This window comes from Emydura macquarii, unplaced genomic scaffold (genome assembly GCF_026122565.2).
Source record: "Emydura macquarii macquarii isolate MOO-44397 ecotype Brisbane River unplaced genomic scaffold, CSIRO-AGI_Emac_v2 contig_2897, whole genome shotgun sequence".
Lineage (NCBI taxonomy): Eukaryota > Metazoa > Chordata > Testudines > Chelidae > Emydura > Emydura macquarii.
The window spans coordinates 21,625,712-21,731,381 of NW_027133034.1; the positions used below are offsets into that span (position 1 = coordinate 21,625,712).

Here is a 105,670-nt window from a genome sequence, read left to right on the forward strand (position 1 = left end):
GGATTTGTTTTTTAAATCACATATTGCTTTGTGTGAGGGCCTCTTTTCTTGGGTAAACAGTTTATGGCTGTCTTTGATACTTCAGCATCAGCAGTGCCTACTAGCCAAACAATGGGCACTTTCTAATGCACTGTGTTCAAGTCCCCAGTCAAGAAGGTACATGACAATGTTGTTTTAATATTTTAAAAGGGAATTAAACACCTTCAGTTTTATGGTTGTCACTGACCTTTTTCTCCACTGAAAAGTCCTGCATTTCATTGCATTTGAATGGCTGGTATAAGCTGGAGACAACTTGGATTTCTATACTCACAATTTTCATTAGGGAACCAAAGATACTGTTATCCAGTGGTATATTTTTCATGCCTTTATTTTGTTTTGTTTGGTTGGTTGGTTTGTTTGTTTTTAGTGTTTTTTGTTCATTTGATGTGTTCTCCAGTAAGGAAAAGCAGAGCGTGGTCCTAATTTGGCAGCTACCCAGGGCTATGCCCAGCTGCTAAATAGGCACTTTATTGGCATCAGGGTTACATATATTTTAAAAGTTTAATAGGATCCTGAAAAGGAATTGGGGCAAGAGTAGAAGGGAGGTGAGCTCAGTCCCAGGTTTCCCTTTACCAAACAGGTGGGTAAACCTTCTACAATTTTTAGAACAGCTCAACAGGGAGGGCCCAATTCTTCTTTTCCTGAAAAGGCCTTAAAGCAGACAGAAACAGCCTCTGGGGCACAGTTCCAGCACAAAGGATTTATGAGCAGTCTAAGAGTATAGAACAGGGCTGGTTAAACTTCTGACCCCCTCCAAGTTTCCCTCCCTGCTGGACAGAATCCTCTAGCCTTACCATCCTGCCATAGGGCAGAAGCTCTGAACTCCCCACCCTAGTCAGGTTGGTGGAGAAGGGGGAGGAGGCAAAGCGGTCTCCACAAGTAGCACTTTAACTGTAAAAGAGCTGCATGCGGCTCACGAGCCACAGTTTGGCCACCGCTGGTATATGACAAGTCCCCAGAATACTTTAATTTACAGAGTGGGGTGAACAGACCCCCTAGACAGGCTCAGAAAAAGGGAAGCACAAAGGCACCATTCTCGCACCCAATGCAGGAATAGAGTAAATAAGAATTGGGACCTGAATCACCAACAAGTTGCAATCATTTCTCATGTGTAGTTCTCCATTTTTTTTTCTCTCACCACTTTTTCTAACAGGTTCTTAAATTTCAAGGACATTTCAGTTCACCAATAAAACTACTGTAAATTAGAATCTCTATTTTAATACATAGTGTCCTAGCAAAAGAAGACATCTGCATACCATGCAGACAGATAGCTTTTCTCTCAGGCACAATCCTCACTAAATATAAGCAGGACCGTGAGAAAGGAATCTTATCCTTAGCTATTTTGAATTTATTCAAATACTATATTTATTCATATACAAATAACCAATTTTCCACTGCACCCCTAATCCCCCTCCATGCTGTGAAATTTGCCCTAACTGACCTGCAGTGTCTTAGTAAATGGATTGAATCCTATCTTATCCTATCACTATCTATTTTAGTAAACTTCCCTTTCTGTTGCATCCAATGTGCATAGCAGCTCCCTTAAGTATACACTTTTCAACAGGCCTACTGCTCAGTGCACCTAGTTTAGAGGCGGGAATAGCTGGATCAAATCCATTTGAAGGAGCATATCCTACAATTCAGTTCTCTTTCACAGGAAAATGTTCATGTCTCTGCTGCTCCAAACTGCAAAAAATACTCTCAACCTGTCTTTCTCCTATTTCAGTGTTTCCCCTTCCCAAAATGATCAGATTACTTTTCCTGATCATTAGCAGGTCATGCAGTCAGGACAGACCTATTTTAGTTCCTTGATCAAGCATAGTGTTTACACCCTATCACATACAAACTGTACATAAAGTACAATTTAATGTGTTGAAGTTCTCTATATATTATAAGGAAATAGAAAACATATGATTGTCCTATAACTGTAAACAACATGGCTGAGCTTTTTGCTAAAGTTGTTTTCCACTTTTTTTTTCTTCATCTGCAGTTCTATTTGTAAGCACCAGAGGACAAAGCAATTTACAACGTTCTGTGCAAGGCTATTTAAGTTTAGGACTGACCAATCTTCCTAGGCAAAGTGATCATAAAAGTTAAAGGGACCTAAGACAGGTTAAATAAGAGCTAAGCAGAAGATAATCAATTAATAGCTATACAGTGATGATTTACTAGTTCATTCTGAAATAAATATAGTCAGTCTTGGAGCTGAAAACAGTGGGGGACGATGTAAAATTAAAAGCATCAGCATTCAATGTGGGTTTCTAAATGCTTATATCTATGCCATTCATTCTGAATGAAACTGCATATGCTTTCAAAGCAGAAAGGGCTATAAGGCTAATTACAAAGAAAAGAGATCTGAGTGGAGACAGACTAATTCAGCCTGTTTAAATGTGTAAATTACCTATTATCAAGTAAAATCATGAAGATTATTATCTTCTGTCCTTTTAAACTCTAACTTTCTATTTCTAATTATAAGTTAAAGTTGCCAATAGGGTATCCATGTAGCTAATTCACCTTTCTTTGAGGCATTGGCCACTGCAGGGGCACAATACTGATGGATCAATAATCTTATCTACTATGGCAAAACCAATTTTCCTAATTTGTACAAACTAATAAAAAGCATGATCTGTAAGGAAAGGCTTAATTGCCTATAGAATTAAATAGCCTTAACAATTTTTTTGGGCCAAGTTAAGGTTGCTTGTGCCCTTCCAGAACATCAAGTTCAGCAAAACTCAAATATCTGAACAACAGAAAATACAGAGTTAAGGTAAAAGCCCACGTAATCTTAATTCTGCACATGCGCACAGACTTTTGGAGTTGGCAATAGCCACTGGGAATTATCTGCTTGCACTCCAGCTGCATTTGCTGTATTAGATGTAGCTGTGTTGAATGGCGGAGAAATGAGCTGGAGCAATTTGGAAAAGCTGTGATTGTGCTATGAGGAGATAGGGGTTTAAGTCACCCCTGGTGTGTGATCAAAGGAAAGAGGTTCATCAAAAGAAAGACGTGTTTTCAAAATAGAGGTTCCAGTCAGTCTACATCATTTCAAAATGGGATTGGGTAGGTTGTGTCAGTAGCAGGTACTTCTTACCATGGATGTTGTCTGCAGTGAGGTGGTCTGTGGAAAGGGTAGGTTGGGGAAAGCATGGGTTTTAAGTAGTATCCTGTGTGTCAGTGTGAAGGGTTATAAAAGGGTATGAAGCAGTTGTTAAATTTTATAAATGTGGTATGCGCTTGAAGGATTGTGCTCAGTGTTTAAGTGTGGGACAGGTGCAGGTAGCACCTATCCATTACAATGAAAAGGCAACAGCGGCAGCGATGGTGGAACATAGATGTTGTGGGGCCTCACTCAAAGAGAGCAGTTATGTGGGTGTTAAAGTTATATAGTTGTTTTACTTTCACTCTATTTCCTGGTTTGCAGAAGTTTGAGTTTTGCTGAACTTGATGTTCTGGAAGGGCACAAGCTATCACTGGGCAACCTTAACTCTGCATTATCAAAAGGTTTGTTTGGAGTTTTTTGCTGTGTGACTTCCTGGTTTTTTAAACAGAAAGAGAAATGTTTGTTGCTAGGAGTTAGTAGTAGTTTAGACAATTATAGTTCTCACCGAGGTTTGCAGCTGATATGCTACAGTGGCTAGGTAATAATGAAATGACTCAGCTTTTACATAGTGTTTTTTCATCAGTAGATCTCACAGAACTTTACATCATTATCCCCATTTTATATGTGGGAAATTGAGGCACAGAGTAGTGAAGTTACTTTCTCGAGGTCACCCAGCAGGCCAGCACAGAACTAGAAATAGTTCCAGTCCAATGGCCTTTTCAGTAGGCCACATGGTTTCTGTGTGGTTCCTGAGTGCTCCTCCCCTCTCTTGTACATTTTGTTATAGTGGAGTGGGGACAGTGGGCATGTTTTCAACTGCTTGCAATATGTAGCTGCTAACAGGGCTTGTGAGGGAAATCTCATCCATGCTCTAGGTCCCAAACCTTGACACTTTTATGCCATGCTGCTTATGTAAGACTGCTGCATGTCTTCTCCTCTACCCCTGCCCCACTATTCCCTGAAGTAGGCAGCTTCCCTCCCCTCCCCTCCCCTCCCCATCAAGCCATTAGTGGGCATGGTAGGAGCCATTAACAATTAAGAAGCAGCTCCTTGCTGCCTCTTGCCCTATGCTGCTGTGTACACATTCCACAGGCATCAGTTTACAGGAGGGCTGCGCGCTATCTTGGTTGCATAGTCTGAGCTGGTCCCCTCACTCCCACTGCCCACCCCCAGCTGGGACTCCCGCTCATGCTTCTGCCAGCTTTCCTAGCCATGCCCCAGGTCCACCTAGACTGCCGCTCCTCAAAACTGGGCTCTTTTCACACACACTCCAGTAGTTCACCCACCCACCCCACCCAGGGATGATGTGTATCTGAAATAGTCACTTTTTGGATTTCAAATATTAACATTTGTGTTACTTTCAATCCGCCCTCCTGACCCAAGATCACATAGCGGGACAGGGGTTTAGACACCCCAATAGGAGCGGGGATCCCTAGAACACATGGCAGGGAAAGGGGATCAGACCCCTGCAAAAAGTTAGGGCTCCCTCATATCCCAGAACACACCCTGAAGGGAAGAATTCAGCCCCCCCAACTTCCTCTGTTACACTTCACATTTTCCAATCCCTCCCACTCTTCATAATCCCTCTTCCTTACCTGAGTCTCCAACCCGTCTTCCGTTCCCTACCACCTATTCCTATTAATCCTCTTCCCCTAAAAACCTGCATCCCTTGCTGTAGACCCAAATCCCTCTCCCTATAATCCCACCTACTCTTGCACTTCCCCAGTCACACCCCCCCTTGCAGAAAGCATTTGTATATGTAATTTATTTTCTTCTCAAAAATGTTTGTGTCTTCTGACTATTCTGTTGTATGCTGATTACATTTCTCGCAAATAAATAAATACACCAATAAAAATAAAATCCACACTCACCACTCATAACAAGAAATCCTTCAGCGAGGTAGATTTTTCCCAGATGTTTCCATTTCCTTCTCAGATTTCTGCTCAGGGTTGGTTTCCAGCTTCAAAGAATGTGTAAACTTAATGACATGCAGTTTTTCTTCTGGGGGCTGTGGCTCAGGAGCCCCTTGCCCAAATCACCCCATGCTAGATTGCTAATCCTACTGTACACTCTCATGCAGCATGGAAAATTTCAAGGCACTCTGTGTCCACACCTGGATTTTAGAGCAGTTACGGAAGTCAACCTTTAAACTGGAAGGGCTTTCTCACTTTAGTTACACCAGAGGTCTGGCTCAGTTATAATATTGTGTGAAATTAGAGGGAGGGGAGGGCTGCTCTTTGCATCCATCAGTAGCATAGCAGACTCGAAGAGGTATAAGGTGATCCATTTATCTCAATGAGATGTTCTTGGAGGGTAAGAATACCCCATGGCAATGCATCTAGCCCACAACAACAGCTCTGAGATGTGATTGCTCCATTGATGTCAGTGGGTGTTTCCACCCTTACCTGTACTCAGCTCCTCACACCAGGGTCATTAGTGTGTTCTTGGTGCATGCTCTGAGCATCCCTGTCCTAAACTCCCTATCCAGCAGAGCAGGGCTTTCCCAGACCCTCTCTGCACCTCTTCTGCCCCAGGATATCAGACACCATTAGAAGAACATAGCACCCGAGATCTCAGTTCACATAGGGTACTTAGGAAGAGGGGCTCAGACACCCCTAGATAAGCAAGCCCTTTTAGAAACCGGCTCACACAAGTGGGCATGGATGGAATCAGACCAACCCAGATGGGCAGAGGTCCTCTAGGTCCTGGCACCCACACAAAGGTAGGGAGATGGGACGAGACCCCCTAGATTATGGCACGCTCACAGAAGGGGAGAATGTGGGGCTCACAGGCACCCCTGCCCCTATCCTCCCCCAGTCCCACTGCCACTCCTGCCCATGTCTCTTTTCCCAGTGTCACTCCTCCTCCCATTACATGACATCTCACCCATCCTTTTAGTCCCCTTCTCAATTATGGCCTCTGTCCTCCCTTTCCCCCATTCTCACCTACTCTTCCACCCCAGTCACACTCCCCTCCCAGCGAGCATTTGCAGGAGGTGTTTGTTTTCTTTCCAAAATTGTTTCAGCACTGTCTGAATGTTCTGCTGTACTTGGATTACGTTTCCTCAAAATAAAATCCACCTTTGACAGAGGCAGGCTGGGGCCATATGTCTGCTTTTTTTATTTCATATTTCTGTGCTGGGGTGGATTTGCACTCATGGTGCATGGTTTGGTGCTTGGATTTGATGACTGTAACATGCCCTTAGAACATGGTTCACAACCTTTTTGGCTCGAGGGCCATAGGTATCATTTTTACAACCCTGAAGGACCTCCATTCTCTGCCAACAGCCCTTCCCCCCGTCCTCCCACTGCAGCCAGATGGAAGTAGTTCAGCGAGGAGGCTGCTTCCCTCCTCGCTGATCTCCCCTCCCCTGGCTGCAGCAGGGAAAGTGCACACATCCTGTAGCCCCGGGCACTCGACCTGGGTCCCTAGGCAGTGGCTCACTTCTGCAGCCAGGGAGACAGAAGATCAGTGCTCCCCTCTGTCTGGCTCCAGCAGAGACTCCAGTGCCTAGGGACCCAGATGGAGTGCTGTGCCATGCTCCCTGTTACAGCCCGGGGGAAGGGAATGCTGATCTCCCATCCCCTTGGCTGTAGCAAGGAGCCTGCATCAGTCTTTTAGCGCCATGGCAATGCACTCTGCCTGGGTCCTTAGGCAGTGGCTCCCTTTTGCAGCCAGCAGGAGGGGAGCTGCAGCCACTTTGAAAGCCCCTGTGGGCCATTTTTCGTCCCAGAGCCACAGGTTCGGAACCACTGCCTTCGAGCCACCCAGGTCTTGTGATCTAGAGGTAGTTTTCCAAATAGTTAGCTTCTGTCTCTGCACGTGTGCAGTGTAATCCATCCGTCCATGCATGATTAGACATATGAGCCATAGGTCTTATCTACACTTACAGCACTGCAGCAGTGCAACAGCAGTAGCACTGAGTGAAGATGCTACCTACACCGACAGGAGAGCTGCTCCCATCGACCTGGCTGCTCCACCTCCCTGAGAGGTGGTAGCTATGGTACCTGAGAGTGGTAGCTATGTTGACAGGAGAAGTCTTCCTGTCAACATAGCGCTATCTACACTGGGAGTTAGGTTGGTTAATTGTATCACTTAGGGGTGTTGCTTTGCCACACCTCTGAGTGATATAGTTATACTGACGTGAGTTGGTAATGTAGACCAGGGCTCAGAATTGATTGGTGCACACCTAGCTGGAGAAGCAAACTCTTTTTCAAATAAATTTTAATTTGATTTCCCCCAACCCAAAGGGCTGGTGGATGCCACGCTCTCTCTTGGGGTAACCCTTGAGCATCTGATAAGCTAGTGTGATGATGTGACCCTTGGTTTGCTCTCTATTTGTGAGCAAAAAAAACCATTGTCAACTTTAAGAAAATCTGTGTTTTTAGGCAGCTGGATCTCTGGAACCCCTGGATCAAATGGCCCCAAATTTGGATCACCAACCATACTCCATGTCCAACTGAGGAGCACAGTTTCAAGACAATACAAGTAACCATGCAGATTTTAGCACGTAGAAGAGACAAGCTACAAACAGAAAGGGCTTCTCAACCTGAACTATAGCAATGCTGTATGAATTTGGGATGATACAAGCACCATCACATATATTATTACCAACAAAAAAAAAATCTTACTCCACTGAACACACTTCTTTCCCTGAGGAAAGAATGAGAGAACAAATATGTGACAGATGTTAGTCACATTGCTTAATGCACTAATGGAAGGTGCTTAGATACTACAGTGATAGTCATGGTACACGAACTAGATAGAAAAGAATAGAGGAATAGAATGAATAAAAATGTAATTATAGAAGGAACTGCAGTGTTCCTTTAGGGGCTGAGTTAGGTTACAGGAGTGCATAAGGTAAAAACATGCAACACCACTAATGGAGAAGCAATTGAAATTAAAGTGAATGAAGAAGAGATTATGGATTAAGTGATGAACTTTGTAAAATGAGGGATAAATTAGAGCGTAGGTGAAAAATTAGTATGTGAGATATCAGTGAGAATTGAAATGGGGGGAATGCTTTTAATATTTAGAGAGCTACTGTATCTGAAAAACTGGGATTGGAAGGAAAAAACTGAATTTGGACTATATAGTCTTTAACAATATGTCAGTCATAATTTACATATTTATGCCATAATTAATCTAGCAATAGAATGTATGAAGTACATCAAGTAGACAAACTTAAATAATACAATTAATGTTTACCCTTTATAATCCAACTGATAATTTGTAAATCTGAAATTTAAAGCATTTTTTCCCCTTAGACTCCTTGATGAGTTAAGGTAGAAATGAGACATGGGGTAGTGGATGGGCTATTTATTACATACAAATTTGATTATAGAATGATAGATGGATATTGAAATTCATGTAATACTAATCCCATTACTAAATGAGGGATTTTGTTTAATTTGTATAGCATGTGCATTAAAAAGAATTAAATCAATGAAGTGGAAAGATTTCAATGCCTATGTTATGTGTTGACTTCAATAGTCACAACATTGCTTGATACAGACCAGTGATTGTAATAGTGGCAGAGGTTGACTATTTAATGAAGAAAACACTTTGGTTGTTCTTAGTAATTGTAATGGCATATATTTGGTTCAGTTTGAACTATATCTCAGTTTATTTAGAATTTGAAGTTTTATATTCATTTTCAGACACCTTTATTTATTTCACTCAGTCAACTAAAACAAACATACTGCACTGAAACATTTAAAATATTACTCATACTGTCATTTGCTTTACATTGTGTTAATTTATGTCCCCTTCCAACTCCCATATTCCTGTGGAAGTCTTAAGGCCATTAGATTGTTTCCTCCTGGTAACCTTTCAGTCACAAAGATGAAAAATGTGCAGAAATTCAGCTATATGAGTTTTCATTCCAAGAGTAAATGATTTCCATTAACAAAACACTTGCATGGGGTGTGGAGGAGAAACTATTATAAAGATTGGAAAATCAGACCAGATCAACGTGGATGAAGGGAGGTGGGTGAATATTACAATTCTCAGGTCACTGAATGGCAACTCTTGCTGTCTGAACACTGCTAAACCCATAAGGGGATGCTCCAGTCTACACAACCAGGAGTCCCCTTAATACTAGATTAATCTAAACAATATGCCTGCTTTTAAAGGGTGAAGGAAGGGCCCTGGCTCCCACTCCCCAAGTCCTTCTTAGCATAGCCGCAGATTCACCACAGTGGGGCCAGCCAAGCCTATTCCACTGTCAGTATATCAGTAGACATGGGGAATTGGTAGTGACCTTTTGGAGGGCAGCTTCCCTGAAGCTCCCCAGGGGTTCCTCTGGGAGCTGAGGAAATGCAGTCTACTCACCCCATTAGAGCTGCCCAGCAAGCGTCTTTAATTTCCTGCTTTTAAGCCCTTATTCCATCCTTGATATGACTGACAGGGTGGAGTTGGGGGGTGGTGGGGGAATCAGCCTTGCCCACAGTAGCTCTTTAACCCCTTTGTCACCTGTGGGGGTTTATACATCCCGTCACAGTGGAAGAAAGTGAAAAGGGATCAGTGTAAGAATGAGGGAAAGAGAAAGGTAACAAAGTTGTGAATATTAGAGAGAGAGAAGATAATGGAAGAATATGAGTGGAGGGAACAAGGGTAGAATTGAGGGGGAAAAACATGATGCAGTACTGAAGCTGAACATTGTTGAGGAAGAGGGAAAGCCAAATGTGTGTGATGCTTCCCAGGGTTGTGAAGCACCTTGCTACCACCTGCCTTCTTTGTCTGCATGTGCCACGGATCAGCTCCCTAATTCCATCAGCCATGGACAACACAAGCATTCTTCTCTCCGTGTATGCAAGCTCCGCCACCTTTTTGGAGCTTAGTAATAAATACACTCCACCTCTGAGTGCTCCACGCATCCCCTTGGTGTGCCCAGCCCCTGATCCATTGAACACTCACAGAATTCCCTTATTCTTTGCTCCCAAAAGAGTAGTACACCTCAGTTTACTACTACACCATGGATCACTGCACTTAGATTTGTTTACAACAAAACCAGGAATACATTTATTGAACAAAGCTTAGACATTCCAGTGATAACAAGTAGAAATGTTGGAAACCAATAGAAATACTGGAAACCAAAATATAAATATTTGCTTAGCCAAAGTCTTTCTTACAGCATTTTTCCATCAAGATTGCTGAGATACTCCTGTCACGTACTCAAGCCCATTGGTCACTTTTCTCCTCAGATGAAAGATGCCAAAGTGTGTCTCTGCACCCCTTCATATATTAGACCAGTCCTTTGTTCTTCACTTGTAAACAAGGTTCTTCCCCCTCTGCTTTGTTGATCATCTTTTCCTGTTCATTTCTTCTCCTGAAGTTCCTGCAATCTCTTCATTAGCAGTTGACCCAGTATGCAGTTGACCCGTAAGATACACAGTGGCCAGCCAGGGCCTCCTGTCTGGTGGAACTGGTCTTAAGGTATGTCACCCCTGATTGACTTGCCTTTAACGTCAAGGCTTTAAGAACATAATTTTCAACATATATACATATCTCCTTACATACTATCTGCACATACATTTCACAAAGATTATGGTGACCAGTGTGACACAGGCTTTCAGTAGAATCCTTTCATATCACTTATTGATGAACTAGCATGAAAATACCAGATACAGGGGATCCCTGTGCCCTCTGCCGATTGACACTGTGTGGTCCTTAGGTCACAATGGGACTAAATCTAATAACATTTTTGGGCCAAGTAACCTACTCACTTTGATTTCTAGAATAAATGCTATTGCAATCCTTATTTTTGATTCTGTATAGCCTCTCAGATGACTGGACCCATCTGATTTGCGGTAACTGGCTTGGAAAGGGATTCTTCCCCAGCAATTGCTCCAAGGGAGATCAACTTTCAAGTATAGTTAGGATCCTGAGGAGGTTGCTGAAGAGATATGCTGAATAAGCACATCTCATAGGCACTGTGGCCATGTTTTCTCTGAAGCCAGCAATTTTTCAGTTGGCTGCCTCCAGGTTCTCTTGAAGACTGGGATAAAGCAAGTGCCCATAGCCTGGTTTCCAATGACAGAAAACGGAATGATTCAAGTGCTGGAAGTGAAGGTGACTTAGTGTGATGTGGAATGTGACTTATTCAGCCTGAAAAAGGCATAACAAGAAGCAATGGCTGGAAGATAAAGCCAGACACACTGAAATTAGAAATAAGACACAATTTTTAATAGTGAGGGTGATTAACCATTGGAAGCTACCAAGGGAAGTTGTGTGTTCTCCAGGTCTTGATTTCTGCAGATTAAGACTGGATGTTTTTCTGGAAGATATGCTTTAGTCAAATAGACATTATTAGGTTCAGTGCAGGGGTAATTACGTGTGTTATAATGGAGGTCAGACTAAATGATCTAAGGGGTCCCCTCTGGTCTTAAAATCTATTAATCTATACAACCTAGCATACTTTGGGGAGCTATAAAAATAATTAAAAATAATTATTCTTTAGGATTATCACTTATCTGTAGCTCTAGGTTATTTAATTTACATTGATGTTAGAGGTATATCACGCTTTTTTTTTTCTTATCAACCACAGCCATGATGCATGCATGATACAACTATATGATACAACTATATACGTATGCAGCATTTGTTGTTGCTGTGTTGGTCCCAGGATATTACAGAGACAAGGTGGGTGAGGTAATATCTTTTATTGGGCCAACTATATGTGGGCAGGTTGCTGCTACTCATTATCGTAATGAAAAAATTCACTGAACTCACAACAACTTTGTTTCAGCTCTGACTTCAGTGGGGCAATTCATGGGCATGGGAGTCGTTGACTGGGGCCATAATATAATACATAGTGCAGTTGCTTTTACGTAGTCAATGTTTGTCAGCTGTTATCACAGGTATCTTCTATTCTAAGTTTAAAGGGAGAACTGTTATATTTCAGCTACCACGGTGTGACGATTGTTGGCTGGATAACACTAATTTTTGTAATGGTGACCTGTCTATATGTACATTTTAAAAGAAGGCTTTTGGCTATTTTTTTCTTGACCTGATGTGTTCAAGTGGTATAGACTATATGTCAGAGATCTGCATGCACAACTATTTTGCAGTGAATTTTCATTTGTGAGATATTACTCTGCATTTTTATCCAACAATATAGTTACTTAAAATCAATGTTAAAAAAGAACAAATTAACAAAAATTTCAAGCACATAACTTGCAGCAAATTGAAAACTGGATTCATTTGCTATTTAAGTTGTTGGAAGAGCATTATCATGAAGGTCAATTATGACCTTAAAATCTATGAGTCTTTGGACTTATTTCTGCATTCCCAGAATACTGGTTGGGCCTCAGGAGTATCATCCATGCTATATGGAGCAAAAGGGTGAAGAATATTAAAAAATAGTAAACTGAGGGTATTTAATTGTGAGACTCAAGATATTTCAGTTTTGCTCCTGGCAAAAACAATTTTTACTCTATATTGTGGCTCACAGTTTGTATAGAACTAGCATTATTTGCATGTTTTTAAATAGTTTGTCATAGTTAATACTATGGAATAAGTTAATACTAGGAATAAGTTACTAGATAAATCAAATAAGTTGTTTCCCCCTCTTCTGTTTATATTTTGCATAATTATTACATCTATAATATTTTATTGACAAATATAAAAAAGAAAAGGATATACATGGAATTTTAAAAATATTAAAATTTAATTACTTTGAAATTTAAGAGACTTTCCTTAAAGAAGTCTTCAACATTCTGGAGCCTCTAAAGTCACCTAATTTGTGTAGTTTAATCAATTTAATTAAATATTTTAGCTGTCTTATTTTTTCACAGTAGGAGCTGGTCTACATGTGGAAATTTACCAACATAACTATACTGATATAACTGTACCACTATCATTATACTGGTATAGTACCCTGTGTGGACACTCAAAGGCCTTGTCTACACTAGAAAGTTTTGTCAACGCAGGTTAGAGTGATGATCAAAAAGCACTATAATTACAATACTTGTGTCTGTCCACACATCACTCGTTGCCAAAGCACGTCCACAGTTGATGCGCTAGCATTGACAGTGAGAGCAGTGCACTGTGGGCAGCTATCCCACTGTGCAACTCACCACCTTGTTCCGCTAGGAGTTGTGAGAAGGCGGAGAGGATTGCAGTGCATCATGGGTGCGGGCTCAACATCCCATGATGCAGTGATTTCCGTCCCATCATTCCTTGGGTTTCTGATTGAGTTTTACGGCATTTTTCAACAGCCTCAGTTTCCTGAGTGCCCGCCATTTCCATCTGAAGGGATGGATCCTGCACTGCTCTCCATTGTTGTTGTCGGTGTTCTGAATACTTGGTGTGGGGGGGGGGTCATGCAGTATATCACGAGCTCCCAATCAGAACTGGAATCTGAGGTATCTGACCTACTCTGTGCCATGCAAACGAACAAGGCTGGATTATTGTTTGCATTCACGGAGCATCTGCCCACAGTGTACTCCTGCTTTTGGGTGTGTGAAACAAGCACTAAGTGGTGGGATCACATTGTTATGCGGGTCTGGGATGACGAGTAGTTACAGAACTTTCGAATGCGCAAAGCCACCTTCATGGACGTCTATGCCCTGTCCTGCAGCACAAGGACACCAGAATGAGAGCTGCCCTCTCAGTACAGAAGCACGTGGCAATCGCTATGTGAAAGTTGGCAACTCCAGACTGCTATCAGTTGGTCACTAATCAGTTTGGAGTTGGGAAGTCCACTGTTGGAGCTATGTTATTGCAAGTGTGCAGGACCATTAATCACATCCTGCTATGAAGGACTGTGTATCTTGGAAATGGGTGTGAAATAGTGGATGGCTTTGCAGCGACAGGGATTCCTTAACTGTGGTGGGATGATAGATGACACATATATCTCAATTTTAGCGCCAGACCATCTTGCAACAGAGTACATCAATAGAAAGGGGTACTTCTTTAAGGTATTGAAGTTGCTGTGAATGCTGCTCTGTAGAGTGGCCGGGAGAGTGAACCCTGACCAGAAGGGGTCTCTCTCCTCCCACACCCTAATCTCTGTGTTTCTTTGTCCGTTGGGTTCCTGCTGCCCAGTGCCGCTTGGTGCAGTGTTTACACTACCACTGATTTGGTGCAAAAAGCTGATTTTGGTCAACAAAAGTCCCAAGTGTAGACCAGGCCTAAGGCTCTCTCTACATTATCAGGACTATACCAGCATATCTATGTTACTGTAACTACACCAGCATAACCCTGTACTGTAGAGGCAGCCTAAGGAGACAGAAGGGGTTTTTCCATTGCTGCAAGAACTCCCCCTCCCAGGCAGCAGTGGCTACATTGGTGGAAGCATTCTTCTGTTGACCTTGCTGCATCTACAATGGGGGTTAGGTCAATTTAGTTATGGCACTCAAGGATGTGAATTTTTCACACCCTGGACTGCTGTTAGAGATGCAAAGTGTGAAAAATCAGGACAGGACAGGACAGGAAAAAAGCCCCGGATATTGGGACTCCCTATAAAAGCAGGACATCTGGTCACCCTAAGTGCTGTAGTTATGTCAACTTTAATTGTAGTTGTAAATCAGTCCTTCTGGAGAAGCAGAGCCTTTTCTTGCTTTAGCTTACACCTCATTCAGTGCAACATAACAGTCCCAAGATTGGGTTAGGAGTTGTATGCAAATGAGGCTGCAGCTAACACGGCCTGCTGCAACTCACCTCTCTGGACATTTCACTCGCACCCCAGCCCTGCGGCACGGCTAGGAAGACTGATAAACATGATTGCACAATCCCTTATTTCTCTTGCTTTTGCTCGCCCCATTCCAGCGAGCGCGCGGCCTGTCGTTCTCCCTCCTCGGCCCCAGGTGTCGCTGCCACGCACCCCGCTTCTCCCCATCCCAACTCCGCTGTGAACGCTGCTCCGTAGAGTGGTCGGGAGAGGGAACCCTGACCGGAAGCGGCGCTCTCTCCTCCCACACCCTAGTCTCTGTGTTTCTTTGTCCGCCGGGCTCCTGCTGCCCGGTGCCGCCGGTTGCTAGGCGGAAGTGGAGCGGCGTGGGGAGGCTGCGGTTTGGTTTGAAGAGGAGCGTCCGAGGCGGCAAAGGGCTGCGGGTGGCGGCACCGCGAGCCGGGTTGGGCGCGGCTGATCCCGCTCCCCGGCGGCGGCTTCCTTAATCCTACTCTGTCCTCGCGGAGGCTGGGACGCTGCGGCTGGACACCTCCCGCCAAGGCCGCGACTCCCCCCTGCCGTAACCCCCGGGATCAGCGCGGACCAGAACCGCTCGCCCCTGCCTCCGACTCCCGCCCACTCCCCCAGTAGGAGGGACCCCCGCCCCCGGTTGTTAGCTTCAGCCCGGAGACTTCGCAGCCCCCGAAATCACATACAGCCCGAAGCAGAAATGGTCTCCAAATCCGACCAGCTTCTGATCGTTGTCTCCATCCTGGAAGGTAAAGTTCTGAGCCCGCAGTTCTCTCTCTGGACCCGGCCCGGGCACATTTGCCTCCTGGCATTGTCATTTCTGCACTTCTTCATTTCCCTTTTCTGTTTTTTGGACTGGTGTAAACGTTTGCTAAAATACCACGATGATGGGTTTAATAATCCTTTTTATAACATGCCAGAATGCGGGATTGAACACATTTATGGCAGCTAAGGAAAGCATGTGGGCTTGCTTTTCAACGGATGTATTTTTTGGTCTGATTTGCCTCTTTATTATAGTCAACAGCAGAATACAGCCTAAGGAATATACAAGAAGAGTTTGAGTACTGAAGTTATGTTACTCCATAAATTCAGAGTCTCCATTTTAATAAAATCAGAATAACTTAAAATCCAAATGAATGAACAAACATTCATTAGTTTTGTTGATAGCTCTGTGGACCAAATTCAGCTCTGATTGAAGTGGGCATGTTTCTCACTGCAACTAACTAACGTTAATGACAAGGTTGATGTAAGGCCTATATACCTTCTCACTGGGAAGATGAAGCAGGTGCTGGGGCAACAACTGTGCAGTCTTTGAGAACTTCCCCCTTTTCTTCTTCCTTGTCCTGTATGTTTTATTTAATTCAGGGTACATGCAAATAACAGGATACTCTGTTAGAAGTGTTAAACTTTTGCTTGTCTGATTTGTTTTGTGGTGGAGCTCTCTCTTCCTCCAATTTTAAATGGCAGCAAATATTGAAAGAAAACATTGATTCATGTGACACCATGAGATTAGACTGTGTAAAAATCATTCCAAGGTGTTAGATTAATCCCTGATTCTGGTTTACTGGAAGGAAAGTGGGTTTTTGGCTATGTATAAATTAGAATTGAAAAAGTAGTTAAAGGGAAATAACATTTTCAGTGTGGTAGCTACTGTTGTATGATTACTATAACTGAAAGAAAATGAGTGAAGAAAAGCTCATTTTTAATGTTAGAACATTGATAGCATTTTGTGTATAATCAGTTTAACAGTTATGTTTGCACAGTGCTTTCACATATAAATAAACAAGGAACAGAGAGGACTTTTTTTTTTCTTTTTTCTTTTTTTTTTTTTTAAAGGAAGGATTGGGAGGGAAGAGGAGAAAGAAACCCAAACAGGATGACTGCAAAGTTTTGTGTGTTTTACAGAGGTGAATCAAAGACAGGTGTAATTCCTGAAACTGTTGATGTACTCATGGCATTCAACTCTAGTCAGCTTTTATTAAAGTTTGTATGCCCCTTTATTTGCCATATCCTAATGATCTAGATGATAAAATCATAATCAAGTAGGGTTTGATGTCTGAACTGAACAAACATTTTAGAAACACAATTTCTAAAAAATATAAAGACAAAAGTGATCAGCAGTTATACCCCTCTTATTGTAATGGTTCTATTTTATCTTGCCTAAGTGTCAGTAGCAGCAAGGACTGGGTCTTATAATAAATTCTGTGCAGACCTTATTACAGGATTTGGAACCTAGTACACCACTTTGTTGCATTCATGTTGCTTACAGGTGGATCCACACCTCATTTATCTACACAAAATGTCTACTCTGGAGACCACTTTCTTCTGAAAATAGTTTCAATTTGGACATATACCTAGTAAATGTAATTTACAGCCTTCTGTTAACTTTCAGAAATCTTGGGTGGTGGGGAATGGGTGGTTAAATACATTTCTTGGATTTTTTCATATTTCAATTACAGATTGTCATAAATTAATGTTTGTGTGCTGTATCTGGAAATATCTTACTCTTTCTGTATTATCAGGCACTTCTATATGTCTTTCCATGATTTCAGTATTAGATTCTCAGTGAATGACTTCTGGAAAATCTTTTCCCAGAAATTGTTCTATATGTTATTTCTAGAGTGCCCAACACAGTGGTATCTAATCTGAAAGAACTTTTCCCATATTCTGATAACAAATTTTCCGGTACAGTAAATAACAAATTGTACAGTAAATACAAAAAGCATGAGTTATTTTACATTCACAGTCATAAGGAGAAAATGTCTTGTTTCTTTAAAATGTGAAACCCATTAGGCCAGAAGAGGGTGAATTCAGACTGCTTTCTTGTCTATGTTCCCTTGAGGACTAATTAAAGGAGGCAAATGAGCTATGCTGGTCTAAATTTTCAAAAGTGGGTAATGATTGTGTACCCAGTTTGACACTTTAAGGAAGCCTAGTTTTCATAAAGTATTGAGCACTCATCTCTTTTAAAAATCCCAAATAGTACTTACAAAATAACTTGTTACATTTGAAAATGTAGGTTACTTTCTATAAAGTGTTGAGAAGTTTAGAATGTTTGTATAAATACATGATGTCTCAATAAAGTTCCTTCTCTGAGTATATATTGAAATTTGGATTATGGCACTGTTAGTGCTTTAAGAGACCCCTGTATTTCATTTTAAGGTGTTAAAACCTGCTAGGACACTCACATTTAGACTTAATAATGTGGAATGGTTTTGTAAAAAGCAATTGTCTGCGTTAATTTAGCTATTGCAGGTATGTTCTAAAAAACTTGCCAAAATACCATATGATTTAGCCTTTTGGAGAAGTTAAATACATATTCAGGAACTGACTTTTGGTGACACTGATGGACTGATAGCTTTCAAAATTCAGCTTACACTTACTTTAGGTGGCCCTTCTACATTTTTTACATTCCAATAACAACTCAAAACATTTTAAAGAGATAATTCTCTTGGGCTGTAAATTTGTGTATCAAATTCATGTAGATGCTAGTCAAATCCATAAATGAAGTATTGTGAAAATTTGGGGGGTGGAGGGGAGGGGAGGGATTCACACAAAATGTATCTGGTTCTGAGTATTTTTAATACCCTACTGTTATGAGCATCAAAACCACAAAATTAACCAACTACCACAAGAGGTGTGACTCCATCTTCATTTCATTTCCTCTACCCCTGATTGTTTAAAAATAAAAATTAAAATTAAAAAAAAAAAAAAACACCCCACACACAAAAAAACCAACTCACATCAGATTACAAGCTTCCATTAAGCTTTTCACTAATGAACCACTTAAATAAATAAATTTAAATAAAAATCTGCACCTGCAATATTCCTAAAATGTATGTGACTGTATTATTGGTCCAACTTTGAATGCAGGCTCCTCATGGAAGGGAATGAATTATTCTCACTTACGACAGTACGATGACACGGCTGGTGTTCAACAAATAATGTAAAAATTCAGCCCTGGGTCTTGAGATAAAGTTAGAAAACATTGCATATTATACGCATTTAAACAACCCAATGAACTTCCAGAACTAAAGGAAAAAATTCAAAATATACTAACTGCCTGATCCTATACAGATGGGAGAGTAAAGTTACTCATGTGAGTAGTTCCATTATATTCAATAAAACTACTCACTAATCAAGTTACTGACATACATGTTTGCAAGACTGGGACCTAATGCATTAAAAACCAGTTTCTTAATAGAAAATTATTTATCATGTATATTAATCCAGGGTACATTCAGCTGTTGTGTTGAAGTCCACCCTCTACTTCTTTGGAATGGCAGAAAGGAAAGATATCTTTTTAAAGTTAAGATGTAGAGAGTATATTAAGACACTTTAAAACAACTTCAAGAAGAATGATACAGGAAACTTATTATAAGTTTTCGGAAAAAAACACAAGTTCTTCTGTGTTTTTAGTAGAAATGCCTGATAGTTGTGCCTTTGTATTTTTTCCAGGGCGCCATTTTCCCAGACGAGCAAAGCATATGCTTGTGGTAGAAGCAAAGTTTGATGGTGAACAACTAGCTACAGATCCTGTGGACCATACAGACCAGCCAGAGTTTGCCACTGAATTGGCTTGGGAGCTTGATAGGAAAGCACTTCACCAGCACAGGTTACATTATAAAATTGTCAATTTTGTCATCATTTTCATCTTTACAGCTAATGAAATCTGCGTGTTTGGCTTCTAAAATTTTTAGATGATAGTAGTGCAATCTGCTATGTGTAATTACAGAATATGCTTTCCACCATTGCTGCTACAGCACAAATGATAAATGGTAGAGCCAGTGATATGGAAAGAGTCTAAAGCTTGTGTGAGATTATGCGTATTGTGTGTATTATGCTATAAGATTTTTTTTTAAAAAGTATTGTGCTGCAATACATACAAGGGACTCAAGTTATCTTGTATACACTGGAATATACTACTAGAACACTTGACCCTAAATCGTATTAAATGCAAAAAGAAAAACCAAAAAAAAAATCCTATTACATACAATACTCTTTCATACTAAGACAGAAAAGTTTGGGAATTGAGTTGTGATTTCTGCAGCCACTGTCACTTTAGCTTATTTTGAGCATATGTAATATTGTATGTGGTGTCAACTTTATACCTTAATGTCAATGCTTAGTGTGACAGACTCACCACAGTGGTATACTTTGCAATTTCAGTAGTGGGCTACCACGATTGCCAGAGAAACTTTTTTCCAACTTGTCACTAACAAGGGCACACATGCCTGCCCAAATATATTGATTAATGCACAAACCATTAGGGTGCATCATCTGTGCAGCCAATATGGGGAAGAATAATTTCAAATGTTCTGAGGCCATTAAAAACAATGTGAGAACATACTTGAAAATAACAAGAAGACATAATCAAGTATTTAATAATCTGTTTTACGTATTTATACCTTTTTAACCTCTGAATTAACACTGAAGTGAAATTCCAATTTCAAATGAGTTGTGTTGTTCATTTTGTGTCAGTTTAATACTATATAGCCAACTGCTAGCATAAGATTTAAAAATACATGGTGATGCATGTTATATATCTGAGAGTAGAATCTGAACCTGCCTCTCTTTCTGGTGAGGAACAGGTTCATAAGATACTACTGTATCTTTTCCATGATTGCTTGGGCTTTGGGAGGGTCTAGTGAACTAATTTTTTAAATGGGTTAATCTCTCTCCTTATCATTTATAACAGTGTTCGGTAGTAGAAGTTTAAAACTAAATTCAGTTTGTACCGTAATTGAATCTAAACCAGTTAAAATATTACTATATTTTTATATTTATTTTATACTGTTGTCTTGCCATGCAATGACATTTTTCATCAGTTAAGTCTGATTACAGGGGTAATTTTCACATGTTGGATTTCCTTGTGGTGTTCTTCCAGGCTGCAGCGTACACCTATCAAACTGCAGTGTTTTGCTTTGGATCCTGTGTCTTCAATTAAGGAGAGTATTGGCTATATTGTACTAGATTTAAGAGCTGCCCAAGAAAAGAAACAGGTACGTTATGAAGCTTTGAAGAGATGTTAATAACTGACACTATTTATATTACATTTTCCATTTTTGTAGAGCTATTGAAGCAGTTCTTAAAAGGAACTTGCAGAACTCTCAAATCCTATTTGAAGGAATGTTGACTCTTACATTAGCGTGTATAGTTCAAAACCTTTTCAAAAGAGATTTTAATACCACATGTGAAGGACAAATACAAACGTTTTGTATACATGTCATTTTATTAAACCGATTAAATGTAAAATGCATCTGACTTATTTTTAAATTGGTCATTGGAGATTACTGTGATACAGCCAAGTTAAACATTTGAAGGTTCTTTTGACTTCCTGAAATTTTTAAAGATTTTGAGAATTGCAGTATTAATATTGATGCATTTGTATTTCATATTAAATAATTCTCTGTAAGCTGTCTTTAATAATCAGGCTAATACTGGATTTTTATTTGTGTCTGTAATTGAGTAGGTGATTCTTATTTGCTGAAACAACCAAATTTACATTCTTTAAAAAAAAAACAAAAAAAAAAAACCCCAGATTGTGACAATGAAATAATAATACAGGGAAAAGCACTCAAAGAATTATTAAAATGAATGGGAGACTTGAAGAGTTTAATCTGTTTAGTTTATCAAAAAGAAGATTGAGAGGTGACTTGATTATAATGTTTAAGTACCTTCATAAGGAGAAAATACTGGGTACTAAATGAGAAATGTGTAACAAGACCCAAAAGCTTGTAAGCTGAAGCTGGTAAATTTAAACAAGAAATAAGGTGGGTGTGGTAATATCTTTTGTTGGGCCAACATCTGTTGCTGAGAGAGACAGCTTCAGGGCTGTCTTGAATGAGAGCTCTATGTAAGCTCAAGAGCTTGTCTCTTTCATCAACAGAATTTGGTTCAACAAATGATATTACCTCACCCACCAGGTATCTCTAATATCTTGGGACCAACATGGCTACAATAACACTGTGTACAGAAATAAAGTATATATTTTAACAGTGTGGAATTGGAGCAAACTACCAAAGGAAGTAGCAGATTCTCCATCTCTTGTTATCGTCAAATCAGAACTGGGTGACTTTCTGGAAATTATGCTTTAGCAGAATGAAAGATACTGTGCTCAATACAGGGGTAACTCAGTGAAATGTTATGGCCTGTAATATACCAGGTGGTCAAGCTAGATGATTTAATGGTGCTTTCTGGCCTTTAACATTATGAATAAACTACATCATGATTGGTCATATAATAGCCTGGTTTACTTCTAGCCACAGATTCCCATTTTAGCAGGGTTGAGAAAGCCCATTCTTCTCAAGATAGCTGACTTGTATTCCATACAATTTTACTGTATGTGGGTCTATCAGATGAGACCTTAAAAACCAAGATTTTTCTCTTTAAAAATCGTATGGTAGTTTTTAGCCTGTTATCTTGTTGAGTATGCCCAGAGATTGGAAGGAATATGTGCAATTTTTCTTCTAGGATTCTAGCCTAAAATATGGCTAGGTAATGTCTTCAGACACATTAGCCTGTGTCTTGATGCTTGTTTTCAATTATGTTAAGCTAATTGGAATGAATAAACTTTTCTTTTTGCTCATCAAGACAGGGTTTGAGTCTCACAAAACGTGTGATTTAAGGTACAATCTATTATATAAATAGGTAAACTGAGATACAAAGAGGGGTAATGATTTGCACAAGGTTATGCAGGGAACTAGGGCAAACCTGGGCAAACTTGAGATATCTTGACTCCTGCTCCCCCTGCTGCACTCATTAAACCACAGTCACCTACCTCAAAGGAGAGAAAGAAGGACAGAGATAGAAAAATGTTAAAAAGGAAAAAAATAAAGCAACAGGCTGGTGTATGGCGATTTTTAGAGATCTGTTTTTATGTGGATGGCAGGCACTTTTGAGTAAATCTTGGACAGGGATGCCTAGGGTGGGGCATGCGCAAAAGGGGCGGTTTGCCCTAGGCTTCCTGTTTGAGAGGGCCTCAAACCTGTGGAATTTGAGAACACAGCATTGCTATCTGCGCACATGGTCATAGCACCACTTAGATTTGGCACGGCCGCATGGAAGGGTGGTTGGGGCAAATTTGAGTGAGCGGTGACCCCATGTGGCAGGTCACAACGCCTGGCGTGAACAGGGAACCATGCCCAGCCCTGTGGGACAGGAGGCACCTCTGCAGGGTGAGTGTAGGGCAGGTTTGCTCTCAGCCTCCCCTTCACCTTCCTGGTCCCCTCACCCGGTGTCAGGTTTGAGTGGGAGGGAGAGATTCAGTCTCAGATTTTTCCCTGGTTCCCCCAAAAACCTCTGTGATCTTGCTGTCATTTGTTTTTTTGCTTCATCTTAGCCTGTGGAAGTGCATGGGAGGCAGCCTGTCAAGGCATTATTTTTAGGCTTCTTGACTGTTAGGCAGAAAGGTATGGTCCACATCAATCTACCTAAAAAATTTGGTATAACAAAACCCAAGTTATTACAGTAGAATGTGACAGAGAATCAGTCTGATATTTTGAAAATAAACACTAAAGCACATCTAAAATTTCTTGGCAGTAAGGCTGCAGCAGAGTTATTTCATCCTGTAACCACATTATATTCCTTTGCCATTCTCTTCTTTGTTTCTTATTTTTGGAACATACTTTATCCATTTTTTTAACTCTGCAGGCACCAAAATGGTATCCTTTGCTCAGCAACAAATATACTAAATTTAAATCTGAGATACAGATAAGCATAGTATTGGAAACTGATACAAAAGCACCATTGGATGGGTTTAAAGCAAAAGAGGCACCTCCTAGAGAAGGGAAAGGTTAGTAGCATAATAAAAACTTGAGTAACATCTTACTCAGAAAAGTTGTGTTTCATGTACCTGAAGAATGTATAGTTTATTGCAAATGATAAATTAAGTTTTGGGGCATAAGTGCATTTTACTTTAATAGCATTTTTATACAGAATATTGACAACCTATTACAGTGTATACATTATATACAAATGCAAGTATTAAGTGTAAAATGCTATCTGTTGGTGGTTTACTTTGGGGATTGTGAGATCCTTAGTTGGGCCCGGAGTGCAAACCACTGAGGGTCTTAAAAACTGCAAGGGTTATTTTATAATGGCTCTCCAGTCATATCAGAATGCAATAAAGTGTGTTTGATTGTTTGCTTTTTGTTTCCTTATTTTAATAGGAAGGGTGTGAGGTTTCTGTTGTTAAGGAAATAAGCAGCGTTTTTTGTTGTTTTTGACAGAATGTAGTTTCGGTAGTTGGTATTTAAGATCATAAAATAAAGATATCGAGTAGCCCAGAAAAGAGGCAGTAGAAAACATGGGTCAGAGTTGATCAGGAGATGCAGGAAAATAAAATACAGACACAGGAATGGAAAGTGCAAACATATTAACATTTAATTTAAGGTGGGGTTGGAGCTAGTGATCTCCTGCTCCAAAACCAGTCTGACATGCAGACCCCTTGGCAAAGAGTCCCCTGTTCTTTGAAAATATCTGTTGCCCCTGTCCTGACAAACTCACTATACCAAAAAAGTCTTTTATGATATTTATCTGTAGAGAGTAACATGTAATGTATCTCCAAATGCTTGTAACTTGTCAAAATTACCCATACATATATCAGATTATTATTAATGTTTAAGGAAATAAAATACTGAAAGTATGCTTTATGGACTTGAGTAGAAATTTGTCTCAAGGAGATAATGAGTTGGTGATGGCCCATTTGGACAAGGAGAATTGTCACACTGCCTTGTTTGGCCAGTACTGCAATAGAAGGGCTCAGTTGTTTAACCCTGCAAAATACTAAGTCTTTGAATGGGAAACTAATAAAGACAACAAGAAACAATCAAAACCACTTAAAGGTAAAAAGAAACTTTACAGCTAGACGGGGGTTATATCTGTCTGTGAATAAAACCCAAAGGCTCTTTTCAGTGTAACAGTGTGGGGAAGGACTCTCTGCATCCATTCACTGAGGAAACCCCTCAAGGAATGGGTTGCTTTCATGAACGTTTGGATCCTGGTTCTGGAGAAACCAGTGAGCTCTGCAACAGACTGAACTCTGGGGGAAGGTGGGAAATCTACTTTCTTAGATAGGAAAGGTAACTATTGATAAGTATAGACCCAGGTTCATGCTTTGATTTTGTTTTTAATTGTAACCGTTTGTTTTCACCACTCTTCCTTATTTCTAGTTACATTTTAATTCTTTTTTAAACCTACTTTTGTTTTATTACAAGTGCTCACACATTCTGTACGATTTACAGGAGCAGTGATTTAATGAACAACTGGTAAACTGGGTACACTGCATCTTTGGGTGCAGAGGATCTGGGATTTCTGTGGGTAGCCAGGGATTGGATATCACAAGGAAACAATTCAAAGGGACTCGAGGATTGGGGTACACCTATTGTTAATCTGCAAGGCGAAACTAGGGCTGGCATAGTTTAGAGCAGAGTGCATGAGTGGCTGAAAGGATGGTGGTGTTAGAGAGCTGATACCGAGCTACCACAAGAAAGACTCCATCTCACTGGAGGCAGAGGTAACAAGGTGACTATCAGTCCTGGGAGCCTTGAGAACTGTCACAATGAGACAGTTCAGTGCAGTGTTAAATGGCCTATATTCAAGGTAGGCTCCCTTCAGCTTAACCATTACTCCTCTAAATTCTCTCGCCTTCCCTGGAAGGAGGAACGAGGGCATAGGTTACCAAAGCTTGTGAAGACTCAAGGTCATCCCTCTTTCTCTTTGCCTAATAGGCACCACCAGTTATCTCCTGAGTCGCTTATGCATGTTTGTCTCTGGGATACTGAGCTCTCACCTGTAAATTGGGATAAATTCTGGACTTCACTTAAGACGAAAACTTCATTTTTTAATTCCTCATTCCTTATTAACTTAAAATCAGGCCTTCATGATGATGTGAGAGGTGGAAAAATCACCAGATATCCTGCATTATTTCCCCAAGTGGAAAAGTCCTTCTTGACCCCAAAAACAGTGATCTGATCAGACTACAACTCTTGGAAACACCAGTCAGTCTGGAAGGGTGAGGCAGTAACCTCTGCAGAATGGCAGCTGCCTGACCTTGGGATCTTCAAATATAGCAGGGAGGTAGACACCTTCCCTCAAAGCCAGTTGGACAGCAGGGAGAGACAGAGAAATCCATTTTGTTCCTTTTCCCCCCACCTCTCCATCCAGGCATGACCTCCACTTATTCTGGGTGGAGCCATGGAGGAAGATTTTGTAGTAGAAGGGCTCTGCCCTTTTATCTCCTCTTTGCCTCTCAGCCCACTGGGGTCTTCAGCTCTAAAGAGGAGCTGTGATGCAGGAGGAGAACCTGGAGTGGCTGGGAAGGAGACTGGGCAACACTGAGATGGGAACTGGCTGTGGATGAAGATGGAGAATAGGGTGGGGGGGTAGGAGCAACTGGAGGCTTTGTATGTAGCGTGGGTGAGACTAGGACTTGCTGGGAAAAGAAGACTAGAGTTGGGATGAGAAACTTGCACTGGAGATGGACTAGCTAGGTGAGGAGAATGAGCCTGTTGGGAGAAGCCAGGAACAGGGAAGTGATGAGACTGAGACAAGGGCAGTTTGGAGGGGACAGGGCAGAAGGAGTCATACTTCTGTGGGGAATGGGCAGATTAATCTGCATCTGCTAGAGCACATTCCCCTCCAGAGCGTGGAATTCCCAAGTCATCTGAGTCTCTCAATTCCTCTGCTGTCAGCAAATATCTGTGAAATCCATTGGTAAAATGTATTGGTCCACATAGAGGATGCCAACCTGATACTGCTATTAGTTACTCCATTAGCTCAAGAAGTCAAGGTCTTTGTGATGGATCTAAAGGTTCCAACTCTGCTGGTGGCCCAGGTGGATAGCAGTCTGATGCTCCATGATGGAATTTCTGGTTTTTTTCCTGTTTATTTTTTAAGAACAGATGAAATACACAAATCTGGTGATCTAATAGAACATAACCAGATACATTCAATTCTTTTCTCTTAAAGTACCTGCTCTGCTTTCTGGGCTAGATCCTAAAAATATTGTAGCAGTGCTGAACGAGGAAGAGGGCTATCATCAGATTGGACCAGCAGAATATTGCAGAGAATACTTTATTTTGTCTGTGACTATAGCATTTGCCACACAGTTGGAACAGGTAATGATTATTTTTTACCTTTAAGACTATTATTCCAATAAAACTTTTATACTATGTGGGGAAAGTAATGGTTTGGCTATTGTTTTCCCATTTCCTGTATTGTTCTCAGTACAAGACATATCTTTTAAATTTTTATCTTTTTCTTTAATTATAAATAATCTTGGTCTGTATGTTCAAATTAATGAGACACACAAATACATTTGAACATAGCAATTTTTGTGTAGTTTAAATTTGAACTGATTGATGAAAGAATAGTATTTATTTTGGGCCAGATTTAAAGTTGTTGTGTTGTGAAAAATTATGCATTACTTTATAACTTGTAAGAATAATTTTATTATGTGGACAGTGTAAGATTTATGATGTCAAACCATTCATTTATTGTCTTTCAGTATTTGGGATTGTTAATGGTGAGATAGGTACATTAGAAATACTTTGTCATCACTCAGCAACCTTACCTGATTTCTAAAATAAAATAACACTGCCACCAGCAGTCGACAGGCAATATGCAAGCTATATAAAGTAGCTTGCGTATCTCCTGTCTCGACTTACTTATGTTGCCGAACTGCAGCGTCTTCACTGCGCTGCATCGGCTGGAGACACCCTCGGGTCAACGCAGCCTTACTCCTTTCAGGGAGGTGAATTAATCTTGTTGACCGGCAAGCACTTCTGGGATCAATTGAGCAGATCTCCATGACCTGCTCAGTTGATTCTGCTGCATCAATCCCCAAGTCACTGGCAGTGTAACATACCCTAAGATTCAACCAGCCCAGGAAGGACAACATGCTCTCTCTCACACAGTACTCAGTCCTTCTACAGGGAAATCAATGCCTAAAAACTCCCTTTATCAGTAGTGGGAGCACAGTTGGGCTCAAAACTGACCAAATGATTACTTTAATTAAATACAACCTATTTCTTCAAATGTAGCCATAGATCAGTTTAAAGAAATTTAACAGTATGAAAAACGTGGAGGGTTATTTACAAGCTGCTTTTTTAATTACAAAGACACAAATAATTGTTAAACATAAGTAACACTTTCAAGTCAGGGTAATCTGTAACTCAAGTTATTTAATTAATTTTCTTCAAACCTTTCAGAAATATTCTTCTTTTCCTTGACTAACTTTGGCAATTTTCCATGCCAAAATCATAGGGAAACAAAATTAGCTTTTTAATGGAAACTGGTTGCAACCATTCTGCTACTTTTACATTGCAAACCTTATTTGAAGATGGTATGTTCTGATCGTTGAGACACTGGAATGGGAATGGGTTTTATTTCTATCTCTACCATTGACTTATGTGACCTTGGACAAGTCATTACACATCTCTACGCCTCTGATCTCCCTTGTTTGTTTAGATTCTCAACACTTTGGAAACAGATTCTCTTACTACATGTTTGTACAGTTCCTACTGTGTTGAGGCCTTGATTTCAGTTGGGCTCTCCAGGCACTAATGTAATATAAATTACAACTATCCCTCAAGTAGTCCCGTTAAAGGCTTTAGGATTGCACCTGGAGTAAAGTACTGCTCAGCATAAGAGTGGCAGAATCTGGCTGTTAATATGGAAAGACTGTTGACCTCTCCCTGTTTACATATATTTTAAAACATTTTGGAAATCCAGGATTTAGGTCAGTCTGGTCTTCTGGAGTTCAAGATAGACAGCTTTAGCTATTTATAACTGCAAGCAGATGCTCAAAGGCAGCTGTAAGTATTTGTGTTTGTAAAACAAAATTATTTTTCTTCCCCACACATAGTTAATTCCTAGTACTATGAAACTTCCAGAACGACAGCCTGAATTTTTCTTTTACTATTCATTACTGGGAAATGATGTAACAAATGAATCCTTCACTGATTTAATCAATCCAAACTTTGAGCCAGAGAGAGCATCAGTTCGAATACGCAGTACCACCGAAGTTCTTCAAGTTTATTTTTCTGCACAGCCAAAAATACAGGTAAACCGTTTCTTCTCACCTGTGGTAACCTATATTAAGTACTATTCCATTCAGATCTAAACTTGCCAATCTAGAACTTAGAGGTAGACTCCCAACTTCAAAATCAATAATATTTTATAGATTGCTAATCTTTTGCCTTGTCTTTGAGTTTATTGGATAATATTTAAAAATCTCTTAGAGCTTGATTCTGCTCCCATTAAAGTCAATAGAAAAATTTCCAAGTGGGCGTAGGAGTGGGCCCTAAATGAGACAGTTGATGAGCAAGTCTTGTGGCAGATGTAGCACATTTCATCCTTTTTATTAATCTGTTCTTTAAATGTGAAGCATAGAGCTGATTCTATAGGTTTTTTCCTGTTGTACCTTTTCTCTACTGAACTATACAGTTTTGTTTTTAATTTTATATTTTAAACCATTTTAATTGTTTAAATACTATTACGACAGACCTAAAATAATTTTATTTTGGATTGTTGCATTTCACAGTTGAATAGCATTTGTTTACAGAGATTCTTTAAATTTATATTTCTGTAGGCAGGACTGTGCTGAGCTGGCATATTAGGATTATTTAACCCTGATGATGTCTTGTCTTGTTATAAAGTAACATTGTGTATTTTATATATCTGGCATGTTTTTCTTTTTCTTTATCATTTTAAAAGAGCTAGTACTTATTGCAACAAACTTAAAAATGAACATAGTGGGCTGGATCCCCATTTGGTGTAAATTGCTGTCACTCCATTGATATGAATGGAACTATCATCTGCTTAAAGTTAAACACATACTTAACTGCTTTTCTGGTTTGTCAGAGTGCTTTGTACCATTCAAGGTCTTCATCATTTGCTGCAAAGGCATGTTTATTGCTAAGAGGGATCAGATTTATTGATAGGCTTTAACAAAGACAAAACAGAATGGATGTTCTTTTCCCCAGAAAAACTTCGTATATACATTAAAAAGGAACTCATACTGAGAGAATAAATATACTTCTGTTTGCTCCTTTGGACCAAACTTTACTCAGGTGTACAAAGCAGCAACCTCTTTTTGAAATCAGCAAGAGTTGGGTTCACATATTCAAGGGCAGAATAATAACCCTAAACAAGGAATTAAAGAGCTCTAACCTTCACCTGGTCGTTCCTAAAATCTTTATTGGTAGGCTGAAACTTAAATATATAGATCCGTATGGATACAGTAACTTGCATTTTTCCCTTTGTGTATCTCATTGTGGTGTAGATAATTGTGTATCTTGGCTATCTACCACAGTTTCTAATCTGAGAGAATCCTTACGCCACTTCAGCCCCTTTACTGGCTGGATCTCAATCTTAATCTCTTTTTTCACTCCTTTTTAGAAGAGGTTCAATGGCAGATGTAAATACATACCTCATTTTTTAAAATAGATCCATCTTTGTTGTGGGGACCAGTCTCTTGGAAGCACTGAAATACCACTAACTGAATTGCTGAAAAAAGGAAATGTGGAGATTGATCAGCACCCTGTGGCAGTTGAAGGGGCATTCAACCTTGTCCCACCAAATAGAGCCAAACAAAAACTGCCACCATTGACCTTAGATATGGCTCCTACTGTTGGGGTATCAGTAACTCTACTAAAGGAAGGCGTAAATACCCAGGTACAATTCACTTATTTTGATTGTGGTTCAGATACTGTTCTAAAAGATAAAAAATGTTTTATTTTTGTTAAATCAGATTTGACACTTTAAATCATGAAAAGAAAGAACAAGCTACAGTATATTTGTTACTTTTTTTTAATAGCTCCATCTTCATTTATCCATGTCATGAAAGTAATCTCAAATTCTGTAAATGTAGTAAAGAGTTTTTCAGTGAAAACTATGATAGATAAGAAAATTGTTTTATTTTGTTCAGTCATTGATCCACTTAGAGCCTCAGTCTGAGCCAGAACACTTGCAGAAAAGAGTCTCTTCTCCTACACGGGATAAAACAAAGAGCCCAGAGCAAAGATCTCAGAGTGCCCCTTCTGCCCCACTTCAGAATGGCAATTCTCCTCCCACAAAAGATGAAGCAACAGAGAGTGAAGTAGAAAGTCTTCAGTATGACAAGGGCACAAAACTGAACAAAAAAGGTAGGTGGTTTATAAATATGAATATTGATAGCCATAAATCAACCATTCTTAAACATTTTCATAACACAAGACGACAGATTGCCTCCTGGACCACATCCTCTCTCATTTGTGATCATAACCTTGTGGCATATAAGAATTGTTTACATAGAAAAAATTAGAAGAGTAGTTAATGTATTCTAGCTGCCTTTTTTTAAACGTGTTAGCAGCTGAATATATATAAGCAGAAGAGCCAACCCCATGTAATCAGTCTGAAGAGCAATGCCACAAATATCTAAGACTTCATTCTCTGAATTTGGAAAGGAGGGGAGGGTTTAGAAGTTTTAGATAAAAATTTTAAAGATACTTTCATTAATTTGTTTGAAGAGTAGGTGAAAACATGTGATGTGAAAAAATATATTAAATGGTAAAGGAGAAAAGGAGTGTAGGATATTTTAACCCTGAAGTTAAACTTCTTTAAGGAACTTGAAAATGGATCCTCAGCAGTGGTCATGAGATGCTGTTTTTGTAAGAATAGCTGCCTATTCTAATGATTGTCATGCATCTACTGCATGAAACCTAGGAGTTATTTATTCTTAAGAGAAAAGGAAAACTCTTTACAGATAGTTTTGATATTAAATATTTAAATGTACAATAGAACTTCATTAATTTTCTGTTTGCTAATCTACAAATATTTCTCTGAACATCTATATCTCTCCTATTTCTCCTCAAAGATTTAATAGCAGAGGGATTAGATGTAATTAATTTTACTAAATATTGTGCATTATGGAAGCCCCAGTCTTGCTTCCTTACATAAGGTTGAATTAAGTTTCCAATTTTCTATTGTATGGAGGAGGGGGAAGAAGGAAAAAAAATCCCTGGTGCAAAATAATGAGACTTCATTGTAACAAAACAATATGAACAATTTTCTTTTATTTATATATATATATATATATATATATATATATATATATATTAAATCTGGTTGGAATTCTTTGAAATTTGAAACTTTGACAAAAATGGAAACAAAATGTTCATGACTTCTTTTTATCAGCTCAGTGAGGAGATACCCTGACACCAAGTGACCTACAATCAGGAGAGTATCTGTGATGATAAATAAACATTAATTTACCTGTAAATTACCTGGACAATACCAAGTACCACAAAGCATTTTTGATACTGCCCAAACACTCAGTGATGGAACAAAAACATAGACAAAGGAGCCCCATTAAAGCCCCAGCAATGTGTGTGTATGTTGAGGGTGGGTTTTTTGGCAGAGTAAACAAAAGGGGGATATTTCTGTTTAATACAATAACCAAAGAATAAGGCCCAGATGAGACAGTGAAGTTGTCTGCTGAACGTTATTCAAGACTTCTCAAAGAAACATATTGGTTAAGCAATATGATTGGCTAAACATCCCACGACAGTGGACTCAACAAGAACTCCATTTGTTTGTTAAATGGACTTATTACTCTGCTTCCTGAGAATGGGCCTATACCATACTAAGGGGGAAAGCTCAGGATCTTGATCCTGCTCCCTTTATTTAGGGAGCAGGATCATTAATAGGGTTTCTCTAAGAAAAGTCAGCAGGATTTTGTTCTTAAACTAAAACATAATAGGGAAAAAGTTCATGAACACAGGAGTCAATTTCCTACTTGTGAGGAAAACTACAGGGTTGTGTTTGTTGTTTTTCAAAACAGACATTTTTTCACAGATGAAAATAGTTATTCCTAAGCTATTTCACAGTTATTTTTCAGAGTTGCTGGTTGAATCTTGCAAAGAAGTTAACAAACAAGAGTCTGAAGTGCTAGCAGTTTTCAAATCACAAAGCAGAGGAAAGCCACCTTTACAGTCAGAGCTACAAAATTCATGTAATGCTCACTAATGTTCAGTCATAGAAAACTTTAATCAATGCAACTCTGTTTAAAACCAGAAAATAAGTATGTTACCATATATCCCTGAAAACTTGTCAACCTTCTGACTTAGGTTCATTTTTAAATTGTAAATGATATACAATTTTATAGTTGCTACAGATTTCTAATGCTTGTGATGACCTCTAATTCCCATCCAGTCATTTGCCTACATAATACAGTTTAATGAATCTTTTCAGTAAAGAGTAAAATACTAGATTTTTAACTGCCCTCAAAGTGTTCTCAGTAAATCCCTCTAAAATATTGAGTGACATACTTTGAAAGCCACCACGTTAAACTTTCTCCTGCACCTTTTATATTACTACCATTAATGCTACAAAACACCAGCTAGCAGAAAATGTATGAGTTTTTATGTATTTTACCTCTTTATTAGTATAAGACTTTATCTTCAAAAATGACAGAAAATTGTACCAGGTTTGAAAGATCAAAAGCAGAAGAACCCATGTTTAAGGATATGCTGTAATAAATTAAAATTAGTTTCAATTATAAAAGATAACCCTGTCCCTATCTTAGATCATAATAGGTTGAGGAATAAAGAAACATATTTTGAGATTTGAAGAAGCTACCCCTTGATAGCCTCATCCATCAAACCCACAACTTGACCTACTGTCAACTCCCTGAAGGAGCTTTTGGGAAGGTATGGTCTAGATGGTAGGGCACTGGAGTGAAACTCAGGAGGCCTGGCTGGCCAGTGGGATGATCTTGGGCAAGACACAATCTTTATCTCTTCAGTTTCTCCACCTTAAAATGGGGATAATACTTTCTTTTGAAGTGCTTTGAGATCTGAGGAAAAAAGTTCTATATGAGAAAGAGGTATTATTACTTAATCTAAACATTTTCATTCCATACCCAAGCAAAGAGTCTACCCTGACTATTGAATTGATACTTCATCCCTTCTAGCAAAAAATCTGCGTCCAACTAGTTTCCATGGTAACTTGCATGAGGCCAGTATGCTATTTTATTGCACATACCTACTGAATTCTTAATGGATGTTTTTACTAGTTTTGATTATCCCTAAAATCTCAGCATCAAGTTCTAAAATTAATGCTGAAAGGATTGCTGTTTACCTATTTTGTCAAATTGAATATACTTACGTAGCATTAGTAAGTAATGAGTGGCCATTTTAAAGTTGATGGTAAAGTAGCTTCCCCCTCCATATACCTTCTCATACACACTGTAAATGATTGTATGAGATTTTAACTTTCTAAATGGCTTCCTCTACTTAAAAAGTAGGTACTTAAAAATTAGAATGCTATTTTCTTATATATAATATTACTTGGATTGTAAAGTGCCCAGGGCAACAACTCTATTTAAAGTGTCAGGTATGTCATTATATCATATACAAATTAATATTACTTTGGAAAAAATGGAGGATAAAACTATGTGCAAAACACCCTGTATATATATTTTCAGCCTTGAATGCTCCAGCACCTGTTTCCCAGTCTCACCCTGTAGCTGCATCCAGTGCTTCTGAGTCTACTTCTGGGCAAAAAATTGCAGTTCCAGCAGCAGCACATCATTTTTGCTTTTCAATAGATTTACGGAGTATTCACAATCTGGAGGTTGGGATTCCAGTCAATTGCATTTTAAGGTATGATATATTTTGGTTGATGACCTTACCATAAGAAAGGGTATTGAGTTTTTTGTTTTTTTGTTTTCACCCCCATTTTAAAAGGGAAAGAAAAGAAACTACATTCAGCTTGGAGTATTAGTGGCACAGACAATCTGATGCCTTCTCAGATCGTTGCCTTTCAGGGGCAGGCAAAACTCTTCAAAATGTTAAGCTTGCTCATCACAAATGAAAGTTGAGAGAGTTCTAGTAGTGTATAAAACATAGTACTTATTTATACTGGATTTTTCTCTTGTGGCTGTCACTTGAAAATCTCAGACCAAGCGATACAAACAGTTGCTCAGGTCTAAGAAAAGAAAGGAAGATTGTTTCTTAGATACAAGGCACCCTGATGATGTTTAGACCTGAGTGGAATCTTCTAGATTATAAGGGAACACACTTTCTCACCTAATTTCCAAATGGAAGAACAAGTAGAGAAAATGCACTCTCATAGAACAGATCGCAGAGTCAAATTGTCATCATGCATCACATGTGAACATTTTGTTTTAGTAGTTAAGATAAAGACCATTTTTTACTATTTAGCATATTCCAAAATAATTGTGTTGATGCCAGAGATGATGATTTTTCTTCAAAGACCTGAAAAGAAAACAAATATTCTAACCTACAAGTTGATATGCATCTTCAGTTACGTTTTCAATGCGTGTTCTGGAAAGTTATTTCATTGATGGTCTAAATCAGTGGTTGTCAGTCCATGGGCTGCTTGCGGCCCAATCAGCACACAGCTGCAGCCTATATGACATCCTCAATACCATACAAGTCGTATACATTGAATGGATGTGGTCCACATAACAGAGAGAGCTGCATATGCAGCTCACAATGATCAATAAGTTGAAAACCACTGGTCTAAATTTAACTTTTTAAACAACAATATTTACATTGTAAAAGATCCCCTGTAGTGGGCGGCTCTGGTGGCTCTCCCTCATTGTCAATCTCCAAGGGAGGCCACACCTCTCGGCGCCTACACCCTTCAGGGAGTCCAAATTAAAGGGGCCACCTCCGGCCCTTAGTAGGGTGAGCCTTGGGTTTGAGTCATTCCTTAGGGTTAAGAGTCTTTAGCCCTTTAATAGGGTGAGCAAACAGTCATGGCCCAGACCTCAGTAGGACCAGGCCAGCAGCGGGGAACAGTCTCCAGCCCTTGGCAGGGCGAGTAAACAGTCTATGGCCTAGCCCTCCGGCAGGCAGACAATGGGGAGGGGAAGCAGTCTGTAGACCCCGAGGGGAGAGGGAATGGTCCAAAGCCTGGCCCTTAGGTAAGGCGGGGCAGTCAGAAGGGAAACAGTCTCTACCCCTCAGCAGGGCGAGTAGCTAGTCTAAACCGGGCCCTTCGACAGGGCATGGCAGGCAGCAGAGAACAGGCTCTGCCCCCCACAGGACAATTACCTCTAGGTCGGGGTAGGAGGGGGGATGGGGATGCAGGCCCACTCATCTCCACTGCGTCCCAGTTCAGGGCCCTGTCAGTGACGGGGTGTCCTGTCACTGGGTCAGTGGGGCTCCAGCCGAAACATGATGACTTGAAGGAAGCGCAAGCTCAGCCGGACTGTAGTCAACTCCCCTGGGCTACTTTCTCCCGCCCTCTCCCTAGAGTACTTGGTCTCCTGAGCTGTACCCCGGTTCCTCGTCACTTGATGGCAAGTCCGGGAACTTTCGGACTCTTCTGCAGAGGGCAGTTCCTCTATGTCCCAGGGTCCATGGATCCCCTCTGGCTCACCGGGGGTTGGCAGTTCGGGTAGCTCCTCCAGATCCTCGGGGCCCTAGGCAGCTCCAGCAGCCTTTCATCCGGGTCATAGGATCCCGGGGTCTCCTCCGTCTCAGGCAGCTCCTCCACATCCTCAGGGCCCCATGCTGTGGGTAGCTCCGGCAGCCTCTCTGTGTAGCAGTCGGGTGCAGCCCTAGGCTCAGGCACAAAGGGAGAGGCATCCTTCTCCCTCGGCTACTGGGGCCTGACTGAGCGGGCAGGCCTGGCTTTTATAGTCCTAGCCCCACCTACCTGCTTCCAGACAGATGGTGTCCTCCTGGGTTCCAACCCTCAGTGGGACTTTGGCTCTACCTCATTGTCAGTCTCCGAGGGAGGCCACACCTCCCAGCTACATACATACCCAACAGGAGAAGTTGGAGTTTTAGCAGAAGCAGGAACTTAAGCAGCTTTTTCAAATACAGATCTGAAACAGAGTAGAAATTTAATTTTCTCGTTGGTTTGTTTTTGTTCGTTTTGTTAAACCCTGAAAACAGCAAGCCTTTAAATGTACTTTAGTTTGTAGCTAACATCCAATTTAAATACTTGTTGATATCAGCAATGTGTCAGATTATAATATTTCTTTTCCCCACAACCCTTACAGAAACTAGATGTGTGCCATAGAAGGCTAAAATTTTAAATAAGCAAAATGTTAAATATAACTTTCATAGTCCTGAAGTTTAGCAATATCTATAAAAGGTATGTTTGTGTTCAAATAACAATGAACTTTGGCTCTGATCCTGCGCTAGTAAAGTAAATGGGAGCCGTTGAACATCAAGGGCCAAATTCTGATTTTGGATATGCTTGTACACCTGACATTGACTTTAACACAAGTTGCACATGCATATTCCAAAGGTAGAATTTGGTCCTAAGCTACTAGTGTGATCAGCTGATGGAGATTTTCCTTGACTTTCTTGCCTATAAGAATATTACTTTAGTTAAATTTGCATTTTCTTTTTTTTCTCATTAGGTACTCGTATCCATTTTTTGGTAGTGCAGCACCCATTATGACAAACCCTCCTGTAGAAGTGAGAAAAAACATGGAAGTTTTTCTACCCCAGTCCTATTGTGCATTTGATTTTGCCACTATGCCTCATCAGCTTCAGGACACCTTCTTCAGGTAGCACTTGTATTTCTATCTTATTGCATGAAACATTATTTAACTATTTTTAATACAGAAAATATTTGTAAATCCTAAACTTTTTAATTTAGTGTTTTAGACGAATGTAAGTTGTGTAAAAGAAATCCAGCAGTTAGTAACCAAGGATACTTAAGTTTGTTTTGTTTTGGTTTGGTTTTTTTTTGCCCTTGGAGGCTATATAGGAGGGTTGGTCAAACTGTGTCATGTGAGCAGCGTATGGCTCTTTTACAGTAAAAGTGTAGCTCACGGAGCCCCTTATGCTCCCTCCCCTCCCTCATTTTCAGCCTACCAGACTGTGGTGGGGAGCTCAGGACTTCTGTCCTGCGGCAGGGTGGTGGGGCTAGAGGATTCTGTCCAGCGGGAAGGGGAGTGTTGGGGGGTCAGTAAATTTGGCCACCCCTGCTATATAGTCTAGCATATAAAGGTCAGATTGTGCAAACATTACTTATATCTGTGAGCATGTACTTAAACAAGAAATGTGTTGATATCAATTGGAGCACCTGTTTGGGTAAATTCTTACCAAAGTAAGGGCTATCATTTTTACTTTCACAGAATCATAGTAAGTTTTCTAGGTGTGTAACCTAACTTGGCTGGACTTGGAGTCTGGCAGTGAAAACAGTCAAAACTTGTGAAACATAGTTGCTGTAAGAATTAGAAAAATGAAATGGGTTGTACCAGAGTGTGTCCCGGCAACATTCCTCCCTTTTGTAGGCTGGTGCATAGGATGGAGAATAACCTTCACACCTATTCCCACCACAAAGCCTAAAACAAAGTGGTATTTTGGAAAAAAAAAAAAAAAAAAGGTAGAGGAGAGAAGTTTTGTAGATGCAGTAAATAAATTGTAGATTGATATAGATCTTTTCCATTTCTGATAATAAGATCATCCAGTCCATCACCATGTCAGTGCACAGTTGTTCTCTGTATAGAAACTGAAAAAGGGGTAGTGATCTAGCCAAAGTAATTGACTGAAGGAGAAGATGCAGAGTTGTGAATTAGTCTTTTTCTTGTCAGAATGAGAGAGATCAAGGATATTTTTATGCTGTAGGTTAGAATGAGCTCGTACCGTTAGATTGGTATGGGAAGTTATTTCTGTAAAGAGGGGAGCTTGCCTCTCTATGTAGGTGAATGTGTCTTCTTTTGTCTGGCCTGCTGATACTAAAATACTCTTATGTATTTCAGATTACCACTGCTGGTTGAGTTGTGGCACAAAGATAAATTGACTAAAGACTTACTTCTGGGAGTTGCAAGGCTGCAGCTTTCAAATGTTTTGACCTTGGAAAAAACCCGATTCTTGGGTACTAATGGTGAACAATGTTGGCGTCAGACCTTCACTGAAACAACTGGTGTTATGGCGGCACAAGGGTAAAACCTTTTTTAAAAAAAATTGTTTGCATTATAGCACATCTTACCTTTTGATTTTATTTGTTTAATGTTCTCTTCTTCCCCCCCACTCCTCAAAAAAATCCTTTCCTCCCTTGTTTATCCTTTATCCTACTTTGAAAACCTTTTAGTTTTAACTATCATTTGAAGATCTAGATCAGATTCTTGAAAGGGATAGGTGCTTTTCATTCATAAAATATTATGAGTAGCTGTAATACATACTGTCGTGACATTCAGGGTTGGTTTTTCATGTTTTAACAACTTTATAGAACTTCTATATAGAGAAATCATGTGTACATAGTAAAATTTGATATTTATACTCAAAACACTGCAGAAACTTAAATTATTTCTGAAATTTCTTGTAAAATTTGAAAATAAATAAGAAACATTATTTGAATGTCCAAAGAAATATTCAGCTGAGCTGCTCTTTGAAGAGGTCAGATTTGGCCCCAAACTTATATTTTATAAAAGCAAGATTTTACAGGACATATTGGAAATCCAATCTAAATATTTCTTGTAATCTGTATACAAATAAACATTCCCCTTTGGTGCTGTACAAATGATAGTACTAGAGCATGAGAAACTGGAACTTAATTTGACTAACTTTAATTTTCCAAGTTAAGAAATGCAAAGGTAATCAGAATAAATAGTGGAAAGTAAATTTAGATTTTAAAAAATTCTGTTTTAATGATTGAGGTGATGTTAGTATCATTTAAGGATATTTTGTTTTTCAAAATATTTGTAATAAGACATCTGTAGACTTAATAAAATAGTAGGAATCCTGGACAACTTCTCAGTATTGCATTCAGTCAAATTTTTGTCTGGAAAGCAGGCAGTTGGACAGCAATAACTTCAGGGACCATTAAGAGTTTGACAGAGCTGAAAATTCCCACCAATTATTTGTTTGGACAAGTTATGATTAAAAACCATGTGGTTTCTACCTCTTTTAAATAATTTAGCCTAGCTGGATGTAGTTTTTAAGATCCAGCTATAAACACAACCCCACCCTATATCTCCTTGTATGCAAGTTGTTTGGTCTGTGTCTGTTCTTAGCTGACAAAACATAGGCTGCAGTTATAGTTGGCTTTTTCCCTCCTTCTTACCTACCTTTTTTGGTTTTGTTTTAGTTTTTTAAATTAGGATAAATACATCTTGGATTGCTCTTTTCATTTTGAAACATATAAATATTCTCTTAAAACTCCTCAATATGAGAATGCCCAAAATGTGTTCTCAGCATGAAACTTGAGAGTTAGTATTATAAAAGTTTACAAATCTTTTTATGTTCATAATCTTGGGTGACTTCAGAGAAGGGGTGATAAAGTAAAACCCATTCATTAGGGCCTTCATTCAGCAAAGCACTTAAGCTTGTGCTTAAATCCCATTGACTTCAATGGAAGTTAGCTATATGCTTGAGTGCTTTCCTAAATCAGAGTGCAAGAGATCTCATTTAGGTGTCCTGAATCAGTATTGTGCTCTATAAGAAACTGCGCAGCAACAGTTTTTTGTTGTGGACAGTGTCCTTCAGAGGCCTTTCTTATAATACAATAATTTGTTAATAGAAATTCTTGTAGATTTAAAGTCCTCAGCCTTTACACATTGAGTAGTCCCATTGATTTTAGTGGGATTACACTTGAAATTAAATCCTGCCCCATTGAAGTCAATGGGAAATTTTCCATTGATTTCAATAGGGCAAGGATTTCACCCCTAGTATGTAAATGTAGCCATATGTGTAGCTCTTTGCAGGATCAGGGTCTAAATTATGATTTCCTTTATAGAATCAAGTAGACCTTTTCCCCAAGAGTGAAAATCCCTGTTTAAAATGAAACACATGGCAGTATTGCACAAAATTTAATCACCAGTAGATGGCACTTTCAAAAATGAAATTATCTTTAGTGTTTTTACTGTGGCAGTGAATTTTAGTTTCATTCTTGTTTAACATACAAGTAAACGTATTAACTTAATCATGTTGAAAGAGACAATTTACCTTAACATCTCATGTTTTTATATAAACTATATTTAATGCAATGTAGCAAAATATAAAAATTTGGATTTTATTTTCAGTAAAGCAGTTTAGACAGTTCTGAGAAATTAATATAATATGCTTACATAGTCCACTCTCAAAGTTAGTTAACTTTTTCCCTTGGAAAATAGAATATAACATAGGCATAGTTTGACTTCTACATTTGGGGTAGGGGAGTGGGAGATCAGCTCCAATCAGGCCAATGGGATTGTACCTGAAGGTGCAAATTTCATGCCTGCCTGAAGCTTGCAGCTTGGGCTGCCCCACTCCCCAAACCATGCCCATGGAATAAAGCTGTTTACAACCTTTTAAAAATACTTCAGCATCTCTTTTAAAATGATGCTGAATAAAGAAGGACTTGGAGCAGAATCTTGGAACCATTTGTACATGGTGGAAGAACAGAGGGATTCTGTGAGGATGCAGGGGTCAGGAAAATTCTTCTAACCTTCTCTTGCCCGCTGCTACTCCCCTGACCACTACTACATGTTCAGGGCTTTCAGCAGACACTAACTGCAGTATTCAAATGGTATATCTGCGTTGTTGGCCACAAACATATTCTATATCAAACACTCCTTGATGTTATAGTGATTGTAGCCTTTATCTCCGTGATGTCTGTATGCATGCTCTTTTCATCTAAACATCTTCTCCCCATGCAGCAGAACCACACAGGTTCCATTGCCTTCCACACTCAGAAAGAGGATGGGGTAAAATTTTCCCTTGCCTAGTGAGATGTCATTTGATCTCCCTCTCTGTAGTCACAAATTGTAAAAGGTGTCTCTTTTTTATATCTAGAATAGTATATCTGTTATTGAAGGCACTTTGGTACTGTAGTGAAGCTGACATGCATTGTCATGAGGCTTCCTAGATAGGGTTTAGATTTTCTTTATAGGATGTGGAGAGAAAAAGTGAGCATTAGGAACCCATGAACTTCTCGCTTGTGGACACATTCTATATAAAATGTATTTGAGACTGGGCCTTTGGAAAAAACTGCTCTCACTGTCTCACGGGAGATAGCTGCTCTGTGATGAAATAAGAGAAGATTCAGTGAGAAAATGGTTAAGTTAAACAAATGTCAAGACTTTAAAGTGGAAAAGGTTAACAAAAATTCCATGGGCAGGTGTATTGATTAAAAGAATAATATTCAGACGTATTGCTAAGTATTACACCAGTTATGTTACTTTAAAAAGTTACATATAATAAGTGCTTTTTAAAAAGTAAAGCATACAATTGAACATAGGGTTCCTGGGGTAAATTCAGTTGCAGAATACTTTGATCAGGGATATTTTTCAGATTGGGGATTTAAAATTGTAGCCCCAACTGATGCATTAAGTCTTTTTGTAGTGTTGTGTAATGTATTATGTGATGTATAAAAGTAATTTATTAGTAAAATAGGGTCACAAATATGTAAGTTTTTCTTGATAATTTTTTTAAGGCGCAACAAACAAGTCTTAACTGTTCTTGAAATTGATAGATTGTGTACGTAATACTGTAGTTCTATAATTCAGTACTTAAATAAGAGAAGAGGACTTGTTTTAGCACTCTCACATGCAGCATGATATGCTTTAGAAGAGATTCTAACAGAATACACTGTAAGCTTGTTAAGCCTTTTGCCTTGCTGTTCTACACTACCTTGCTGTAAATGAACTATGGTAAGAAAGTAATGGCAACTTCCAACAAAAATAAAGAATCTTTTTGATGCAATTTATAGGGCAAACAATAAGATAGCAGAACTTTCTTATACTGTGACTCTGGAAGATTATGGGCTTGTGAAAATGCATGAAGTTCTGGTGTCAGATTCTTCTCAGGTAAATTATACATTAGCCTAATCCTTTTTCTTTAAAGTTTCAATTAAAGTTACTTTTTTTCATTAGAATTGCATTATTTTCTTGATCATCAGTGTTTAGGTGCTGGGCAGCAGCAGGTCCCTGCACCTCAGCCTCATTGTGTCCCAGAAGCCGAGCCAGAGCCGCGAGAAACTCTTGAATACAAAGCAGCACTTGAGTTAGAAATGTGGAAGGAAATGCAAGAGGACATCTTTGAGAACCAGGTTCCTTTACCTATATCTTCTAACAAAATTCAGACTGCATGTCTACTATAGCAATATTTAACAGAATGGGAAAAAATCATTAGCTGCATAAATGTTTTTATTTACCCATAGTTAAAAAAAACAATCCAGTTGACTGATACAGGATCATATGACTGTGCTTTTCTTACTGGTCAGTAGTAAATTACCTCTTCATCACCTAGCATTAGGCTGAAACAGGTTTATATGACCCTGTAAGATAAAACAGCATTTCACAAACTGTGGATCACGACCTTCTTCCGCCTGCCCCTCTCCTCCCCCCCCCACTCCCCAAATACTACGGGTTTGTGGGATTTTGGGGGAGGGGAGAGAAAAGAAAGGTATTGGGGCTGATTTATGTTTCCACCCTCCAATGTTGTCTTCCATTACAATAGCTCATGGAAGCGAGAGTGGGCCCTGATTATGTTTCCTCCTCCATGCACATGGGTGAGGGGAGTGGCTGTTGTGGGGCACAGGATTGGGCTGGTCGCTGGGGTCAGGTAGGAGACACCTAGCCCAGGGAAGGCATGACTTGGAGCACATGCCCCAGTCACCAGGGGGAGGGATGGGGAAGGACAGGTCACTGGCACCTGGGTAGGGGGCTCGGGTGCCAGCCACTGAGGAAGTAGGTGCACTGGGTGCCAGCTGCCGGCAGAGGGGGGGACTGGACATCCCTTCCCCCCACTGAGTCTCAGTAGCTTCCTTTGCTCCACCTCCTATCCCTTTGGTGGTCTAAACATGTTTTGTGTTTCTTATTTTTCAAAGTGACTAGTTCTTACATTCCTGGGGGCCATGATAATGGGGGTGATCCCAAAGGGGGCCGTGGGATGAAAAAGTATGGGAACCACTGAGCTAAAATATACCCCTCCGAATATTTTTAAAGGGTATAATACAATTTATAGATTGAGTTTATAAACTTAAAAAATACTGTTGAGTTGAAAAGGGGACCACTTTTAGGTATTATCTTCAAACTTTGTCCCTCTATTCAACCTGCATATTTTTTATTCTGTATCAAAATCTACTGCTTAGGATTTCTTGTCCATTGCTGTCCTTTAGTTCATGAAGTCATCTCTCTCACTCTCACACACGAGACAGAGGCATTGTTTCAGAAATGATGGTAATTATTCTTATAAATGATCCCATGCTGCTTTTAAAAGAATTTTAAAAAATAAAAAGTTAAGGGACCCTGGGTTGAGGTAGGAAATTTTTATCATAGAAAAGGTAAAAAAGATAATTTTGTTGCGTAATATAATACAGTGTGTATGTTGCACTGCTATTAAAGTAGAAAGGTGTTTCAATATCACTGTATGTGTTACACTATTAAATCAGATGCAGAATGGTTCAGTATATTAAATAGTTTTAACAAGTTCATGGCATCCTTCTACTAAAAGCCTTGTATGTTCAATATTCTGCTCTTTCTACAGATGCAGATCTCTGTAGGAGTTCTGCTTACGTAAAACCAGAATATTTGAACTAAAATCTGCTTATGTGGATCTGAGAACATAATTTCGCCTTTACCTTAGTGTATCTTACAGCACCCTTCAGGAAGACTCTACTAAATAATTACTTCACAGCTGGTTAGCTGTGCATATGCATTTTTTCTGTAGCCTTTATGTTGTTGACTTCCAAAAAAGTTTATTTTTTCTTTTGTTAGTTAAAAAAGAAGGAGCTGGCTCACATGCAGGCACTTGCAGAGGAGTGGAAAAAAAGGGACAAAGAAAGAGAAGCATTAGTAAAGAAAAAGGTAAGGAGAGACTGACCCATACAAATTCTTCTGAAGTATGATCATGACTTCAACAAAGAACTGAGCTGGGGATGTGGGACTGTTAGGGGGACCCAGACTTCCCATCACTAAAAGGATAGACAAAATCCTTTTTTCAAACTAAATCTAGAACATAGGCCACTATGTTACCAATCATGGTATGGAGGCAGTATATTAGAAAGAGAGAGAGAGGATCTCTACCATGCTGAGTAATTTCTATATTGTTTTACCTTAATGTTTGGAGATTTGACTTGCCTTTTGTAGAAGTTAATTTCTAATTTCTGATCCTAATTACATGCATGTTTTAAGTTTCATTACTATTTTGTGTATGTAAATATTGCAGTGTATATATCTGGAGCTCCTAGTTTATCTAAAATTGGAATTTGATTACAATGAAAAAATCAAGAAACTAGTGCTTATTTTTTAGGTTGCGGAATATACAAATTTGGAAGAACAACTTCAGAAAACCTTGACCGATTTAGAGAAGCGTGAACGACAGCTTGTCAATGCAGAATCAGAGGTAAAAAATACTTATCAATATGTCAAAGAGAATTTTCAAATAGTCCATGCATTTGTGTTTTCTTGAGCTTTTCTATGCAGGCCATTTTATTTCTGGTAGCTGTGTGGCAACACTCTACTGTCACTTAATTCACCTGTTCATTTACTGTAATGCAAAATCTGAATTCTGACCTCCTTACCAGTAGCATGAGTGGAGGGAAGATATCTGGGCCTGGTTAATAGATGACATGGGAAATGTTTTGGCGGAAAGTATGAGGTCCTAGATAATGTTTTGCATTACACTGCAAGTCAGATGAATTTGGTTAGTGTAATATGTACCTGTATCTGTAAGAAATGGATATAATTTTTCTGTGGTGGGCCACACTGTGTCATTGACAGTGTGTAATTTGATGCATGGGTGATAAGGTACAGGAAAATTTTCTCCATTAATTTGTAGTTTTCTTGCTTTTTAGGTTTGATGTGTTGGTGGGTAGTGCCCTGAATGAGCCTAAGCTGACTTTTAACAAAGACTTTGTTGAAGTTTCCTGGGTGACTTTTTTTTTTTTTTTATTTTAAAGTTGAGAAATAGGGTGTGTGTGAAATATGGAAGTGGAGTAGATATGATTGACGAGAGGCAGAAGTAGGCAAGTATTAAGTGCCTACTGTGCAGTGGCTGTAGTGGTGGTCTAAAGTGTGGAGGAGTTCTCCAAGACCTCACATCCACAAATAGCTCCCCTGGTCATCCTTTCCTTATAAGAACTGCATGTTGGTGCCCATCAGCATTGCGCAGTTGTGGCACCACCCCATCCTGGTACAAGTGGTTCTGAGTTGGGATGAAGGCATCAATCTGCCCTGAAGAGCATTCTGCCTTCCCCCAACTCTAATTCTTGCCTCTTTTACAGAGACTTCTGCTTCCTCCTCAGAGCTCCTTTCGTATTTCGCTCCTTTTCAGGTCACCAGATGTGTTTGCCTACTGGTTGCTGGGTGGAGAAGCTGCTTAGAGAGCAACCCCACTCCCCTATTGTAACAGCTTCAGAAAGAGACTCCCCCCTCCTTCTCCCTGTTTACATTCCAACATACAAGAGTACTAGGAAGGGGCTGAATGGGCTGTAATTGTCCATATTCTGGCAACCACATAAAATGTTTCTGCTGTATATCACCTAGCTTGACAGCCCCAGGAACAAGAGAGAAGGAGGGTCAACAGCCAGCATCTATCAGTGCTGCTGGGTCCCAGTGGATCTTCCGCATCAGGAGAGGAGGAGGCTAGTTGTGGATATGGGATGAGGAGGGTTTCCCTGTTACCCCTTTTTTGGACACACTCTCAGCAGTATGGGTGCATATGGGGATTTATATCACCCCCAACATGAATATCATTCCACTTCCTCAACTGAGGCTCATTGCATAAGCTTCTTTTGAAGTTTGTGGACAGATTTAAGAAAGCACCACGCATGAGTTTTCCTGGCTCTGCCCAAGTCCTGTCCTATATTGAGATTCCCTTCATACCCTCCTATGAGATGTAACTTGCTGTCATAGATCTGACAAATTTTCATCCGTTTTCATTCAAATACTCAGTGGCTAGAGTTTGGCCATATTCATTTGTCTTGAGGAAGGTATTTATAAATTATGAATTACAAATATCTTTCGCTCAAAACTTGCTTTGGATTTAATGAGACACTGACCTGAAGGTTTAGAGATGCTATGAAGCTGTTGTATTCAACAGTATCTATGTAACATGGTTAAAAAAACCAGTCTTTTGCATTTACATTATTTCAGAAAGAGGCTTTTTCAAAAAGAGGCTTTTTATTCAGCCTGTAGCAACCTATTGCGCTTTATATCTTTTTGGAAAATCAAAGCATCCAATAAAGATCATATTTCATGTTCAGTTCAGTTGGAAACTGTATAGATACACAGGATGTGAAGGTTGATACCTGTTGAACTGAACATCTTGATTCAACCTTAAATCTGATCTCACTATTATAAAGTTCCACTATAATAGGCTGGATAGGATAAACTCAGTTCTTTAGATAATGATGGATTGAGGGAGTGCATTATCTTGGAACCATACTTGGACAGTAAGATGTTGATATCTGTGGCCCATAAGAGGCAAGTGAATTAGAGGAGAGTTAGATCTGTGGCCAGTTTGTAGTAATGCAAAGGTCATTATTTTGAGTCTGGTAGGAATAGCGGAGGATTACAGTTCATATTGGAAATCAAGGAAGTGAAAGGAATACTTCATAGATATCAGCCATCAAGAGTGGATCCAAGCGTAACGAGAATTTGTTAAAACGAGTACTAAAGATTGTAATGAAGATTTTCAACTAAAAATTATATACCCGTCTATTACTGTGTTAAAAAATGCTTTAATTTTAAGCTCCAAAGAGTAAAGAGAGAGTTGCATGCACAGCATGAACGAAACTTTCAAGAACTGCAGGATTCTATGCGGCGAGTCAAAGACGAATGTACACATCAAGTTGAGTTGGAGAGGTCAAAGATCAAACAGCTGGAAGAGGACAAGGTCCGCCTGCAACAGCATGTAAGTAAATACATTTAATTACCTTCCTTCCTGCTGGGTTGGCTGGAAATAAATAATGTTAAAAAGCTGTATATTAGACACAAGCACGGTCTGGCAACTTGGAAATAAACATTTTGGTCCCAATCATTCAATGATCTTGATGCAAGCACAGGGATCCACATATATGAAGTTTATTGCAGGAGCAGGGCCTTTGTTTTACCATTTAGCTGTTATGGCATTATTTGCTTTTTGAGGCTGAAAATCAAATTGAAACTACAAAGGTATATTGTATTTAGGAGTGATGCTACTGAAGTGTAGTGTGTATTTCCAAAATTTTGTTGAATTAACTAGCAATTAAACTTTATTAATTAAATCTCTAACTATCCTGACTGTTTGTTTCATTTTAGAGCCCAAACATAAGGCAATGATATAATAGTTAAATATTTGAAAATGGAAAAACATGAGAAGACATTATTCTGTAGGCTGCTTTCATTTTTTTAGTCCTATTACAACTTTCACTGTAGTGGAAGACTTCAGATAATTGACTTTTTGCCTTTAAAAAAACTGTTTTTCACTCGGCATAATTATCTTTCTATCATGTGAATAGGATAGCAACCCTTTTTGTTGAATGTTACAGAGGATATCGGTAACAGAAAATAAAGCATTTTCCTTTTAATTTTAGTATTTATTCCTAACTGTTCATGTTTAGCCATTTTACAGCTGTTTCTCTTAATTGTGTCACTGGAAATACATTACAAAATATTGTTTAAATATTTTTAAGTGTGTTTAGCTCATTTGAGTGGTGTATTTTTTTTGTTTTTTTAGTGTTTTTCATTTCATAACATTAAAGTTTATGGATTGGTAATCCCACAGTAGCACAGATTAATGAAGAAATCCATCCATGTCTTGCTAGAGGAATCCTTTGTATTAGAAACAGCTGGATTTTTTCAGTTTGTCCTTTTCATTATATCTTTAATTTTCATTTAGCATTGTTTTGGTGTTAAGCTTTATCATGTGAAATTAATGTGAAAAGTAGTAATACAGTGTACCAAGGTTTAAAGTAAATTCTCCATTGTGGTGGTGAAGAAATGTTGACAGTCTAGAAATAGCCCAGCTGTTGAGTCAAATATCATTGACTTTTGATTACAAGCATGACATCTGTTGTATCCATATTGATCATTTAAAAATTGAGCTCACCTTCAAAACTCAGTCTGTTGCCTACAGCCAATATTTTAAATTGTGAATATATTACACATGCATGCATTTTAATTTTCACATGAATCATATTGTTAACTATCTTTATTTAGACCATTTAAAGAATTTTACAACATTCAATGATGAAATACTTTTGTACAGTGATGTGACTTGGTCATGCCACACCTCTGTTCATATTCTAAATTAATATATTAGTTCATCACCAAAGAGGCCAAATCGAATTATAGCTGGGGACATTGAGGGCCAGATTCACATGTGATATGAGCAGGTTCAACTCCATTTATATCACATCTGAATCTGGTCTTTAGTGTATAAAGCAAGCTATGATGATCATTAAATATACCCCTAAAATTCATTAATATTAGTAAATGTGATGAACCAGAAGACATAATAATTAGTAAAATATTAATTGCCACTCAGAGTGCACCTCAGTAGAGTAGCATAGTGCTGACCACTTGTCACTGACCTTATACCACATACATCATTCCTATCAGTCTCCTTGAAATTCATGGTGGACAAGCTTATTGCATTATGCTGGTGCTCACACAAGTTTACACCATCTGGATTCCTTTTCCACTCCATTTGCTGAGTCTTGGAAATTCTGGTTTTGTCACAGCAATGTGTCCCCAGATTTACCCAACCTTAAAGCATTGCTTTCAAATTGTGATGGTGTAAATCTGCTTGGATACGTTGATTGCTTGAAGATCAAGTGCCGTCTTGCCCCAATGACACTGTCAGTAGCCTAGTGTTGATATAAAGGAATAATTCATGCTACTCAGTTTCCTTCAGATAAGTATCAATAACTTCAATAATAAAGAATGACACCCTAGGAAATGCTTCACTGCATTCAGGGTAGACCTTCCATGCTTCCCAGATATTTTTATGTCTCTTCTCATAAATGCTAAGTTTATCACATTCTGCTAAAGCATGAAAAACTGAGAGCGCTTTTGTCTTTTCTTTGCCTAATGTTGCAGCGAATGGGGGATAAGAGGTCTGGTCCATAATATCTTTGTCTAGTTGTGGGAAGATATATGGTGCCAGCTAACTGAATCTGATCAGCTGCAACCCCATGCAGGATCGTCATATCCATTAGTGTGGGCTTCTTCATTTTTCTGACCTGTTGAAAGGCTTACCTTTGTATTTTCATACATTAGTCTGCTAGTCATGATTCAAATGCTTGAATTTCATGCTTGACAAATTCCATTTAAATGTCTGGAGTGTTTATGGTGGGTCTGCAGTGTGTATGGTGGGTGAAGGTGAGCCCAGTCATTTTCAGGGGTGGATATTTGGGTCGTCTCCTTTGAACTGTTCTGTTTGAGACCTACTGAATAAGGAAATCCTGTTTTGTTTTTGATAGCTAAGTCTATTGTTTTGTAACAGTCCCCAGTGGCAGTGTCTTTTTGACTGGTTGTCATTTATTGCGAGTTTGGTTACAAGAGATGTCCACAGTCCTACTTGAAGAGGTTCTCAGATCTTGATTGATTTTGAAGGGATAGACATTTGGTGCAGATGTTGCATTTCCTCACAACCAAGCCAGTTAGTTGCCTTGTTGGTCAACATAAATGTACTATATTTACAAAGGAATTAGTAGGAATAAAAAGAGAGATGGTATGTTATCTCTCTTACTTAGACAGTACTGTGCAAGTAGAATGAATTCTTATCAAATGGCATGAATGAGAATGACTGGAAGCTAAATATCTCCTCCTTGTAGTTTCTTATTGAAGCACAATTGTCTTCTGATAATATTTTGATACAAAATGATAGACACAGTTTTAAATGTGGATGCCAAAATATGTTGAGCAAGTGGGTCCAAATAAATAGATTAATACAACAGTTTCATGCTTTTAACTAAAATGAATAATTTCTGTAATATTTGGTCCTAAACTGCTAAGCTAAAAAGAGAACATATGGACAGAGTTATATTTACAATGTTAAAAGTTAATCAAAATCCAAAAAATAGAAATGCTTCATTTCCATTAATAAAGTGAACTAAATTTATCTAATTGAATAATTATCTAAATAAGATAAGAATATCAATTACTCCTATTCCCAGTAAGTAATCTAAACTGTGTTGCCAGGCATTTTCTATACTTTCCCAATCTGGTGTATTGAAAGTGCTAGTTCTTTTTCAAGTGCTTGCTCATGTCCATTCCAAGCAGATGTGTGCGCGCTGCATGCACAGTTTGCCGGAAAGTTTTCCTTCAGAAGTACCCATAGGGTTGGCTCTAGTGTCCCCTGGAGTCATGCCTCTGTGGTGCTCTATTTAGGGGCTTGCCGACCCTCCAGCCTCTCAGTTCCTTCTTACCGCTTGTGATGGTCACTGGAACTGTTGCCCTTGCCTAGCAAGTGCTTCCCTCATTTCGTTTTTCTTATCTAAGTATCTGTGAATAGTTTGTAGTTAGTTCAATTGACTTAATAGTTAGTACAGTTAGCTTATTGGGTCCTTACCCATCCCCGGAGAGAAGGGGAGGTTATGCTGGACTTTAAGTCCTGCAGCTCCTGTTTGAAAACTATACCAAAGGACGACCTGCACTCGGCCTGTCTCAAGTGGCTTGGGGAGTCCCATTTAAAGGATAAGTGTAAGATCTGCAAAGGTTTCAAGCCAGGGGCTCAGAAGGAGCACAGACAACACTTAAAGTTTTTACTCATGGAGGCCACTCTCCGACCTGCAGAACAGAAAGCACATTCATCGGTGTCAGTGCAGAGTGCTCCAGCCTCGACAAAGGCCATGGCACCGAGGAAGGAGTCAGCACCGAAGGAGCCCCGGCACCAACAAGCCTCCCCAATGCAAAAGGGGTCTCGATACCGGTCCCTGACATGGAGAGACTCGGCTCAGGTAAACAAGCAGCATCGCTCACATTTCCCAGCGCTGCAGAGAAAGGAGCAAGGGCAGAGGGTGCTCCGCGACGCCCAAGTCCAAGCCAGGGGAGGCGGCGAAGGTGCGTCCCGCAGCAGGACACTGGAGCCCACAGTCTTCGACCTCAGTGCAATTGATTCTGGGCCAGAGGAGGACCTCGTCGAGTCCAGCACCAGTGCTCTCCCTGCTAGGGATAGGGAGGAGGAGGATGACATTCAACTTCCCTCCACTTCAGAGACTTTTGAGGCAGCCAGAGACCTTATAGAAGAGACAGTTCTGCCACCCAAGCCACCTCCGCCTGCCCGCCCTTGGCAACATGATCTGGTATTGAGGAGACCCATGGTACTTTTCAGGGGCAAGCCAGCCATGATGTCGGGGTCAAGATCCCCACGGCACCGGTCACCCGTGGTCGCTGAGGAGCGAACAATTCTTGTCAGACTCCAAGGTGGAGTCCTGCACCTTGCGTAGAAGCTGGCACCACAGCAAGGAACTGCAGCACACTCTGGCACTGCAGGAAGCGCAACTGTTTGCAGTGACATGGGCTCCACAATGGCAGATCCCATCTCAGTGGCCGTTTTGGACACCTTGGGCATACCACCAGGCCCAAGGGTCCCCTTCCTCAAAGTCCCACTCACTAGCTTCGGCTACAAGGAGCAGACCTTCCCATTCAGTGGCAAGTGCATCACACAGTGCCATAGAGAGCTCAGACCCCAGCATCGGGGCTGACATCGCTCATGGTCCGGGCACCAAAGATGATGAGCCAGTGCAGGACCCATCAGATGGGCAGGACCCAGGGGTCAGAGCATCTTCATCCTCATCACCGGATGAGGCGGTCGCAGGGGCTCAGCCTGTATCAGTTCCAGATGACAGTAGGGTGCATTAAGAACTGCTCCACAGAGTCACTAGGAACATGGGCCTACAGGCTGAAGAGATCACTGAGGGATGGAACCCCATGGTGGACATCCTAGCACCAAAGGGGCCTTCCAGGGTGGCTCTCCCCCTCATAAAAACTATTAAGGACAACACGGTGGACATGTGGCAGACTCTGCCTTCTTGGCCCCAACGGCCAAACGAGTGGAGAGGAAATATTTCCTCCCCTCAAAGGGGTACGAGCATTTCTTTACCCATCCACCTCCTGGATCATTGGCAGCAAATGAAAGAGAATGTCAAGGGCAACAGGGACCCACCCCTAAAGTAAAAGAGGCCAAGAAGCTTGACCTCTTCACCAGGAAAGTTTATTCCACTGGAGGGCTTCAGTTTAGGATAGCAAACCAACAAGCTATCCTTAACAGATATGCTTTTAATTCTTGGCTCTCTATGGAGAAATTTGGGGATGCCCTACTTCCCGATTCCAAGACCAAGTTTGAGGGGCACATTAGAGAGGGAAAGTCTGTCTCAAAGACTTTGCTCCAGGCGGTGCTGAACAGTGCATACGCGGCTGCCAGGACTATGTCGTCTGGGGTAACGATGAAATAAAGCTCTGGCTCCAGGCTTCAGGGCTGCCTCAGGAGGTTCAAACTACCATCCAAGGCCTCTCATTCGAGGGCCCAGCCCTATTCTTCTCTTAGACGGACAACAAATTGCACAATCTGAAGGACTCGTAGGCCACCCTAAAGTCTTTGGGGGGGCACCTGCCAGCGCCACAGAGGAGACCCTTTTGGCCACAGCCCTTGCCTTGTTTTTATCAGGGCCATCCAGATGGGACACAAACTGCCTAGAGGGTAGAAATAACAGGCATAGGCCTCAAAATCCCTCCTCTGACAGGCATTCCAACCGCCCGAGGTAGTCGTTGGGAAGCAAACAGAACTTCTGAGGGCACTCCCGGGGACGGTGTAGCATCCACTTTCCTGGATCAATCCGTATTGTTTTCACATCATTTATCCCATTTTCAGAGTGCCTGGTCCCAAATCATCTCAGATCAGTGTGTCCTTCACACTGTGAAACTGGGATATTTTCTTCAATTTTCCTCTCACCCGCCCTTCCATCCCCTCTCCCCTTCCCTGTCCCTCTTCAGGGACCCCTCTCATGAGCAACTCCTGCAGAAGAAGGTGCAGGCGCTCCTGGATGTCAGAGCATGGAAGAGGTCCCTCGGGATCTCGGTGGGAAAGGGTTTTACTCCCGGTATTTCCTAATCCCGAAGACCAAGGGAGGACTCCACCCTATCCTCGACCTCCAGAACCTCAACAAGTACATGAAGTTGAGATTTCAAATGGTTACCCTTGCCTCGATTATCCCTTCTCTGGGTCTAGGTGATTGGTACACTACCCTCAACTTGTAGGACGCATACTTCCACGTGGCTATTTTTCCAGGCCACAGGAAATTCCTTCGGTTCATCATCAGTCAAGTGCACTACCAGTTCACCTTCCTCACCTTCAGCCTCTCAGTGGTTCCCTGCATCTTCACCAAATGCATGGCAGTTGTAGCAGCTTTTCCTCAACTTTCCCTAACTCAATGACTGGTTAATCAAGGGTTGAACCAGAGCCTAGGTAGAGGCGCACACAACTTTCATCAGGGACATGTTCGACAGGTTGAGACTTATTCTCAATGTCTCAAAATCGACACTAATCTCCACCAGACGAATAGAGTTTATTGGAGCAGTGCTGGATGCAGATCTAGCCAGAGCCTCCCTTCCAGAATCCTACTTTCATGTGCTGCGGGCCCTTTTAGAGGAGTTGAGATTGTATCCACATATGATGGCCCAGAACTGCCTGAAATTGTTAGGGCATGTGGCAGCATGCACATATGTTGTGCGGCATGCAAGATTGCGCCTCAGACCCCTGCAGAGCTGGTTGGCGACAGTGTACCAGCCATCTTATCACAATTTGGACAACATAGTTTCTCCCCCCCAGCAGTGTTGGAGTCTCTGACCTGGTGGTGCGACCCAAACATTTGTGTGTGGGTTCCCTTTTCGGCTTCTCAGCCATCAATGCACCTGGTGATGGACGCCTCAGCGATGGGTTGGAAAGCCCACTTGCGGCAGTTACGAACACAGGTTATTTGGTCCCAGTCAGAGCTCCTACTTCATATCAACATGAGAGAGTTGAGAGCTGTATGTCTCACATGTCAGGCCTTCCAAGAACACCTGGAAGGTAAGGTGATATCGGTCCTCACAGACAACACGACAGTGATGTTTTTTTTATCAACAGACAGGGTGGAGTTCGCTCCTTTCCCCTTTGTCGAGAGGCCCTCAAGCTTTGGGACTTCTGCATCACTTGATTGATACACCTAGAGGCTTCGTACCTGCCAGGGGCCCAGAATACGTTGCAGGCAAACTTAGCAGATCTTTTCTGACATATGAATGGTCCTGTCCAGTGTTGGCCACCATCTTCCAGAAGTGGGGAATTCCCCAGGTAGACCTGTTTGCTACGAGGTCCAACAGGAAATGCCTGCAGTTTTGCTCTTTTCAGAAACACAGCTCAGGGTCTATAGCAGATGCCTTCCTCATCCAGTGGGCTGGACAGTTATTCTACGCCTTTCTGCCAACTCCGCTTATTCTCAGGATCCTGCTGAAGATTAAATGGTGTCGGTGATCCTCATAGCCTCACCTCACCAACCCTGGTACACCTTGCTACTATCAGTAGAGAATCAGTGGAGAATCAAATCACCCTGCCGCTGCTCCCAGACCTCATCTCGGAGGATCACCAGGACTTTACTCCATCCCATCCTCAAATCCCTTCACCTCACGGCCTGGAAGCTCCATGGTTAAATCCCATGGAACTTTTATGCTCGGAACAGGAAAGGTAGGTGCTCCTGGATAGTAGAAAACCATCCACAAGGGCAACCTATCTATCCAAGTGGAAAAGGTTCTCTGTATGGGCTACCCAAAGGGGCATCCAGGCTCAGTGGGCCCCAATTCCCATTATCCTGGACTACTTATAGTATCTAAAGCAGTCTGGCCTTGCACATTCTTCAATTAAGGTTCACCTTGCAGCGATATCAGCCTTCCACCCAGGAGTGGATGGGTGCTCTGTTTTTGCTAATGGGATGGTTCAAGGTTCCTGAAAGGCCTGGATGGACTGTACCCTTCCTCTCACCAACTGGTCCCTCCATGGGATCTCATTCTCTTGAAGCTGACAGAACCCCCATTCAAGCCTCTTGCATCGTGTTCCCTATTATATTTGTCATAGAAGGTGGCGTTCCTTGTAGCTGTCACTTCGGCCAGGAGGGTCTCCGAACTCAGGCACTCACATCGGAGCCACAGTACACTTTTTTTTTTTTAAAGACAAGGTTCAGCTACATCCCCACACAGCATTCCTGCTGAAGTTGGTGTCCCATTTCCACGTAATTCAGGATATCTTCCTTCCGGTCTTCTATCCTAAACCGCATACCAATGACCATGAACGTAGACTCCACTTTCTGGACTTTAGGAGGGCATTGGCTTTCTATATAAAAAGAACCAAACCATTCAGGAAAACCACCCAGCTCTTCATGCTGCTGGTGGAAAGTATGAAAGGTCTTCCAGTTTCTTCCCAGAGAATTTCCTCATGGATTATGTCATGCATCAGAGCTTGTTATGAATTAGCGAAAGTGCCGGCCCCAAAGCTCATGGCCTATTCGACGAGAGCTCAAGCCTCAGCAGCAGCTTGTCTGGCTCAAGTTCTGATTTGGGACACCTGCAGAGCAGCTACGTGGTCCACTATCCATACTTGCACAGCTCATTATGCGATCACTCAGCAAGCCAGAGACGACATTGCATACGGTAGAGCAGTTCTCCAGTCCTCAGTTCTCTGAGTTCCGACCCCACCTCCTAAGTGTAGCTAGGGAATCACCTGCTTGGAATGGACATGAGCAAGCACTTGAAGAAGAAAAGATGGTTACTTACCTGTAACTGGTGTTTTTTGAGATGCGTCGCTCATGTCCATTCCAAGACCCAGCAGCCTATCCCTCTGTCGGAGCCATCCAGCAAGAAGGAACTGAGGGGCCGGAGATTCGGCAAGCCTCTAAATAGAGCGCCATAGAGGCACGACTCCAGGAGGCACTAGAGCCTACCTTACAGGTACTTCTGAGGGAAAACTTTCCAGCGAACTGTGCATGCGGCACGCACACACCTGCTTGGAATGTACATCAGCAACACACCTCAAAGAACACCAGTTACAGATAAGTAACCATCTTTTACTTAAAGATATGACTTGCATAGTTCTTATGATGGAGTAATGTGGACATATGTTGGTTAAGATAGCATCTTTTGAAATTATCCATTTTTATTTAGAAAGCAAAAACATTCCTTTTATTTTATCTTCCTGCAACTCTACAAGTATACTGTGAGGGCAAAGGTGCATAACATTTAAGTCATTAGTCACTGAAGTCTTCCTGCTTCAGCCTTGTAAATCATTATTTGACTGCACTAAGTATTATTTATTTCCTCTTCCAGGCATTTCTGGACAAGCTATACTGGTGAAGTTGAGTCAAAAAACTTCATATAGTGGATACTAATATAGTTGGCTTTAAAAAACAAAAACAAAACAGCTGTGTGTACAAACTTGATAACACAGTGTTGTTGGTTGCAATTCTATAGAATTACAAAGTCTCACTTGAGAAATTTTGTGAATAGCTATATTTATACATTTTAGTCTTAATGTTGGAAGAAAATAGGACTTTCCTGTGTAACCAAAACCCTACTTAAAAATTCTTTGTTACTCTCTCTGTATTTCATATCATCAAGAAATCATTACTTATGAATGTGAAGCTTTCAGTGTCTGTTTTATATCACTTAGTCGACTGAAGTAAAGTGTTACGTCCAGAGCCTAATTTAAGTTCTGACACACATTCCTTCCCCTGTGTATGTGTGTTGTTGTTAAATTACTGTATTCTAATGGATTTCATATTTGAATGTTTTTAATGTAGTTTTATGAAGCAGAAAACAAGTACAAGATTTTGGAAAAGGAGTTCCAGCAGTACAAGGAACAGCAATGCAACAAACCAGAAATCCGGTTGCAGTCAGAAATAAATCTTCTCACTTTAGAAAAGGTATCTTTGGACTTCACTAATCTTCCATAATGGTGTACTTGTTGGTAATGAAGATGGAAGAAAAATCTATTTCCAAGATGAAGTGGGTTAATTCCTCCATTTTTGTCTTATTTTTCCAACAATTTCTTCAGCCACTAAATATTTAGAACCTATTTGTAGGTGTAACTGATCTTGTGGAATACAATCTTATACAACCTTTTTGACAGTTGTTGACAATTAAAAGTCAACATTTGCCAACAATTACCACATTTACATCCATTTCTAAGTATAGGGGAAACTGTAGAAATGTAAGCATTTTTCCAAAGTGGTATATATGTTTTATTGGCTACTACAGTAGTTAGAATTGGGGGCTCTGAAGAACAAAATCTGTGTAGAAAAAGAATTAAGGATTTTGAGTTTGAATTTCTTAGTTGAAGATGGACATTCCATTATTACTTTTTAAAGAGCGCTCCTGACAGAAGTCCCTTGTTTGTTAACAGAACAGAAACCATATTCACATTAGCAATGAAACACTACCCCATTCAACTCCTTCATTGAGTTTCAACCTTAGGCAGAATGGAACCACCACTACAAGTGAGAGGGTAGTTTAGTCTCTGTTCACTTGGTTCTTTGCATGCCTTCTTGTTTGCCAGTGAGAATGTGAGTTTCCCATCTGGACACTTGTTTACAGAGATTTTAACTGAAACCATCAACTTATTTTAAGTAAGTCACTGAACAACCATCATGTAGTGACTACTTTATTTTACTACTGACTTGAGCTGGATTCTTAAAAGGCAGTGACCATATCATTCCTAATCCACTGAACCATCCCACCCCAGATATTCTGTTATCAACTGAAGCCATTGATCCCTATTTTTCCTGCCATGGTGGTGAGAGTTGGATCAAACAATGAATTTTTTGGGGGGTTCACTTTTTAAAAAGCAAGACCAGAAGTTTATGCATAAAATGAATGTGCAATTATATGCCCATGGTTGCATATGCAGTTGCCCAGCTTGCAATAATTGTGCTTTTTATGGTTTTTTTTCCTTCAGACCATAAGCCCCCTCTTAAAAATTTTTGGCCTTAAATGTTTACATTTGTTTTTAGTACCCTGTTTCCTTTGAGAACTCCACAGACTGAATGGTAATTAGTTTTGTGTTATTAAAAACCATAAATGTCAAATTATGTTTAATGTTTAGGATTACTTGGTTGAAATACTTACCATTTTCCAGAGTACAGTGTAACAAGCATTCAAAATTAACAGGCATCAAATTAAGACCCATAAAAGATCCTTTTTTAATACATCATACAGTTAACCTATGAAACTCACTGCTGAAAGGTTTTGGAATAAATAGCTTAGTAAACTTGAAAAGAATTAGATCACCATATAAGAACAAGGATGCACAGTAACTAGAATTAAAAATAAGAGCTACCACTGACTGAAGTCACAAAGAATTTCATTGAATAATGGCAACACATTTAAGTGTGTTATGGAAGAGATTTACAACATCTTCTGAAGTATCTGATGGTATATCTACACTGCTGGAGCTGCAGGGATTGATGCAGCAGGATTGATTGAGCGGGATCCTGGAAGTGCTCTCCAGTCGATGCTATTAATTCACCCCCCTGAAAAGAGTAAGGCTGTATTGAACGGAGGGCGTCTCCCATTGATGCAACGCATTGGAGACACCGTGGTACAGCAACGTAAGTAAGTCGACAGGAGATACACAGGCTACATTATGTAGTTTGTGTATGTTCCGTCGACCACTGACAGCAGTGTAGACCAGGCCTAAGAGAGACAAGGAGGGTGAGGTAGTATCTTTTATTGCTCTGACTTTTGTTGCTGGAAGACACAAGCTTTTGAACTTCACAGAGCTATTCTTCAAGTCTGAAAAAGGTAACCAAAGTGTCACAGTTAACTACAAGGTGGGACGGATTAATATTAAGGATTTAACATGTGGTAAGAAACCACTTGAAATGAAGTGGATAATTAACACCTCTGCAGTCATAGGACAAAAGAGGGTTAGCAACTTACAAATTATTGTAGTGAGCCATAAAAACAGTGTCTTTTGAGACCATGGTTTTTATTTTCTAACAGGGTTATGAATTTAAATTACCAAGTTACGCCATGTCTGCACTACCACTTATGACGTCAAAACTTATGCCTCAGGGGAATGAAAAAACCAGACCCCTGAGCGATATAAGTTTTACCGGCATAAGTGCTCATGTTCACCTCACTGAGGTGGTTTTATTATGTCAGCGGGAGAGCTCTCTCATCGGCATAGTACAGCTACACGAGCAATCTTACAGCAGCATAGCTGTATTGGCACAGCTGCGCCACTGTAAGTTCATTAGTGTGGTGTGACATGGCCTTAGTCTTTTGAAGGTGTTGTGCAGGTTTTCCTTTGAGAACAAGCTGAGGCATCTGGTAGAGCTCCAGGAAGAGCAGCAGCAGGACAGACTCCCTCTGCAGCCCCTCCAAAACACTGTGCCGCCTACCCCCACCCCTAAGCGGTCTAGGAGGAGACTGAGCAGGGTGCAGTATGTGCTGCAGTCCACACTGGTGGAGGTGAGCAGAAGGCTGCGATGGCCCCTTTAAGAACTGCACGCAACCTAAGTCGCTTGCACAGTGACACTTTTCAATGTTAACTTATTCTCCTTTCTTCCCGTGAAAACGGATCATAAATAAAACTTTGTAGCATTAAAAAACATTAGTCTTTATTCATTCATTGCTTAGGTGGGGAGAGAAGAGGAGGGGGCTGCTGGAGTGAGGGTAGGGGACGGAAAATAAAGGCACAGCACAGACATATGTTACTGCCGTTAATTGCAAAACCAGTTTTTCAATGCTTCCCCAAGCAGAAGCGCTCCCCGGTTGGCTCTGAGCATAGCGCTGGAATCTGGCTGCTTAAAATTTGCAGCCAGCCTATCATCCTCCACAGCTCAACCCTTGGGGAATATTTCCCCCTTTGTTTCACACAAATTATGGAGCACACAGCATGCAGGTATAACTGATGGTATGTTTTTTTCGCTGATGTCAAACGTAGTAAGCAGACATCTCCATCTCGCTTTTAAACAGCCAAATGCACATTCCACCATCATTCTGCACTTGCTGAGCCTGTTATTGAAACACTCCTTCTCACTGTCCAGGTGTCCATGTAGGGCTTCATTAGCCAAGGGAGCTAGGGGTAGGCAGGATCACTACTGGCATTTTTACATCCCCAATGTTTATTTTTTGATCAAGGAAGAAAGTGCCCACCTGCATCTTATTGAACAGACCTGAGTTCCTAAAGATGCATGTGTCATGCACTTTTCCAGACCACCCCACATTGATGTCGGTGATACATCCCCTGTGATCCACAAGGGCCTGCAACACCATTGAGAAGTATCCATTCCCATTTATGTACTCTGTGGCAAGGTGGTCAGGTGCTAGGATGGGATATGCGTGCTATCTATTTCCTCCCCCTGCCTCCGCCAGTTTGGAGACCCCATTGTGGCAAACCCGTCCATTATGTCTTGCACGTTTTCCAAAGTCACTACCCTTCCTAGCAGAAGCCTGGCCCTCCACACTTGTATCACAGCAGCTCCAGCGGTGGATTTACTGACTCCGCATTGATTCCCAACTGACCGGTAGCAGTCTGGGGTTGCCAGCTTCCACAGAGTGATGGCCATTTGCTTCTCCGCTATCAGAGCTGGTCTCAAGTGAATATTCACATGCTTCAGGGCTTGGGACAGCTCTGCACAAAATTCAAAGAAAGTGGTCTTTCACATACGAAAGTTCTGCAGCCCCTGCTCATCATCCCACACCTTTATAACAATGCGATCCCACCAGTCTGTGCTTGTTTCCCGGGACAGAACCAGCGCTCCATGGACTGAAGATGATGCGTGACAGCCTGTAGCAACCAGAAATTAGTCTGCTTTATGACTTGTAGTAGGGTGGTCTCAGTAACATCACTGTTTTCCGTGATGCGGCTCCTCTCTCACCTTTGAAAATACTGCAGGATAAGCCGTGAGGTATTTGTGATGCTCACAATGATAGTGCAGATCTGAGTGGGCTGCATGTTTCTCCGGCAATGCTGTGCATGCAGCATAGAAAAATAGTGTGAAAAAGCATTTGCAGTTCATTTGGGACAAGAAAGGGAGCGGGGGAGCATGTTGCATCACAGGAAGATGACAAGCTTCCCAAAAGCCTCTGCAGCTAGTTGCACTGTGGGATAGCTACCCACAGTGCACTGCTTTGAATGTTGACCCAAGTATGGCAAGTGGGGATGGAAGGGCCCGGTGCAAGGAGCGTGGTGTGATCACGCTCCTGCGACTTCTAAAATTCGGCGGGTGAAAGTCGATTTAAAGTAAACCAACTTCAGTCTGCAGTGTAGACAGACCCTTAGAAATTATTTGCCTATAATTATTACCTCTTATGTTTTATCCTTATAATGAAGTCTTCAAATATTTTAGTCAGTTTTATATCTTTCTCAATGGTAATTTAAGCAACAAAACATTTTGCAAAGTTCTAAAGTAAAAGCTACGTGAAACTTAGGCCAGTGTTCCTGATTTCCCCTCATCCCCCCTCCATCAGAGGTCCAAATTTTGCCCTCAGAGACGTATATTTCTTCTACTGACTTTAGTAAGAGCTGCCTACACCTCTAAGGGCAAGACTTGGCCCTAAGAGTTTAGAGTGCCTGTTAAACTGGAATGTTAACAATTAGACCTTATTATAGAAAAATGAATGTTTTTCACTGCTTTGAGGCTCTTTAACAAAAAGTTTACATTAGCTGTCTTGGGGGCAAAGACTAATCTAGTTCCTTTCTGTATAGACTGCTAGACAATAAAAATAAGGCTATATTTTAAACAAGAAAATGTTCATGTGCCATAATATTTACATTAAATTACATAACAGCTTAAGATGATGTTGTACGTTACACTGCATAAATACTTTTCTTAAACGGACTCTTTGTATATATAATCTTTCAATGGTTGTTACCACTGGTATAGTGTTTCAGCTGATACAATTTTAATCGCCATTAGGTTGAACTTGAAAGAAAGTTGGAATCATCTACCAAGTCAAAGCTGCACTACAAGCAACAGTGGGCAAGGGCTTTGAAAGAACTTGCAAGACTAAAGCAGGTATGTAAATATGTATATGCACAATAAGAATGTAGTCTTGTTTTTCTTTGTGGTCTTATGCTAGAGACAATTTATTGATATTATGTTCTGGTCATGCCAGCTATTGTTGCAAATTAATTTCCATTATAACCGAAGTGTCCATTAAAATGGTCAAAACTTTCCTAAACAGTCTGTTTTGGGCTGAAATCTTTCATAACGGGGCTTTGCCTGACTCTGACTTTTGGCAAAATCACTTCATCTATTTTTGAGTTTTGGGAAAGTGGAAAAATATATATTTCCCAATGTTTTTAAAAAAAAATTCTGACTACGCTTATTTTTAAAATAACAAGAATACAGAACAATTGGTTAACACTTAAAACTTAAACTTGGTGAGGACATAATTCTCATCGTAGACAAGAGTCTTTGCTTGGCTTGGAACTGGGGTGATTTAAAGAAATTTTTTTAATAAACAATTGAAAATCATTTTTGGGTATGCTCCATAAGCATCTGCTTGGAAAAAGTCAAAAAATAAAAAGTTACAATGGTTTATCTTGGCCATGGTCCACATCTTGTTGTTTTATAGTTTTATATTTTATGCCAGAACTGTAATATTTAACATTTAATGATATTCAACACTGTACCAGAAAAACAAGCACAAAAAATGCTAAGTATGAACAATGCAGGTGAGTTAATGTTGCTGTTAGAACCTTAACTGGCATTTCTTGGCTTTTTTACACCCTAACTTTAATTGTGCAACCTTAATGTTGCATTCAGGACTCCTTCAAGAAAATCTAGAATGTCTCATGCAAAGTCATGCAATAGTAGAGAGAAACAGAGCATTCATTCTGAACCCCCGCCATCACCACTAGCTGCAAAATCAAAAGAATTACTCAGAAAACTTCTCTTCTGTCGAATCTCATATGGAATTTGCCCCAAATTCTTTTACAATGTCAGATGGAAGGCTGGAGGTATAGATGATGTGTGCCGAAGTAGTGTGTAGTTGTGAAGTGTACTGTGTAATAGTGGATGGAGATTTCCTGCTAAACAGGAAGTGGCTACTTACAACGTGTCTTAGCTAGAGTTGTGTTATAGTTAAATATCTTATTTTCCAAGTGTCTCAGGTTATGATTGTAGAGCACTGTCAGTTTAAAAAAAAAAAAAAAGTTTGTACAGCATATCCTGTAGTACTGGAATATGAGCAATAAACATACTTGCATTGAATCTGTTCCTGGTGGGGTTGAGGCCCCATGTGGCTGAGGATCCACTATAGATTCATGCTTGACAGCATTAACTGAATTAGACCATGTTGCATTAGTCTCTGGTCTTTGTATTTTAATTTTCTTTGTTTTCCAAGAGAAAAGTGACTGAGGGTTAAAATTACCTGTGTATTAAATAATTTAAAAAACAAACAAACTTTAAAGCTTACGTCTATATCCTAACTATGGTGTACTGAGTGAAGGGTAGGGCTAAGTGCCCATCTTTGCTGCCGCTGTTGGTTAGGAGACAAGTTTTGTTTTGTTTTTTGCAAAATTGACTTAACCGGCATCAGTACATCAGTTTACACTGTGATAGCTATATGGCCATAAAAATACACTTAGGCCCAGAATTTTAAAGTATCTAGAAGCCCAAATTTCCTTTTCAGAAGGGATTTAGGCATTTAGGAGCCAAAAATCCCACTGTCAACAGGATTTTGACTCCTAAATGCCTAAATTCCTTTTGAAAATGAAATTTAGGTTCCTAAATCAGTTAGGCATCCAGCGTGGAGTACCACAACACCTGCATACCTTTTAAAAATCTGGACCTTAGCTTTTTATAAAAAGATAGAATTTGTAGAATATTAAAGAATTCAGCAAATTTACAGAGATCCTGAAATCACGTTACACAATTTTTTTCCTATCATTAGGGACACTCTTCACAGGATAAATGGGCACCTCAGCTCCCTGATTCCAGGACTCAATAACTCTTTTTGAATTATGTTCCCCTGCTTTTCCATTTGAAGGTTTTGAAGTGTATACTCCAGGTTGCAGCATGAAAACTGCCTTCCCTGTATTTCCTTAAGATTTGCAGTGGAATGAAAGGAGCTCAAATCTCTCAGGAACGTAGACACATCCAGTTATGAGGAAATGTAAGAAGGGAGAGCTATTATTTTCCTCTTTCCTGCAAGGCAGAGATCTTTGTAGTGCATTCTACTTTAAAAATGGTAGCTTAGCAGGAGCTAATGGAGACATTACTGAAGAATAGGCTGTTCAATTGCTCTTAGAAAATTACATTTTTGGATTGGAAAGGAAAGGCTACTGAATTGGGAGGGAGGAGGAATGGGCTATCTGGATGTGTGCTCAAAAGGAGACCCCCTTTCTGGATACTGGAAGGAATAAGCAGGATGCTGTTCCTTCTCTACTTCTCCCTTCCCTTCCCTTTCCTTTCCTCCCCCTACTCCCCCCAAGAGAAAACACAATCTAATGAATAGTTGAAATTTGAGGAAGGTTCTTCAGGGAGAGTTGTGTGGTCTGTTGGGGAGAAGTTTGTGTGCTAATCATGGAGGGATATAGAGCCTAGGGCAGGGTCATTATTGAAATATTTGCATACACCAATGAATTTGAGTTCCCAAACCTGAACTCAGTTCTCTTTATTTGTAATTTACAGATAAATCAAATAAATTAGCCTGATGTATATTTGATAATAGCTAGAAAATCAAAGATTCAATCTTACATGCAGTCCTCAGATTGTTCCTTTTTGTCTGGTAGTTGTCAGAGATTGGCCCATCATATTTCTGAAATACATATGCACAACAGGGTAATAATTTGCCCCTCTAATCTTTTCACACCAGAAGCTGGATTTTCCCAAAGAAAGCTACAAAATATTCTGCCCATTTTTTCTCCTTAATGGCTTTTCAGATTCCTATTAGATGCATTTCACCTTTAGTTCATTGGTTCAAGTCATGCCAGATCAGTAGTGATAAAAACTTTCTCTAGCTGATGAGTTTGGTAACTTTAAACTAATGGTTCCAATCCAGGACCAGGTGTAACCCTTGTTAGATATCTGAACCATTAAATGAATTGGCATCAAGACCAAATTATACTCCCCTAAAACTTTATCCCTGAAAGTAGTCCATTTGAAACTAGATGGAGGCTTTTTGTGGGAAATAGTATGGTAATGCTTATGCTACCATTGTTAATGCTGTACCTATTGATTGCTGTACCTATTGATAAATAAGATTTAGTCAATCTGGTACTTTACATTCAGTTAAAAATTAAAAAAGCAAAGCTGATCAGGAACCATCTACTGTGTTTGACTACAATTTGGGAATTTAGTTGCCTTCAGGAATTCCAGATCTGCTTTAGTTCAGATGATTTGTGCAATCGCACATAGTTCATCCAATTTCTTGTTTAAATTGGATTAGTACCATGTTAATTTTGCATTGCTTTGGGTGAATAGCCACAGGGTTGTAATCTGTGCCAGTAATTTGTCACACCAAAGCCCTCTAGAGGACTATACAAAACATTTGTGTAGTGAGGATTAGACGTTGAAAGCCATATCTTAGATTGTTAATAAATGTTAATGACAAAACCCAGCTGGTAAGTCTTGGAAATGAGATCTAATGCTTTGTGCCCATTGCCAAATAAATGTTTAAACAGAAATTTCCATTACTCAAAGGTGACTTCGTACAGTCAATTTATGAAATAAAGAAGCATAATCTACAGGCTAAGTATTTAGCAAAATGCTCTTTTCTTCTGATTTGCAACTTTAAAAGTCAATGTTTTCTTAATTATAGCATTTCCTTTTTCTTTGGGAACTTGTCATGTTAGAATACATCTAATTTTATATTCTGCAGAAAATGAAGTGTGCATCATAACTGAAAATAAATTGTGTTACATTAAAAGGAAGAAACTCGTAATTCATCTCTCTCTGGAATTTTTGGATACTAAAACACAATACTAGTTATAACTAGAGAAAGGCCTGAAGCACACCCTGATGTATGAATTTTTCTCAGTTTTCTGAGTATGAAAACTACAAAATTATACATGTAATGTATTTGATCATGGTGTGTAAAGTTTATAAAATATTCTGAAAATCCACAGGCTCTGTCACAAGGCCACACAGATCTCTTCATCCCTCAGCCTATCCCTTTTTTTCCTTAAAGGTATTTACTGTAACTTTGTATTTGTGCTGTTTAACAAAATGTTTTACTCAAAAATGAGACCAAAAATTTAAAAATATGCACATTTGGTGCATGTACATGCTCCTGCATGTTTTGTTTTGTTTTTGTTTTTTTAAACTCAAGGTTTTAAAATCTTGGCTTTAAAATTTACCAACTAAGACCAGATCTTGCCAAGATTTAGGCATACATGTAATTTTACTCATGGCAATAAAGTGACTGAGGTGAGTGGAACTACTCATGTGCAGAGTGGCACACATGCTTAAGACTTTGCAGGCTCGAGATGTAAAATTTAACAAATGTTTGAGTGATGCAAGAAATCATTTTTAAAAATAATAATGCAACATACTACCATTGCAACTGTAACTAGCAAGACTGTTATGTCTGTTTTGAAGACTGATCATCTCCCTTTTCTGATCTGAAAATTAACAAAAACAATATTTATGCTTAAATTAGAATTATGTATATTTTGGGATAAGAGGTTTTACTGTAGGATTTAAGTCTCTAACCATATTTGTACTCTATGGATTTGTTCAAAGCAGAACTGATGGATTTGTTTAAAACAACACAGACCTTATTGGCTGACATCTGCTCTATCTTGTCCAGCCTCCTGCTTATCCACTCAAAGTAATTAATTTGATTAATTTATAAACAATTTAGCCAAGGATGGGATGTAAATCTTTGTTTAAAAAAAAAAACAGTTGGAGGTCCAAGTCTTGGTTAAAAACTGTGTCTTGAAACCATCCAGGCCCTCCTACTGACTTGTCAGCTCTGGGTTATTTTCAGAAAACTTTACTTGAGTTCCTTAGCTTCAATCATAAGGTTTCTTTTTTCCCCCACAGACTTGCATGGTATGTGTGAGTGGGAGAGTGAATAGTGGCTGCTATTTAACCATTGTTTAGTCTAATGTATGTATGTTTACATCTCCCCTTTGGATTTATAGGCAGCTGTGGCAAAATAAAGATTGTACTCTCTTGACTGAAGAGCCTCTTAACTAGAGCACCTGGTGGCATGAAGAGATTCTTTTACAATCTGGTTATTTTTCCTTATTACTGATTTCTTTTTTATTCATTTAATGTTTATATTGCTGTAATACCCACAGGCCTCAATCAGGATTTAAAGCCCCATTGTGCAAGGTACTGTGCAAACATATAAGATGTCTTATATGTCAAAAATATCATTCCTGCCCCGAAGAGCTTGCAATCGGAAAATGCACAAATAAATGAAAGATGGGGGAGAAGAATATACCAGGAGCAAATGATCACAGATGATTGGCACACTTCTTGTTAGCTATACATGTTTGGGGGGCAGGATTTGTTTGGTCACTGGTGGGGTAAGGAGGAATAGTAAGTGTGTGGAGTTAATCTGAGGATTGGAACATGAAAAAGCAGTAAATGATCATTGAGGGAGAGGGAGAAAAGGTAAAGGGAAGGACAGAGAGCAGCATGGAAGGCAGAGAGAGTGAGACTGGCAATGTGAAGAGAGTGATAGAGTGGTGTTGGCCCAGATAACCAGTGAAAATAAAGAATATAATCTCTCAGCAAATATAAAATGTAGTTTGCTGACATCATGGGCATCTGGGTCTTTATCCTGCTGCTGCACTGGGGACTGTTGATATGTGTTGTCCTGGTATACCTGAGCAGGAGTTCAGTTCAGAAACATTATCAGCCTTCATATCCTACCACACTGCTGACCCTTTGGCTCTTCTGCAGCCCCTGCTCCAGTAGATATTCATCTGAGGAAATATATTCCAGGAGTATTTCATGTTTTTTCCAACCATTTAGTGAAACCAGGTAAATTGTTCCAGGCTCAATAAGAATCTTTAGATTTTAAACTTCAAAATTTGATTATGTAATATAAAAATTTGCCATCCAGGCAAAGCATCTTGTCATGTGAGGAGAGCAGCAGCTCAATAAGCAATGAGTGCGGTTTCAGACCTGAAAATACTCTTCTCTTCCTCCTCAGGTTAGGAGTTTTACAAATGGAATGCTCAGAAGATCAAATACATTTTAAAAATATATTAACCATGCTTTGTTGTTTAAGAGAAATTGGTAGAGAATATTTAATATATGGATTAATCTTTGCATTTGTGTTTTACCTCTAAATATCAGTGGCACTAAATTTTTGCAGTCCAATTATTATGATTTCAGCAATGTAAAATTAAAACCTTTTTTTCCTATTTCATATTAATATGTAAATGAAGGTGAGAATACTTTTTCATTTAAACATCTTTTTCTGGTTTCAGAAGATGTTTCTCACTCATTTGCATTAAAGTTGAAGTAGTCCTACACAATAGAGATCCCTTTCAGCACCAATGAATAGGAACTTGTTGCATAATGCAGTGTTGAAAAGGGGGGGCGGGAGGAGTGGTTTTGGTATCTGAAAGAGCCTTTCATAAAGGGCAGCAAATTTCATTACCAAATATGGATAAGGAATCCTTCCTTCACCCTCCCTTCCCAAAATTTGAGTTTTACAAAGGATCCATTCTTTTTATGGCCTCTAATCTGATCTAATACTAAATCTTAGCTTTGAATTGCATCATACACAGCATACTGTATGTGAAAATCATACTAAATCTCCCATCCATATCAAACAATGTACATTCTTTGACCTTTTTCCTTTATTGAGGATTATATGGGGAGCTAGTTTCTGTTTGTTCAGAATATTACATAAATCACGTGTTTATATATGAATGTTCAGCATACAGATTGACAGTCTGCAAAGAATAAAAATAGCTGTGTTGGGTAAGTAGTATTATGTAATTTAGAATGCAGGTTTGCATTTTAAACTATATATTTGTATTATGCACCATAAATTGTTGTTGTAGTCTTTGGGATCATTTCCCATATGCTTTCATGGATTTTTCAGAAAAAGGTTGGGCATAGATATTTGTGATACAGTAGTATTGAAAAAGAAGAAGAAATGGACAATACTAAAAATATGTCTATTTCCCAGTGACATATCTAGTCAGGTAATTCACATCATGTTTTTTGTTTGACCCTCTTAAGTTATAAAATGCTATAGAATGTTTTATTTTTTATTGTTCTTACGCTAAGTATCTAATATAAACCTATGACAATAATGAAATACAGTATGACTTTGCAGTAAATATGCCAGGCTTGGTTTTCTACTATGTATAAGGCTTGTATTGAAATCAGGTTAGTTGAGATTTACTTATCTGCTTAGGTCAGAAATGTGTTACACAGATATCATCATACTGTACCCAGTCTACTAATCCTGACACTGTTGGGAAGTGCTGTCCACAATCTTCATTGGATAAAAGATTCTTGAAGACCAGTTCCTGGTTTGTATGGGCAGGAAGCACTTCAGCACACTCAAACTAAACTATCTCCAGAACCACACCTCAGCAGCTCAGTGTCTCAGTTCTCTTCCCAATCAGAGAAAATTGCTTTGTACAATCCATTTTCTCACCACATGTTGTGTACCAGCTCTGCTTCCACTTCCAGTAAAGCTGTACTTCAGCCCACTTGCAAAAACAAACCCAGCCTGCCAGGATGAAATGACCAATGCAGGACAAACTTAGTGTTATGTAGGCCTTGTTTCTCCCACAAGGTCATCCTCCCATTGGCTTCCACAGACCCCCTTTGTGACTTTTCTTCTCCTTGTCCCTTGTTTGTGGCCCTCCTAAGATTCCTGCAATGATTTTCTGTATCAAGAAACTCCTGAACACAGGAAACATGTTAGCTGTTAGCCCATTCCAGCATAAAAGAGGACTTCCAGACTTTCTTTTGACTAAGAAAGAATCTAGCCTGTCCCTAATTTGTCTCCATCCAGCCAAGAATGACTTTGTTTCATCAACCTCAAAAATGTGTACTTTCACTTTCTGTCTCGCTTAAGTTTTCTTGTTTGCTGTCAAAATGACACTGTCAACAGGTTGCCCTGCCTTTTGTCCTGTCTTTGTCCCCAAGACGCTGAAACACCTGGTCATTGTAATTGCCAGTCTTAAATGATAAGGTATCAGTGTATTCCATTACTTAGATAACCTTGTGTCATGTTTCTTCTTTCCAGGGTGCTTCCTAGGGCCCCAACATGGTTCTCTCAGTTCTCCAAAACCATAGCTTTATTCTGAACCTCAGCAAGAGCTCGGGCTTGACTTTTAAGGAGCCTGCGCCACCTAGGTGCCAGATCTTGTTCTCACCTCAACCAGGTTATTCTCCTGGGTGACACATTCCACAGACTGAGGGACACAATTAGAATACTTCTGTTCAGTCCATTCACAGCCATCTGACTCTTTCTTCACCTTCCATGCTTCATGATATTCTGTGGTAATACAAATAATATTATGCAGAGACAGGCTTCCTTCCTAGCCTCTCCAGACTTTTTGTTTTTATAAGGGAACTACCAAGAAGAGAACTTACAACTATCTACCATCTTTTCAGCTTGTTTGTTTACTGAGATGGTAGATTTCTCCCAGTAATCTATTCACGTGAAGTTTCCCCCAGAATCATGCACAATAGGGATCTTGGTAGAAACAAGTTTGAGGAGATGGGGTACCCATCTGAACTCCTTTTGCATGACAGGAGTACCAGTAGAAAAGGTTAGTTGAAGCATCAGATAGCTGGACCCGAGGACGATTGGATATTTCTTATAGAAATTCACTCCTTCCCCAGAATCCATAACAGTCCTTCGGAGTGTGACAACTGGGCAGCTTGTATAGTCAAACACGTTGAAAGAGAAGAAAGCACTTAGAGCTCTTCTCTTCTTTCAAAGATGACAGAATTCTGATCTGGGTTGAAACAAAGAATATCATAATGTCATCATCCTTCAACATCTGAGCTAGTTATCAAGCCAAAGGAGTAAAGTTTAAACCAACAGGTTCTCTCCAGGATCTTGGCCTTCTAGGGAACCCCACAGGTAGACATAGCTGTACCCCACAATCACATAAATGGTCCTGTTGTTCCTAGACACTGTGTAAAGATGGCTTAGCAGGTGGAATCGTCTCCCTGCTGTGGTCAAGTGAGGTTTTCCTGTGCCTCTTTTATCATTATTAACTAGTGTCAACAGGAAAATCAGGTGGGTCTAGATCAAATAATAGTGGTGGTTGGGCATTCCACCTTTTGGTGGTGGCTGTTTCAAGAAGTTGTCTATCAAACCTCTTCAGACTACCTGTTGTTGAGGCTCTTCTGACAGACTACCTGGTCAGCTATTTGAAAGCAACTTCCTAGACTCTTTCGATCTAGATACTGATAGGCTGAAACGTCTGGATTTATTCTATTTAGATAGTGGATAATCTCCTGAAATCCAATCAAAACTGTACAACCAAAGTTTAACACTCTCTGTATGCAGCCTGATTTGCTCTTTTGAGTATTAATCTTAACACTGATTTAATTGGAGACTGATTTTATTTTCTTTTTAATCTCATCTTTTCACTAAGGCTAAACTGCTTGCAGGTTCAAGTGGGAGCACCAGGAGCTTTGAGAATCTGTGGAGAAATACTGGATCCTCCTTTTCATATTTCTAAATTTCTATGCAGTCGAGATGATCAGGCTGGCCTTTTGCCATTTCTTAATAGCTGTACATTTAATCTGGTCTTGCAGGCTTTGTACCAGTCTTCATCTGAGCCCATGGTAAGTTCAGTGTTTGTTCTTACCATGAAAGTACTTTTTTTCTTAGGCATTTACCTCTTCCTGCAGATTAAATGAGTTTGGAGCTTTAACCATTTAGGAGAACCTTTCTTACAGTAGTTCTGGAGAAAAGTAAGATTGTGAACAATTCTGGAAGTTTTATCCCAAGTGAACTGAGCCTTTCATATCAATTAGGATATTACTCTTTCTCCTTTTTGCCTATTCTGCCGTACTGAAATTTGACCTTATTATACAGATGCCAAGGCCTATAAGTATTGTACATTTCTACAGATCATGTGCCTTGTTTCGTATTGTGATATTAAAAAAAGGGATAGGTCTAGGAGCCTAAGATATCTTGGCCCCATTGAATTTAATAGCAAATGCCCCATTGACTTCAGTAGGGACAGGAATTTTCACAATAGACTTACTGTCCTTTGCTCGAGTCTGCAAATGAGTAGGAAAACTACTTCTGCTTTAGTTAATGGACGTTCATCTAGCCTGTAGCTTAGTGGCTGGTTCATGGGAACAGAGACATAGCTGTTTCATGAGAAAATGTGCAGGCCTTCAACCTGGTAGTTGCTTCATTCATTTACTAATCATTACAAAATCTGTTTTCTTCTTGTTGGACACTCTCTTCAGTTGCTGGCTCCTACAAGTTGCTGTCCTTTCCCAATTCTTCTCTTCCTTTCTAGTTGCTAAATCCCATTGGTGCCAGGACTGATGAATTAAGTATAGTGTGAAAATAAAATTTATTATTAAAGTCAGAAAATGGAGAGTAAAATGCATACGAAAAACTGTTAAAATAATGTTAAAGTTGCAAAGTCAAGCAAGCACAAGCTAAGATATGCCAGAATTAAAGCGGCCTATGCAGTATGAAGTAGTATTCAATACCATGATCACATCCTATTTTTTTCCCCACAGAACCCCTGCTTCTTTCAGTACACAGGATGGACGGTGTGCAGATAGATAATGAAGCAGGGTTGTATAGAGCATTAGTCAGAATATGTCAGGAAAAGAAAGGATAGTCCTTGTGGTTAAGGCAATTGAATATCACCAGGATGAACTAGGTTTTGTCCCTGGTTCTGCTATAAAATGTAATCTTTGATGCTGGGCAAACCACTATGTTTTAGATTAAGGGACTTTGAAAAATCAAGTTAGGAATTGAACCAAGTTCTTTAAAAAATGTGTATGGAGTTAATTTTTGTTCTGTTTTTTCCCTCTGGGCTTTTTTTCAGAGTTTGAAAATTGAATGAATATAAGAAGAAATCTAAATCTGTTTTTAGATTTTCAAGCCTGATTTTCTAAGAGCTTGTCTACATGAACGTTTAGTTTGCAGCAATCTAACGTGTGACTCTACCCACAGTAGCCACCAGCACCTTAACTGACCAGTTCATTAGTGTGGTTTGATCTACCGCACTTTGAAACAGGAATGGATTAAAGCATGCTATCTGCTAGTGCACATTAGCAGGATCTGCACTGACTGACAGTGCATGGCAGGTTATTGTGTGGGATTCACATCGCAGCTTGCCACGAACTAAACGTTCATGTAGGCATGCCCTAAGACTGGACATCAGTTTAGAAAGTAGTTCTTTTCACAATGTATTACCTTTGCCAAAAAAAATCTGTGGTGCTGTGCACTGAAAGGCCAGTAGGGAGAGAGTATCACATACAACTACATACAGGTTTTCAAATTTTACTTCTCACTGTATTGAATTTTACTGATTATAATTAAAGCTAAGATTTAGTCATGGGTATTTTTAGTAAAAGTCATGGACAGGTCGCGGACAACAAACAAAAATTCACAGAAGTCCATGACCTATCCCTTATTTTACTAAAAATAACTAAGAATCCATGACAAAATGGGTCGCCCTACTGCAGGAGAGGATTAAAGCTGGGTGGGGTGCAGCTCTCCTTCCATGGGAGCTATTCCATGGGCCGCTCGGAACTGGGGCGGGAGGAAGGGAAGTACCACCTGGGGCTACTCGGAAATGGGGGAAGAGGGTGCTACTCGGGGCTGCGTGGCTTGGAGCTTTGGTCCCTGCTGCTCACACAAGCTGACAGCTCCAAGGGCTGAAGGAGAAAATGTCATGGAGGGCTCTAGAAGTCATGGAATCTGTGACTTCCGCGACCTCCAGGACAAACTCATAGACTAACTTATAATAATCTGTCTAAGTATGGCCTCCCCTCACTGTAGTTACTTGAGCAGTATTCAAGAGTGTAGTCTGTTTCAGTTTAGGCAAGTGGTTTTTAAAAAAAAATAAATAAATAAAGGCACATGCACATCAGCTCTAAAATATACACCTTTGATAGTCTACTACTGGCAAAGCTATTACTTTTGTCCTCAGTTTTTGTTGCAGTCTGTTCTGGCCAAACGTTTAGTGTGATCTTGATTGAGGCAATCTTTTGCCTTAGTTTTATTTCATTTGTGATCAACATCATACAAAATAATTTAGAGTATTGACTCATTGTGCTACTTAGTTACTGTGTCTATAGTATTACTTGTGGGTTCTGAAACACTGCAAGCTTTGTTAAATTTAGCTCTTTTTATATGTAATATTCAATGTCAAATGATTTTCCCCCCTTAGCGTGAGCAAGAGAATGCTATGGCCCGCCTTAAAAAGCAGCAACAAGAGCTGGAGCACATGAGACTGCGCTATTTGGCAGCAGAGGAGAAAGAAGTGGGGAAAACAGAGCGAAAAGAGCTGGAAGATATCAGAAATGAACTGAACAGGTATTATAGCATTTGTAGGATTTTTCCCTCTGTCTCAAAACAGGGGAAGGTTCAGTTAAATCAGAAATTTTAATTGGCTATCAATCCAGTAAAAGAACACAGTTTAGTGTCCCTTAGGTAAAAATCGCTCATTTATAAAATGTAACAGTCTTGTATTATAGAAAATCTATGCCAAAGGCCACCATACCCAGTTTTTGTCATGATTATGCTTATTCTGCATTAAGCCTTTTTTATCCTCAACTCTAAGCAGAACTGCTTCATGAAAAGCAACACTAATAGTGATCCCTGGCCCACATGCTTATATTTTAATTATATGTAATGATGTCCTCCACCTATTATAGTTCTAGTAATTTTGAATCCTGAGATTGGTCAATTGTGTTGGTTTTTAAATTGTATTATCAATGTAGAAACCTTAATGAAATCATGGTAATATATATGCAAGTAATCTAATGCGTTCTTGGATTCAAAAGGCTTTACTATACAAGACTTCCTTTAAATTTAATCTAGCAAGGATTACTTTTTTTTTTTTTTTTTTTTTTTTTTGTCTTTGACTTTAACTACTTCAGTAAGTAATTTCAATAGAAATCCATCTGAAATATATTTAACAAGACAGAATTTCATGTTTTCTGTATCTGTATGGTGTACTACTTTTTATTGTCAGGTTAAAACAACAAGAAGACAAAAAACAATCACAGGATACCGGAGATATTTCAGTTGAGCGAATGGGTAGTGTTCATACTAGACAATTAAATGAAAGCTTGGATGATTATCTCACTCGCCTGATCGAAGAGAGAGATACCTTGCTGAGAACAGGTGTGTATAACCATGAAGACCATATAGTAAGTGAATTGGATCGCCAGATCAGAGAGGCGCTCGCAAAAAGAAGTAGTAGTAAATAGTATATTTGGAAAATGTTTTTTTAAATAGTCAGTTATCTTAGTTTTAGCATAATAGGATGATTAATTTTATAAACTAAAGCCTTGATCCTGAAGAGACTTAGGCACATGATATATTTTACACACTTCATAGTCCTTTTGAAGTCAATGTAAAAGTTCACAGCATATGAAGTTAAGCAAATGTGTAAGTTTAGGCAGGATCAGAGCATTAGTTGTTTTCTTGTTTATTAACAAGTGTTTATGTTAAATATATTTATACATGTAAATATACTTAAATATTATTTGTATTTTCTGGTTAAATGTTTTCTACCTCTTTCCATCACCCTGGTTGGATTTATTTATAATAGCGTTTGTAAAAATATCTATTCCAAGCTTCTTTTCAGTATTTTTCAAAACTTGTTTTATGGATTTCTTTCAAAATAAGTTTTTCAATAAAATTGTATTAGTAAAAAGTGACTGCAATAATTCCCAGAGATATGAGCTTTGTAAATTGAGCCAAAAAATGTTTCTACAAATGTCACTTCCTGTTACATTTGCAAATGTTTAGTTTATTTTAGTTTTTAAATTTTCTCTGACCACAGTTAAAAAACTGTAAATTCTGCAGCTGAGCATTCTTTTAACCTTGTAATAGTTGTAGATGACAAAGTTTTGAAGACAAAACCAGAGCTATAATTTACCAAACTGAAACTCCTCAAATTATCAGGTAACTCCAAGTCTGATCCTGCAACCATTCTTAGCATGGAAATCTCTTTGCTATCAATGGGAGTTTTGCATGCAGAGACTATTGGGATAAGTTGCTCATGAGGAGGTTAAAGCCATAATTCAGAAAAAACACTTAAGTGTATGCTTAAGCCCATCCTTATTCAGGAAAGCACTGGTTCAATGGAACATAAGCACGCTCTTAAATGTAAATATGTTCTTAATGCCAATACAATAATAATTAGTGCTTTTGCAAATAGAGAAGTTTTCCTGAATGAAGGTCTAAATGGCAAAAGTTACAAAGGTTTTTTTCAACCTTCTATGGTTCTCAGTTTTAAATTTTTTTGTGAAATTGAGATATGAAGAAGCTAAAAAAATGAAATGTTAAATTTGTAAATTGGCATAAGAAAAGAGCACAAAAGAATAGTGTTGTTTTTTTTATGACAACCACTGTTGAATAAGAGCCATTCTGCATTTCAGGGCCTTCATTGGCACATTTAAAATTTATAGTGTGGGCAGGGCTGAAAGCTTAGATTTTTTTTATCTCTTCTCCCATCAGTGAATACTAGGGTTTTCATATATCTCCTCACACAAATGTTAGTGACCGATGCAAATGTCATAGTGCTGAAAACAAACCTCAGCAGTTCAGTTTCACTTCAAACATGAATGAAGACAATTAAAGCAGAGAGCTTCATTTTTTTTTATTTTAAAATAATCATTGGACTTCTATGGTGTGACGGCCAAATAAGTGTCAAACTCTTCTTTTGGAGCTTCGCTTTCATGGAATATGGACTTTGTATTGGTTCTGGGTTTACTTCTGATATATTGTTGCTAAAGAGCACAGTATTTCCCTATTCTACCACAGGTCAATAATTTATTTAATGGGGGGTTTGTTTAGGTCATTTTTGGAAGAAAACCAACTTTTCTAACAACATACTTTGCAAAAAAAAAAGTGAATGCAAAATTTTTCTGAGGAATGGTCATTTATCAATAAATGTACAGATTTCGTAACAAAAAAAATTATAATACCTAGTAAGCTTGCCAGTTTTTTTAAAATGTTAATATTAATATAATATGTTAAAGGGTTTAAAGATACTAGTTTAAAACAAAAAGCAGGAAAAAATTACCTCCACTGTCAATAGGAACAATGAACGCTCAGATAACCATTATAAATCCATGGAGAATAATTGCTGATATTTAATTATGGCTACATATTGTGTATCACTGATGTATGATCATATGCAAATTTAATAAAATAAATGTTGGGTGTTCTATAACCTTGAATGGAAGACCTGTTTAAAAGTTCTAAAGGTCATCTTTCTCAAAAAGTTTGTTCATTTGTTGGGATTATAATTTTTTCCAACACCAGAGGGGGGCCTTAGACTAAAAAAAAGGCAACTATTGTAAAATGCTGAAGTGCTGTTTACTTTGGCTTAGGCGAATGTAAAGATCTTTAAACGGCATAATATTTTAAATTTTGTGATTTTCATGTTTTTGTTATTTAACAAATAAAATCTGAATTTTAAACAACTTCACATTTTACAGAGGGTTAAGTGTGGTTTTTATTTTCAAACCGTATATCTGAGGAAAATATTTTCCTTCAATTTGTTGTTACAAAAAAATCTATTCTTAGCATTTTAGGTGCTTGCATATATTTAATATATTCAATCCATGAAAATGTTGGCAAGTTCAGCTTCAAAACTCATTTGTTGCTAAGTAAGTTGCTACTTCTACATGTCTAATAACAAGAATAGTGGTGGTGGTGGGTTTTTTAAAGCACTCTTCACAATGAACAGTTTTCATTTTAATCAACTAAAATATTTTATTTTTTAAACCAGTTTTTAGGCATGCTATCTTAGATGTTTGGATCCATTTGCATTTAAAAATAGTATTCCAAGAATGGGAAACACATATTTTGTCACCCCTAGATAAAAGCTTTTCTGTATATTATTACTGGTACCTATTGACAAATGGTTACATCTATCTGTATTTTGACCAGGATTGAAAAGGATGTGGATGGAATTTTAGGCTCCTTAGTATATTCAGAGTAGGTTTAATTTTTTTTCAAACATACCTTGTTCAAAGGCTCTTCAATCTAAAAGAGCTGTTAGGAAAAATGTGTACGTACCAGATATAGTAGGTGTGTTATGTATTTGTGTGCATGTGTTGTGTTCCAGAGCTTTTTTTAAATGCCTCAGGAAGCCATTTATAGTATTGCATTAACTAAGTTCTGGTCTTGTTCCAGCACACTAGCAATTCAGTGACACCAAATCTCACTTTAATTTGGCCCTAAAATGTTTCATTGAGGCAGGAAAAAAGACACAAAAAAGATACACATAAACCCAAGATACTTGGGTTTATTTGAGTTTATCCAATAACTGAAACAGTCAAGTTCCTTGGGAATTAATATGCACCAGCTCTGGCAAACACTTATGCACATGGCTAAAATCCTGGCCCCATGGCAGTCAGTGGACAGGGAACTCCCCACACCCCCCCACCCCAAGACATCCACAACCTCCAAGTAGTCCTGTCCTCCCTCAAGGGAGAGGGGAGCCCCTTTGACATCACCTAGACATGAGAGCCGCTGCATCCATGACTGACCCCATCCAGGAGCCTCCTCCCTTGAGGGAGCTCCCACTAGTGTTTTCTAGCAAGCCTCAATCCAGCACCAAGAGAAGTGGGAGCATCAGCTGCCATGTTGTCATATTGCGGGCCAAGGTGCCACTCTGGCAGCGCTCCCAATGCTTGTGTGACCTGTATGCTGATTGCTGCGCGGCTCCTTGCATGAGTGCCAGTTTACAGTTGGTTGCAATGTACCACAGTTGGGTATCTTTTTTTCTCATTCAGCAAATGCTTTCTTGCATTTGTAATTTTTCCCCTCTTCTGGTTTTTAACCCCCTACGTACCCTTTCACAACTCCTCATCACCACCCCAGGGGGTCGTGACCCATAGTTGGGGAAAAAAGATGCAAAGAGTCATAGATGTCCGGTGGGCTGTTTGCTGTGTTCTTGTTTTTTAGTCTGTTGGAGATTAATTCAGTTTGCTTTAATCCACCAGCTAATGATGGCCGTGACCCTGCAATTGACTCTGCATGGGCAAACTCCTGCATGGAATCAATTGCAGGATCTGGGCCCATATTTGTCCAAATCTAGTTCTTTAACGAGATGGGTCAAACTTGAGGGCACTGCAAACTCATTACTTATATGTAGTAACCTTACCATGTTGATAGCGATTTTCTCATCCTTGTTAGGCACCTTAATTATTGAATATTTATCAGCAATGCTGACTTGCTTGGCACTACAAAACTAAACTACTAGAAGTGTTACCTGAAATAACTATTTAGTATTGTTTGGTAAAGACTGAAGGGTAGACATGCAATAACAATGTTAAAGGTTTTGAGACTTGTACAAACAAATTGAACTAATGTTTATTAATTATTAGATTGCTTATCTGAAAAATCTTGGCTTTAAAAAAGTTTATAACTGCAGAGCAATGGAATTCAGTAGATAAAGAAAACAGCCAGATGAATTATATAAAAGAAAGCAGCAATGTTGTGCTTTGAAACTAGATTTTTAAAATAGAATTGCATGGTTTATTTTCCTGTATGTCTATTTTTGTGTGGAATTACAGTGATTGTACTTCATTTCTATAATAGTTTTAGTTATTTGACAATTTGTAATCCATTTGCAAGAATTGCACCTTTTCTGCAATGGTAATATGTCTGGCACTGATGTTTCATGTGTTTCACCCCCCTCCCTTCTGCACTGAAATACAGATGCTTCTCCTTTCCATCCACTGAGACACCCAAAACCCATGACACAATGACGAAGGATGGAATTTCTCTATCACATCTGTTAAGTGCTACTGAATTATGTCTATACCAGTTAATACATATTTACTCAATTATTTATTTTGCTACTACTGTGTTTAAATGATCATGACCTGTGTCAAATCTTGGATAGGAAGCACCAGCTCTGCTATTGTTAAAGACAGAACTGCAGAAAGGCGGCTGTATACTTAGATCTCATTTCATTTGCTTCTCCAGGGGGTTGTATTAGTAGTGTTTTCATTAGAAATGTTTTTACAGATGTTGGCTCTCCAGATATGAAGTCTCTGTGGTAGAGAAGCAGTCAGGAGTTTGGCATCCAGGATAGAAAGAAAGAAAGAAAGAAAGAAAGAAAGAAAGAAAGAAGGGGCCGGGGGGAGAGAGTCAGCTCTGAAAGACTAATTTATAGAAAAATAATTTACTGACTTTCTGATGTATAAATGTACAGTAACCCCATTGAGGCTTTAAGATAGAGTAATTGAATTCTTGCAAGTACAGAAATTGTTTTCTATTCTTAATTTAAAATCCCACCACAAATCTGTCATTCCTCATCATAGCGGACTAAAATAGTGCCCATTAATAATGCTCTTGGAAAAGTTGCACCCACTAATTTGCAGATCTTTTTTATTTTCAAGTAAAATACTTGCAGTTTGACAGCATTTTGAAAAATGTGTGTGATATGGAGAAAAGTTTTGCCTCACAATTGTACACACAATTCACCAGTGTAATAGTACAGAGGTGTGCTGAATGTTTGATCAGATGGCTTCAGTGCATATGTGGGTGTATTGACCAAGGCACAGTTGCACTGACAAAATAATACATGATGAAAATTTAGAACATTTATGAATCCTATATGGTAGGTTCATGTTTTAGGCTTGCAGAAGAACAAGATCTGATAAGTCAAATGGTCACAGTGAGGTACTCATGCTGTTACTAACCAATATGGAGTTTGGTTTTACTGTAAGAGGAAACACTGTTAACATTATTTTCAGAGAAGTGTCATCACTCAAAGTCATAACAGTTTCTTAAGAATGTGTTTTGTTGTGTAAAATGCTAAATAAAGTAAATCAATTTATAATTACACTGCAGCTGAACAAAATATTTAGTTGGTAAATAGTTTAACATGGGTTCGTTATGGTGGAGGTATTATGTATTATGCATTTTGTATTTTATACCAAGCCGCTGATTTGATGCTAGGTGGTACAGATGGCTGATGCACTAGTCTTTTACTTCAGGAGATGATTCAAGTTCTACTGCTGGTCACCAATGGGTTTGTTGGTCTCACCTTAAATTCTAGTGGAAGTTTACTCAATTGCATTGGCTGCCTTTGTGAAAGAGAAGCCCAGGACTTGAATAGAGCAGGTATTACAGATCAGATCTGAGATGTATTGGCAGGGCTAACACTGGAATCAGGCATATTTATTTATATTACAGTGGTATCTAGAGGCCTGTATCAAGAAGCAGCATCCCATTGCACCAGGCATTGTATACACATAAGAAAACAGTCCCTACCCCAAAGAGCTTACAGTTTATTACCTTTGTTTTTATGTACAGTGGTTTAAATTAATGCTATTAATCCCATATTTTTATGAGCAGTCGCACACCAATGAGTGTAGAGAGTTGGGTTTGGGCTGCTTCTCTGAGAACCTTTTAAACTTTGTGTGGAGAAAAGAGTTTAAAAACTAAGTTCATGTTTATGCTCAAGGCATGTCATCAGGTTTGTATAACTTCTTTAATATATACATTTAGATAACAATTTTTTTCTTATTTATAGTTTTCCTAAGAGTGGCTGCTTATGACGTTGCTTGAAACATCTTTTATTTCATCTCTCTCTGGAGATATTTATGGTCTAACTGTAACCCAAACATTTCTGCTGAAGAAATGGTGAGTTAGTAACCCAGAATAACCTGAAGCAAATTCACAGGATGTCAGAGGAAAGAGCACAAAACTGCTTACCACACACATACCATAATTTGTGCCATGGCTGTGCCTCCCTACCAGGGAGGGGAAGCTACCACTTTGGAAAACTTGCATGTTTGTAACCCTATACATCTAGCCCTTAAAGGAGGGATTTTTTACCCACACTTCTTTCCTGAATGACTTTGCTCTCTGATTCCTACCAGTTCCACCACCAGTTTTCCATCTGCTTTCCACCCCACTTGTGGATTTAATTGTATCACCTTATCATGAACAGTTAACTTGCAGCATATGAGTCCTGAAACTATATCCAAATCTATATACTTGTCCTCCTAGAGGTTTCTTGCCGTTCTCTGTGAATGCCATTGAATAACATTGAGATTGTTAGGGGGAGAACACACGTGCATAGTCTCTTAAGGATTAGTGGATTTTTATGGCTCCAGGATTGTATCTTCCTACTGCACGCACAAGAAATCATTGGGCCCCCATCCTATATCTAACAAGGTATAAAACTAGTCACATTTGGAGTGTGTTTAGAGTCTTCTCCCATCCCCAATATTATGCCCACATTGTAGGGCTAAAATTGTGTGTATGTGCAAAGTAGAGTGGGTAAAAGTAGAAATCTGATTGGCTGACTAAAGTAGCAAACCATATGCTAGATATAGTCTTCCAATATTTGAACAGAGATGGGTAGGTTGGTACAGAAGGGGATGGAAGCTGCACATTTCTCTCCTTAGAAGCCTGCAGAAACATCTTTTCGGGTTTAAGGGGTAGGAGATGAGTGATTTGGACAGGGCTGGTGAGCAGCTTTTTTTTGTATTATGCTCCTTTCCATATCCAAAAGGTCACGGTGATGTTGATTTGGTCTCAGTCACAGCTTTTGTCCCCTTCAGAGAAGAGGTGATGTGCAGCCGGAGATAGAAGGTAATGTCAGAATAGCTCAGAAATGAAAGGATTCTTCTTACTCAGTGGACCAGAATTATACTTGTATTGAGAGTCACATCTGCTGATTTTAGCAAGGTGTAACTTGTTACATTTATTACAGCTTAGCTCTTCAGAACCCATGTAAGTAGTAAAGTGAGCTAGGTTATATTCTGGACCAGGCATTATCAATAAAAATAAGACTCTTAAGTGCAGGGCCAGCATTAGTTCTCATCTGAAGTCAATGAGGTTGCACATGAGTAATTGAGGGGAGAATTTGGAATGCAGAATCTTTTTTTTAATCCCTTTTGGTGATAAATGTCCCAGAATTAATACATCTTGATTTTCAGATGCCAAATTGAGGTTGCCTGGAATGGTAGCTTTAAAAACCACCCCTTTATTAGTTAACTGAGCAAATCTGCTCTGGAGTCATTGAGACTGTATGTATGGAACCCCACAATGCTATTTTTAGAGTCCCTTTTAGATTAGAATCAGCCTACAAATTATTGAATCAATGGTAAAATATTCCATTAGCAGTGGAGTCGCTGGTTTACCACTCCAGGGACTTAGTGAATCTAAAGAATTACATCTTCAACTGCTACCTCTACTGCCAAGGAGCTTTAGTGGTTGTTCATGCTGTCTGAAAGTCTAGTCAAGACAATGATTTCAGGCATGTGTAAACTTCAAGCTTCAGCGTCCAGTTCAGATATGGTTCTACACAAAGATAAAAGGGTTCTAAACCTTTAAAAAGAGTAAATATTTTTGTAAGATTGATTTTTATTTAATTTTCACAGGTCACCAGAGGTGGTGTTGAAGCATAATAGAGTACACACACATAGGATTAGCAGGAGAAACAATCACATGATGTGGAATGACCATTTTTAACTGCTTAAGTTAACAAAGCTGACCTCTCCTAATGTTACAGTAGTACATGAAAAGTGAGACAGTATATCCTAAGATTACTTACTAAGGGAACCTAGGACTGGATCTGGTAGGTGACCTTGAGCAAGTCATTTCACCGTCTTGTGCCTGAATTTCCTCATATATAAATGGAGTTAATGATACTGACCTCCTTTGTAAAGCACTTGGAGCTCTGTAGAGGAAAAGCAGCACATCAGTAAGGCTGGGTTTTATTATTCTCATTATTAATACACAAAAATAAATGAAGGAAGGAAGGGATTAGCCACCACTGGAACTCTCTCTCTCCAGCAAGTCAATAGAAGTTGCCTATGTTACATTTTCTTTTGATACAGCAAAATCTACCAACTATTACTTCCTAGCTTGGTTAGCAATTTAACAAAGCATAAAGAGCCTCTTAAAGAGAGGATTTTAATCCTTTCGCATACTTTTTTCGTCTTTAATTTCTGAAATTGAACTTGTGTTTTTTCCAGTCATGTAACTTCTCAGGAGAACCTTGGGCTCTTCTAGAGAAAAAGAACTGGAGGTGTAGCACAGTGCTCAGTGTGGTCTAGTGGGAAACAGGAGCATTCTGCGTTCTAGTTGTGGCTCTGACAACTGACTTACTGTGTGGACATTGGGCAGCTCCTCTCTGCCTCAGTTTCCCAATCTGTATAATGCAGATGATATGTCTCAACAGAAGTGTTGAGGATCAACTAGTTAATGTTTGTATGGCACTTTGAAAAAAATTAAGACAAAGTATTGCATATTATCATATCCTTTATATTGAGTGAATAAATAATTGAGAGGGTTTTAGTGAATTCTTTTATAGGAAAATCATTTCCTGACTTATTAGTATTGGAGTACTAATAGAAGTGAATCATTATTCTAACAAACATGATACATAATGTTCAAAGTGAAACTTAAAGGGACTGGAGGAAAGCATTAGTACAATAAACCTCAGCCTGTGTGAAGCCAAATGTCTCCTTCACAAAGACACATACCTCATCAGTGAATTTAATTCCAATGATAAGGCTGTAAATTCTCTAAACTGGCCTGGAGTTTAGCATAAACACTTTGAGGGGATACTGGATCACAAAGAGAGAGAGAGGCAGGCAGAGAAAGCAATTGTTTAGCTTTGGCTGCTTGTCTATTGCAGAGAATGCTCACTATCAGCTGCTGAATCACAAAACCTAAAAATCTCCCTATATATCAACTAGTTACTGGCATTCTTGTGATGGTGGAAAATATCTGATCTCTGAGGGGGAGCTAGCAGGGGGATGGAGGAAGAGACAGATGCACTTTGTTTAGGCCAGGCCTAACGGCTGCTGCAAAGTCCATTTAGCAGTCAGCTCTTTGTTTTCCCACTTACTCCCTGGCTAGTGCTGTAGAGCTTAGATTAGAGTGAAGAGTCTATCCATTCTAAACTGGTGATAAAAACCTGATAAATCGCGCTCCACAAGGGAACTTTTTTTTCCCCTTTTCTTTTTGGATTGTACATACTAGGAGAGAGGTGGGTTCCTCTTGCAACAGAAATTAATGTTAGTGAGATTGTTATTGATAAAAGTTGTGAATGAATACATGGCTGGTAAATGCGAAGAGAAGCAGCATGTTATTTCCTAAGTGCTTACATCAAAATTAGACTTGATCAGATTATCTGTTGCAAAAAATTTATCTGAATAATATCTTCCATAAAATATTCTTCTCGAGTGTGTTAATTTTTTAACCTGCACTTACAGATGCTCAAATAGTGTTTGGCAAATAATTTGACAGTCTTTCCCCCCCCAGCAGTTATCGAATAAATTATTCACAAACATTCTTTTTTACTGTCCTTCCAGTTCTAATGGAAATATCCTCATAAAAATGGAAATAATGTACCTTAGCCATAACAAACTCTTCTAGAATTAAAAAATAAATGGCTGTCCATATCTTCATTTTGCTGGCTCCTTACTTTAACACTCAAGTTTCAGATAAAAACACATTTCATGCTGTAAGGAATGCAATCTGTTACAGAGAATGAACAACATACTAACTTGCGTACCACAAAATAACAAGCTTATGTGAGTACAGGCAGGTCTGCTGTTTATACTGCTGGATTCAAACTTTTAGTTAGATAATTTTTGGCAGTGAAAGCACCAGACTATTACTTATATATTAGTTAACACTGATTTACTTTTTTTATTAAAAAGAAAACCTCCTCTATTAATAGTCCTTGAAGTCTTAGCTTAACTGATTTTTTTCTATTATAATAATATAATGTTTATTTTAGTCAGAGGTTTAGCTAGAGATTTGTTCCATTTTCCTTAGCAATAGAAGTGGCTGCAGCCCTTTGCAAATATCTGCTTTTGAGCAAAGAGGAACAAGATCCACTTATGAACAGATGGAAGTATGGAATAAGCATAGAACAACACTACACAAGATTCCTTTTTAAAATAAGCTGCTGAATAGTCGAACACAAAGTTGATAGGAATTATAGTTTAAACATCATCAAGAGGGAAAATATTGCTATTTTTTCTCCTTTCTATGGGATAGCATCACAGTGGTGGGGGCATCATCAAATATTGTAGTAATTTTCTTATAAAGAAATTGATATTACCTTTAATCCCCAACGAGTATATAATTGGGGAGTGGGTTAAGAGAAAACATCAAGAATGAGGCTTTCATGAGCTGCAATTCCTGGTTATCGCTAATACCAACTTTTGTTCTTGTTTCTTTCACCTTTTTTAACACAGGCTTTTGGAAGTTTCTTAATGGAAGATTTAAAATCCTACATTTATTCATCCTTATAGTACATGTTTTTAAAATACCACAATCTAAACTTCTTTTTCTAGTTTCTTTTTTGTTATCATAGTATCTGTTTTAATGGCTATTAAGCTACAACGTCCGTACCTTATCTTTGTCAGTTAATGTATCTAATTCCACCATTCCCAGAGGGAATAAACCTGAAACTAAAGCCTGCAATATATTAAAGAATCAAGAACGCTTATGCAGAACAAACAGAGGATTTAGCTTAGATAAACAGCAGAGAGCTCAGTGTCTTTTATGTCCAGAGCTCAGAACTGGAAGAAGAAAATGACTATAAATCATCCCTGTGAAACAACATAACATAAATGTTGTATGTTTATTTAAAACTTTATATAATCATTTATCTGGGCTGTAGCTCAGTTTCAAAAAGTGCTCTGCTATAATGAGGCACTGAGGCTAGCAGTGCACAAGAGTAAAAAGATATATGGTCTTCAACCAGAATTTGCTTATGGGAAAAATGAAAAGCACTTAAGCAGGCCCAAAGTATAGCTGCTAGATCAAGCAAGAGCATAGTGCAGTAATAACAAAAACTTGATAAATTTTTTCCTGTTTCTCTTCAAAATATCACAGTTCTTGTAATGGGACTTTGTTTTGAGAGCTAAGAGGCATCAAGTTATGCCTTAATTTTCACACATGAATAATGGCTGATTTGTTGTCATTGTCTGAAGTATGATGTTCCTACATAAAAATTATGTTAATGTGCATTCCAGGGGAGGAACTCTTTCAGATGTGCTGCTGTTTACTCCGCAGCAATGCTTACAAACCATAGAAATTATCATGAAAATGTCACCAGTAATTGTTAACTTTTAAAAATGTGTTATTCATGGGAGATTAGAAAGCCAGTAATTACGTATTGACACTTGAGGCTAAAAATCTGACCTACTACAATAAATGTAATGTAGCGTTTCTTGCTAACCAACCAGTGCAGCTTTCATCTGTTCACAGGGCCAGATTCTGTGACTGCTACTCCCACTGAGTAGCACTTTACTGCTTGGGTAGTCCCAAATAGAACTCAGTGAGCCTGCTTGAAGAATGAGGTACCCATTCAATAGGACATGGCAGAAACTGGTCCACAATGTTCCTGATCCCGCAAGTGGCTGAGAGCCCCTCACTCCGTCGTCGTCCAGGCAGAGTCCTCACTACATTGCAGCACTAGACCTTGGATCAGGTTTAGGAGCCTAGTGTTTGGGTGGTGGGGTAGTGATGGTGGTTTTTAAATAAGGACTGCAAAGTTGATTTGACTTTTTATTGATAATGTACTGGTTTCAAATGTTCAGTTCTACCCTGCCAGAGTAGTACAAGGGTTCTTTCTCCATGTGTGCCGGCGCACCCTCGCACGTAATACTTTCCCCCATTTTATTTTATCCTGGCAGCGAAGTGAAATGGATGGAAATGTAGGATATGCCCTTGAAATTGTGTTTGCCACTGGCAGTACCTGACGGTTCAAATGAACCCCATCTCACTGTTGCACCTAGCCCATTGTGCAATGCTGTATGTACGTGAACCTACAGAAGCCATGGCAAGTCTCCTAGTCTTTTCAGTGACAACTGGTTTTGGCCCTGTGGTAGGTCATTCTTTAATGACCCGCACAGCTGATCAACTGAAGACTTGAAAGCATTAGATACTTTATATGAGCAGAATCATCATTATTTGTGCTTGCAGAGGTGCAGATGTTATCAATGATCATAAAGTTAGCCAATTCTTTTAAAATCCAACCGCAGTATTTATCTCTTGATTTCAGTTTCACTTTACTGCCTGCAAACGGTGGAGTGAAAACAGGTGGGGCTAGGGGGAAAGTATTGTAAACCTGCATTCAAAAACACAATAGGTAAATCATTTTTTTTTCTGTATTACCATTTTGACACTGTACCTTTAAAACAGAAGTATTAGTGTTATAAACTACATTGATGCATAAATAGTTCTGTCTAGGCAACTACATATATTTTCAAGCAAATATATTTACTATGTCAATAATTAAAATATATATCCATTATTCAATATTTCATAATGGCTCCAGAACTGTTATGAGTAGCATATGAATGCATAATTACTTTAGATAACTTAAAATGTAGATTTCTTTAGCAGATTGAAATGACTTTCTAGCAACTGTTTGTTCATTTTAATTTTATTATTTACCCCCTGTAACACACACACACATTTTTTTTAAAAAAATCTATGCCTCGATCCACAGAACTCCCATATGAACGTAACATAATCTCTTACACAATAACATTTGTGGGTACAATTTTGAAAATGTTTATCCAAGCTGTTAAAACCAGGGCATACAGTAAACTAGATGATAGAACTCATTTTATTTTTGTAATTGAAACCACTCTGTTTATGTTGGTTTTTAGTTGTTGGCTTATTTGTTTGTATTCATATCTTTAAAATGGAGAAATACTCCCACATTGCTGGTATGGTATACATCTTGTTAGACTGTGGAATATAGTAATTGTAATGTACTGGGATATGATTTGATTTGTGGAAATACTAATATTGTTCCTTAACTAACACAGTAACAGTCATGTGACCAGCACTGCTGTAATCATTTCCCAGTAGAGACTAGAGGCAAGAACCACAATTAAAAATAGGAATGGGAAACATATAGATGTGCTGGTGGAGACAAGGTTAGTGTAGGCACATGGTTATTAGAGTACTAATGATAGTATCTGGGAGGCTTCAATGAATGCTAAAACATGGTCAATAACAAGAGGATTAAGGTGAACAGATGTCCCAATTTTATGGGGACAGTTCTGATATTTGGAACTTTTTCTTATATAGGCACCTATTATCCCCCATCCCCGTCCCAATTTTTCACATTTGCCATCTGGTCAATCTAAAGAGGATTCAAAGCTGTGAGATTTATTCCAGCCAATTTTGAATGGAAAAACATTGAAGGGCTTTTTATTATTATTATTATTTCCGTCTATATTATTAACTGAAGCAACTTTTTTTTTTATTTTTTGCATAAACTTATTTTTATTTTTGTTATATGGTGGACAATTTCTGTCTGTCGTCTGCCTTGAAGAGTCATAATATGAAACAGGAAAGAAATTCAGATTCTGTTCAGTGTCCTTGTTCAAAGTGGGCAAATTGTGGGCGAATTTTACTTTCTCATAGTAAAACTTCACAAATGCTGGGCCGGATACTGGAACAGGATCCATGTGGCTGGACTTTTGCTCTTCCAAGTTGCCACAATGACTGTGATACTGTCAGAATTTTTTGCCTGGGTAAAATTTCAAATTAAGGTTATTTTATCTTTTCTAAATAAATAAAACCCACTTCATTTTAGTAAGGTTTGCACCAAAGAATAACATCAGACATTTGTTCTTTGCATCCTTCTGTTTATACAGAACAAATTCTTTCCTCAGTGTCCCCGTACCATCATAACAAAACTACAGGGTTACAGTAATCTTTTCATGTCGATGCAAAATATACATAAAAATATGAAGTGTATATGATTTTTTAAAAAACACAATTAACTAGATTAATTTTAAATTTCACATGTGCAAAAAGAGAGCAAGAGCTGTCTTGTTGAAACCAGACTCCATGTAGACAAAAAGTGGTTCCACCTACTGGTGACTCGAGAGAAGTGCTCAATATGACTGAATGCAATGGGTCTTTGGTTGGCTGGCATGAAAAAGTAGATGGGACTCATTTAAAGGGACTCATACTGCATTTGGGGTGGTGGGGGGAGGGGATGGACTTGTCTGAGTGGAGTAAAGGAGGGGAACAGGAAGTAGCCAGATCAGATGGGGGCGCATTGATCCACCATGTGCACTGTGGGTGGGTTGGATAGGAGGAGAGGATAAGATATGTATACTCCTTGCACTACAGAAGGAGCTCTCGCTCTCTCTCATCAGCATATTTTGGGCTGATGTTAGGGAGGGAACCATAAAGTCTGTAGAGGAGACATCCAAGCTAATTGCTGATGTCTCCTTGTGGAGGTGTCCCATGCAGGTATTTGTTTATCAGGAAGCCTGTCACAGGAGTTGAAAGTGGATGTGGAGGAGGCACAGAGGCGTGTCCAGAAATTTAACTTTGTCCCCTTGGGAGGGGCATGTTCTGTGCCTCCCTCCCCTGCATCAGGAAGAGCTTGCTCTTCTCTCCCCCATCCCTCCAAGAGCTCACTTTTCCCTCCCTCCTACCCCAGCTACAGCAGGAGCTCGTTCCCTTGCCATTATGGCCCCTGAGGAATGGGAGCCATGCCCCAGCTTGCCCCCCCCCCCCTTGTGCACATCCCTGTGGAGACATCCTCGAAGGAAGCTGGGGAAAAAAGGTGTTGGGACTTCTAATATATGCTACAGCGAGGAGCCACCCCCCTTAACACTCATACAATACGGGGAGGATAGTGGGGTCCCAGCAACGGGCTGGCTTGGACCAGGTTGGGAAGGTGGAGGGTTGATGGCAGCTTTCCGAAATAGGTGGAAATGATTAAGGGGAGAATGATGACCTGCACTGTAACAATTCATCGCCAGGTATTCCTGGATATGTTAAGAGAATAAAGTTACAGCCCAATTAAACACATCCATTGCACCTTGTCTGGCTTCCTGTGTAGCCAGAGCAAAGGAACTGAAGTGACTGGGAGCGCTTCTCCCTTATATCTAAGAGTAAGATTACGTCGTGGAATCCGTGATTTCCTGCGATCTCTGTGACATTTTCTGCTTCAGCAGGGGAGGCAGGGCAAGAGCGGTCAGCCGGTGGCTCCCTGCCCCTGTGGGCAGGGGGAAATGGGGACCCAGAGTGCCGAGCCGCAGCCAACAGTGGGGCCTGCCACCGTGGGCAGGGAGAAGTGGGGACCCAGAGGGCCGAGCCACAGCCAGCAGCGGGGGAGCCTGAGTAGGGTGTCCTTAGAACTCCCTGCCACTCGGTGGGGGGAGGGGACCCGGAGCTCGCAGCCACTGTGGCCAGCCGAGGTTCCTAGTGGCCGCTGGCAGCCCCCAGCCACGTGGGTGGCAGGGGGCCCCTGGAGCGCCAATCCACTGTAGGCAGTGGGGAGCCCCGGGAGTTCAGAACCAGTACAGGCGGCCCTTTCAGCTCAGAGCCACCACAGGTGGCAGGGGACCCGGAGCTCCCAGCTGCCACTAGCGGCCCCTGCAACTCCCAGCTGCTGCGGGGAGCCCCTGGAGCTCTGAGCTGCGTGCGGCCCTTTCAGCTCAGGGCGGTGGGAGGTCCACAGACTCACAGCTCCCAGCAGGCAGTGGGGGGGGACCCTGCCCCACTGCTTTCATCCCACCCCCCTCACCCACAGTCAGCCCCATTTGGTCAGTTATTTTTAGTAAAAGTCAGGGAGAGGTCACAGCTTCTGGGAATTTTTGTTTGTTTATTGCCCATGACCTCTCCCAGACTTTTATTAAAAACAACCATGACAAAATCTTATCCTTGCGTATTTCACTTCAGTCACTGAACATGCAGCGCCACTAGGCGGTGTTGAGATGGCCTCCAATGGGCACCGCTTTGCTAGAAGGTTCTAGAACTCGGCCGTGGCAGGGCTCCTTTTCCCAGCAAGGTCAATACGCAGAGACAACATCCTTGAAGAGCAGCAGATAGTAATAACAGGTAACCTCTCTTTTTGTATTTGGATCTCAGCTTGAAGTTGCTGTGCTAAAAGGGATCCCCTGTACACATGTAATCAGCGCTGCCATATAATTACATAGTAGTGAGTTTTCCCACATTGTGCTCACTGCAGTACAAACGAAAAGCACATGCTAACTCATTTTTATCACTTCAGAAGTTACTTATGATATACAACTAAATGTTTAGTTGTGCAGAGGACAGCTTGTCACAGATAGCTTTGTTGCTAATGTATACAAATGTTGGCATGGCGCTGGTCTCCTCCCTCCCCACACACATACACATACACACACACACACACTGACCACAGCCTAAATAAGCTGATTTATTTGTTCCAGTTATTTGATAAGTGCATCATACCTCAAACCCTAAGAAACCACTTTAGGAGGATTATAAGTTTTATGATGTGAAAAGATTACTCTGAGTGCGCTGAGCAAAGTATATATCCAAGGATTCTGCAGGAGCGGAGTTATTTCCTAACGTTGTGGTACAGAGGATTTTCTTTTGCTGTTGGATTTTTAGGATTTTCATGAAGTGACTGGCCCCCTCCTTATTAAGCCTCCAAAATTACTTAAGAAGGGTAATTTTCTCTTTCACAGACGTGAATGTCAGGATTTGCCTCTTTTCTTTTATGAAAACCAATAAGTGCAGCAGCAAAATAGCTTAAGAAAAACAGCCATGGCTTTTGTGTGCCCTGCAAGAAATAATCTGTTCATATGTACAGTGTGGTGTGACAGGACAGGCTACGTACACGTGCTGTGGTGAGAGGGGTGTAACATGCAAACATGATGCAGGAGGGGATACGTATATGGTTTCGATATGTCTGGAGCATTGTGGGAGTCCAGCTTTTTGTCTGTTTTCAATATGTAGTGAATGTAGTTTCCCTTTAGAATGAAGGCTTGGTAACTTTGGACTGGCCATACAGTGGGCAGGAAATATGCATGCATCCTATGCATTTGTGCCAAAGCACCTCAAATCCTGCCCTAGGATTCATGAGCAAATATTGTCCGTGTTGCTGAATCAGGTGGTAGTTGTGTAAACATGCAGTGTCTAGCAAATGGGTGCCTCCATTTTTATGTGCCAAATTTTAGCTATTTTACAGAGGGCTAATTTCCAGAGTGGGGGTGGTTAGCGTTTCCTGAAAATCAGGGTCCTTTTATGTGTCTAAATTGAGACATCCATAATCACCAGATGCTTCTGTAAATTTAAGCCAAATTTGTACCCATTTTTTAGTAGTAGTGCAGCTGCACTGGTGTTATCACTAGTGCAAGTTCTAATGTAGACCAAACACAAGGATTTTTATCACAATGTCATCATCTAACTTTGCTCAAAAACATCTGTTCCAGGTCTATGCCAGCAGAAAACAGTAAAAAATTAGAACTTGAGATCTGATTTTCTGACTACCCAAATTTCACCAGTAGTTTAAAGTTCTTGTCCTAAACTATTGTGTATTGTTGCTGGGCGCTCCATTTGCCTCCTTTCACGCCAAAGGAGTGATATATTTCAGTGGTGGATTAAAAAAAAATCCATGAATTTTTCGTATTTTGGGATTTTACTTTTAAAGTGCTTTGTGATTGAAAGTATGATTGAAATGTAAGATTGTTTATTATGATTATTTTGGGTTTATTAAGAGGGGTAGAGGTATTTGTTGAATCAAAATCCCGCCTGTTTACATTTACCTCCCCAAATGGTGTGAAACAGAACTCTACTCCAGTGTACATTAAAAAACAAAAACAAAAACGTGAAAGGTCTAAAACAGCCAAGGCTACAGAAGTACAGCCAGGATAATGGCTTTATATTAATATAGCAATATGTGAATAATAAAAGATGACAAAAGAGAGATTCTTGTAGTATTCCATAGTCCTGTTCTGTAGCCCACTGAAGTCAATGGGAGTCTTTCCACTGACTGGAAGGGTTTTGGATCAGGTCCTAAGCTAGTGTTCAGACTGAGCACACAGATTTATTTTCCTCTGAAGTGCACCAGGGCCTGTCTGACTTCACCCCAACTGTAACAGCTGCACTTTTGGAAAGCTCACTGTGTTGAAGCCTAGTCCATTCCTCGACCTCCCCCAAGCCTCTCCCCCGCACTCAAACAAACACATACACATATACTTCGAACCTTGCTTAAGTCCATTAATGAATGCACTAATGTCTGGCTGTATGTACTCTGTAATATCACTGTTACTAGAATGGCATTTATATTATACTCTGTCTCCTGTATCTTTCATAAGGGAGTTTTTATGTGTCATGAGAAAATACTGGATAACACACTTTATTAGCCTCATGATACTATACCCATCAATACTTGTCTAGGCCTGATGAGGTCATGCTATGATTGTTAATCAGAATGAAAGAAGGGGGTGAGGGAGAGAGAAATACCTTTAGAAAAAAATCAATTAAAAACTGGTGATTGCAGGTAAACACACAAACTATTTTCTGTGTAAAGCAGAGGACAGCTGATTAGCCTGTTGGTTAAGGTCAAGCGTGGTATTAGTTTAATATCAGACATCCTTTGCCCAAGGAGGAAATAGATGCTGTACTTGCAGAATATAGTTGTGATATTCCAGTGGTGGGTTTTTTCACTTCTCACTGCCACAGTCCTCTTTAAGACCCCCTATTCAGGAAAGCAGTTATGTGCATACCTAGCTTTAAGCACATGTAGTGTTGGTGAGGAGGTTCCATTACTTTTTCAGCAGGTTAAAAGGTTTAGGCTTCAGTAGGTTTTCTGACACTGGGTGGTGGTTGTTATTCACTTGAAATTTTGCTCTGATCTTTCAGGATCCCTCTTTGACTAGAAACAGTTTGGCAAAAAAGAATACACTTTGTATATTCCTTTGAATAAAACTCACACATCTCAAAGCTAGAGAGAGAGAGAGAGAGAGAGAGAGAGATCACCCCATTTCTAGGTTCATGTATACTACTATACCAACAAGAAGGCCAGCGGTCTGCTTTAGCAGTACCAACATTTCCCAGGAGCGAGCACAATGATCACTGATATTCTAGGGCCATTTAACTTTACTAGTATGCTTAATTGTAGGTTTCTAGAATATGTTACTATTGCTTAGCACTATACTATTTTTCATCTTCATTATGTTTTCACCCCACAGTCCTGAAGTAGGTAAGTATTTTATTATGAAGAAACAGAGGTAAAAAAGCTAAATGACTTGTCCAAGGCTATAAAAGGAGTCAGTCAGAACTCATACTGGAACAATGGCACTATAGAATCATAAACAGTGAGAGCTGGAAGGGACTTTGAGAGGCCATCTAGTCCAGTCCCCTGTGCTGAGACAGGACCAAGCTCCCAGTCCTGACTCTGTCTCCTGCTAGGACTGGTAGAACATGCCTTCTATAGTATTTCAGAGAAGTGGTGAGAAGAGGTGAAAGATACTTTTTGTGAGCATGGGTGAACATGTACTTCCTCTTACTATACTCACCGTATTCTGAGGATTAACTGGGGACTTCAATTTTCAGTGCTGACCATCTGGCACCTTTCACCAGCACTCAATTCAATTTTTAAACAGGAAAAATTAGAAATCCTATCACTTTAGTTCTGCAAGGACCCCTGGTATTAATCCTGGCCCAAAATTGTTGCCCAAGACCACAAACTATGGGAAATGCCTATGTGTTTTAAAAAGTGATGCATAGGAATAGCAGAATGTAAAATAGAGAAGAAAATCAAGTCATATAAGTAATAACTCTACTCTTGCTGTTAATTGCATCATGACCCTCTGTAGTAGGAGTGTAACTAATAGTAGGAGTGTAGTAGGAGTGTAACTAAGACCAATTTAGAATTTAGAATTCAAAATTGTTTGGCTCCAGATCTCCAGCTTGTGTCAATAGGCATAGCTCCACTGACTTCAGCTAAGCTATGACAATTTACACCAGGGCCTGGATTGTGTGGGGAGGCCTTAGTAGCATGTGATATTTATTGCTCACGCTCCTGTGCTACAGAGCTTGGAGTATAAGCAGCTTCATGCTGGTGGAGAGTGTCACAGGACCCAGCCCCTTCACTCTAACATACTGTTCTCTTAACTCCCTCCTTAAACACACATGGAGCCCTCCCTCTGAAACAGCATGTGACAAAGCACTTTGGGGTAGGACACCCATTGTATCTTGAGTATTACGACCGGAGGACCTTAACTGAATGACTTTACAGGAGACCCAACTTTTATTTTAACCAACCCTGTTAGAAAGCTAATTTTCTTTGCAGCAAGATCCTGGATTTGACCTATGATTCTCTGTCACAAGCATATGGGACTCTTACTGTATCCATGCCTCAGAAGGGGACTCGGCTACTTACAACAAGATCTATTGTTGGTTTTTTCCCTTGGCATTCCATATATGCTCTGAGCAGAGTTAGTTATAGCACTAAACTCAGGGTTCATGTTGAAGAGGATGATTAGGTAACCTAGCATATGTCCCCTGTTTAAAACAACACATGAATTTAATGAATATGTAGGTAGATAATCAAAACAGAAAATGAAAGAGGGAAATGATTCCAGCTCTGACTAGATGAGACAAAATACCTGCAATGATGGCAGAGCAGATGCTGTTATGAGACAAACAAGGCTAGTGTAGTTGCCTCTCTTCATGATAAACTTTTCAGTAGAGGGTATTCTTTCTAAGCCAGTGCTTAACCAAGAGCACTGTGAGATCTGGCTTACCTGCTGTGCATCTTTTTTAATCTGCCCTGCAGCAAACAGGGACCATACATTCAGCAGTAACAGCTCATTTTCAGATCTTTTCCAAACAGAGGCACTACCGTAACCTGGTTCTCCCCTCTTTGAGTGTTGGTGTAAACGACTGCCCTGGGAAAGGGAGCAACAAGGCTGTTTAAGAGCATAAATTTACTGCCCATTGATTTTGCACAGCTCCTATGGGCCCTGTGAAATCCTTTTAAATGATTATCAGCTGCAGGAACAAATCTGAGAAACTGAATAAAAACCTGCTCAAAGTGAAATTCACTGCTCATTCTACTATAGAAACAAGTTTACTTCTATTTTCATTTCACTATAGGAACTGTGCTGTACCAGCTTATGCTAAGGCTGATGCTCAGGCAAAAAAGAAAAATAAAATTAAAGGAGTACATTCACAGATTCATAGAGTTTAAAACTAGAAGGACCCATTAGATCATCTAGTCTGACCTCCTGTATAGCTCAGGCCATTACATTTCCCCCATTTACACCTGTATTGAGCCCAATAACTTGTGTTTGACTAAAGTATATCCTCCAGAAAGGCATCCATTCTTTGTGTGTGTTCATTCAGATCCATTACTGCTACCACAGAATCAATGGAGTGGAAGAGCTGTGCTTGGCTCCTTAGACAAATTCATATTCTGAGCAAGCCAACAAAAAGGATAAAATTATTTTAACACATTTTGTAACCACAGGTATTATATAATTCAGCTCAATAGGCCTTCTATTGACTTCATTGGAGCTTCATCTGTTTACCCCAGCTTAGGATCTCGCCTTGTTTGGATCCCTTTTCCAGATTCATAGCAAAGAAATGAAAATATTTGTTTTAAAACTTAAATTATTGAGTTGGCTAACCATGGTGAGCCAGTCTCAGCTACCAGAACTACAGCCAGAGCTAATGTCCCCGTGTTTATTTTTCTGGCCTCAGTCTTAAATTCTGCTGCCTGATTTGCAGGAGTAGTCAATTTTCCTGAGCATCCTCTGAAAATCTACAAGATGGAGGCATCAAGGAGATAATGGAGATATCTCTGATAATCATAAGATGAGGATAATGATTTACAAGAAAAATACTATGTCAAAGGTTCTGTGTGATTCTTATAATCTTTTTCACTAAAATGGGAAGAAGAATAGTTACTTTTAAATTGTTCCTTTTTTCCATGTTCATAAGTTCCTCTGGACATATGTAATTCTGACTCCTCTAGAAATTCATTGAAAGATCTGGAAAATGAAGCTCCTTTTATGTATAACTTCCTTCACTGGTCTCACATCACAAATGGTTCATGTTCATCATGGGACAGTAGACAATTCATGTGAGTGAAGTCAGGATGACATCAAACTGATATATTCACAATATGCAGCACTTATACAGATATAGGGATATATAAAATAAATTAGGTGAATGTGCTACTTTTGAACTGAGTCATAACAACTGAGCATTTAGAGGGAATAAGTGTCAGTGACTCCTTTAGGGTTTAAAGCAAGCTATCCCTCATTTAGAGGATATATATATATATAACACATCAGTTGTTTGATAATTGCTTCGATAGATTTAAAACTTGCAATTTACTTGTCAAATGCGCACATAAAAGAGAGGCAGAGTTTGGGCTGTTTAGGCAAGTTCAACAGCTTTTTAAAACCATCTGCAAGTATTTTGCTTGAAATCAACATGACTGTTAGATTCAGCATTAACTTTAATTTTATTTTCTTTGGGATTTTTAAATACAAGTCCTTTTCATAATTTAGTTTCATCATTGCTGGACACTACATGATTTCTCCCCACAAGCAAGTCTCCATAGGTTCATGGCAGTGAAGTTTCAGTTGTTGCCATGAGCTGCCATGAAAGCAGTGACTGATTAACATTTTCTTTTGGCCTCATCTTAGACCAAAAATGTTGCCCTGCTGAAGCCCTCAGCTTGCTCTACTGAAATAAAACACTTATCCCCATACTCTGACGTTGCTTAATGTACTGCCACCAAATTCAGTAAATAGAACTTCAAGTGTGCTTGAAAAGCTGGTGGATACAGTATCCTAATGTTCCGAGAACCATCCATTGCCATGATATGAGACTGGCCTAAGGAAAATGAAAATGGATAAGAAATTCTATTTTAAAAAAAGCTATTTATATTTCTTTTTTTTTTTTTTTACTGTTTGTCTGCTTACTGTTATTCTAGACATTCCCTATTCCCATTTAACAATATCATAGCACATTAATTTAAAACTAATTTAGGAAACTATGTGACACCAGGGACTCAAAATGTTTGTACTGCTGGGATTTACTGGGGCACTGTATGGCTCTAAGATAGTTCCCACAATTGGGTAGATGTAGGTGTATTGCTAGAAAACACGTCAAGGCAGCTTCAAGATGTCTGCATTCTTTACATAGATTTTTCCAAATTTTCTAACAATTCAAGAGATCTCTTGGGGAAACTACAGCACCTTAGAAACATTGTTGGGAGTGGTGAGATGAGTGGGGGGATGAGATTATTTGATCTGGTAAGTGGAAGCATGACATTTCAACCACTATCCCCATCCCAACTACCTAGGGAGGTCACTGTACAGCCTTCCTAAGTCAATCATCCTCATCAATCAGACAGGCACAACTCTGTTTTGCAGTCATTTACACCGGAATGTGTTTGCATTTCTCATTAATTTGTCAGCTTCCATCTGGGAAGCATTCTTGTGTAATCAACAAAGTCAGCAGGTAAACCTAAATATTTTCACAGACTGTATCTAATGAGATCATGTAGTCAGCTGTTGACTGTATATGTCACTGAGGACTGGAATGCATCATAGAAACAAATGCATACTAGAAAAAGTGTGTGTGTGTGTGTGTGTGTGTGTGTGTGTGTGTCCGTCCGTCCGTCCATCCCCTCTCACTCTGGAAAGAGATGTGGACTCACACACAAATTAAATAATGCCTAAGAGAAACTAAAGAAAGTTTTTATTTCATAAAGAAAGAAGACTAACCCTAAATTCCACATGAGTAAAAATAATTATACTATTTAAATACAGTACAAACCATAAAGGGCTGTGTTGCTAAGTTGTGAAAAGCCACATTGCAACTTGTCATCTGTAAAGATTTCTAAGATGACTGTTTTTTGAGTAATGGCAGTTGAAGAAATGCACTTATCTGAAGAAAGAGACTGTTATAGATTTCTGTAAATCAAACATTAGCCAAAAATCCGTTCCTTTATATCCATTCCCACTTCACCACTTTGAATATATATTTAACACGCACACTGAGCTAAATCCTATTCAGCTCACTCACATAAGTAGCCCATTTAAATCAATACTAACATGATTGACACTGTATAAATACCTAACACAGATAGATGAACAGACACCACATGAGTAAGAACAGCAGAATTTTCCTATCTGATTACACTAAAATTCACAGTATTATACCCACAATAATCCTGGTGCACACGCAAATACTATGTTAGTGGATAACAAGCACTCAAAATTAATTTTATCAGTTTCTTCCAAGCATTGATATGACTGGCTCATGAGTACAGAATTCTCTTTGGTGAAAGTCCCCTAAATTTTCTGTTATGATGATGAGGTGATATAAAGCTCATTCACTAAAGCACAAGAGGCTACATTCACCATTTCCTATTTTTTCCTGTCGCCAGGGAAAAGAATGTGTCTTGTTAATGAAAGCAGTACCCAGCATCACTGCTACAATTAAAGGGCTGTTGGTGTTCCTGTTATAATTCCCATTTGTGAAGGGTTGTGGTTTGGTTTTTGTTTTGTTTTGTTTTTTAAATTCATCCATTTCTTATTCACCTTGGGATGAAATGAAGTACTGGCATTCTTGGCTGTCCTGGAAATTCACTTTTTGTATCAAATTTTCATAAAACAATTTAGCTGCTTCTCGTTCGAGATAGTTAGTGCTCTTAAAAATGTGCATTTGTTATAATTCCCTAAGTAAAGGGAGTACCACTAAAGTCAGTAAGTGGCAATTTAAGGGTCCCCACTAAAGGCACCAGAATGAAGTCCAAATCAAAATCCTAGATCTGAACTTTGTGGCAGTTTGGAGCTGAATCCTTACACTGTGCTATATCCTTATCCCAGATTCAAACATAGCTAAACTTTGAGGAAATTCAGCTCCAGATCTGGATATTGAAGCTTAGCCCTATTTCTAACGACTGTGTCTGCTTGATGTCTACATACTGGTTGTGGTTAGTGAATTTAGATCTAGATCTATAAAGTGTCTTAGAACTGCTTCTTGGTTCTTTTCAAATGCTATTATATATAATGCAGGAAACTGAATTATAAAAGCTAAACACCATGTTCATTTTCTAGGATATATTCTCATGTCTAGGGTTTTTTGTGGGGAAAAATCATTTTAATGTGATCGTTTGTTGGGCCTTAGGGTAAAATTACATTTCACAGCTCCCTTGTTCCCATGCTATGGTAAAAAAGAGATTGATGTCTGAAATTTCAACTGTATTTGTATTACAAATTTGTTTGACTCCCCTGAGAATAATTGTCTGATATCATTTGAAGGCTGGTAATTCCTTTGGAATGACCTCTGTGTTATAATTACAGCAAGAATACTAGCTAGGCAAAGTTAAAGTTAATGTTCTTGGTTTCTGTCTTTGTTGTTTTTATTAAATTGCTCCCCTTTAAAAGAAATACCTAGAGTTATATGAAGTTTAACTCTAGACAGCTTTTTCTAGATAATACGTCTTTTTCTGCAAAACATTTATGAGCATTAAGAATTATCTGCAGTTTGCAAGGTGTTGCAAGTCATCTTGTATTTCTGGAACATATTAACTAAAAGGAACCTTTTACAAGAGTTTCAAGATGTTCATTTTAGGGTTATCTTTTTTCTGCCACTGAATTTCTCTTCAGAATATGCTGCTTCAAATAGATTGTAGTTTTCTGAGAACAGGTTCAACAGTGGTTTATGTGCATATCTCTCATTATCAGGACATAATTATGAATAATCTGCTCAATAGGAGGAAAAATCATGGGAGCTGGTAAGATATCTAGGGGTGATAGTGGAGAGAACATTAGACATGCAAAATTAGATGCGAGTTCGCAGCGTGATGTTTCAGGAAGAAAGGGTAATGCAGTTTTGGATAGTATATGGTTGGGATCTGTGCCCTTTATGCTGGTCTCCCTGAACCACTAGATAGATAGATCTAGACAGTGCTCTATAGATCTTAATCTGAGAACCTGTGTGTGGATGAGTAAGGATTCATATATATGGAAATTTCTCCTGTGTCTGTATGTGTATTTTCCCCATACTCTTATTTCTATGCAAGAAAATTAAATGGATAATTACCATTATTAACTCTGCTTGGATTTTCACACTCAAATTCTTTCTGCCTCAGTGAGGTGAAAATAAATTCCTCAAAATAGTATCACTTAGAGTGTATGTAATCTGTACATTCTAGGGTCTATTCTCCTCTTGATTTACAAGACAAATTACCTGTCAAAACCCTCTTAATCCTAGTTTTGCACATAAATCCTCAATGCACCAAGAAATTATGTTGGAGTTATTCTGGTATGATTCTTTGGTTTAAACAAATTCAGTAACATGTTCCAAAGGTGCTCACTTCCCTTAACAGTAGTTCTTATATACATTCTTGAGTTAGGATTTAAAATTAAAATGTAGCTTGGAGTGTCTGTTGGACACCTGCTTCACGTAAAAAGTGCATATAGATTCTGTTAAGATGATTGATTCTTTTACAATGGTCACAAGTTAAGAAAGTCAACATTTACCGTCTTTTACCCCAGTAATCAGAGATGCCATTTTCCTAGGCAGAAACTGTTGTAACTTAGATACCTGGCTGTAGAATTGCTAGGAAACACTGAGGACCTGATTCTCACAAACATTAAAGCCTTTAATTGCAACCACCCTACAAACATCCCATTGGCATGTGCAGCAATAGCAGCTGGATCTTTCCAAGTTTTAGGGTATATCTGTGATATAAATACATATAAAAAACTACATTCCAGCTAATTTTCTCCTGTACTTCCTTGAACAGTGTTCATTGGAAAAACTTGGAATTGATATCTCGAAAATTGTTGTTGTTTAATTGTGCACGCTACAAACATCCCATTGGCATGTGCAGCAATAGCAGCTGGATCTTTCCAAGTTTTAGGGTATATCTACACTGCGGGCACTGTGTTGGGCTCCACAGATCGATGCAGTGGGATCAATTGAGCGGGCAGTGGAGACCCACACTATCAATCCTGGAAGTGCTCTCTGGCTGACACGGTAAATCTCCCCCGCCCCCCCAAAAGTAATGCTGCATCGACCAGAGGGTATTTTCTGTTGACGCAGCGCAGAAGAGACACCGCAGTAAATGAACGGGAGATACGCAAGTTTCAGTATGTAGTTTGCGTATCTCCTGTTGACGCCACTGGCAATGTAGACGAGGCCTTAATAGCAGAACTCTTGCCTCTGTTTTTCTTGTTGTTTTTAGGTGTTTGTGGGAGAGAAAAACCTTTTCCAAACGTGGCCCCCGCCCCATTTGCAAGGTAGTTATAGTGATAGATAATTTTAGATTACTCATTTAAATAGAGTGTGCATATTTTTCTTTATCTTATAACCTTAAGAGTTCAAATTTATCTCATAAATGACTACCAAAAATGTTTCCTAAAGTCATTTCAGCTAAATGACTTGATAGCTTTGTAAAGTGAGCCTACACAGAGGCTGTCTAGTGACAAAATTAAAGGAAAATAAGAAACTTTGTTGAAGACTAATGAGAATGTTTGGGCCATTGCATTTGATGGATATGGTGGAAAAATAGTTAAAGTGCTTGCTGTATTAATATCAGCTGACATAACAATTGTTTGCAGAGAACCAGACTCCTGAATTCACACGTAAAACACTAGGGAGCTTGAATAAGGCAAAATAATCTAATGTTTGGAGGGGAAAAAAGGAAAGAAAAACATTATATGTGTTTGGCTACTTCAAACTCATTTTTTCCCATTGAAATGGAGTTGATATTGGGAGGCTTGGGAGTGACGCAAGCTAATTTGAAAAGAGCGTTCGCCTTGCTATTTGACCTGAATAACATGGCTCTTACCTTATCAGCTCACATGCTGAAGGATCTTTAATCAGTACCTTTATTCCAGCATCAAAGTGAAACTGGTTTATAAGGTGAGAAGTAATAAAAAGACCTCTTGAAAATTTTGCGATTCTTGACTAGTATAGCCTGTTTCTTCATTGCTCTCCCAAAGGGCCAGATCCTAACTGGCCTTTATGCAGCAGCGCAATGAGCGAAGGGCTAAAACAAAGAGCTTTCCCCTGATCTATATACTGTGCATGTAGAGGAACAGGAGACATGCACCGAGGGGAGTGCAGGGACTGCTCCTGGAATATTCTCCCAAGGCCACACACATCACCCCAAATGAGGCCATGAGTCTGACCCTCCTTTGCACAGACTCACAAAACAAGACAGTGCAAGTTGCATCCCATAAGGGGGTGTAGCAGTGACAGTGATCCTTCTCCATAACAAGGAGCTCTGGGATTAGATACACTGTCTCTCTGAAACAGAATGGCTGCTTGTGCTCCAAATGGGGTCGGTGGCTCTGTGATACCCCTAACACGATGCTTAAAAGACTCAGCTAAGCCCTTTGTTGCTAAAAACTAAGTCCTGCTAGATGTGACAGGAATCTCTAATACTCTTTTTGTAAACTTACTTCAACAACGTTTTTTTAAGTGCATTGTACGGTTCAAGGTGCTACAGTGCAGCTTTATTTGATCTGGACCAACCTATGTTTTGGCTGGAAAGTTCTCACCAAGGTTCTCTGCCATAGTTCTCATGCAGCACATGTTCATTAAAACACCTCAGTTTAAAGAGGTATGTCTAATGTAACAAGCTTGCCCAAGTACAAAGCTTACCGGTGCTAAGCTATTACCACTAATGATTACAGCACTGAAGCAAATTTGTAGAAGTATCTGGGTATTGCCCTGCTAGTATAATGCACAGTAACGTCATTATATTTGGAAAGATCTACTCATTGTCATGTCACATATGCAAAAATAATCTTAACGGTTGCCCTATAGGTTTATTTAGCTGAAGTGCAGGAAAATGCACCATCTCCATCTTTTCCCCCCAGGCCTTTTGTTGAAGATACACAGTAAATTTCATGTCATTTCCTTGGAATTGTGCATGCCTGTAGACAGTTGGTATGATGTAGGCAACACACATTGTTTGAACTTTATAGCCCTTGGGCCAGATCTTCAGCATCCAGCCTTTTTGCATCTGGTACAGCTTAGAAGGGCGGATGTCAGAGTGGCTGTAAGTTTCCTT

At 39.5% G+C, this 105,670-nt stretch overlaps 1 protein-coding gene across 5 annotated transcripts; it reads left to right on the forward strand.

The window, feature by feature from the left end:
* Nucleotides 1-3,024: 3,024 nt before the first annotated feature.
* CEP120 (centrosomal protein 120) lies at nt 3,025-81,642 on the forward strand. 5 transcript variants are annotated; one of them, XM_067568713.1, is made up of 21 exons: nt 11,692-11,782; nt 19,242-19,398; nt 20,671-20,785; nt 23,436-23,577; nt 26,754-26,902; nt 28,651-28,848; nt 30,234-30,461; nt 30,715-30,931; nt 34,252-34,429; nt 37,171-37,320; nt 38,521-38,703; nt 42,450-42,546; nt 42,639-42,788; nt 44,458-44,547; nt 44,993-45,085; nt 47,435-47,596; nt 57,492-57,614; nt 62,616-62,714; nt 75,020-75,165; nt 75,827-75,978; nt 80,536-81,642. In XM_067568713.1, the coding sequence occupies exons 1-21, from the start codon at nt 11,701-11,703 to the stop codon at nt 80,583-80,585; spliced, it is 2,961 nt and encodes a 986-aa protein (XP_067424814.1). In that variant the 5' UTR covers nt 11,692-11,700; the 3' UTR covers nt 80,586-81,642. The 5 variants fall into 5 exon arrangements, with proteins under 5 accessions (XP_067424816.1, XP_067424815.1, XP_067424814.1 ...); XM_067568715.1 differs by lacking the exons at nt 11,692-11,782; nt 80,536-81,642 and adding an exon at nt 3,025-3,099 and having other exon boundaries at nt 75,827-78,302; XM_067568714.1 differs by lacking the exons at nt 11,692-11,782; nt 80,536-81,642 and adding an exon at nt 3,078-3,168 and having other exon boundaries at nt 75,827-78,302.
* The last annotated feature ends 24,028 nt before the right edge of the window (nt 81,643-105,670 follow it).

Coding starts and splice junctions, on each gene's coding strand:
- CEP120 (XM_067568710.1), top strand. CDS start 11,701: ATGATACAACTATATGATACAACTATATACGTATGCAGCATTTGTTGT. Junction 19,399..20,670: donor AAAGCACTTCACCAGCACAG/GTTACATTATAA, acceptor GTGTTCTTCCAG/GCTGCAGCGTACACCTATCA. Junction 30,932..34,251: donor CACAAAACTGAACAAAAAAG/GTAGGTGGTTTA, acceptor ATATATTTTCAG/CCTTGAATGCTCCAGCACCT.